The 125,876-nt window shown below is 38.2% G+C and overlaps 6 protein-coding genes and 1 pseudogene across 7 annotated transcripts; 4 read left to right on the top strand and 3 right to left on the bottom strand.

Moving 5' to 3' along the window:
* Positions 1 to 4,450: 4,450 nt before the first annotated feature.
* LOC131334159 (uncharacterized) lies at positions 4,451 to 91,460 on the bottom strand. The gene is made up of 2 exons (XM_058369049.1): positions 88,872 to 91,460; positions 4,451 to 4,704 (listed from the first exon to the last, which is right to left on the bottom strand). The coding sequence occupies exon 1, from the start codon at positions 91,346 to 91,348 to the stop codon at positions 89,036 to 89,038; it is 2,313 nt and encodes a 770-aa protein (XP_058225032.1). The 5' UTR covers positions 91,349 to 91,460; the 3' UTR covers positions 4,451 to 4,704; positions 88,872 to 89,035.
* On the bottom strand, positions 70,247 to 71,365 carry LOC131332548 (uncharacterized). Its single transcript, XM_058366853.1, has one exon. It carries the CDS (start codon positions 71,363 to 71,365, stop codon positions 70,247 to 70,249), a length of 1,119 nt encoding a protein of 372 aa, XP_058222836.1.
* Positions 78,321 to 78,830, top strand: LOC131332546 (homeobox-leucine zipper protein ATHB-40-like). The gene is made up of 2 exons (XM_058366852.1): positions 78,321 to 78,635; positions 78,783 to 78,830. Exons 1-2 carry the CDS (start codon positions 78,321 to 78,323, stop codon positions 78,828 to 78,830), a joined length of 363 nt encoding a protein of 120 aa, XP_058222835.1.
* Positions 91,461 to 100,877: 9,417 nt separating the features above from the next.
* On the top strand, positions 100,878 to 100,999 carry LOC131334960 (U2 spliceosomal RNA; annotated as a pseudogene).
* Positions 101,000 to 108,606: 7,607 nt separating this feature from the next.
* On the bottom strand, positions 108,607 to 111,080 carry LOC131332545 (disease resistance RPP13-like protein 4). The gene is made up of 5 exons (XM_058366851.1): positions 110,101 to 111,080; positions 109,270 to 110,056; positions 109,095 to 109,129; positions 108,787 to 108,997; positions 108,607 to 108,672 (listed from the first exon to the last, which is right to left on the bottom strand). The coding sequence occupies exons 1-5, from the start codon at positions 111,078 to 111,080 to the stop codon at positions 108,607 to 108,609; spliced, it is 2,079 nt and encodes a 692-aa protein (XP_058222834.1).
* A 3,447-nt stretch (positions 111,081 to 114,527) lies between these two features.
* On the top strand, positions 114,528 to 117,737 carry LOC131333654 (uncharacterized). The gene is made up of 5 exons (XM_058368287.1): positions 114,528 to 114,811; positions 114,927 to 115,043; positions 116,564 to 116,598; positions 117,088 to 117,188; positions 117,382 to 117,737. The coding sequence occupies exons 1-5, from the start codon at positions 114,633 to 114,635 to the stop codon at positions 117,466 to 117,468; spliced, it is 519 nt and encodes a 172-aa protein (XP_058224270.1). The 5' UTR covers positions 114,528 to 114,632; the 3' UTR covers positions 117,469 to 117,737.
* Positions 117,738 to 118,133: 396 nt separating this feature from the next.
* Positions 118,134 to 125,208, top strand: LOC131333526 (ribose-phosphate pyrophosphokinase 1-like). Of its 2 annotated transcripts, none has more exons than XM_058368086.1 (9): positions 118,134 to 118,443; positions 119,223 to 119,408; positions 120,511 to 120,759; positions 121,721 to 121,864; positions 122,374 to 122,541; positions 122,973 to 123,042; positions 123,507 to 123,588; positions 124,129 to 124,288; positions 124,782 to 125,208. In XM_058368086.1, the coding sequence occupies exons 1-9, from the start codon at positions 118,360 to 118,362 to the stop codon at positions 124,818 to 124,820; spliced, it is 1,182 nt and encodes a 393-aa protein (XP_058224069.1). In that variant the 5' UTR covers positions 118,134 to 118,359; the 3' UTR covers positions 124,821 to 125,208. The 2 variants fall into 2 exon arrangements, with proteins under 2 accessions (XP_058224069.1, XP_058224070.1); XM_058368087.1 differs by having other exon boundaries at positions 118,405 to 118,526.
* The last annotated feature ends 668 nt before the right edge of the window (positions 125,209 to 125,876 follow it).

The raw sequence follows: 125,876 nt of genomic DNA, 5'->3' as shown, positions 1-125,876 counted from the left end.
CCACCAATACAAAAAAAAAAAAAAAAATAGTAGTACCTCGAATTTATTTGTATTTTCATTATAGCACTCACCCAATCAACGGCAAATTCAGAAACCACCCATTTGTATTTCGGAAATACTCACCCAATCAACGGCAAGTCTTTACAATCAAGTCTTTAAGTCCACCCAAATCAACTACAATTGGCAATTTCGGAAATTTCGAAAATCATTACAATCTGCAAATATGGATTTTTAAGTCCATAATTGAATAATGTCCGACCAATCAACTACAATTGGCAATTTCGAAAATTTTGCCGATTTCAAAAAAGCAAGAGGAAAAAATGTCAAAGTGGCGCACATATTTATAGTCCATTTTTAAAGAGAGGTTAGCACTTGCCACAAATCTAGACCATGACCAAATGAACTATATAATAGGGAACATAGAGCAGGAATTGCCTTTCTTCTGTTATTATATAGATGGTTTCGTGACTTAGCGGGTGTTTGGAAAGATAGTATCTTCTACTGAAGGACCATATTCACCAAGGAAATAGAAAACAAAACCAACCACCCACGTCCAAATATTAATAGAAAATGCATACAGACAAAAGCTTAAACAGAAAAGTAAATGAGAAGGTAAGCTCGACGCTGATTGAAAACACTCCTGATAAATTGATGTGGTACTGAAAACATGAGTTAATACCAACCAATCTTGCGAAGAAAACTGACATACCAAAATAAAGATTAAAGAGAACACCCTACAATCCAAAAAAAAAACCTTAGTAGTACATCAAATTTAAGCTCAACGCAGATTTAGAATACAATTGCGAAGAGAACCGACACACCAAAACAAAGATTAAAAAGAAAATCCTCCAATCCAAAAAAAAAAAAATTAGTAATACCTCGAATTTAAGCTCGACGCAGAATTTCTCTAAATATATTTTTGCTGATCTTTCCTGCAGTAAATATTAGAAAGTAAGAAGAAGGTAGAAGAAAACAACAAAGTTAGGATTAACGTAAAAGACCTAAGGTTGTCAAAAAAAAAAATCTATTATCTCACACTCATTTTTTTTTCCCAATATTCGGCAAAAGAAACCCTGTATGAGTAAAAGCCGTTCAAGAAAAAAATCAAACTTGCCTGAGAACTGAAAAAAAATCTTTCAAGAAACTCCCAATTATCAGTAAAAGAAACCCAATATGAGTGCTTGAGTGCAGTAATATAGTTGTATTGTGGTCAGGGTGTCACGCCCCAAAACCAAAAGTGACCGGCCATGATCCACAAGACTTAAACCCGTAGATTATGCAGCTTAAAAAAAATAATAATAATAAATTAAATCACAGAGTTATGGATTAAGCAATCAAGAATCTTTTTTTATTCAAAACAATACCAGCCAAAAAGGTTCGGTCAAAAGCATGAGGCATAAATATCCCATGAACCAAATAATACCAATGGACCAACCATTATAAAAAGGAATCCAAATATCTGACAAAATGTTTTAAATGCAGAAGCGATGAATAAATTAAATTAGGATGAGACACCCTATAGAGGTCAACCAAAATAAATCCCCGAGATGTCGCCAGAGTCCCTGCCTAACCCTCAACTTGTTTGAAAAAGAAGTTGGATAAAAATCCGTCATTTGACGAGCTCAATGAATGACAAGGCATGTATATTAGAATAAAGTTCTAAAACGGGGATCGAAATAGTTTACCATGTCAACATACATTTGGCATACAAGTGAACAACAAAATAATCAATTAATCCAATAAACGATTCATCCGATAAGTCTTAATGGTGATCACAATACAATCTCCAACAACAATGGGGAACCACAACCAAAATCAATAGTACCAAGTGCCAGTGAATAAATATCTCAAAAATTGGATCCAATATTGAATCCTAGAGTCACCACGAATAGGCAGCCCGAGGAACTCTTCTCTAAGAACGATCCGGTCAATAACAACCGTTGAGCATTAGGCTCTGTTCAGTTGCCAGGAATGTTGTACAGGAAAGTTATTCTCAGGAAAAGTCAAGTAAAGTGAAGTAAAAGAAAAAGAAAATTATTTTCCTGTGAGTGTTCATTTGACAAAAGAATTTTGCAAGAATAATTAAGGTTTAGTTGTTCATTTGTCAGGAAAAAGAAACTTTCGGGAAAATTTTGTGAGTGTTCACTCATTTTCCTTTTCCAGTGACGCAAAATCCTGTGTTTTTTTGCAGGAAAGTAATTCCTGCAGGAAAACTTAAAAACATGTTTCCTACTACTTTCCTGCCAACTGAACACTACAAAAATCATGGGAAAGTTGATTTTTCCATCCTTTCCTGTACTTTCCTGGCAACTGAACGGAGCCTTAGGGTCATCGACCTAATCTGGTCTCTTCCCTGATGGCCAAAGTCACCCGCACACAGAGAATTAATTTCACTGGACTTCCAAAATATGTTCCCAACGATATTCACAAAGTTGTCACCAAAAGATTATTTGAACAGCAAATGATTTCATCGATACCGCATGCCAATTTAATATAATCAAATATAAACAATAAGTGTTTCCAATTTCAATCATAAATTTTCCGAAACAACAATTTAAGGGACACGGGAAAGTTCAAAAATAGGTAACATGCTTAACCACTCAAACTGAAAAGTAATACAACTCGAATTACGCAAAACGAGCTAACTTGAACAAAATAATCATATAAAATCACTAACTACAAATAAATTTAACTTTCCTATAACAATTTAAGACTACCTAGAGAGAGCTGAACCCAAAACTAAAATAGCCCTAAGCCACCAAAACTACAAAAGCCAACTCCATACACCAAATCAAAGTGCACACACTACACCTCTTTAGGTTTCCCACGCCCACCAGCTGTCCTTATTTCGAAATACCCAAAGCACAGGCCACATTTATATACTACAGGAAACTAAATTATGTGAACACTATAAGCAGAAGAATATGAGTTCCCACACGATGACATGATCTATGGATCATTGAGCGCAAAATCCATCTCTAAGAGGTTTCAATATTCTTTTTATCATATTTGAGAAAAGCTCTAAGGAGCTAGGGTTCTTAGGCAATACAAAGTACTTCGGCAGATTCTTTAAGGCAAACAGAAGGCTTGTAGATTCAAGGCAGCGGAAGTTAAACACTGGGTGTGGTGAACGAGGATTCCACAAGCAGAACTTAGCTAGGGCGATTGGTGAGGATTCATAATCGTGAGTAAGTTTAATTTGTTTGTAACTACACATTGAGTATAATGCTTTGATTCATTCCCATAGTTTTTACTCTTTCATGGATTATCCACGTATATTTTTATGTTATATATTAGTTGCTTTCGTTTGCATGATTTGATCAGTATATTGATTAGTGAATTTCCGATTGAGAGTTCATACATAGCAAATTTTTATATACCTAGGCAAACTAGGGTTTTTGATCATCTGCAAATCTTGAGCAAGCCCGTCCGTCCATAAATTATGAGATTTGTTTTAAATCTTGAATTACCTAACTACTCGTTTCCATTACCAAAAAGATTAGTGAGAGTGCCATGTGCCGTTCCCAAGGATGGAATTAGGAGGGTCTAGTGGCAGCGACCGTCACGACAAAAATTTTAGATAATACAATTATTATATGTAAAAAAAAATTATGCCCAATTTATATAGTCTTGCCACCACTAGATTTTTTTAGTATACATTTTGCCACTACTAGAGTAAAATTTTGGTTCCGTCCTTGGCCGCTCCCACATTCCTTCTCACTAAAACACCATTTGCTTTAATATAAAAGATAAGATATGGATATTTGCATCTAATATTAGATTTAACCAAATTCTTCAATTCAATACCGCCCCAAGACATGGAGACACTATTGTAGCATGTTGTGCCTCCACAACATGATTCATCCCGAGTTCAAAAATTTGATCCTAACTGTTTACGTTGTAGAGCTCAATAGAATATTCGTGCAAAAAAAATCAAATCAATCAGATATCGCTAATTCTATAAGAGAAAAAAAAAATTTGAGGTCCAATCCCATCATTACTTTTTTAAAGAACAATATCCATATGCCCGTGAGATACCAAGGTCCAATCGACTTGATTCTTCGCAAGCATGTTTTTCTCATTGATTCCTCCAAGATAAACAGTTTAGATCCAATTTTTGAAAGGTTAAATCTACCTACATAACTTTCAATCACAACTCCAGACACAAGTGTGCCTGGAGTTGTCGTCAAGAATTGTGTACGTACTACGAAGCATTCCTCTTTTTCTCTTTTCTGAATGGGAATGAACACGCCTGCTCCCAACCCCTTGCCATGCCATGCCAAGCCTAAAATCATCGTTGGTTCCCAAGCCTATAATTTCTCTTTTCCATTTGTCCGCTGTGTTTTGTCTACCCGAAAGGAAATTCAGTAACATAAAAAAAGGGTGAAAACAAAATTCAATACCTTGATCACCATACAAAACATGGATGGCAAGCATCTCTAGCATGAGATTTTGACCAAAAAAATTTCTTTATTTATTTTGTTTGAGATTATATATATTAATCTTTGAAGAAGATTACACATATTAAACGAATCTCGGACACATCGGCAAAACGCCACCCGAAAATCAACACCAAAGGATGGCAAGAGACCATCCGCATCAACACACCTGAAACCATGGAAACACACCTAAAGCTCCACAACCAAAGCACCACAAAAGCCATAGATACAGCCTAAAAACCAGCGAAAAACCAAAACCCAACACCTACAACCACATCCGAAAGCCTGAGAGCTTTCAGTTTAGACAACAATAAAAAGCATAAGAGAGATGCATCATCTCCTGTGTCTCAAGATGATGTATCCATCCCCTTGTTTTCCAGCTTACCTTTCCAATCTTATTTTTGGACAACCACCCTGTATCCAGTCCGCGAACACTCTTCGCGGAATTGCTTACCTAGACCCAAGTGGTTCATTAATAACCAAACAAAAGTAAGAAGCTCACCTCCCTGGCTCGGCTGATGTGCGTGGTCAGTCCCTTTAGAATGAAATGCAGCATAAGTAAGCAATTCCATCCATACCCCGCTCATTACACTCCACCGCTTATCTGCATTGAATCCCGACAACTGCTTCGCAAGTATACATGCATCAAACAGCACAGATTCGCTCGCATCTCCCTTCAAAATAGCTGGTTTAGTATCAGTATTCACAGAAAGAATCGTTTGACAGGCTTGATCATGGTCTGTGATTGATCTTTTGTGAAATAATCTCTCAGCCTCTAGGGAGGTGTCTTGAAAGATTTTTACCGAGTTTCCAGCAGCTGGAGCTATCATGGTAGGCTTTGCTAGAAAAAGATATAGCAAGTACTCTGAAATATCCTTACAGAATCGGTGGTCGCTATTCGAAGCATCCTTATCGCAATCTTTGGAGTTATAGCAAACAAGATCAGTAGCAATGTGCCATAGCAAGAAGCTACGTCCATACTCAACCTCTCCAAGGCTCCATTTGAGTTTACTATAACAAGATCTTTGCATGAGAATCCAATCTCCTCTTTGTGAACATAACTTTGTCGCAATTTCTACGTTCTGCGCTAGCTCTGATCTCGTTTTCAGCTCCGTAAAAATTTTGTCCTTCAAAGACTTTGAGACGCTCTGTGAGGTGACTTTTCTTTGGAGTTTACAAGCCTCTAGAGCAGGCCCAATGAATAGAAACTCTGCTATAAAACTGATTTGACGTGGGGTTCTGTGACGAAGATAATAGCAGATGAAATTACACTTTGAGAAAGATTCTTTCCACTTGCGCATGTTGACCATAGCATTAGCTATGGGTTTCACCCAGTTGTAGTAATTGAATGCAACAACATTCCGGCCTGACAATAAGGCCATTAGGAGAGAGATAATCTCGAGGATTAAAGCTCCAAAGACCAAGGCATAGCTGAGGGCGACATCAATTAAAAAACACCCATACATGTGTTGGTGACGGAATAAGGTAACTACATAACGGACAAACTCGATATTGTCCTCTTGACAGTATAAGACAGATGCAGCAGTGATTAACGACAAGGTCATAATTCGCACTACTGGGTTGCCATCGAGATGTGGTGTTCCAGTCTTGGTATGGAGATCCTTGTGTATGAAACTAAGTTCAATTTCTGCCAACTTAAAAGCATCACGGCTACTTCTTCTGAGAAAGAAATCGCGAGTGAACTGACGTTGCTCGTGGCTGTAACTGACGACTCCAAAAAAGAGTCCCTTGAAGTTGTTGTAGAAGGAAAGGGCAAACTGCAGCAATGATTTTTCGTCCAGTTGGTCATTATCAGTATCGAATACTAATTCCACATCCCGTAGACTCGGAGAATGAGGTTTGAATTTCTTCGGAGGTAACTGCACACGCTCCTCTTGGGTGGGGATATTGGCCTCTCTCATTGCCCGTTGTGCCTCAGAAAGTTTTTCAAAGTCAGGCCCTGCTTGCAACTTGACTCGAGTGGCGCTGGATTCTTTGAAGCCTCCAGAACGAGCTAAATATAGAGAATGCACTCGCTCCATACATCTTATTGTTCCTGCCAAAAAAAACAGTTGTGAAGCCAAAAAGAATCCGCCGTAGTAGGCAAATCGGATGAAAATGAGGACGGTTGACACGAGTTGCGAAATCAGCCGAATCCATTGCTGAAGCCACATATTATTTTCTTCAGCGGAAAGAGATGTAACATTGTCAGGGCCACCGAGGTGGAGCAGGAGAAATGGCGCCCAAAAGCTCAAATACCAACCGTTAAACGCATATTGGTAATCACTAGGACTACAATCTCTATTTGTTGCGGGACGGAACCACCCATCAGGCTTTTTAGGTGGGGATGCACAAACTCCTCCTCTGAGTCGGACAGAGATGAGTCCGATTGTATACGGAGCGACCCAGTCCGCGAGAAAGTAAGCTGAAGAGATGAGTGTCCTCAGCCAAGTCTTATTTGTGCGTCTTCTTTCGGATGCACAAGAGAATAAGAAGCACTGAAGCAACAGACTCAAGAGAACAAACGCCTGAATATCCCGTACGTTCCAAGATACTAGTTCATCAGTACTGAAATCTGGGGATGGGGGATACGGAGCTGGACTTGGAGTTGGGGAAAGATGAGAGATGCTCATTTCTGTATCGCCCAGCCCACACACCCAGCTTAGCTACCCCTCTCTTAATTTTCTCTTCTACCACTGCTTTTTGGGATTCAGCAAGATATTATTGAGTACCCTTAGCCATTGTTTAGGCTCCGTTTGTTTGGGTACAAAATGTTTTTCCTATTTTTTGGTAATTGATTGGTGTAAAAAATGAAGAAAATATTTTTCATTAATTGGATGAAAATTGCTTACCCTTAAATCTTTCGTAATTTATTTTTTGAAATAAACCTCCTGCTTTATACTGTAATTCTCAATATTTTTAGTTTTCTCAATCGTCAGTCCTAACCAATGTTCAATTTCAATATTCTCAGATCTCTCCACCGTTTAAGCCCCGCCGTATTATTTTGTTCATTTCTGAAAATATTTTTCAAATGACAACTAAATACCGAAAAATAAAAATTTACAATTTCTTTTATAAAAAAAATATTTTACATTATAAAATATTTTCCATTAAAACAAACGGAGCCGCAGTGCCCAATGAATTGGTAAATTGACGGAAAGTGAAGACCTGGTGGACTCTCTCTCTCTTTTAACTTCGCAAAAAGTAGGGACACCAAAGCATGTCTTTTATTTAACGGTCTTACTATTGACAGCCCACTAGACTAACGGTAAGTATACTAGAAAACAAGAAAAACACGTAATTTTGTGTACTTTTTGCACCATTTAATACACATTCACATACTTATTATCGTCAGTTCATTGAGCTGATTTTAGAATTTTTCAATTAATAATTGGCTATCTATAGATAGGTGAAGTACTATATTTTAGCTAGATTACATTCATCAAGTTTGAGTGGCTTACGTGAGCGATGCAAGGATAAAGTTTAATGCGCTCTCTCTCTTCTGTACAACCTGGTAGTACGTTGAGGTGCGGATTGAAGGGGTGAGGGAAATCCACTCGGGCAAAGACATGATTACATATGGTGAGACCACTCAACATCTAGCTGTGATTCCATTTTAGTTTTGGAGGGTTTTAACCTAAGATCAAATGGCTGAAGTAACGTGTAAAATCCTGATTTTTTTAAAATTATAGTCACGTGATCCGAATAGGAACTCGACACTTTAATTTAATTCAAATAGTAAGGCAGACTAAGTGAAATGTATCGTGGTATAAAATAAAAAAATAAAAAAAATGTGAATTTCAATGGGACAATTGAGTTGCATCTGATACATGGTACGAGTTATTTTATATTAGGATTTTTCCTTGAAAATTGAACAACGTTACAATGATCCTCATATTTTTATTTGTTTATGTTGAAATTATGAGAATTTTTGGAGACCGAAATTTGTACGCGAACGGACCAGAATAGCGACGATCGGGCGCGAAGAGCCACGTGGCACAACGCGGTGCTTTGTGGTGGCATGTGGCACGCATGGGTGAATTGGGTGCTGACTCAACTTATGAATCCACCGAAGTATATATATATATTATTGTATAAGGATATATTATATGAGTTAATTACTCTTAGTTAGTAATTAGGATATCAACCACCTCTGTTTTCTCCACCGTTTACAGAGAGAGAGAGAGAGAGAGAGAGAGAGAGAGAGAGAGAGAGAGAGAGCTACAAAGAGAAGAAGAAAGACTCATGTAGTCGACTACTAGCCTGACGGACGCGCCATTCGCCGGAAGACTCCACTGTCGAGCTTCTTTTTCTTTCTCTTCTGGTAATCTCACTTTCTCACTCTCTAATTTACATTAAAACGTTTATTTTATGTATAGTACAGGACACAATTCAACCCTAGCTTTCTAATTATAATGGTATGCCCCCAGGCTTGAAGCATGGAAAAATAGCCTTTAACCTTCCTATGATGGGTTGCAAGATTGATGCCCAAAACTAAGTCATAAAAATGATATTACTCTAGCTTTAACTAAGTTAGTAGTGAAGGTAATTTTGTGAGTAATTGTCACAACAATTATGTGTTTAGGTGCAAGTACCGTAAAGTGAGGCGACGCGTGGAAAGTGACCGCTACTTCTTAAAGGTGAGTTGCGCATACCTTAGTTACATGTCTTTTCTAAATTTTTGGAATAAAATGCCATTGCTTGAGTATGCAGAAAAATGTGGGATTTGAGCTTCTTACTTGGTTTAATTACTGTTGTTAAATAGAAATACTTGCGATGGCTTGTTTATAAATCTTATATGTTACGGTTAAAGACTAGATCATGGCAATATGTTTTGGAAACTGGAATTGTTACTGGTACATGCTTGTGATAATATGATTCATTCGAACGGTGTCCCGAGTGCTAGGGGACGGGTAAAGATACTAGTGGCATGAAGTAATAAGGTAGGAGATGCAGCCAGGCATCACTGGGTAATGATATCTTACCACTCTTCAATGGGGTCGCTCCCCAACCGACTGGCAAAAATACCGTTGAATGCTATTATCGCTCAAAAGTGAAAAACTTGAAAGGGAAATGAAATGAAATAGGTCCATCTCTTGGACCGAAGAAATGAGCTTTCGGACGAAAATGCTTGTACTAGATGGTCAACAAAATATTTGAATTGTTGCTTTGAACTGTTTTATAAAGTGAGGTATTTCCATGGTCAAACTTGTAACTTTGGTATACGTTCCTCACCCGAGCTTCGGCTTATGAAAACCTTTTCCAATTTTTCAGGTTAAGGTAGATAGCAAGTTGTGGACTGAATGAGGTTCTAAAATAACCGTAGAGAATCAAGTGGTGTCTAATGGTTTGTATTTATTATACTTGTACACTTAGAAGCTCTGGGATTATCTTATTTATTCTACGCTTCCGCATTCTTTGCTTATATGGTTTTAATTGGCAAAAATGCGAGAAATCCCTAAACTAGAATATGAGTAGGCCTTCGGCGGTTTAACACCCGCTTGGCCGGTCATGACTTCCAAGGTAGATTTTGGATCGTGACAGAAGTGGTATCAGAGCATTAGTTTACGGATTTCTTAAAACCCAGAGCTTTAGGGGTCGTCTACACAGTTTGAGCACACAACTTTATGTGTCTTGTGTGCTTATCTTTCTATCTCTAACATAACCTTATGTTTACAAATGATGGCCCAAGTTTGACCGTGGTTGATACAAGAAACGACTTAAAAAAAAAAAAAAAAGTAATTAGAGTGCGCAATAGAAGCGTAGGTATTAAGTGTACCTCTCCTAAGAATCTAGAGCTACAAGATCACACTCATTATAGATGAAGCCTATTCGCTTTGCTCATTGTGTCAACTGTCAACATTGTTAGTAAGTCCTCTTGACATAAGATATTTTTGTTCGATCTTTTTGATGACATACAATATTTCTCTTAATTGATGAGTCTCATTTGTTTCATTGGCTTCACCTCCTCCTTTGGGTTCTTGTGATCAAATATGAACTTGATGGGCATATTTCGAATCAACATTGCCTATCTCTTAGCATTGTTTCTCTACTGAACTTCTTATAATTGAGCTTGAACCAAATGAATTTGAATTGTACTCATTGCCTCCACCTTTCTGAAATTAATTATCTCTACTGCTATTCTTTATTCTGGAATGAAATAGGAGAATTGTTCCGTCGGTTGTTTGAAGTTTGAACTCCAATAATTGTTCGCAGCTCTCACATTGCAAGATGAAAGCTATCACTCTTTGGTTGTCCTATATAGCCCTTGAGCACTGTTTATTATTCTTCATATTACAGTTGTGCCTTTACCAGATGACTAGTCTTGGATGTTTGGTTTAAAATGCGTTAGGCCGACGCAATTTCAAGAGAAATATCTAGATTAGTCTCTAAACTCCCAGCAAATTCCAATGTCAACTTCTTTTGAACTATGGTGTGAAACTTTGATTCTATTGCTTCATGTGATATTCTTTTGAAGTCTATGGTGAAACTTTGATTCAATTAGTCCTTGTGATCTTCTTTTGAGCCTTTGTACAATTTTGTTTCGTTAGCTTCTTGTGAATTCTAATGGTGAAATCTTAGAAATTATTTTGTTCTGTCCTCATCATATATTCTAAGATGTGCATATAAGTACCTTGATTAATTCTTAGACTCTTTGCAATTCTCTTTTCAGCTCCTTTCAAACTCTTTTGTGAACTTGATCTCATTTGGCTTATGTGGGTTCAGTGTATGTACAAATCAGAAATTGATCATACTTTTCTTCCATGCCCCTCGCTTCTGAACCCTATTCGTGTTCTAACAAAGTCCAAGTGCAAGTCCAAAGTAAAGAATTTGTTGAAAACAAGCTGAGAACTTTCTTGATTTCAAACTTTGTACCATGCTCGGAATCGTGCTTGATGCTCTATCTGATAAATTTCGAAGTATCTTCTATATATGTCATCATTGAGCTCCATTAAACTTACTCATGTCAACCATGAATACTCCTCTTCCTTGAATTCATGGTTATTCTGAAAATTAGTGCTTTGATTCATCGATTTCTTGAACGTTCCAAAATGAGTGATAGAGGGGAAAGTTGGTAGAACGCAGGAAAGGTCGAGGCTCTTGTTAACAATGGCGATAAGAGTCCTGTATTTTTCTCTACTCGCTGGATACAAATAGAAGTTCCAAGACTTCTCTCAAAGAACAAGTTGCTATGGAAGATGAAAAGAAAAAGGGAAAGCTTTGGATGCACACATGAAAAGGACTCTAAAAGCCAAAGCAGGGAGATGCGACGGCGCCAATTCTCACTCTTCCAAATGGGACAGAAGCTCAATGATGACAAGCCTTGATAAAGCATAGGAGAAACACGTACTGATGGAAAATAAGAAAGTGATCTCCTAAATGTGATGATAGTTCAAGCCACGATAGGAAAAAAAATTTCCTCGCATTAGGTATTAGAAGTAACTATTTGTTTAACTAGCCGCTGCATAAGATACAAGAGAGCTGATTAAGCAAAACACAACTGAGGAAAAAAAAGACGCTACTCAAGCTTTGCAAAGACGCACTGTTATTCGATTATTATCAGCTATATTCAAGTTTGGAGGACCAAACTTCCTAAGGTGGGGAGAAATGTAAAATCTTGATTTTTTTAAAATTATAGTCACGTGATCCGAATAGGAACTCGACACTTTAATTTAATTCAAATAGTAAGGCAGACTAAGTGAAATGTATCGTGGTATAAAATAAAAAAATAAAAAAAATGTGAATTTCAATGGGGCAATTGAGTTGCATCTGATACATGGTACGAGTTATTCTATATTAGGATTTTTCCTTGAAAATTGAACAACGCTACGATGATCCTCATATTTTTATTTGTTTATGTTGAAATTATGAGAATTTTTGGAGACCGAAATTTGTACGCGAACGGACCAGAATAGCGACGATCTGGCGCGAAGAGCCACGTGGCACAACGCGGTGCTTTGTGGTGGCATGTGGCACGCATGGGTGAATTGGGTGCTGACTCAACTTATGCTTCCACCGAAGTATATATATATATATTATTGTATAAGGATATATTATATGAGTTAATTACTCTTAGTTAGTAATTAGGATATCAACCACCTCTGTTTTCTCCACCGTTTACAGAGAGAGAGAGAGAGAGAGAGAGAGAGAGGAAGATACAAAGAGAAGAAGAAAGACTCATGTAGTCGACTACTAGCCTGACGGACGCGCCATTCGCCGGAAGACTCCACTGTCGAGCTTCTTTTTCTTTCTCTTCTGGTAATCTCACTTTTTCACTCTCTAATTTACATTAAAACGTTTATTTTATGTATAGTACAGGACACAATTCAACCCTAGCTTTCTAATTATAATGGTATGCCCCCAGGCTTGAAACATGGAAAAATAGCCTTTAACCTTCCTATGATGGATTGCAAGATTGATGCCCAAAACTAAGTCATAAAAATGATATTACTCTAGCTTTAACTAAGTTAGTAGTGAAGGTAATTTTGTGAGTAATTGTCACAACAATTATGTGTTTAGGTGCAAGTACCGTAAAGTGAGGTGACGCGTGTAAAGTGATCGCTACTTCTTAAAGGTGAGTTGCGCATACCTTAGTTACATGTCTTTTCTAAATTTTTGGAATAAAATGCCATTGCTTGAGTATGCAAAAAAATGTGGGATTTGAGCTTCTTACTTGGTTTAATTACTGTTGTTAAATAGAAATACTTGCGATGGCTTGTTTATAAATCTTATATGTTACGGTTAAAGACTAGATCATGGCAATATGTTTTGGAAACTGGAATTGTTACTGGTACATGCTTGTGATAATATGATTCATTCGAACGGTGTCCCGAGTGCTAGGGGACGGGTAAAGATACTAGTGGCATGAAGTAATAAGGTAGGAGATGCAGCCAGGCATCACTGGGTAATGATATCTTACCACTCTTCAATGGGGTCGCTCCCCAACCGACTGGCAAAAATACCGTTGAATGCTATTATCGCTCAAAAGTGAAAAACTTGAAAGGGAAATGAAATGAAATAGGTCCAGCTCTTGGACCGAAGAAATGAGCTTTCGGACGAAAATGCTTGTACTAGATGGTCAACAAAATATTTGAATTGTTGCTTTGAACTGTTTTATAAAGTGAGGTATTTCCATGGTCAAACTTGTAACTTTGGTATACGTTCCTCACCCGAGCTTCGGCTTATGAAAACCTTTTCCAATTTTTCAGGTTAAGGTAGATAGCAAGTTGTGGACTGAATGAGGTTCTAAAATAACCGTGGAGAATCAAGTGGTGTCTAATGGTTTGTATTTATTATACTTGTACACTTAGAAGCTCTGGGATAATCTTATTTATTCTACGCTTCCGCATTCTTTGCTTATATGGTTTTAATTGGCAATGATGCGAGAAATCCCTAAACTAGAATATGAGTAGGCCTTCGGCGGCTTAACACCCGCTTGGCCGGTCATGACTTCCAAGGTAGATTTTGGGTCGTGACATAACGGCACTTGTAACTTAGGTCTAATATCATGTTAATTTGGAGGGGTCCAACCTAAATCCAATGGGATATGTGTAAAGTAGATTGTAGATAATATTATTGAAATTTGGGGCGTGGCTTTAAGTGAGCAATATGAGATAGAAGTCAATGCGATATATATATATATAGGGCGGTTTCGGAGACACCCAAAAAAACACCTAAAAAAATACCTCATAGTTTTCGATCAAATTTTGATGATCCGAGCCACTCAATGTGATCAGAACATGATTTTAAGGGTACCCTAGAGAAATCAACAAAAAAAATGACCGGAAAGGGTTTGATCCAAACAGTTTCGAACAATTTTTTATTGAACGGTTCAAATAAAAACTGCTCAAATCAAGCCTTTTTCGGTCTTTTTTTTTACTAATTTATCGTGGGCACTCTTAAAATCACATTCTGCACATATTGAACGGTTCGGATCATAAAAATTTGATCGAAAACTATAAAATTGAGATTTATGGTGTTTTTTTGGGTGTCCCTTGAATATATATATATATATATATATATATATATATATATATATATATACACAAATTATCAAGTGAGGGATCCCTCACTTTTTTAAAATGCGGGACTTTCATTTCCCGATCAAATTTTGAAAATCCGAACCGTTCAATGTGTGCAGAACGTGATTTTAAGGGTCCCCGCGAGAAATCAGCAAAAAAAATGACCGGAAAGGGCTTCATCCGAGCAGTTTTTTTTGAACCGTTCAATGAAAACTGCTCGGATGAAGCCCTTCCCGGTCATTTTTTTTGCTGATTTCTCGCGGGGACCCTTAAAATCACGTTCTGATCACTTTGAGCGGCTCGGATCATCGAAATTCAATCGGGAAGGAAAGTCCCGCATTTTAAAAAAATAAGGGATCCCTCACCGGAACCTGACTGATATACACAAATTATCAAGTGAGGGATCCCTCACTTTTTTAAAATGCGGGACTTTCATTTCCCGATCAAATTTTGAAAATCCGAACCGTTCAATGTGTGCAGAACGTGATTTTAAGGGTCCCCGCGAGAAATCAGCAAAAAAAATGACCGGAAAGGGCTTCATCCGAGCAGTTTTTTTTGAACCGTTCAATGAAAACTGCTCGGATGAAGCCCTTCCCGGTCATTTTTTTTGCTGATTTCTCGCGGGGACCCTTAAAATCACGTTCTGATCACTTTGAGCGGCTCGGATCATCGAAATTCAATCGGGAAGGAAAGTCCCGCATTTTAAAAAAATAAGGGATCCCTCACCGGAACCTGACTGATATACACAAATTATCAAGTGAGGGATCCCTCACTTTTTTAAAATGCGGGACTTTCATTTCCCGATCAAATTTTGAAAATCCGAACCGTTCAATGTGTGCAGAACGTGATTTTAAGGGTCCCCGCGAGAAATCAGCAAAAAAAATGACCGGAAAGGGCTTCATCCGAGCAGTTTTTTTTGAACCGTTCAATGAAAACTGCTCGGATGAAGCCCTTCCCGGTCATTTTTTTTGCTGATTTCTCGCGGGGACCCTTAAAATCACGTTCTGATCACTTTGAGCGGCTCGGATCATCGAAATTCAATCGGGAAGGAAAGTCCCGCATTTTAAAAAAATAAGGGATCCCTCACCGGAACCTGACTGATATACACAAATTATCAAGTGAGGGATCCCTCACTTTTTTAAAATGCGGGACTTTCATTTCCCGATCAAATTTTGAAAATCCGAACCGTTCAATGTGTGCAGAACGTGATTTTAAGGGTCCCCGCGAGAAATCAGCAAAAAAAATGACCGGAAAGGGCTTCATCCGAGCAGTTTTTTTTGAACCGTTCAATGAAAACTGCTCGGATGAAGCCCTTCCCGGTCATTTTTTTTGCTGATTTCTCGCGGGGACCCTTAAAATCACGTTCTGATCACTTTGAGCGGCTCGGATCATCGAAATTCAATCGGGAAGGAAAGTCCCGCATTTTAAAAAAATAAGGGATCCCTCACCGGAACCTGACTGATATACACAAATTATCAAGTGAGGGATCCCTCACTTTTTTAAAATGCGGGACTTTCATTTCCCGATCAAATTTTGAAAATCCGAACCGTTCAATGTGTGCAGAACGTGATTTTAAGGGTCCCCGCGAGAAATCAGCAAAAAAAATGACCGGAAAGGGCTTCATCCGAGCAGTTTTTTTTGAACCGTTCAATGAAAACTGCTCGGATGAAGCCCTTCCCGGTCATTTTTTTTGCTGATTTCTCGCGGGGACCCTTAAAATCACGTTCTGATCACTTTGAGCGGCTCGGATCATCGAAATTCAATCGGGAAGGAAAGTCCCGCATTTTAAAAAAATAAGGGATCCCTCACCGGAACCTGACTGATATACACAAATTATCAAGTGAGGGATCCCTCACTTTTTTAAAATGCGGGACTTTCATTTCCCGATCAAATTTTGAAAATCCGAACCGTTCAATGTGTGCAGAACGTGATTTTAAGGGTCCCCGCGAGAAATCAGCAAAAAAAATGACCGGAAAGGGCTTCATCCGAGCAGTTTTTTTTGAACCGTTCAATGAAAACTGCTCGGATGAAGCCCTTCCCGGTCATTTTTTTTGCTGATTTCTCGCGGGGACCCTTAAAATCACGTTCTGATCACTTTGAGCGGCTCGGATCATCGAAATTCAATCGGGAAGGAAAGTCCCGCATTTTAAAAAAATAAGGGATCCCTCACCGGAACCTGACTGATATACACAAATTATCAAGTGAGGGATCCCTCACTTTTTTAAAATGCGGGACTTTCATTTCCCGATCAAATTTTGAAAATCCGAACCGTTCAATGTGTGCAGAACGTGATTTTAAGGGTCCCCGCGAGAAATCAGCAAAAAAAATGACCGGAAAGGGCTTCATCCGAGCAGTTTTTTTTGAACCGTTCAATGAAAACTGCTCGGATGAAGCCCTTCCCGGTCATTTTTTTTGCTGATTTCTCGCGGGGACCCTTAAAATCACGTTCTGATCACTTTGAGCGGCTCGGATCATCGAAATTCAATCGGGAAGGAAAGTCCCGCATTTTAAAAAAATAAGGGATCCCTCACCGGAACCTGACTGATATACACAAATTATCAAGTGAGGGATCCCTCACTTTTTTAAAATGCGGGACTTTCATTTCCCGATCAAATTTTGAAAATCCGAACCGTTCAATGTGTGCAGAACGTGATTTTAAGGGTCCCCGCGAGAAATCAGCAAAAAAAATGACCGGAAAGGGCTTCATCCGAGCAGTTTTTTTTGAACCGTTCAATGAAAACTGCTCGGATGAAGCCCTTCCCGGTCATTTTTTTTGCTGATTTCTCGCGGGGACCCTTAAAATCACGTTCTGATCACTTTGAGCGGCTCGGATCATCGAAATTCAATCGGGAAGGAAAGTCCCGCATTTTAAAAAAATAAGGGATCCCTCACCGGAACCTGACTGATATACACAAATTATCAAGTGAGGGATCCCTCACTTTTTTAAAATGCGGGACTTTCATTTCCCGATCAAATTTTGAAAATCCGAACCGTTCAATGTGTGCAGAACGTGATTTTAAGGGTCCCCGCGAGAAATCAGCAAAAAAAATGACCGGAAAGGGCTTCATCCGAGCAGTTTTTTTTGAACCGTTCAATGAAAACTGCTCGGATGAAGCCCTTCCCGGTCATTTTTTTTGCTGATTTCTCGCGGGGACCCTTAAAATCACGTTCTGATCACTTTGAGCGGCTCGGATCATCGAAATTCAATCGGGAAGGAAAGTCCCGCATTTTAAAAAAATAAGGGATCCCTCACCGGAACCTGACTGATATACACAAATTATCAAGTGAGGGATCCCTCACTTTTTTAAAATGCGGGACTTTCATTTCCCGATCAAATTTTGAAAATCCGAACCGTTCAATGTGTGCAGAACGTGATTTTAAGGGTCCCCGCGAGAAATCAGCAAAAAAAATGACCGGAAAGGGCTTCATCCGAGCAGTTTTTTTTGAACCGTTCAATGAAAACTGCTCGGATGAAGCCCTTCCCGGTCATTTTTTTTGCTGATTTCTCGCGGGGACCCTTAAAATCACGTTCTGATCACTTTGAGCGGCTCGGATCATCGAAATTCAATCGGGAAGGAAAGTCCCGCATTTTAAAAAAATAAGGGATCCCTCACCGGAACCTGACTGATATACACAAATTATCAAGTGAGGGATCCCTCACTTTTTTAAAATGCGGGACTTTCATTTCCCGATCAAATTTTGAAAATCCGAACCGTTCAATGTGTGCAGAACGTGATTTTAAGGGTCCCCGCGAGAAATCAGCAAAAAAAATGACCGGAAAGGGCTTCATCCGAGCAGTTTTTTTTGAACCGTTCAATGAAAACTGCTCGGATGAAGCCCTTCCCGGTCATTTTTTTTGCTGATTTCTCGCGGGGACCCTTAAAATCACGTTCTGATCACTTTGAGCGGCTCGGATCATCGAAATTCAATCGGGAAGGAAAGTCCCGCATTTTAAAAAAATAAGGGATCCCTCACCGGAACCTGACTGATATACACAAATTATCAAGTGAGGGATCCCTCACTTTTTTAAAATGCGGGACTTTCATTTCCCGATCAAATTTTGAAAATCCGAACCGTTCAATGTGTGCAGAACGTGATTTTAAGGGTCCCCGCGAGAAATCAGCAAAAAAAATGACCGGAAAGGGCTTCATCCGAGCAGTTTTTTTTGAACCGTTCAATGAAAACTGCTCGGATGAAGCCCTTCCCGGTCATTTTTTTTGCTGATTTCTCGCGGGGACCCTTAAAATCACGTTCTGATCACTTTGAGCGGCTCGGATCATCGAAATTCAATCGGGAAGGAAAGTCCCGCATTTTAAAAAAATAAGGGATCCCTCACCGGAACCTGACTGATATACACAAATTATCAAGTGAGGGATCCCTCACTTTTTTAAAATGCGGGACTTTCATTTCCCGATCAAATTTTGAAAATCCGAACCGTTCAATGTGTGCAGAACGTGATTTTAAGGGTCCCCGCGAGAAATCAGCAAAAAAAATGACCGGAAAGGGCTTCATCCGAGCAGTTTTTTTTGAACCGTTCAATGAAAACTGCTCGGATGAAGCCCTTCCCGGTCATTTTTTTTGCTGATTTCTCGCGGGGACCCTTAAAATCACGTTCTGATCACTTTGAGCGGCTCGGATCATCGAAATTCAATCGGGAAGGAAAGTCCCGCATTTTAAAAAAATAAGGGATCCCTCACCGGAACCTGACTGATATACACAAATTATCAAGTGAGGGATCCCTCACTTTTTTAAAATGCGGGACTTTCATTTCCCGATCAAATTTTGAAAATCCGAACCGTTCAATGTGTGCAGAACGTGATTTTAAGGGTCCCCGCGAGAAATCAGCAAAAAAAATGACCGGAAAGGGCTTCATCCGAGCAGTTTTTTTTGAACCGTTCAATGAAAACTGCTCGGATGAAGCCCTTCCCGGTCATTTTTTTTGCTGATTTCTCGCGGGGACCCTTAAAATCACGTTCTGATCACTTTGAGCGGCTCGGATCATCGAAATTCAATCGGGAAGGAAAGTCCCGCATTTTAAAAAAATAAGGGATCCCTCACCGGAACCTGACTGATATACACAAATTATCAAGTGAGGGATCCCTCACTTTTTTAAAATGCGGGACTTTCATTTCCCGATCAAATTTTGAAAATCCGAACCGTTCAATGTGTGCAGAACGTGATTTTAAGGGTCCCCGCGAGAAATCAGCAAAAAAAATGACCGGAAAGGGCTTCATCCGAGCAGTTTTTTTTGAACCGTTCAATGAAAACTGCTCGGATGAAGCCCTTCCCGGTCATTTTTTTTGCTGATTTCTCGCGGGGACCCTTAAAATCACGTTCTGATCACTTTGAGCGGCTCGGATCATCGAAATTCAATCGGGAAGGAAAGTCCCGCATTTTAAAAAAATAAGGGATCCCTCACCGGAACCTGACTGATATACACAAATTATCAAGTGAGGGATCCCTCACTTTTTTAAAATGCGGGACTTTCATTTCCCGATCAAATTTTGAAAATCCGAACCGTTCAATGTGTGCAGAACGTGATTTTAAGGGTCCCCGCGAGAAATCAGCAAAAAAAATGACCGGAAAGGGCTTCATCCGAGCAGTTTTTTTTGAACCGTTCAATGAAAACTGCTCGGATGAAGCCCTTCCCGGTCATTTTTTTTGCTGATTTCTCGCGGGGACCCTTAAAATCACGTTCTGATCACTTTGAGCGGCTCGGATCATCGAAATTCAATCGGGAAGGAAAGTCCCGCATTTTAAAAAAATAAGGGATCCCTCACCGGAACCTGACTGATATACACAAATTATCAAGTGAGGGATCCCTCACTTTTTTAAAATGCGGGACTTTCATTTCCCGATCAAATTTTGAAAATCCGAACCGTTCAATGTGTGCAGAACGTGATTTTAAGGGTCCCCGCGAGAAATCAGCAAAAAAAATGACCGGAAAGGGCTTCATCCGAGCAGTTTTTTTTGAACCGTTCAATGAAAACTGCTCGGATGAAGCCCTTCCCGGTCATTTTTTTTGCTGATTTCTCGCGGGGACCCTTAAAATCACGTTCTGATCACTTTGAGCGGCTCGGATCATCGAAATTCAATCGGGAAGGAAAGTCCCGCATTTTAAAAAAATAAGGGATCCCTCACCGGAACCTGACTGATATACACAAATTATCAAGTGAGGGATCCCTCACTTTTTTAAAATGCGGGACTTTCATTTCCCGATCAAATTTTGAAAATCCGAACCGTTCAATGTGTGCAGAACGTGATTTTAAGGGTCCCCGCGAGAAATCAGCAAAAAAAATGACCGGAAAGGGCTTCATCCGAGCAGTTTTTTTTGAACCGTTCAATGAAAACTGCTCGGATGAAGCCCTTCCCGGTCATTTTTTTTGCTGATTTCTCGCGGGGACCCTTAAAATCACGTTCTGATCACTTTGAGCGGCTCGGATCATCGAAATTCAATCGGGAAGGAAAGTCCCGCATTTTAAAAAAATAAGGGATCCCTCACCGGAACCTGACTGATATACACAAATTATCAAGTGAGGGATCCCTCACTTTTTTAAAATGCGGGACTTTCATTTCCCGATCAAATTTTGAAAATCCGAACCGTTCAATGTGTGCAGAACGTGATTTTAAGGGTCCCCGCGAGAAATCAGCAAAAAAAATGACCGGAAAGGGCTTCATCCGAGCAGTTTTTTTTGAACCGTTCAATGAAAACTGCTCGGATGAAGCCCTTCCCGGTCATTTTTTTTGCTGATTTCTCGCGGGGACCCTTAAAATCACGTTCTGATCACTTTGAGCGGCTCGGATCATCGAAATTCAATCGGGAAGGAAAGTCCCGCATTTTAAAAAAATAAGGGATCCCTCACCGGAACCTGACTGATATACACAAATTATCAAGTGAGGGATCCCTCACTTTTTTAAAATGCGGGACTTTCATTTCCCGATCAAATTTTGAAAATCCGAACCGTTCAATGTGTGCAGAACGTGATTTTAAGGGTCCCCGCGAGAAATCAGCAAAAAAAATGACCGGAAAGGGCTTCATCCGAGCAGTTTTTTTTGAACCGTTCAATGAAAACTGCTCGGATGAAGCCCTTCCCGGTCATTTTTTTTGCTGATTTCTCGCGGGGACCCTTAAAATCACGTTCTGATCACTTTGAGCGGCTCGGATCATCGAAATTCAATCGGGAAGGAAAGTCCCGCATTTTAAAAAAATAAGGGATCCCTCACCGGAACCTGACTGATATACACAAATTATCAAGTGAGGGATCCCTCACTTTTTTAAAATGCGGGACTTTCATTTCCCGATCAAATTTTGAAAATCCGAACCGTTCAATGTGTGCAGAACGTGATTTTAAGGGTCCCCGCGAGAAATCAGCAAAAAAAATGACCGGAAAGGGCTTCATCCGAGCAGTTTTTTTTGAACCGTTCAATGAAAACTGCTCGGATGAAGCCCTTCCCGGTCATTTTTTTTGCTGATTTCTCGCGGGGACCCTTAAAATCACGTTCTGATCACTTTGAGCGGCTCGGATCATCGAAATTCAATCGGGAAGGAAAGTCCCGCATTTTAAAAAAATAAGGGATCCCTCACCGGAACCTGACTGATATACACAAATTATCAAGTGAGGGATCCCTCACTTTTTTAAAATGCGGGACTTTCATTTCCCGATCAAATTTTGAAAATCCGAACCGTTCAATGTGTGCAGAACGTGATTTTAAGGGTCCCCGCGAGAAATCAGCAAAAAAAATGACCGGAAAGGGCTTCATCCGAGCAGTTTTTTTTGAACCGTTCAATGAAAACTGCTCGGATGAAGCCCTTCCCGGTCATTTTTTTTGCTGATTTCTCGCGGGGACCCTTAAAATCACGTTCTGATCACTTTGAGCGGCTCGGATCATCGAAATTCAATCGGGAAGGAAAGTCCCGCATTTTAAAAAAATAAGGGATCCCTCACCGGAACCTGACTGATATACACAAATTATCAAGTGAGGGATCCCTCACTTTTTTAAAATGCGGGACTTTCATTTCCCGATCAAATTTTGAAAATCCGAACCGTTCAATGTGTGCAGAACGTGATTTTAAGGGTCCCCGCGAGAAATCAGCAAAAAAAATGACCGGAAAGGGCTTCATCCGAGCAGTTTTTTTTGAACCGTTCAATGAAAACTGCTCGGATGAAGCCCTTCCCGGTCATTTTTTTTGCTGATTTCTCGCGGGGACCCTTAAAATCACGTTCTGATCACTTTGAGCGGCTCGGATCATCGAAATTCAATCGGGAAGGAAAGTCCCGCATTTTAAAAAAATAAGGGATCCCTCACCGGAACCTGACTGATATACACAAATTATCAAGTGAGGGATCCCTCACTTTTTTAAAATGCGGGACTTTCATTTCCCGATCAAATTTTGAAAATCCGAACCGTTCAATGTGTGCAGAACGTGATTTTAAGGGTCCCCGCGAGAAATCAGCAAAAAAAATGACCGGAAAGGGCTTCATCCGAGCAGTTTTTTTTGAACCGTTCAATGAAAACTGCTCGGATGAAGCCCTTCCCGGTCATTTTTTTTGCTGATTTCTCGCGGGGACCCTTAAAATCACGTTCTGATCACTTTGAGCGGCTCGGATCATCGAAATTCAATCGGGAAGGAAAGTCCCGCATTTTAAAAAAATAAGGGATCCCTCACCGGAACCTGACTGATATACACAAATTATCAAGTGAGGGATCCCTCACTTTTTTAAAATGCGGGACTTTCATTTCCCGATCAAATTTTGAAAATCCGAACCGTTCAATGTGTGCAGAACGTGATTTTAAGGGTCCCCGCGAGAAATCAGCAAAAAAAATGACCGGAAAGGGCTTCATCCGAGCAGTTTTTTTTGAACCGTTCAATGAAAACTGCTCGGATGAAGCCCTTCCCGGTCATTTTTTTTGCTGATTTCTCGCGGGGACCCTTAAAATCACGTTCTGATCACTTTGAGCGGCTCGGATCATCGAAATTCAATCGGGAAGGAAAGTCCCGCATTTTAAAAAAATAAGGGATCCCTCACCGGAACCTGACTGATATACACAAATTATCAAGTGAGGGATCCCTCACTTTTTTAAAATGCGGGACTTTCATTTCCCGATCAAATTTTGAAAATCCGAACCGTTCAATGTGTGCAGAACGTGATTTTAAGGGTCCCCGCGAGAAATCAGCAAAAAAAATGACCGGAAAGGGCTTCATCCGAGCAGTTTTTTTTGAACCGTTCAATGAAAACTGCTCGGATGAAGCCCTTCCCGGTCATTTTTTTTGCTGATTTCTCGCGGGGACCCTTAAAATCACGTTCTGATCACTTTGAGCGGCTCGGATCATCGAAATTCAATCGGGAAGGAAAGTCCCGCATTTTAAAAAAATAAGGGATCCCTCACCGGAACCTGACTGATATACACAAATTATCAAGTGAGGGATCCCTCACTTTTTTAAAATGCGGGACTTTCATTTCCCGATCAAATTTTGAAAATCCGAACCGTTCAATGTGTGCAGAACGTGATTTTAAGGGTCCCCGCGAGAAATCAGCAAAAAAAATGACCGGAAAGGGCTTCATCCGAGCAGTTTTTTTTGAACCGTTCAATGAAAACTGCTCGGATGAAGCCCTTCCCGGTCATTTTTTTTGCTGATTTCTCGCGGGGACCCTTAAAATCACGTTCTGATCACTTTGAGCGGCTCGGATCATCGAAATTCAATCGGGAAGGAAAGTCCCGCATTTTAAAAAAATAAGGGATCCCTCACCGGAACCTGACTGATATACACAAATTATCAAGTGAGGGATCCCTCACTTTTTTAAAATGCGGGACTTTCATTTCCCGATCAAATTTTGAAAATCCGAACCGTTCAATGTGTGCAGAACGTGATTTTAAGGGTCCCCGCGAGAAATCAGCAAAAAAAATGACCGGAAAGGGCTTCATCCGAGCAGTTTTTTTTGAACCGTTCAATGAAAACTGCTCGGATGAAGCCCTTCCCGGTCATTTTTTTTGCTGATTTCTCGCGGGGACCCTTAAAATCACGTTCTGATCACTTTGAGCGGCTCGGATCATCGAAATTCAATCGGGAAGGAAAGTCCCGCATTTTAAAAAAATAAGGGATCCCTCACCGGAACCTGACTGATATACACAAATTATCAAGTGAGGGATCCCTCACTTTTTTAAAATGCGGGACTTTCATTTCCCGATCAAATTTTGAAAATCCGAACCGTTCAATGTGTGCAGAACGTGATTTTAAGGGTCCCCGCGAGAAATCAGCAAAAAAAATGACCGGAAAGGGCTTCATCCGAGCAGTTTTTTTTGAACCGTTCAATGAAAACTGCTCGGATGAAGCCCTTCCCGGTCATTTTTTTTGCTGATTTCTCGCGGGGACCCTTAAAATCACGTTCTGATCACTTTGAGCGGCTCGGATCATCGAAATTCAATCGGGAAGGAAAGTCCCGCATTTTAAAAAAATAAGGGATCCCTCACCGGAACCTGACTGATATACACAAATTATCAAGTGAGGGATCCCTCACTTTTTTAAAATGCGGGACTTTCATTTCCCGATCAAATTTTGAAAATCCGAACCGTTCAATGTGTGCAGAACGTGATTTTAAGGGTCCCCGCGAGAAATCAGCAAAAAAAATGACCGGAAAGGGCTTCATCCGAGCAGTTTTTTTTGAACCGTTCAATGAAAACTGCTCGGATGAAGCCCTTCCCGGTCATTTTTTTTGCTGATTTCTCGCGGGGACCCTTAAAATCACGTTCTGATCACTTTGAGCGGCTCGGATCATCGAAATTCAATCGGGAAGGAAAGTCCCGCATTTTAAAAAAATAAGGGATCCCTCACCGGAACCTGACTGATATACACAAATTATCAAGTGAGGGATCCCTCACTTTTTTAAAATGCGGGACTTTCATTTCCCGATCAAATTTTGAAAATCCGAACCGTTCAATGTGTGCAGAACGTGATTTTAAGGGTCCCCGCGAGAAATCAGCAAAAAAAATGACCGGAAAGGGCTTCATCCGAGCAGTTTTTTTTGAACCGTTCAATGAAAACTGCTCGGATGAAGCCCTTCCCGGTCATTTTTTTTGCTGATTTCTCGCGGGGACCCTTAAAATCACGTTCTGATCACTTTGAGCGGCTCGGATCATCGAAATTCAATCGGGAAGGAAAGTCCCGCATTTTAAAAAAATAAGGGATCCCTCACCGGAACCTGACTGATATACACAAATTATCAAGTGAGGGATCCCTCACTTTTTTAAAATGCGGGACTTTCATTTCCCGATCAAATTTTGAAAATCCGAACCGTTCAATGTGTGCAGAACGTGATTTTAAGGGTCCCCGCGAGAAATCAGCAAAAAAAATGACCGGAAAGGGCTTCATCCGAGCAGTTTTTTTTGAACCGTTCAATGAAAACTGCTCGGATGAAGCCCTTCCCGGTCATTTTTTTTGCTGATTTCTCGCGGGGACCCTTAAAATCACGTTCTGATCACTTTGAGCGGCTCGGATCATCGAAATTCAATCGGGAAGGAAAGTCCCGCATTTTAAAAAAATAAGGGATCCCTCACCGGAACCTGACTGATATACACAAATTATCAAGTGAGGGATCCCTCACTTTTTTAAAATGCGGGACTTTCATTTCCCGATCAAATTTTGAAAATCCGAACCGTTCAATGTGTGCAGAACGTGATTTTAAGGGTCCCCGCGAGAAATCAGCAAAAAAAATGACCGGAAAGGGCTTCATCCGAGCAGTTTTTTTTGAACCGTTCAATGAAAACTGCTCGGATGAAGCCCTTCCCGGTCATTTTTTTTGCTGATTTCTCGCGGGGACCCTTAAAATCACGTTCTGATCACTTTGAGCGGCTCGGATCATCGAAATTCAATCGGGAAGGAAAGTCCCGCATTTTAAAAAAATAAGGGATCCCTCACCGGAACCTGACTGATATACACAAATTATCAAGTGAGGGATCCCTCACTTTTTTAAAATGCGGGACTTTCATTTCCCGATCAAATTTTGAAAATCCGAACCGTTCAATGTGTGCAGAACGTGATTTTAAGGGTCCCCGCGAGAAATCAGCAAAAAAAATGACCGGAAAGGGCTTCATCCGAGCAGTTTTTTTTGAACCGTTCAATGAAAACTGCTCGGATGAAGCCCTTCCCGGTCATTTTTTTTGCTGATTTCTCGCGGGGACCCTTAAAATCACGTTCTGATCACTTTGAGCGGCTCGGATCATCGAAATTCAATCGGGAAGGAAAGTCCCGCATTTTAAAAAAATAAGGGATCCCTCACCGGAACCTGACTGATATACACAAATTATCAAGTGAGGGATCCCTCACTTTTTTAAAATGCGGGACTTTCATTTCCCGATCAAATTTTGAAAATCCGAACCGTTCAATGTGTGCAGAACGTGATTTTAAGGGTCCCCGCGAGAAATCAGCAAAAAAAATGACCGGAAAGGGCTTCATCCGAGCAGTTTTTTTTGAACCGTTCAATGAAAACTGCTCGGATGAAGCCCTTCCCGGTCATTTTTTTTGCTGATTTCTCGCGGGGACCCTTAAAATCACGTTCTGATCACTTTGAGCGGCTCGGATCATCGAAATTCAATCGGGAAGGAAAGTCCCGCATTTTAAAAAAATAAGGGATCCCTCACCGGAACCTGACTGATATACACAAATTATCAAGTGAGGGATCCCTCACTTTTTTAAAATGCGGGACTTTCATTTCCCGATCAAATTTTGAAAATCCGAACCGTTCAATGTGTGCAGAACGTGATTTTAAGGGTCCCCGCGAGAAATCAGCAAAAAAAATGACCGGAAAGGGCTTCATCCGAGCAGTTTTTTTTGAACCGTTCAATGAAAACTGCTCGGATGAAGCCCTTCCCGGTCATTTTTTTTGCTGATTTCTCGCGGGGACCCTTAAAATCACGTTCTGATCACTTTGAGCGGCTCGGATCATCGAAATTCAATCGGGAAGGAAAGTCCCGCATTTTAAAAAAATAAGGGATCCCTCACCGGAACCTGACTGATATACACAAATTATCAAGTGAGGGATCCCTCACTTTTTTAAAATGCGGGACTTTCATTTCCCGATCAAATTTTGAAAATCCGAACCGTTCAATGTGTGCAGAACGTGATTTTAAGGGTCCCCGCGAGAAATCAGCAAAAAAAATGACCGGAAAGGGCTTCATCCGAGCAGTTTTTTTTGAACCGTTCAATGAAAACTGCTCGGATGAAGCCCTTCCCGGTCATTTTTTTTGCTGATTTCTCGCGGGGACCCTTAAAATCACGTTCTGATCACTTTGAGCGGCTCGGATCATCGAAATTCAATCGGGAAGGAAAGTCCCGCATTTTAAAAAAATAAGGGATCCCTCACCGGAACCTGACTGATATACACAAATTATCAAGTGAGGGATCCCTCACTTTTTTAAAATGCGGGACTTTCATTTCCCGATCAAATTTTGAAAATCCGAACCGTTCAATGTGTGCAGAACGTGATTTTAAGGGTCCCCGCGAGAAATCAGCAAAAAAAATGACCGGAAAGGGCTTCATCCGAGCAGTTTTTTTTGAACCGTTCAATGAAAACTGCTCGGATGAAGCCCTTCCCGGTCATTTTTTTTGCTGATTTCTCGCGGGGACCCTTAAAATCACGTTCTGATCACTTTGAGCGGCTCGGATCATCGAAATTCAATCGGGAAGGAAAGTCCCGCATTTTAAAAAAATAAGGGATCCCTCACCGGAACCTGACTGATATACACAAATTATCAAGTGAGGGATCCCTCACTTTTTTAAAATGCGGGACTTTCATTTCCCGATCAAATTTTGAAAATCCGAACCGTTCAATGTGTGCAGAACGTGATTTTAAGGGTCCCCGCGAGAAATCAGCAAAAAAAATGACCGGAAAGGGCTTCATCCGAGCAGTTTTTTTTGAACCGTTCAATGAAAACTGCTCGGATGAAGCCCTTCCCGGTCATTTTTTTTGCTGATTTCTCGCGGGGACCCTTAAAATCACGTTCTGATCACTTTGAGCGGCTCGGATCATCGAAATTCAATCGGGAAGGAAAGTCCCGCATTTTAAAAAAATAAGGGATCCCTCACCGGAACCTGACTGTATATATATATATATATATATATATATATATATATATATATATATATATATATATATATAAAACAGTAATAATACTAAAATTTATTTGTCATCTTATTTATTTGGCATCTTTCTAAATTTCTTATGTTATAACTTTTATAACTAAGTCATCACTTTTTTATTAACCTTTTTGAAAAAGCTAAGATCTGGTGAATTGAAAATAATTTCTAATAAAAGGCTTTTTTATGGAACATACATATCAATATGCGTGGATCATACCTTTTGTTCCACTTTCCATTCCTGTGTTAATAGGAGCGGGCCTTCTTCTTTTCCCAAGGGCAACTAAAAACCTTCGTCGTATGTGGGCTTTTCAAAGCGTTTTATTGTTAAGTATAGTCATGATTCTGTCGATTGATCTGTCTATTCAGGCAATAAATAGCAGTTCTGCCAGAAGTGTTTATTTATTTATTATTATAGTAATAGGCAAATACTAATAGGTGCATTGGAGAAATTATTTGTTGCCCTTAGGGCAACACATCATTGCTACCTCACACCAATCAAAAACAGCCTTGGGAAAAATTGTCAGTCTGCCAAGTGGTGCACTGACACATATTTTTCTCTCTCCACTTCACTAAGACACAGCCTTCTTCCTCTAAAATAGTCGTGTACACCTAATATTCAAGAGAAATACTTATTTCCGGAGCAGTTGAAAACAACTTGTTTATAACAGCAATCCATCGCGATCGTATTTTGGACGGTCCGAATTTTAATAAAACTATTTTGGGGAAAATTTTAACTCTTTCCTGAAAAAGTTTTATTAACATCCAGATCGCTAAAACACTTTTGGACGGTCGCAACTGAGCGCTGTAAACTCTTATTTACGGCTGCTCCGGAAATAATCTTGTTTGGTTCAACTCTCATCTCATCTCATTTTTCTCTCTACATATTTTTCAATATTTTTTTCTCTCTATCTCTCTTTACTCATTACCACTCATTACATCAAAATAACTTTTAAAAAGTTAAACCAAACAAGGTTTTCTCTAAGATTTTTGAATTTTTTTCTTATTTATCTTATTCAATTTCTTTTTGCGTTTATTAGTTTGTGCCTAATTTTTGTAAATTATTGATTCGTCTCGCCAAGACGAATCAAAAAAGTAAAAAGTTAAGACTTTTAACCAAATATTCATTGAGATATGGCTTTTGGGTTTTATTTTGGATATTTTAAAAAAATATTTGGGTAAAAATCATAATTTTATTTTTCCAATTTGTTTGGATGAGACGAATCAATAATCCGTAAAATTTAGGCGCAAAATTAACAAACACAAAATTTTTTTAAATAAGGACAAAACAAGAAAAAAAACTCAAAATTCGTTGAGTTCTGCTAAGGGCTTTTTGGGGGTTTTTTTGTTTTGTCGTTATTTATATTTTTCGCGTTTGTTAATTTTTGTGACAAACTTTTGTGAATTATTGATTCGTTTCGACGAGAGGGAGGGGGACGGGGTTCAAATTGTCTGACAGTGGGTTTTTTTTTTGTTTTGCTATTATTCATATTTTTTGCGTTTATTAGTTTTTTGGAACAAACTTTTATGGATTATTGATTCGTCTCGAAGAGAGGAATTGAAAAAATAAAAATTATGACTTTTATCCAATATTTTTTCAAATATCCAAGATAAAGCCGAAAAAACCGGTTTAAAGTAAAAATTACGACTTTTACCCATTTGTGGGTTTTATCTTAGATATTACAAAAAATATATTAGGGTAAAAGTAAAAAAATATTTTTTTTCTGATTTTTCTCGTCGAGACGAATCAATAATTCACAAAAGTTTGTCGCAAAAAATTAACAAACATGAAAAATATAAATAACGACAAAACGAAAAAAAACCCCAAAAAGCCCTTAACAGAACTCAATGAATTTTGAGTTTTTTCTTATTTTGTCCTTATTCAAAAAAAATTCGCGTTTGTTAGTTTTGCACCTAAATTTTACGGATTATTGATTCGTCTCATCAAGACAAATTGAAAAAAAAAATTATGATTTTTACCGAAATATTTTTTTAAAATATCCAAAATAAAACCCAAAAGCCATATTTCAATGAATATTTGGTTAAAAGTCTTAACTTTTTACTTTTTTAATTCATCTTGGCGAGACGAATCAATAATTTACAAAAATTAGGCACAAAACTAATAAACGCAAAAAAAAAAATCGAATAAGAAAAACAAGAAAAAATTCGAAAATCTTAGAGAAAACCGTGTTTGGTTTAACTTTTTGAAAGTTATTTTAATGTAATGAGTAGCAATGAGTAAAAAGAGATAAAGAGAAAAATGTATTGAAAAACGTGTAGAGAGAAAAATGAGATGAGATGAGAGTTGAACCAAACAAGGTTATTTCCGAAGCAGCCGTAAATAAGAGTTTACATCGCTCAATTGCGACCGTTCAAAAGTGTTTTGGCGGTCTGGATGTTAATAAAACTTTTTTAGGGAAGAATTAAAATTTTTCTCAAAAAGTTTTATTTAAATCCGGACCGTCCAAATACAATCGCGATGGATTATTGTTATAAACGAGTTGTTTTCGACTGCTTCGGAAATAAGTATTTCTCTTGAGTATTAGGTGTACACGACTATTTTAGAGTGGAGTGGAGAGAGAAAAGTATGTGTCAGTACACCACTTGGCAGACTGACAATTTTCCCCAAGGCTGTTTTTGATTGGTGTGAGGCAGCAATGACGTGTTGCCCTAAGGGCAACGAATAATTTCTCGGTGCATTGGTGCACCTTTTATGTGGACCCGTAGGAGTAATAATTACGAGAAATTATTCGTTGCCCCAAGGGCAACACGTCATTTGTGGGCCTTTCACCAATCAAAACCTGTCTTGTGGGTAAAATTTCAGTCCGTAAAAATTCTGCCACCATTTAAGGCATTAGTACCTACTTACATTTTTCTTACTCCACATTCATAGCCTTCTCTCTCTCAAATAGGTGGGTATATCTAAAGAGTAGCACTATTGGTACCAATGGAATCGTAGGGACGGCCGCGCCAGGCCGGGGATGGCCACCCGACGGCCGATCCAAGCCGTTCAAAAATTCTATAAAAAAAAATGAGGGGGCTTGCGTGGAAATTAACGACATCCGAGGTGTGTAGGGTGCTTAATTCGAGCACCCTTTTTTCATGTATACATCCCTATGATTTCAGTACCGACTGTGTCGGTACCAATATCATTTTCGATAGCTAAAAATTGAACCGAAGTTTTGTGTATCCCAAAAAAAAAAAAGGACCAAATAATTTTTAAATTAAATGTGTTATATGATGAGAAAATGGCATATCTCGTAAATCAGAAAATAAATACTTAAAATAGAAGTATCTTAGCAGAACGGAGCATAAGAAGACCCGCTCTCTACGCTAAGATTTTTTAGCTTTTTCTTATTTTTCCCTTACTAAAGAAAATTTGTAAAGCCCAAAAAGTTGCCTTAAAATAAAAATTTATGATTTCTACCCAAATATTTTGGAAATATTCAAGATAAAGTCTCTCGGATATCAAAAAAAAAAATTAGGGTAAAAGTAAAAAAAATATTTTCTCGATTCTTTACGTCTGTAACCCTGGGTAACGGCTAAAAAGTTGCTGGGTAACACCGAGTAACGACTAAAAAATTGCTGGGTAACAACAACCATTTTGTTGCAAACTAACAAATTAATTTAAATTTTTTTAATAAAGACAAAAAGAAACAAAAAAAAAATACTTACTGAAACTTAGTCTAAACTATCAAAGTTTGTATTTTTTACTTTTACCCTAATATTTTTGTTGTAATATCCGAGAGGCTTTATCTTGGATATTGAAGGTAAAAAAGTCAAAATTTTACTTTAAGTTGACTTTTTGGGCTTTATGATGAATATTTTTTAAAATATTTGAATTAAATTCATAATTTTTTTCTTCTGTTATTCTCGTCGAGAAGAATTAATAATCCATAAAAAATTGTCGCAAAATTAAAAAAATTTATTAAGGACAAAACAAGAAAAAGCTCAAAAATCTTAGCGTAACATGGCGGGTCTTCTTAGAGAGTGTTTCCACTAGTGAAAATTTTGTAGATTTTTAATTGTGATTGAAAAGTTGTTATGTGTTTCTGGTAGTGAATAAATTGTTGAAAAATATCAAATTATTATTTGCGGTAGTGATTTTTTTTTACTGGGTATGCGAGTGAAAAAGTTTGTAAATTGGTAAAAACTTTTTTATTATGGGAAACCAATTGGTAAAATGTGTTAAATTTTTTTGTGTTTTTTTTGTTAATGAAACCGTTGTGGTAAAATGTGTTAAGTTTTTTCGTGTCTACACAATTTTGAGCAATTCAAAACAAAAGAAGAATTTTTTGATTTACACGCCTATTTTAGAGAGAGATGGCTGTGTAGTGGAGGAGAAATTTTTCAGTGTCGAGCACGCCATATCTGTTTGGGTAATTTTTTTAAGTATAAAATTACCAAAACACTCCCTCAAGTCCAAACAAATGTAGGTCGTCCAAAACACGTTTGAACGGCTGAGATGGTGCCCGGCACCACATGGCCGGTGCCCGCGCGGCACTGAAGAATTTCTCGTAGTGGAGAGTAAAAACTTTGTCGGTGGGTAATGGGTACCAATGCCTCAAACAGTGACAGAGTTTCCAACTGCAAATTTTACCCATAAGGTAGATTTTGATTGGGCATAGATGACGTGTTGCCCTTAGGGCAACGAATAATGTCTCAATAATTACCGACCGCTGCAGCTTGCAGGTTGAAAAGTTTAGTAGTTCTAAAGCCAAATTTTACAACGTTAACCTTTCACTTTCCTTTTTGCTTACTCTCCAATCTCAAGCAACTCTCTTTTTAAGGAGAAATTTTTGGATGCCGAGTGGGTACCACGTCACCCGGTTGACATGATACCCGAGCAACGCATTCAAGCCGTCCAAAAATATATTGGATAGCCGGATTGAATCACTCTCTCTCCTCTTTTTCTCTCCAAATCCGAGCCATCCAAAATCGAAACAGATGGCCTTGATCCACTAAGCGGGCACCATATGGTACCTGCTCGGCACTGAAAAATTTCTCCTTTTTAAGGGAAAAAACCAATTGTGCTATTGGTACAGGAAATATTTGTACCAGCATGTACATACTCTTTCGGGGCCTATTACGGATCTCAAAAAAATGATCGGAGCCATTTATTTTGTTTTTGTTTAAAACACTTTATTTACGGTTCTTACAAAAAATAAACTCAATCTAGTATCAGAAAGGGCACTCTAAAGTCTCACAAAATGGTACTAAGCAATAGTGTACAAAAATAACTTGACGCAAAACTAAAAAAAGAAAAAAAATTGAATTAGGACAAAAAATTAAGTGTTCCAATTTTAAATCTGTTTGAATTGGTGCAAATATCTTATTTTTTTTATCATATTATTTTAAAGAGTCAAAATTAATTTTTGTCTCTAAGGCTCTCATAATTAAGTATCTATTCTTTTTTTGTTTCTAGGGCTCGCATAACTTATTTCTTCATTTTTTGTATTTTGTTTTTTTTTTAATTTTTGTTAGATTCACGTGATTTTTTTGGGATTAACCCTCCATCTCAACGAGAGGAGTCTAAGTACTACAAAATAATGAACAAAAACAAAACAAGTGTTCACTAAAGACGAAAAAAGTATTAAACAACTGTCTTTTGAGCTTAAATGCCGTCTTATTTGAATTTTTTCAACATCGGTCCATATTTTATACTTTTTCGATTCCTCTCGTCGAGACGAACGTTTAACCCCTAAGATTATGTCAAAAAGTTAAACAAAAAGTTTCTAAGAGTAAAAAATAAAGAAATAAATTCTAAACTTATAAGTTTAAAAGAACGAAACCGAAGTCGATGAGTTCAGAAGCAAAACGGTGAAAAGAAAATGGAGGAGGAATGACGCCTGACTGGGAAAAAAGGATCCGCCCAATTTTAGTTTAATGGTTGTTTTATAATTAATTACAAAACTAAGGACAAACTTATAAAATACTTCTAAAAGTGCAGTGTGTGTGATGTCATTGTTTAGGAGTTTTCGCTGGGAAGAATCCCAAAACTGATTAAAAGGTACAACAATCATTATGTTAAAGGGTGCAACATGACACCCATTAGCCGAACAGATAATAATAAGACTTCGCCTAAGGCTCCGTTCCAGAACATTTTCTTAAAAAATAAATACTTATTTCATACTTATAAATTTAAAAATAATGTAAATAAAAAATTATATTTTTATTTTTTTTGCACCGTTTAAAAAATCTCGATAAAATCTATCAAATAAGATCCATATTGCTAGAAAAATTATTTGCGTAAACACATTATAAATATTTATTTTTAATTCCGGAACAGAACCTTAAAATAGATTGATTATCTTTGATTATCCAATGACGACATAGAAAGACTATTAATTGACCACACTGATATTTGTTGAAAAAGAAAAGAAAGGAGTGCTATCCATATATAGTACAGTAGCAAAAAAAAAGACCAATTTGTAAAGATCAGCTATCCCATCTAACAAATTAACAGGAAATACCTTTAAATAAATAAAAAAGATTTTTGTTGATATTGTACGTAGCTCATGTTGAAATTTCACAAGCATATATAGGGCCCAATACTGTCTGTTTATGTTTTATCAAAACTGTCTTACTGGCCGTGACCGTGACTCATGAGAGACTGAAATTAAAGCCCATGCACCGCACCACACCACACCACCGGCGCCGCCACTTGATCATTGCTATTCTGCAATGATTTCTTGTTTGGAATCCTGCAAGTGTATTGAAGTGACAAAAAGATCGTACGTAGTACCGACCCCACCCAAGTGTATTGAAGTGTAGTACCCACCCCACCCACGTTGTCATTCCGCACCGTGCTCGTGTTAATTGCAAGGACATAGGACATGTATACATCAGTGGAGGAGTACTATTTTTGGTTCGTTTGGCATTATCCGGATGGCAAATTGAATTTAAATTCATTACTTCCTCCGTTCATTTTTTAGAGTTCAGTATTTCATTTTAGGTTATTCCTTAATAAGTGTTCATTTTGTAAAATTAGTGGGTAAAAGTTGATGCATTATCTATTTTACCTCTAAAGTAGATTTCTTTTTGAAAAGTAAGTGAATAAAAGTGTAATGATGATGGGTAAGTAGGAAAAGTGGAGAAAAAAGTTGATATGAAATGTATAATGATGATGTCTTTTTAATAAGTTGAAATTACGAAAGCAGGACACTTAAAAAGGGACGGAGGGAGTAATAAATCCAAACCTACATACTAGAAAATAGATCAAACCCAGCCCATTTATTAGGTGGGTTAGAATGGATCCAACCCATTTATTAATTGGATCTAATTGGGTCTTAATTGGATTAACTTAAATGACTCAATAAATCATAAACATAACCCATAAAAAAAAAAAAAAAAAAACTTCATCAATTGATCTAATCGAAATCCCCGATCTCCTTCCTCACTCTCGACCTCTCTTGCCAGTGAATTGGGATCTTCTTCTTCTCTCTCTCATCTCTATTGTGCAAAATAACAGCAGTAGAACTAGGGGCCCTAGAAATGTAGAATCTCTTTCAAAAGCTTTGTAAATTAAGATGCAAATGCAGAAAAATTCGATATTACAGTCATGGCATTGATGAGATCAGGCTTGAACACACATGAATTCTTGGTCAGATAAATAATATATATATACACACACACTTACGCTTAATTAATTGTTCTTGAATTTTAGAAACCCAATTAAGCTCAATTGTCTTATTTTGTGACCACTGGAGGTTTGCCTGACCGTCAATTTTAAGTTTCGAAATTAGTCGAGATGCGCACAAGCTTATTTAGATATCGGATTATCGAATTTTAAAAAAAGCTCAATTATCTTATTTACGCAATCTAGAACATCAAGACGTTATTCAGAATTCTCCAAATCAAATGACATATAGGGATAATATGATAATTTTTGTGTACATAGGTATTTTAGTTGTTTAGATGTATAGGGATAATATAGTCATTTCAATGTAGATAGGTATTTTAGTCATTTTTGCTTTGTTTGCTTTACAATTCAAAAGAATTTTTCAAAAATTCTCACTAGATTTTCCTACTTCCAACATTTCTCTCTCTATCTCTCTCCACTTATTACCCCTACTATTTAAAAAAAAAATTCAAAAACCAATTCTAACAAGGCATTTAAGATTTTAATATATATATAGGGTTGGTATGGGTCATTGGGCTCATAGGTAATGGGTCAATGACTCATTAAAGACCTAACCCGCTTATAACTTATTCAATTTGGCCCAAACCCGCCCATTTGACACCCCTACCGACGATCAAAGCGGACTCGATAACTAAAACTGCAAAAGATAAAGAATGAATTGCAGGGGGGAAAAAGCTTCAAAGCTACTACTCCATTTCGTTTAGACTAGCTTTGGCCACCGGAGGACCGGAGTTAATCATATATGGATGGAAAGGAATGCCAGGATCTTAATTTTAATTTGGTGGGAAAGCTAAAAGTGTTGCTGCAGTTCTTTTTAATCATAAAATAATAAAATTAAAGATAACATCAGATTAAGAATTTGTTCATGGAGACAATTATGCCAACACTGTGGAGAACCAAAGAAATAATTCGAGTAACTGTAACCAAAGAAATAACTCGAGTAACTGTAACCATGCAAATACACAATTAAGAAAGTAGTCACTTCCAATCTGTCCTACGAAACCAAATCATTGGGTTTTCCTGCTGCTTCTCGAACATCCGCAAGAAATTAAGCTGCAGCTACCATGAAACCTTTCGAAGTTTTAGGTTATAAACAGTCTTAATAATTGGCTATAGTAGTCTTTCCTATTCCAGCCATCGATCCCACAGATCATCATTATGCCAGCATCATTTGACTCATCCTGTAACCATAAATTGATTTCTTTCACATAAAAATCCATTGCAATTTGGTATCTGGGAACATTTAGGGCAATGCGATTCAACTTCCTCCCAATCAGTACTCTTAACAATGTGCTTACAAAACTCTGACTCGTGCCTGCAAAAGTAAACTACTATGTCTTGATACTCCATAGCAAAGGAAAAAGAATCATCTCAAGATGCAAGAGCATGGAGCTGACGCAGCTCCATCTGCAACTTGAACAGGCATGTTCATGACAAGTAGTACTTCTTATTGTTTACAACAATTAATAATCATACTCAAAGTTGAACTTCATGTATTTGCACGTTCTACGTACTTTTGATTGATTAGTTGATATAATCACCACCACATAAGGCGGCACCCAAATATTGTCATCAGACATGATCATTATAGTATTATTGGATTGAAAGTAAAGTACCAAACAAGTTATGCCAAATAATAAAAAATAAAACAACATACAAAGTATGAAAGACAAGGACCAAACGGGAGTCGTCCATTCATGCACCCTTTCCACACAACACAAACACATGGAATCGTGGAAGGATGAGTGGCCTGCGAAAATGCCTTTCATATTGTTGTTATCAAAAAGGGCGAGTGGACGACTCCCGTTTGGAGGGTGCGAAAATGCCTTTCACTCCAAGAGTGTTTGGTTATTATGTCTTCTCTTTCCCTTTTCAAAGAATAGGGCCATGTCCTGTTCCTCTGCTTTTTAAATTGTATTCGTCTTTCACTATTATTCCTAACAATAATACAGAACTGTCATTTTAACTCATGTTTTTCATTTTTACTACTCCCTCCGTCCCACTTTGTTCCGTCTGTTTTTTTTAGAACATTTCAAAAAATTGTCTATATCTCACAATCTATAATGTTTTTTATGATTTCGAAAACGTTGTTTAATAAAATAAATTGAGATCTATGAAACAAGATTCATATTGAATATATAAAATATTATAGATTGTGAGATATAGATAATTTTTTGAGACGTCCAAAAAAGAAAACAGGTGGAACAAAGTGGGACGGAGTGAGTATTTCTTATTCTTCATTGGGTGGTCTTAAAATTCACTCTAATAAAAAAATCATGGAGCCGTCGTGTCGTTGTGTTAGAGACTTGTTTTGTTAACGTATTGTTTCTCCAAGTTATTCAACTTGTTCTGTGTACATTACAAGTTCTTTCACCTATTACTATCAGTTACATATTACTACATTCGTCCCTTTTTAAGTGTTCTGCTTCGTTACTCCAACTTATTAAAAAGACATCATCATTATACTTTTCACATCAATTTTTTCCTCCACTTTTCCTACTTACACATCATCATTACACTTTTACTCACTAGCTTTTCAAAATGAAATCTACTTTTAGGGACAAAATAGACAATGCACCAACTTTTACCTACCAACTTTACAAAATAGACACTTATTAAGGGACAATACAAAATGGAATACTAGACTCTAAATAAGGGACGGAGGGAGTAGATTCTTTTATTACAGTAGTCAAGTTTTTAAGCGGTCTTGCGAGCCAAATCCCTATCAAGCTCAAATTTGTTTCTCAATTAATCGATTCATGTCTATCACTAAATCACTGGCCAACTCCATATTTAGAGAGTGTTTGGTTATTACTTAGAGCGTCTAGACTAGCTTATGTGCATATCAACTTGTCTCTAGAGAACTAATTCCACCGTCCAGTTATAGAGATTTAAATTAAAGCCCGGACAAAGGCCTCATATGCACTGACTCCAAAGGAGTTAATAACACTTAAAAAAATTTGAATTTGAGATCTAAGAGGGGACAAAACACAAAGTCCAAAGTTGTAAGGCTTAAAATCACTAGACAAACGACTTGGATTATTCACAGATGAGTGTTAAAATCTTGTCCCTAAACTTTAGTGCACCAAAGTTCATCCATTTTGTAACGACCCTGATTTTCGATAAATAAAAATTTCGTTAAATATTTAAATTTTATTTCAATTACTTGGGTTTACTTTTAAAATTCCTTTTTAATTTATAATAATCCGTCATAATTAGATTTGAGACTTATAAAATTGAATTTCTTCACAATGGACAACCTAATCATTTTCTAAAGACAAGTATGCTTATAAAACACTTGTATATTTTCCTAACGAATTAAATAAAATCTTTAAATTTCATTTCTTGGCTAGAAATCCTACATGGCAAGTAGAATTAGTTTCCAACCGATTAATTAGAGAAACCGAACTACCACTTCACCTAGTTACAATCTCCTAATCCTAGAAAGACATTTTTGACCGTCTTTGAGCCTTGTGAACCCATCCAAACCCTAATTGAACCTTTTGGACCAAAGGATATAATCATTGCACTTTCATGACTAGTCAATTCTTGACTTTATTCCTCATCATTATATCTTCCTAGTGTATCTTTTCTCTTTACCCATTGAACGATAGTTGTTAGGGAAATTCTTACCATTTGGATAATAGGTTTTGTTTCCAATCATTTAGTTAGGCAAACCTAAGTACCAATTAACTTAGTTATCTTTCCCTAGCATTTAAGAATCATTGGACAAAGATAGTAATCATGATACTATCAAAAGTAACACTCATAACCTACTTTAATCATGACTACTTGACCACAGACTTACTTTCTAGGAAACTATTAACCATTGGTCGATAAGATTACCTTTGGAAGCTTAACCTTTAATCATGACCTATCTTAGTCTTATAAGCCTACTTGGACCTAACCATGTCTAGTCACATCAAGACTTTACTTCTCATCATTATTCTTTTACCCATTGGATAATAATTGTTAAGAAAATTTTTATCCCTTTGACAATAGACATTAGAAATTGCCAATGAATGTATTGACTTGACAAAACAAGTCATACCAAAGGTAGTCATCATTTAGCTTTCAAAAGAAGCAACCTTAGCCATGCCTTGCATGCAAACCTAGAGAGAGAGAGAGAGAGAGAGAGAGAGAGAGAGAGAGAGAGAGAGAGAGAGAGAGAAGGCCGAGAGGAGAGAGGGAGAAAGAGGAGTGAGGTGTGTGCTTGAGTGTTGTGCACTCCAAGCTACCTTTAGCCTTAAGCCTATTTATGACTTGACAACCCCTTTCTAGTCAATTTCTAACATAGAATCCTAGCCCTAATCATCCTAGATTTGATTCCAAAGTAGCCTTTAATCATCCTAGACCTAGCTCTTAATAACCTAGATTTTGACTACAAAACCTAGACTAAGATTGACCATACATGGAAGGCTATACTTTAGCCTAATCAAACCCTACCATAGCCTTGTAAGACCTAGGCTATAATCACCTAGATTCACCTAGAGAGCCTAAGATCCTAGTTAGTTTATAGCCTTAAGCCTAAAAGGATTGGACAAGACAAGTCATGGAAGGCTTTCAAACATGATTTGACATGACCATTGAGCAAATCCATGGGAGGTGAAGAGAGAGAGAGAGGGAGGCCGGCCATGGGAGAGGAGAGGGAGAGCCAAATTTTGCTATAAATAACACCTTCCATTCACCATTCAACTCACACTTTCATCCTTCAACTTCTGTCTCTAGAAAATCCTTGAAACCTTACTTTGTTCTTCTTGTTCTTAAGTGTTCTTGAGTTCTTCTTGTGTTCTTCAAGAAACTCAACCTAAACCCCTCTTTCGATCCATAAAGTTTAGTAGTTTTAGTCACAAAGAAGTTTCGAGAGAAATCTTTCTCTTTCGAAGCTTTTGGAAGCATACGTAGGAAGTTACTCCGCCCGATCGTCAACTTACTTTCCGTAGTCGTCACTACCGCCAAGAAGAAAGGTTGAGTCCCATATACGCTATCTCTAAGTATATGTAGAGTCCCTCTGTCCACCAACTCAACGTATAACGTAGAACCGTATGTTGAAAGTATAAGTAGATTTTCCGTATATAAGGTTATCTATTGCTTAAAATGTCGAAATGCATGATAGTTAATAACTTATTTTTACTAATGGAAGTATGAACATATTGGAATAATTGACTTTTACTCTAATAAACATGTGTTTTTTTGAATTTCCCACAAAGGAAGAAAGAACGGTTTTTCAAAAGATAAGACTTTATCGTTGATAGAAATAGTCGTATTTTGATCTTTAGATGATTATGAGCATGTATTATGAATTGCTTGTATTACTTGTCTTGTTGTCAAGAATAAGTGATTTTCACTCCAAAGGCGTCCGTACATGTGGTGTTATACTTTAAGTTGTGATTTGAGCATGATAAGTAATATAGAATTGGATGATCTTGCTAGTTTAGTTTCAAGATTACAATGAATGATTTATGATTTCATTTGTAAAAAGTCCTACCGCGGAGTCTATGCATGAAAACTTGACACGAAAATCGAGAAAGTTAGAAACATGACACATAGGGTGTGGTTAATGAAAATGCGTGTTTTGGAAACCGCAATGTGGACGGACGTGGTAGCCCATTGTGTGGTGTGTGTTTTGTGTGCCGATGGAAACCCGACACGGCGGAACTATTGTGAGGATACTCGGGAGACCGGCGCGGCGGAACCGAGGTTTGGTGAGTAGCTTGGTTATCCGTGGAGAGGAGCCAATGCAAATTTTGTGTGCCAATGGGAACCCGGCGCGGTGGAACCATTGTGAGGATACTCGGGAGACCAGCGCGGCGGAACCGAGGTTGGGTGTGTAAAATGACAATTTTAGAAATGTTGATATGGTTATGAAATGTGAAAAATGGTGACACGGTTTACGAGGAGTCGCGTAGGAGGAACTCGGAAAACCATGGACACCAACGTTAGTTTGGATAATGAATGTGGATATGCCATTATTAACTGTTTTGTCAAATAGGTACGAGCTATGTGGAAATCATTGAATTTATGATCGTTTGTTTGTAAGTTAGGGGTTAGTGGGTATAGGTTACTCTATTGAGCTTTTGTAACTCATGATGTTACCTTTTGGTGACCCTGACATATTATAGTGGTGGCGACACTCGTATAATGTATCAGATCTTATAGATGAACAGGATGAATTCTACACATTGGAAGCCTTTGGAGCCGAGCAGCTAGCCAGGATGGAGGAACAAGCGGAGCAGTAGATAGAACCCTAGTTCCCCCTGGTTTTGTTGAATGAAAGTATTTTTGTTAAGATTATGATGTAATAATGAGCCAGACTCTATTTGGTTTTTCAATGAAATTGTCCATTTAACGTTCCCAAAATTCGGGGCGTTACACATTTAGTCTAGAGACCTACATTGTTAAGAAATTGTAAGCGTTGTCGGAAAATATATACTCCCTCCGTCCCAATTTACTTGTCTCGGTTCTATTCTAACTGGATTAAAAAACTAGTTATATCTTTAAAGTGGTAATGAATTTTCTTATCAATATGGATCTTGTTTGATAGTTCTCGATTTATTCTATAATTCAATATTTTCGAAATCACCTAAAACATTATAAATTACAAAATATAATTAATTAAAAAGTGGCACAAACTCCAAAAAATGACAAGTAAATTGGGACAGAGGGAGTACAATATTTTATTTTTTAAGTAGGAATGTAAATTGATGCTGTGTTTGGTTTGGTTTTTTAAATTATTTTTAAAAAATAGTAGGGGTAATAAGTGGAAAGAGATAAAGAGAAAAATGTTGAAAATAAGGGGAATCTAGGTGAAATTTTTTGAAAAATTATTTTTGAAAAATAAAGAGAACAAGGCATTGAATTGTTTTAGAATCACATCTTTTCAGAGACACCTAGTCATAGTGGACGGACGCGTCTATTAGGAACAAAGGTGTCCCTTTCTTTTGGTAACTTCCAGTTGACCTATAATGTCATCTCCCTAGCTCATTCAGTTTTTATCTGTGGGCACGCGCCCCCGGGAGATTTTTCATTTTATAAAAATCGGGTGCGGCCCTTTTTCGAAAAAGCGCGGTGAAACGCCTCAATTCAGAGTCGCCACTCGGGTTTTAGCGGTTAAAACACCCAAGGAACCGAACTCGAAAACGTTTGCCACGTTTGTTTGATTTTTGAAAAGGCGTAGGCCGGTCCGTCGTCACCTTCAATATCTGAGGTTCGGGAGCCAGGTTACGAGAGGGGAATGATTTTATGGCACCCCTCTCGCCCAATCCGAAGATCGGTCTCTACTCATGCATTTTGTAAAAACGTTTGCATTTTTCCCTCATTCAGTCATTTTTTAGCCAGTTAGGGAGGGGGAACAGTTAATGGGGGTTTAAAACTGTAACAAGTTGCATTTATGTGATAAAATGTTTATGGACGACTTGCTTGCAATGATAAATATAGATTGAGAACAAGCATTGAGCAACCCGAATGAATTGAAATACGCTGCCCTGAAGGAACATGAGCAGGCTCCACGCCAGCATGCACTGGCCAAACCACTGCATGTTGGTACGACCTGCGCACGCCACAACCAAACTGGCGTACTCCACTTGTCTAGTCTCACAGTCCTTGTTTGCAACCCTCTGAGCTCTGGAAAAGGACCAGCGTACACCTAGGACAAATCATGCAGTTGATGGTACAAAGCATATATAGTTACAGACAGGTAAGATGGCTTAGAGCCATGAAAGACAACAGAACGCCCCAAAAACAGTGTAGGGACAGAAAAGAGGCCAACACTAAGCTAAGATGCAAGGGCTAGTCACTGGATCTTGGGCAACACTGCCGTACGCCAGTCATAGAAGACCGTACGCCAGTTTGTCCTTAATCCAGTACTTGGCTTTGCATCATCTGGGTTCTGGAACACGACCAGAAGGATCCCAGAGGCCTTTTGAACAAATGAAGGAGCAAGCAATAACTACTACAGCTAAGCAGCTCTAAGTATACAGAAAGCAGTAAACTGGTTATTAGCATGCTTAGGTGATTGATAGAAATGTAAGCTAACAGAAATGATGGTCAATGATCCCCACGCCAGTAGTGCTCGTACTACCATGACTGGCGTACGGCATAAGTGTACTGGCGTGCGCCATGTATCATCTCACACGATTACTGTATTTTTACCAGTTTAAGGCCAGGACTAGTATTGACTACTAGCCTGGATTTTACTGGTTCCCCTCAGGAGATGAAAACAGAAAGGAACACAAAGGTGGTATACTTTTGGTTGGGATGAAAGGATAACTTGAGCTTTGATTTGGGGAGATAGAAGGTGGTAATGTGAGTATGTATCAGTGGAGTGTGAGACTGAGAGACCCCTTTCTTACTTCCTCTTTCAATGGAGGAGTAGAGAGAGAAGAAGAAAAAGGGCCCTTGGTTCTTTATGTGGTTAACCCCTTGCAAATGAATGCAAGGGGGTATTTATAGAGGAGAGAAGGCCTGAGTAAGGAGCTAATCAGTTGGGTTAGAAGGTTGGGTTAGGTTAGAAGGGAGCCTCCCATGCATTAAATGCATGAGACTTGAGTTGATGGAAGGTGTAGGAGAGAGGGGGAACGGGCCAGCCGAATGTAATCATCAGGGAGACTATAGCCAACGTCAGGGTGGCACAAAAGTCTCGTCCATATGGCTGAATAAAGTTGATTTGATTGGGATTGACTGGCGTGCGCCACATATGGACCAGCGTGCGCCAGTGAAAACTGAGTCAACGGTCGATGACCAACACGTGGCAGTCAACTGGCGTGCGCCAAAGGAATAATGGCGTAAGCTAGGTTGGGTTTTGCTGGGGCTGTTTGGCTCTGGCTTGAAGGGTTTGGAGTGGGTTCGAAAGAGATTCGGGATGCTCAAAGCTCAAACACACCTTTGTCCTCAGACTGTTCTCGACCTTTAATCATCATTGGGGCAACAAAAGACCGAAAAACAGCGTTATCTGGATGGTCCAGAATGGAGTGTCTACATTATCGATTCGAAAAGTTATTTTTGTCCCATATTTTCATCGAGTCGGAGTCATTCATTTTGAGATAGTACAAATACTAAAGGTTCAACAGATCCACCAATTGTAGGGCCGTTTCTCTAGGGCGTTCGATCAAATAATATTGGGAGATAGACGTCCATGCAAATCGTAAGCACTGTAGTGGGGCAAATATTTCTTAATTACAAAGTGTTACACTCGCCTTGATCACTATTTTGTTGTTATCGATTTCCAGGTTTTGAGTTTTGATTTATTACACTTATATTATTTGATTTTTATCAAAAAAGTAAAGGTAAATTTTACAGACCTCTCCTGAGATTTCTGACATATGCAGCAATGAAGTTTTGATAATAAGAAGTTCTAGGACCACACCCAAACACATACCTCCCTTCCGTAACATCTATTCTAACTATCCCTATCTAATATGTAAAGGGAGAACCCATGTTTGATCTCACCCTTTGTTGAAGCTGTATGGACTTTTGATTATCCAAAAATATCCTTTAAAATATAAGCAATCCCCCTATAAATAGTTTCTATACTTTGTAACTACAACTGTAATTAGAGAGAATTTATCTCTGAATTGGAACTCCACGTCTAATAACTGCCAACAATCGTCACTATTTTTGGATTGAAAAAATCTCCACCATTTCTCCTTCAATCTCTACAACTACAACCACCAGATCGATCAGTAATGCTGGTGCAAGAATGGCAACCCAATTTGCAGAAATTTACAGAAGGTAATTTTTGTACAAGGAATAACTTGCAGAAAACTCAAGACTCTCTCTCTCTCTCTCTCAAAGTTCTCTTCAACATATTTTCCTCTTTTGATTCTGTGTTTGTTTTGCCTTTGTGTACAAGGAATAAAAATTCAAAGCACCAACTTGGCGCTTTCAAATCCATACAAAGAAAAAGAACCCACCAAATCCCCTCCTATGTACCATAAGCACTTTCATTCACATGGATTTTGTTATATTGTACACTTAGAGGCCTGGCAAATGAGAAACTATATATAAACACTAAAATTATAATTTATTATAAATCGTATTAGATTGTTAACCATCAATTCATCTAAAAATTTAAGTTGTTAAAGAGAGGGGCAACTTTACTATTTATGTTCTCAACATGTCCCCTCACGTGTAGCCAGACTCTCTTCCATAAGCGATCTAAACACGTATAGATTTTAATCATTTGGAAGGCGGTGAGATTCAAACACAGAATCTATTGTCTGCTTTGGTACCATATTAAATTATTAACCACAACCTCACTAAAAGGCTTAAGCGGTTAGAGAGAATGGTAACTTTATTATTTACATTCTCAAAAAATCTATAAAAAAAAATTAACCATTATTTTCATTAATACATTATTTTAAATTTTAAAAATTATAATAAATAAGTAGTTATTTTTTAAGAACCCTTAACAGAACAGACTTCTTAACCAAGCTAAAAAACACGTGAATTAGAAAACTTCTTTTCATTGCCGGAGTATTTGGTTTAGTTTAAGAGAAAGACTTCTTCTTCTTTTTGGTCAAACCGAATAGATTAGTAGTAGGAGTATTTTAAGCTAAAAGGAGAAAGTTCCAAATGCAGTAGTAGAAAGATTTCTGACCACACGGCGTTTTATTGAAAAAGAAAGGAGTACTTTCTACATAAAGTAGTACTGCTAGTAGTAGTAAAAGAATTAGGGGTGTTCTAGATTCTCAAAAAAGTATTTTTTAAAAAAGAATATAATTTTAAGTTAAAAAATTATGTGTTTATTGAAATAAATTTTTTATCAATATATAATAGATTTTATTGAAATTTTTTATACGGTGCAAAAAAAATTAAAAAATTATTTTTTTATATTATATTTGAATTTGAAAATTAAAAAAAAAACCTTTTACAAAAAGAAGATAAACTGAAACGCAGCCTTTAATACGGCAAATCCCCCTTTCAAAGACAAAAAAGAATACGACCAAAGACCAAAAGCGTCGTCGTCATTTCCTCATGCGAGTCATGCGTAAACACTTGCATAACAAAAATACTACGCGCATAACCGTTGTGTTAGTTGTGCTCTTTACTTCTGACCGTTCAGATGTGTTTGGACAGTCAAGATCTTAAAAAAACTCTTACAGGAAAAAGTTTAACTTTTCTGGTGAAAAATTTGAGCGGATCCTGGCCATTCACGGATAGAGATTGATTGTGTGTTGTGTTTTACGCGATCGTTGTGTATATAGCACTCTGGCATAAACTGAGAAGTGGAATGTGATATCATCATCCCTCCCCCTTTTTAATGCCAGCTGATCTTTGCCGGATATAAAAGAAGGGAATGACTTCGGTGTCCCCGGTCATTTTGGGGATACTATAACTTTTGGCATAACAAAATCATTATGAGTATAACCAAAATCCATTATGAACATAACCAAAACCATTTACGGATAGAGATTGATTGTGTGTTGTGTTTTATGCGATCGTTGTGTATATAACACTCTGGCATAAACTGAGAAGTGGAATGTGATATCATCATCCCCTCCACCCTTTTAATGCCAGCTGATCTTTGCCGGATATAAAAGACGGGACTGACTTCGGTGTCCCCGATCATTTTGGGGACACCGTAATTTTTGGTATAGTAAAACTATTATGAGTGTAACCAAAACTTATTACAATTAAGCATAACAGAACCATAGCAAGGCATAACTTGTTTGTTATGCCTTGGGTGGGTTTGGTTACGCCTTGATTGATTTTTTGGTTATTCCTTAGTTATGCATTGTTTAGGTTCTGTTATGTTTGTAATGGATTTTAATTATGCTCATAACGGTGAAGTTATGCCAAAAATTACGGTGTCCCTAAAATGACCAAAGACACCATAACATCATCCAAAAATTACTAAAAGAATATATCATTAAGGATGATCTGATCGATGAGGCACTTGAAGGGTGGTTCGTATTTTTTTCTTTTCGAAAACTGATATTAATTAGCAATTCACCATAACGTAACTGGGATTGAAAATAAGTAGTAATAAATAAGTTATGCAAAATGATTTTTAAAAAAATACAAATTATGAAAGACAAAGACCAAACGGGGGAGTCGTCTACTCACCTTTTCCACACAAACACATGGAATCTTGGACGGATGAGAGGTCTGCAAAGATGTCTTTTATATCGTCTTTACCAAAAAGGAGATTAGGAGATCAACTTGTCTTCTTCTTCTTTTTTTGATAAGTAATCAACTTGTCTTCTTTCCCTTTGAAGAAAACCTTTATGTCTTGTTCCTCTGCTAGCTTTTATAGTTGTATTCACCTGGCTCTATCATTTCTAACAATAATTGAGAACTGTCATTTTAACTCATGTTTTCTATTTTCACTATTCTTATTCTTCATTGGGTGGTCTTAAAGTTCACTCTAATATAAAGTCATGGAGACGAGAAAGCAACGGTGAGATGAGAATGAAGAGGAGAGAGGAGAGAGAGAAGGGGCACTCATTTTTTAGTGGACCAGTTAAAATGCGCGGGGCTCATATTAGGTGGGGTTCAATAAATTTGGTTTTTAAGAGTATGATGTAACAATTAAAGAAAGATTGTGCTCATGTACCCAAAAAAAGAAGGAAAGATTGTGCTCTCCTTCTTTTCCTTTCTCACATCATCTCCATTTTAATCAGGCTAAGTTTTTTTGTTTTTTTTTGCGGTCAGTGTCACAACTTATTTCATTATCTTTTCTTTTCTTTTTTTGGTCAAACAGAAAATTACTCCATTATCTTTTCACCTCAAGAGTATACTAAACTTTTTTTTTCCCCTAATGCTAAGTTGTTGGAGTGGTATTATGGAGTAGTAACTTACTACTAAAAAATAAAAATTTATAATCTCGAACTCATGACCCCTTATGAATGAAACCCATAAGAATATATAGGCCATTGGCCTAAAATTAAGCCTTGGTTCCAGCTATGCCAATTTGATTGGTGTAACTTTTTTTTTTCTATTTTTTTTTTCACGGGATTGGTGTAACTTCGAACTTTGACTTATATAGCAAAATGATTTGGCAATTAGAAAAACATGATACCATCCCGCAAAATATTTGTATCGTGCTGCCTTTTGAGATCGATCTAATATGATGTTCCTTTTCGAATTTTGTAGGTGAATAATTATATGAAGTAATTGGGTGACTACATATATAGTATGGAGACTCACACCCTACCCATCATACTATTAATCACTAGCTAGTAAACTCCTGTATGATTGTGAATGTGAACAGACAGAGGCCAAAGCACGTGTTGGTTATAATTAAAACAACCGTCTTTCTTTCTATTTAAGCACACAAGAAGACAAAGGAAACATGTATTCCTATGTGCTTTTTACTCTTTTTTTAACACACATTCACATGCTTGTTATTGTCAATCTATTGGGCTGATTTTAGAATTTTCCTTAAAACAAATATACGGAAGAAGAAGAAGAAGCATAAAAGTAGCGCTCCCCACATTATTTTTGTCTGAGTAAGTTTTTTTTTTTTTTTTTATAACTAAACTCCTTTTAAAAAGTATTATAATTTCGAATGAAAACACGTGAATTAGAAAACTTCTTTTCACTGCCGGAAGTCTTAATTTTTAAAATTTTTTTTTTTTATAATTAGACTTTAAAAGAGGTTGATCATCATCTTTGATTATCCAATGTCGACACATATAAAGACTACTGGACCATGAACACTTAAAAAGAGAGGAATGCTTTCCATATAAAGTGGAGTGGCAAACAAAAGACCAAAGACCAAAAGTGTGGTCATCACCAAAAGTGTCATGGGAAGTGTTACAATGCACACCCCTTATTTGGGTGTGTATCATATGCACCCTTACGAAATAAAATGTTATGAATGACCGGTCCTACAAGGAATTTTTTATGAGGTGGCACAATATGAACCACACAATAGGTGCATATGGTACACACCTTAAAGGAGTGTGTATTGAAGACTTTCCCAAGTGTGTCATGCACTAGTAACGTACACTTCTGATGGAGTAAATAATTTTGAGGGGAAAAGAAGTAAACTTATGATGTGGATTTTTTTTTTGGGTAAACTACGATCGAGTGCATTAAAGAGTAGTTCACATTTATTGGGTACTAAATCCCTTGAACAATTTCAGCCATCTGCATGCCCTTTGACAAGTTTTTAATTTGTTCCAACGGAGCCTCTCGCGGAGAACATAAAATTAAATTGACTGTCTATAGATCCGTAGGTGAAGTATCTTTTAGCCAAATTGTACATTAATCATGTTTCAGTGGCTTACGTAAGGGATTCAATGATAAAGTTTAACTCTCTCTCTCTAGATCTCTTTCACACACATGTACAACCTCGTAGTACGTTGAGGTATGAATTGAGGAGGTGAGAGAATTGACTCAGGCGAAGACTCGATCAAGTATCACATGTGATGAGACCACTCAACGTCTAGCTCTTATACCATTTTAGTTTTGTCTAGAGGGTTCCAACCTGAAATCAAGTGGCTGAAGTAAGACCACTCAAGACCTAAGTCTGTTATCATGTTAATTAGTTTGGAGGGGTCCAACCTAAATCTAATGGGCCATGTGTAAAGTAGGTTCTAGATTATATTAGCGAAATTTGGACGGCTTGAATGAGCAATATGAGATAATGTCTATGCGATAAACAAAAATATTTCTCAAACAAGTGTTATAATTGATCGAAGTCATGTTTTTGGGACATGCCTTTAAGCTTAAATTCATGCTTTGGTGACACGACTTCAATGTGAGTGGTATTACACACGAATGTGCTTTTCCTAGGTCCAGCTCAGTTGGCCTAAAATCGATGTCTTGCTCAAGGTATGGTTAAGGAAGTAGGTTATTAATTGCCATTATTATGTTATATTTTTCGATTTTACAATTGGCAAGTATTGACGTTTATGGATGACTCTATGCTTCAGAATTCCTGGAGTCACCACTGGGTAGAGGAAGGGCTGTGAGGAGCAGAAGATGGTGAAGAAAGGGGATGGATAACGATTTAGGCTCTGAGACGAAAAGAAGAAGAAGAAGATGTAGGTTGTGAGGAGCCAGAAGATGGTTTCAGACAGGTGGATTTCAAAAAGATGGGTTTTCATATGGCTCACATTTCTTTTTTCTTTTTGTAGTGTTTGGGATGAAATACCACTAATGCCCTCCATTTAATGGACAAGAAGGACGGCGTTAGGGGTGAGGACTAAATTGACACACATTTTAAACATTGGAGACGAAATTGGACAAATGTTTAGATTGAGGATGAAATTGACCACTCGTTAATTCTTTGGGGACCAAAAAGGTAAATAAGTTGTCTACTGAGTAACCACCGCAAACAATTGCCATATTCGATAGTTAGTTACCGAAATTAAGACATAATTTCAACATTCAATTATCGAAATCTATGCATCTTATTTTTGTTATACTCTAGTTCAACAATTACTTACCGATATGTGGATGCATTTCTGACATGTAGTTACTGAAATATGTTCTTTTTTTCAACAATTATTTACCGAAATATATGTAGGATTTTTGTATATGTACACACATGTTGAAAATATTAACCAATTTCGGCATCTACTTTTCGTAACTTATTAAGCCTAGCTTAGGCATATTTCTTATATATAAACACTAAAATTATAATTTCTTATAAATCGTATTAGATTGTTAACCACCAATTCCTCTAAAAATTTAAGTTGTTAAAGAGAGGGACAATTTTACTATTTATGTTCTCAACACGTCCCCCCACGTGTAGTCAGACTTTCTTCCATAAGCGATCTAAACACATATAAATTTTAATCGTTTGGTAGGCAGTGAGATTCAAACACAGAATCTATTGTCTACTCTGATACCATATTAGATTGTTAACTACCAACTCACTAAAAGGCTTAAGCTGTTAGAAAGAATGGTAACTTTATTATTTATATTCTCAACAAATCTATAAAAAAAAGAAGTAAATTAACCATTATTTTCATAAATACATTAATTAAAAATTCAAAAATTGTAATAAATAAGTAGTTATTTTTTAAGAATCCTTAACGGAACAGACTTCTTAACCTAGCTATAAAAAGTAAAAACACGTGAATTAGAAAACTTCTTTTCATTGCTGGAGTGTTTGGTTTAGTTTAAGAGAAGAGGTTTTTTTTTCTTTTATCCCCTAAACTATGCAAGTTTTTTGTACTTCATCCCTAAACTATCACTTTGGCGATTTCATCCCCTCAATTATCTCTCTGTTACCTATGTGATCCAATTGATAACAGCCATCACGATTTGGATGGAAAAAAGCCTCATGTGCCAACCACGTGCAATCCCAACCCAGGAGCCAGGGGTAAAATTGTCAATCCAGGTCTTATCTCCCATTGGCGCCAGCTTTACTTCTGTTTCCCTCCAAATGTGATATATACACCCATTATTTCCTCAAAAAATTTTGACTGCTTCCATTGGGGCCTGTTATTAGGTGTGCTTCCTCTCATTCTCTCTCCATATACACGTTTTATCTGAGTTTTTCTCCCACTTTGATGATTTTGGGGTTGTGTTTTCTTTCAACTGAGTATTTTGGGTACCATTTTCAGATAAGGGATCTTGGGTATCCCAAACAATCTTTCCCCATCTGGGTTTCTGACGCAGCGGAATTCACGAGAGATTAGTTAGCGTACTAATCCAAACGAGATAAACAACTCGTCGCAACGAGCAAATCTTGCGCACAAGAAAGAAAGAGAAAATCTCTGCAATATTATTAATCAAAAAGCTACCTAAACTCTAGGTTACAAACCCTTAAATAGGCTGAAACCCTAGAAACCCTAAAAATAAACTTGGAAAATAAAAAGTGCCATAATTTGGGGCTTTTCCTAAAACTGAAAACGGGAAAGAAAAACAAGACTTTCCCAAAAAGAATCAACTTAAAAGGAAATATGGTCTAAGAGTTATTAATGAAACAAATCTTTCCTAAAACGGCAAAATAACGCAATTGAAGGCCTATACGAAGGAATTAGGCCGAAAAGCACCATCGATCATCAACTTAGGGTTAATGAGTATTGACCGGAGCGCGAAATTAAGTCAGCCCACCAAGTTTGGGCCTATTCCGAGCTCGTCCGAATTTAGCCAATTTGGGTAATCTGAAATTAAACACCGTTTGGACTTTCGGGGCTTGGCTCGGTCCAGCTGATCATGGAATTGGGCCTCCACGTGTTCTACATCAGTCCCCTCTTCTTCGAAAGAACTCGACCTCGAGTTCAAGTCTGGATACAGCGGCTCCTCAGCATGATACTCAGATAAATCAGCAACATTGAAAACCTTTGAAATCTTCATGGAATCAGGAAGATCAATCACATAAGCATTGTCACCAATCTTCTTCAAAACTTCATACGGACCATACTTCCTGGGCTTTAGCTTGTTATATGTTCCCACTGGAAACCGCTCCCTGCGCAAAAACACCATCACAAAATCCCCCTCTTTGAACAATTTCTCACGCCTGTGTTTGTCTGCAGCCCTCTTGTATTTCGCATTCGTCTCAGCTAGCTTCTGTTTTACTTGCTCATGCACCTCTTGAGCCTGTTTAGCCATTGCCTCAGCTGCAACGCTAACCCCGGGACCCCGTGAGAGACGAACCAAATCCACTGTATGCTTTGGAGATGTCACATATACCAAGGAAAAAGGTGATTTTCCCGTGGCACTGTGAACTGCACTATTGAAAGCAAACTCAGCTTGCGGCAAAGCATGATCCCACTGCTTCGGTTTGTCACCACAGATACTGCGAATCAAATTCCCCAAACTCCGATTAGTCACTTCAGTCTGTCCGTCAGTTTGTGGATGTGCAGTAGAACTCCTCTTCAGCGATGTTCCAAACATCCTCCACAGAGTCACCCAAAAATGGCTAAGGAACTTCACATCCCGATCAGAGGTAATAGACTGTGGCACCCCATGCAATCGAACTACCTCTCGAAAGAACAATCGAGCCACATGTGAGGCATCCGATGTCTTTCGACAAGCAATAAAGTGCACCATTTTAGAAAACCTGTCAACTACCACAAATACAGAATCTACACCTCGTTGGGTACGAGGTAGTCCCAACACAAAATCCATAGACAGATCCTCCCAAATATTATTAGGCACAGGCAAAGGAGTATAAAGACCAGTATTTTGAGACTGACCCTTAGATACCTGACAAGTATAGCACCTCCGCACAAAATTTCCAGCATCCTTCTTTAGTTGTGGCCAGAAATAGCGCTCCTCCAAACTCGCAATAGTCTTATCCCTCCCTAAGTGTCCACTTAACCCTCCACCATGAAGGTCTCGGATTAAGCCTTCCCTTAAAGAAGATTGAGGAATACAAAGACGATTGCCACGAAACAAGTACCCATCAGTAACATGAAAGTCACTAATAGGCCGGTTCTGAACGCATACTGCCCAAATTTCTTTGAAGTCTTCATCCTCTGGATACAGCTCCTTTAAGAACTCAAAGCCTACAACTTCATGGGCCAAAGTCACCAACAAATCAGCCCGACGACTCAATGCATCAGCCACCCTATTTGACACCCCAGACTTGTGCCGAATAGTGAACGGAAATTTCTGCAAGAACGTAGCCCAGCGCACATGCATACTGTCCAACTTCTTCTGGCTATTGATGAACTTCAGCGCTTGATGATCAGTGTACAACACGAACTCCCTCTGAATCAAATAATGCTCCCAATGTTTGAGAGCGCGAATCACAGAATAGAACTCCTGATCATAAGTGCTCCACTTTTGTCTAGCTTCACTTAGCTTTTCACTAAAGAAAGCCACTGGTCTCTTCTCTTGGGACAAAACAGCCCCAATACCAACTCCACTAGCATCACACTCAACTTCAAAAATCTTCTCAAAGCTAGGTAGAGCTAATACCGGTGCAGTACAAAGCCGTTCTTTAACCAGCGCGAAACTTTGCTCCGCTTCACTTCCCCACAGAAACTTGCCCTTTTTCAAGCACTCCGTGATTGGTGCTACGATAGTACTGAAATTTCGAATGAATCGCCTATAGAAGGTGGCCAATCCATGGAAACTTCTCACTTCCGTAACAGATTTAGGCGTTGGCCAATCACGAATAACTCGAACCTTCTCTTCATCCACATGAATACCTTCAGAACTCACCACATAGCCCAAGAATAATAAGCTGCGAGTCAAGAAACTGCACTTCTTGAGTTGAATATATAGCTTATTTTCTTGCAGCACCATCAGCACTTGGTGCACATGCTCCACATGCTCCTCCTCAGACTTGCTATAAATCAGTATGTCGTCGAAATAAACGACAACAAACTTTCCAGTGAAAGGCCGCAGAACCTGATTCATCACCCTCATAAAAGTACTCGGCGCGTTAGAAAGGCCGAATGGCATAACCAACCATTCGTACAGGCCATCCTTAGTTTTGAACGCCGTCTTCCATTCGTCTCCCGGTCGGATACGAATCTGATGGTACCCGCTCCGCAAATCAATCTTCGAAAACCACTTCGACCCATCCAACATATCAAGCATATCATCCAGGCGAGGAATTGGAAATCTATACTTGATGGTTATTTTGTTGATGGCCCGACTGTCCACGCACATACGCCAACTCCCATCTTTCTTTGGCGTCAACAAGGCTGGAACACCACATGGACTCAAACTCTCCCGAATGTGCCCCTTCTGCAGCAACTCCTCTACTTTCTCCCTCAGAATCTCATTCTCCTTCGGACTCATCCGATAATGTGGTAGGTTGGGCAGACTTGCCCCAGGCACCAAATCTATCGCATGCTGAATATCTCTCATTGGAGGGAGCTCATTAGGCACATCTTCAGTAACAAGCTCCTCAAATTCCTCCAATAATGGCTGTATCTTTTTAGGTATAGGAACTATCAGAATCTTTGCTTTGTCCCTTTCCTCCACAACCAGAGACTTTACCACCATAGCATAAACCTGTTCCGACTCCTTGAAATCTGTCACAAATTCAGCTTCGGAACTAGCAATTGTTAGAAACGAAGACCCTTCTGTTTTAGGTGGTTTGACAGGCTCCTTATGACTGGAAGGAGCCATAACAACCTTACGTGACTCCCAATTAAAACTATAAGTATTATCACGACCCTTATAAACAATATCAACATCAAACTGCCAGGGTCTACCTAATAGTACATGGCTAGCATCCATCTCAATTACATCACAGATAACTTCAGATCTATAAATTTTCCCAATTGAAAGAGGAAGTTTACAAATTTCAGTTACCTTCACCGTAGGGCCTTTCTTTATCCAACCGATGCTGTATGGAGAGGGATGAGGTTCGGTTGGCAACTTCAAATGGTCCACCAGTCTTTTTGCCACAAAATTCTCACAACTCCCACTGTCCACGATCAAGTCACATACTTTCTGATTGATGGAACAGTTTGATCGAAAGATGTTGTGACGCTGATTGGAATCTTCTGCTCTCGGCGCGAATAACACCCGTTGCACCACACAATTCACTCGTTCCCCATCCTCTTCTGCATAATCTACATCATAAGAATTTTCTTCTGGCCAATCCTCTTCAGGCCCATCTTCTTCGCCACCCCCTTCTACTAGGCCCACCTTCCGATCTGGACACTCATTGGAGCGGTGTCCAGGCTTGCTACACCGAAAACACTTATCTCCAAAGGGTTTGGCATATGGATTAGGGGCTTTAGTCACGTTCCTGTTATTGGAGCTACCTGCCTGATTAGCTCCTCCAAATTTAGAACCACCACCAACTGTAACTTTAGGTTGAAAAGGAGGCACTGTTGGCTGTTTCTCTTTCCCCTTATCAGCAGCAGGAACAAACGACTCTCGACGGTATCCTGAATTGGCTGGTTTACGCTCCATCTGTTCGGCCTTAATTGCTAAGTTAAGGGCGTCATCAACTTCCCAAACAGGCTGCAATCCTATCTTTTCCTGAATTGAGGGTTTCAACCCGTTCATGTACCTCGCTACTTGCTGACCTTCAGTCTCACTCAGATTATTACGTTCTGAGAGTCGATTGAATTCAGTCGTGTAATCAAAAACAGACCTAGATCCCTGCGAACAGTTCTGGTATGACCGGAACAGATGTTGGTCATAGTCAGACGGCAAAAACCTCTCCATCATAAGCTGTTTCATTCTGCGCCATGTTGTCACAGACTCTTTTCCTTGCCTCCGTCGTCTCGCCTGCAATTGGTCCCACCAAACTGCAGCGCCGCTCTTTAGTTTATAAGCGACCATCTTTACTTGCTTCGACTCAGGAACTTCCATCATATTAAGGAACCTCTCAACCTCTGAAACCCAGTCAAGAAACTCTTCCATCTGTAAATTACCGTTGAACGTGGGAAGGTCCACTTTCATGCGGTAATCATCGAACCGATGTTGTTGTCGCCCAACGAGACGGTCTTCTTGTTCTTCATTATCCTCAGGTTCGAATTCTTCACTCTCAGCATCATGTATTACCATCTGACGACGACCGGCTGCGCCTCGGGCAAATCCTCCGGCACGATTCCGATCTTGGTTACGAGGTTGGCGATGGGCAAATCCCAACGCGCGATCCTCCTCAACCCTCCCTGGCCTTTGGCGGATTTGTAGAGTCATCTCCTGCAGCATCTCACGGATCTCAGTGAACTGAGTGCGGGTATCCTGACGGATCTCAGTGAACTGAGTGCGGGTATCCTGACGGATCTCCGTCAACTGTGCTTGTTGATCCTCCACCATCCTCCTTAGGTCAGTAAGCCCACATTATGGCTACAATAAAACTGATGATAAAGAGAAAGTTGACCTTTATATTAGCAAAAAAGAGGAATGCAATATTGAAGTTCATGATCAAGATGAAATTGGCATCAATACTTGTGTGCAAGAGAATATTGAAATTATTTCAGATGAGGCTGCGGAGGACCAAAATAATATTGCATTGGAGGCTTGTGCGTTTGGGCTTACTGACCTAAGGAGGATGGTGGAGGATCAACAAGCACAGTTGACGGAGATCCGTCAGGATACCCGCACTCAGTTCACTGAGATCCGTCAGGATACCCGCACTCAGTTCACTGAGATCCGTGAGATGCTGCAGGAGGAGATGACTCTACAAATCCGCCAAAGGCCAGGGAGGGTTGAGGAGGATCGCGCGTTGGGATTTGCCCATCGCCAACCTCGTAACCAAGATCGGAATCGTGCCGGAGGATTTGCCCGAGGCGCAGCCGGTCGTCGTCAGATGGTAATACATGATGCTGAGAGTGAAGAATTCGAACCTGAGGATAATGAAGAACAAGAAGACCGTCCCGTTGGGCGACAACAACATCGGTTCGATGATTACCGCATGAAAGTGGACCTTCCCACGTTCAACGGTAATTTACAGATGGAAGAGTTTCTTGACTGGGTTTCAGAGGTTGAGAGGTTCCTTAATATGATGGAAGTTCCTGAGTCGAAGCAAGTAAAGATGGTCGCTTATAAACTAAAGAGCGGCGCTGCAGTTTGGTGGGACCAATTGCAGGCGAGACGACGGAGGCAAGGAAAAGAGTCTGTGACAACATGGCGCAGAATGAAACAGCTTATGATGGAGAGGTTTTTGCCGTCTGACTATGACCAACATCTGTTCCGGTCATACCAGAACTGTTCGCAGGGATCTAGGTCTGTTTTTGATTACACGACTGAATTCAATCGACTCTCAGAACGTAATAATCTGAGTGAGACTGAAGGTCAGCAAGTAGCGAGGTACATGAACGGGTTGAAACCCTCAATTCAGGAAAAGATAGGATTGCAGCCTGTTTGGGAAGTTGATGACGCCCTTAACTTAGCAATTAAGGCCGAACAGATGGAGCGTAAACCAGCCAATTCAGGATACCGTCGAGAGTCGTTTGTTCCTGCTGCTGATAAGGGGAAAGAGAAACAGCCAACAGTGCCTCCTTTTCAACCTAAAGTTACAGTTGGTGGTGGTTCTAAATTTGGAGGAGCTAATCAGGCAGGTAGCTCCAATAACAGGAACGTGACTAAAGCCCCTAATCCATATGCCAAACCCTTTGGAGATAAGTGTTTTCGGTGTAGCAAGCCTGGACACCGCTCCAATGAGTGTCCAGATCGGAAGGTGGGCCTAGTAGAAAGGGGTGGCGAAGAAGATGGGCCTGAAGAGGATTGGCCAGAAGAAAATTCTTATGATGTAGATTATGCAGAGGAGGATGGGGAACGAGTGAATTGTGTGGTGCAACGGGTGTTATTCGCGCCGAGAGCAGAAGATTCCAATCAGCGTCACAACATCTTTCGATCAAACTGTTCCATCAATCAGAAAGTATGTGACTTGATCGTGGACAGTGGGAGTTGTGAGAATTTTGTGGCAAAAAGACTGGTGGACCATTTGAAGTTGCCAACCGAACCTCATCCCTCTCCATACAGCATCGGTTGGATAAAGAAAGGCCCTACGGTGAAGGTAACTGAAATTTGTAAACTTCCTCTTTCAATTGGGAAAATTTATAGATCTGAAGTTATCTGTGATGTAATTGAGATGGATGCTAGCCATGTACTATTAGGTAGACCCTGGCAGTTTGATGTTGATATTGTTTATAAGGGTCGTGATAATACTTATAGTTTTAATTGGGAGTCACGTAAGGTTGTTATGGCTCCTTCCAGTCATAAGGAGCCTGTCAAACCACCTAAAACAGAAGGGTCTTCGTTTCTAACAATTGCTAGTTCCGAAGCTGAATTTGTGACAGATTTCAAGGAGTCGGAACAGGTTTATGCTATGGTGGTAAAGTCTCTGGTTGTGGAGGAAAGGGACAAAGCAAAGATTCTGATAGTTCCTATACCTAAAAAGATACAGCCATTATTGGAGGAATTTGAGGAGCTTGTTACTGAAGATGTGCCTAATGAGCTCCCTCCAATGAGAGATATTCAGCATGCGATAGATTTGGTGCCTGGGGCAAGTCTGCCCAACCTACCACATTATCGGATGAGTCCGAAGGAGAATGAGATTCTGAGGGAGAAAGTAGAGGAGTTGCTGCAGAAGGGGCACATTCGGGAGAGTTTGAGTCCATGTGGTGTTCCAGCCTTGTTGACGCCAAAGAAAGATGGGAGTTGGCGTATGTGCGTGGACAGTCGGGCCATCAACAAAATAACCATCAAGTATAGATTTCCAATTCCTCGCCTGGATGATATGCTTGATATGTTGGATGGGTCGAAGTGGTTTTCGAAGATTGATTTGCGGAGCGGGTACCATCAGATTCGTATCCGACCGGGAGACGAATGGAAGACGGCGTTCAAAACTAAGGATGGCCTGTACGAATGGTTGGTTATGCCATTCGGCCTTTCTAACGCGCCGAGTACTTTTATGAGGGTGATGAATCAGGTTCTGCGGCCTTTCACTGGAAAGTTTGTTGTCGTTTATTTCGACGACATACTGATTTATAGCAAGTCTGAGGAGGAGCATGTGGAGCATGTGCACCAAGTGCTGATGGTGCTGCAAGAAAATAAGCTATATATTCAACTCAAGAAGTGCAGTTTCTTGACTCGCAGCTTATTATTCTTGGGCTATGTGGTGAGTTCTGAAGGTATTCATGTGGATGAAGAGAAGGTTCGAGTTATTCGTGATTGGCCAACGCCTAAATCTGTTACGGAAGTGAGAAGTTTCCATGGATTGGCCACCTTCTATAGGCGATTCATTCGAAATTTCAGTACTATCGTAGCACCAATCACGGAGTGCTTGAAAAAGGGCAAGTTTCTGTGGGGAAGTGAAGCGGAGCAAAGTTTCGCGCTGGTTAAAGAACGGCTTTGTACTGCACCGGTATTAGCTCTACCTAGCTTTGAGAAGATTTTTGAAGTTGAGTGTGATGCTAGTGGAGTTGGTATTGGGGCTGTTTTGTCCCAAGAGAAGAGACCAGTGGCTTTCTTTAGTGAAAAGCTAAGTGAAGCTAGACAAAAGTGGAGCACTTATGATCAGGAGTTCTATTCTGTGATTCGCGCTCTCAAACATTGGGAGCATTATTTGATTCAGAGGGAGTTCGTGTTGTACACTGATCATCAAGCGCTGAAGTTCATCAATAGCCAGAAGAAGTTGGACAGTATGCATGTGCGCTGGGCTACGTTCTTGCAGAAATTTCCGTTCACTATTCGGCACAAGTCTGGGGTGTCAAATAGGGTGGCTGATGCATTGAGTCGTCGGGCTGATTTGTTGGTGACTTTGGCCCATGAAGTTGTAGGCTTTGAGTTCTTAAAGGAGCTGTATCCAGAGGATGAAGACTTCAAAGAAATTTGGGCAGTATGCGTTCAGAACCGGCCTATTAGTGACTTTCATGTTACTGATGGGTACTTGTTTCGTGGCAATCGTCTTTGTATTCCTCAATCTTCTTTAAGGGAAGGCTTAATCCGAGACCTTCATGGTGGAGGGTTAAGTGGACACTTAGGGAGGGATAAGACTATTGCGAGTTTGGAGGAGCGCTATTTCTGGCCACAACTAAAGAAGGATGCTGGAAATTTTGTGCGGAGGTGCTATACTTGTCAGGTATCTAAGGGTCAGTCTCAAAATACTGGTCTTTATACTCCTTTGCCTGTGCCTAATAATATTTGGGAGGATCTGTCTATGGATTTTGTGTTGGGACTACCTCGTACCCAACGAGGTGTAGATTCTGTATTTGTGGTAGTTGACAGGTTTTCTAAAATGGTGCACTTTATTGCTTGTCGAAAGACATCGGATGCCTCACATGTGGCTCGATTGTTCTTTCGAGAGGTAGTTCGATTGCATGGGGTGCCACAGTCTATTACCTCTGATCGGGATGTGAAGTTCCTTAGCCATTTTTGGGTGACTCTGTGGAGGATGTTTGGAACATCGCTGAAGAGGAGTTCTACTGCACATCCACAAACTGACGGACAGACTGAAGTGACTAATCGGAGTTTGGGGAATTTGATTCGCAGTATCTGTGGTGACAAACCGAAGCAGTGGGATCATGCTTTGCCGCAAGCTGAGTTTGCTTTCAATAGTGCAGTTCACAGTGCCACGGGAAAATCACCTTTTTCCTTGGTATATGTGACATCTCCAAAGCATACAGTGGATTTGGTTCGTCTCTCACGGGGTCCCGGGGTTAGCGTTGCAGCTGAGGCAATGGCTAAACAGGCTCAAGAGGTGCATGAGCAAGTAAAACAGAAGCTAGCTGAGACTAATGCGAAATACAAGAGGGCTGCAGACAAACACAGGCGTGAGAAATCGCAGAAGAGGAAGGAGATCGAGTTGAACTAGAGGAGGTGATATTTGTTGAGCCCAACATCGAAGAAACAGTGGAGGTCGATGTTGAATGCAATCATTATGGCTACAATAAAACTGATGATAAAGAGAAAGTTGACCTTTATATTAGCAAAAAAGAGGAATGCAAGATTGAAGTTCATGATCAAGATGAAATTGGCATCAATACTTGTGTGCAAGAGAATATTGAAATTATTTCAGATGAGGCTGCGGAGGACCAAAATAATATTACATTGGAGGCTTGTGCGTTTGGGCTTGATGAATCACCCGCAATAGAGTTGACTACAACACTACAAGAAAATATGGCTGTTGCTGAAATCCGATTTTCTAACAAAGGAGTGCCAACCAATTCTATAATAAATCAAAGTCTAGAGAATCAGCAACTTCAGCATAAGGTTCTAGTTGATTTTCTTGGAGTGCAGCAATTTGATTGGGTTCTCAACATTCATCTAGTGAATTTTGTCAACAAGTTAAAGCATGGTGAGAAACAATCTTTGCAAATACACTTTTTCTTGAAGTTTTATTTCAAGTTAAGGAAGGAGTTGAAGTATTCTAAGTATCTGTTTCTTTGGCATGGAAGATGGCAGATTCCTAACGAGAACTCGAGGTCGAGTTCTTTTGAAGAAAAGGAGACTGATGTAGGACAAAAATGGAGAGTTTTTGTATTTTATTTTCTTTGTTTGAGAATAAGATTTTGGTTAGGAATATTTCCGTTTAGGTTAGAATTATTAACTTTCCGTATTCGGTTTAAATTTGATTTTTGCCTTTATTAGAATTCTTGGTCTACAAGAATTAAGATTTTATTTTAATTAATTAGGAAATATGTTTTATTTAATGCCGCTTGTTTTGGCATGATTTATTATTTCTTTTACAGTAGGATTTATAGGGTTAGTGTCTTATAAAAAGGGCTGTAACCTATTCAATTATTAGACTTTTAAACTTTTATCAATAATATTACAGAGATTTTCTCATTCTTTCTTGACGCGGCGGAATTCACGAGAGACTAGTTAGCGTACTAATCCAAACGAGATAAACAACTCGTCGCAACGAGCAAATCTTGCGCACAAGAAAGAAAGAGAAAATCTCTGTAATATTATTAATCAAAAGCTATAAAAGTTCAATAATTGAATAGGTTACAACCCTTTTTATAAGACCCTAACCCTAGAAATCCTACTGTAAAAGAAATAATAAATCATGCCAAAACAATTGGCATTAAATAAAACATATTTCCTAATTAATTAAAATAAAATCTTAATTCTTGTAGACCAAGAATTTTAATAAAGGCAAAAATCAAAATTAAACCGAATACGGAAAGTTAATAATTCTAACCTAAATGGAAATATTCCTAACCAAAATCTTATTCTAAAACAAAGAAAATAAAATACAAAAACTCTCCATTTTTGTCCTACATCAGTCTCCTTTTCTTCAAAAGAAGAACTCGACCTCGAGTTCTCGTTAGGAATCTGCCATCTTCCATGCCAAAGAAACAGATACTTAGAATACTTCAACTCCTTCCTTAACTTGAAATAAAACTTCAAGAAAAAGTGTATTTGCAAAGATTGTTTCTCAGCATGTTTTAACTTGTTGACAAAATTCACTAGATGAATGTTGAGAACCCAATTAAATTGCTGCACTCCAAGAAAATCAACTAGAACCTTATGCTGAAGTTGCTGATTCTCTAGACTTTGATTTATTATAGAGTTGGTTGGCACTTCTTTGTTAGAAAATCGGATTTCAGCAACAGCCATATTTTCTTGTAGTGTTGTAGTCAACTCTATTGCGGGTGATTCATCAAGCCCAAAAGCACAAGCCTCCAATGCAATATTATTTTGGTCCTCCGCAGCCTCATCTGAAATAATTTCAATATTCTCTTGCACACAAGTATTGATGCCAATTTCATCTTGATCATGAACTTCAATCTTGCATTCCTCTTTTTTGCTAATATAAAGGTCAACTTTCTCTTTATCATCAGTTTTATTGTACCCATAATGATTGCATTCAACATCGACCTCCACTGTTTCTTCGATGTTGGGCTCAACAAATATCACCTCCTCTAGTTCAACTCGATCTCCTTCCTCTTCTACGATCTCATATCCATCATAATAGCTGGAACGTGATGAATCTGAGATTGAAAGATTTTTATCGGTTTGTTGACGCTTTGAGTGACCCGAACCCAACAGTTTCAGTGATGTGTCCCTCGAGTTTTCAGTAGCCGCAACGGTATAATTTTTATTACTTGAAAAAGAATAAGACAACTCAAGATTATCTCGGGACAATCGCTTGGACTCAAGATTTCTTCGATACTCTTCATATAACATCTGACCATGATGCGATTGAAGAAATCTATCACTCATCAATCGTCTCATCCTGAGCCATGTCTTGACTGGTTGTTTATACTGGCGCTCCCGATTATATTGCAATTGCTTCCACCATCTAGAAGCATAGCCTTGTAATTTACAAGTCACGTATCTAACTTCCTTTTCTTCCGGAATTTCCATATACTCAAGAAACTTATCAACTTTACGAAACCAATAAATTAAATTCTCAGGATGGCAATACCCTTTAAAACTAGGAATTATTGGTTGTACCTGAAAAGTTGAAAAGTCGTCATCTGTGCGGTAAAACCCTTCAAATCTTGAATGTCGCTTTTTCGACTGATATCCATAATAATCCTCAAATAACTCGTCTTCAGATTCATCCTCACTATCAAGTTGATAATAAGAATATCTTCTGGAGACGTTTTGATTAATAGGTTGGTTGCGGGCAAATCCCTCAACGCGGTTCCTATCAACTTTGCGTTTAACAGATTGACCATGGGCAAATCCCTTGGTGCGAGTCCTGTTAAATACTTCACCACGACGAACGTCAATGGGTGTGTCTTCAACTTTGTTTGGTGCCATCGAGCCAGGTAAAGCCTTGCTCTGATACCACTTGACGCAGCGGAATTCACGAGAGATTAGTTAGCGTACTAATCCAAACGAGATAAACAACTCGTCGCAACGAGCAAATCTTGCGCACAAGAAAGAAAGAGAAAATCTCTGCAATATTATTAATCAAAAAGCTACCTAAACTCTAGGTTACAAACCCTTAAATAGGCTGAAACCCTAGAAACCCTAAAAATAAACTTGGAAAATAAAAAGTGCCATAATTTGGGGCTTTTCCTAAAACTGAAAACGGGAAAGAAAAACAAGACTTTCCCAAAAAGAATCAACTTAAAAGGAAATATGGTCTAAGAGTTATTAATGAAACAAATCTTTCCTAAAACGGCAAAATAACGCAATTGAAGGCCTATACGAAGGAATTAGGCCGAAAAGCACCATCGATCATCAACTTAGGGTTAATGAGTATTGACCGGAGCGCGAAATTAAGTCAGCCCACCAAGTTTGGGCCTATTCCGAGCTCGTCCGAATTTAGCCAATTTGGGTAATCTGAAATTAAACACCGTTTGGACTTTCGGGGCTTGGCTCGGTCCAGCTGATCATGGAATTGGGCCTCCACGTGTTCTACATCAGTTTCCCCCAGATTTTGGGGCTAGAAAAATCTAAGGTAAACAAAAGATCATCTGGGTATCTGTGATTTTATTGCAATTTGTAGATTTGGATTCCTATAGATAGAATCAAGAATCACTTTTGATTCAGGGCATTTCTTCATCTTATGGTTAAAGAAGCAATACAGAGAATGGTAGCTGGAAATGGACTGTTCTACCCCATTATATACAAAAAGCTGTGGGAAAAAAACTGAGTACACTAGCGCCACCCCCCCCAAATTTTTTGCGCATGCAGTTGCAAACAAACTTAAACCCCCACACTAATGCACTGCTATGCACGATCGGGGAAAAAAAAAACTTGCCTCAACTCATCCATCCCGATTTACCCAAAAAATACTCATCCATCCCGAATTACAGCACTGCTACGATTTCCAACCAAGGATTTTGCGCCAAAAACCCTTGCCTTCCGTTTGATTTTTGTTCCAGATCAAACCCTAAGTGGGGATCGCACCATATCAGATGAGAGAGGAAGGGAAGTAGCGTATAAGAGAGAGAGAGGTGGAAAAAAATGACGTAACAGGTGGGGAAATACTTCATTGGACCTGGAATGTCTAATTTGCCCCTCTCAATTGGGCTGGGATCACACGTGACTATCAAATGAGCTTCTTTTCCGTCCAAATGAGGAGAACTGTTATCAATTGGATCACTTAGGTAACGGAGAGACAGTTGAGGGGATGAAATTGCCAAATTAATAGTTCAGAGACGAAGTAGAGAAAACTTGCATAGTTTAGGGGATAAAAAAAAAAAAATTCTTTTAAGAGAAAGACTTCTTCTTCTTTTTGGTCAAACCGAATAGATTATGTAGTAAGAGTACTAAGCTAAAAGGAGAAAGTTCCAAATGCAAAAAGAAAGGAGTACTTCTGACCACACGGCGTTTTATTGAAAAAAGAAAGGAGTACTTTCCATAACGTAACTGGGATTGAAAATAAGTATTGAAAAAGAAGTAAGTAACTAAAAGGGTGGTTCGTTTTTTTTTTCTTTTTGAAAACTGATTTTAATTAGCAATTCACCATAACGTAACTGGGATTGAAAATAAGTACTAATAAATAAGTTATTGCAAAATGATTTTAAAAAAATACACTCTCCGTCCCTAAATAAGTGTTCGGCGCGCAAAACTAGGCCTTAAAAAAGAAGCATTTGTTTCATTAAAAAAATCAAATTTTTTTCATAAATCAATAGATAGCAATGAGTTCTATTAGATTGTGAAAAAAAATTAAATTTTTTAATAAAAAATATGCATATTTTGTAAAGCCTAGTTTGCACGCCGGACACTTATTTAGGGACGGAGGGAGTACAAATTATGAAAGACAAAGACCAAACGGGTGTCGTCTACTTACCTTTTCCACACAAACACATGGAATCCTGGACGGATGAGAGGCCTGCAAAGATGTCTTTCATATCGTCTATACCAAAAAAGGAGATTAGAAGATCAACTTAATTTATATAAATACGTCTTCTTTTCCTTCGAAGAAAACCTTTATGTCTTGTTCCTCTGCTAGCTTTTATAGTTGCATGTATTCACCTGGCTCTATCATTTCTAACAATAATAGAGAACTGCCATTTTAACTCATGTTTTCCATTTTTACTATTCTTATTTTTCATTGGGTGGTCTTAAAGTTCACTCTAATATAAAGTCATGGAGACGGGAAAGCAACGGCGAGATGAGAATGAAGAGGAAAGAGGAGAGAGAAGGTGACACTCATTTTTGAGCGGACCAGTTAAAATACGTGGGGCTCACAATAGGTGGGGTTCAATAAATTTGGTTATTAAGAAGTATGATCTAATAATTGAAGAAAGATTGTGCTCATGCATGTACCAAAAAAAGAAGGAAAGATTGTGCTCGATCTCCTTCTTTTCCTTTCTCACATCATCTCGCTTTTAATCAGGATAAGGTCTTCTTCTTCTTCTTCTTCTTTTTTTTTTTTTTTTTTTGCGGTCAGTGTCACAACTTACTCCATTATCTTTTCTTTTCTTTTTTTGGTCAAACGAAAAATTACTCCATTATCTTTTCACCTCAAGAGTATACTAAACTTTTTTTTCCCCTAATGGTAAGTTGTTGGAGTAGTATTAAGGAGTAGTAAGTTAGCTTACTACTAATTAAAAAATAAAAATTGATCATCTCGAACTCATGACCCTTTGTGAATGAAACCCATAAGAATATATAGGCCATTGGCCTAAAGCCTTGGTTCCAGCTATGCCAATTTGATTGGTGTAACTTTCTTTTCTTTTTTTTACGGGAATATTGTTGGTTTAACTTCAAACTTTGACTTATATAGCAAAACGATTTGGCAATTAGAAAAACATGATACCATCCCGCAAAATATTTGTATCCTGCCTTTTGAGATCAATCTATTATTTTATAATTAGACTTTAAAAGAGGTTGATCATCATCTTTGATTATCCAATGTCGACAGACTCGACACATAGAAAGACTACTAACCATGAACACTGAAAAAGAGAGGAGTGCTTTCCATATATAAAGTGGAGTGGCAAACAAAAGACCAAAGACCAAAAGTGTCATGCATGCACTAGTAACGTACACTTCCGATGGAGTAAATAATTGAGAGTGGAAAAGAAGTAAACTTATGATGTGGAATTTTTTTTGGGTAAACTACGATCGAGTGCATTAAAGAGTAGTTCACATTTATTGAGTACTAAACGTAAATGTAAAGTATGAATGCGATTAGAGACAATTTGATTCTACAAGTAAATATATTAGCAGTCATATCAGTAAAGCGTATGAAAATACCCTGACAAGTTTTTAATTTGTTCCAACGGAGCCTCTCATGGAGAACATAAAATTACAATTGGCTATCTATAGACCCGTAGGTGAAGTATCTTTTAGCCAAATTACATTAATCATGTTTGAGTGGCTTACGTAAGGGATTCAATGATAAAGTTTAACTCTCTCTCTCTCTCTCACACACACACATGTACAACCTGGTGGTACGTTGAGGTATGGATTGAGGAGGCGAGGGAATTGACTCAGGCGAAAACTCGATCAAGTACCACATGTGATGAGACCTCTCAATGTCTAGCTCTTATACCATTTTAGTTTTGTCTGGAAGTTTCCAACCTGAAATCAAGTGGCTGAAGTAAGACCACTCAAGACCTAAGAATGATATCATGTTAATTAGTTTGGAGGGGTCCAACCTAAATCTTATGGGCCATGTGTAAAGTAGGTTCTAGATTATATTAGCAAAATTTGGGTGGCTTGAATGAGCAATATGAGATAATGTCTATGCGATAAACAAAAATATTTCTCAAACAAGTGTTATAATTGATTGAAGTCATGTTTTTGGGACACGACTTTAAGCTTAAAATCGATGTCTTGCTCAAGGTATGGTTATGATAATTAATACTCTTGCTCAAGGTATGGTGATGATAATTAATACTCTCTCTCTCTCTCTCTCTCTCTCTCTCTCTCTCTCTCTCTCTCTCTCTCTCTCTCTCTCACCTTATTTGTCAAGCTTATTGGATATGCACTTTTTTTTCTTTTTTTTTTTGAAGAGTTAAAAATTCATTAATAACAAGATAAGTGATTAAGTGTTAAAAAAACACATCGGGTTCTTGTAACACAAGTAGTATTGTTAATTATCGATCAATATTATCCCGCAAGAAACAAAGGTGATGGGGTTGGATGAATTTGTTTATATATTTTAAGCATCAAGTGAGGGCTTCGAGCATTGTTGCCCAAGTAATAGCATTGATATCACACACCTTCACAAGAACACAACAAGGAAAAGAATAAGCCGCATTACCATGGCGCGACTTAAAGCTTTAAGGTGTATCTCCGGACAAAAACCCAACTTCAACAACATGCGTTTGGAAAATAAGTATAAGTAGTTTAAAAAGGCTCAATTTGGAGATTTGAAGCTCTGGATTGAGGTACTCTCGTCAGTTGCTCTGAGTACGTACCATATATACAAAATATAGAAGAGATTCAATTCATTAATTCCAACCGATACAGATCATGGCAGAGTTTATATATTCACCTGAAAACCGACTTAACTCCTAACCATGGTTCTAACAAATTGATAATTGTCATTACTAATTACATAACAAACTGATTAACTAAACATGCTTTACAGGATTGACATGAACAAAGCTGCAACAACATGATTATTCCTTATTCTCCTTATGTTTAGAATCTCCGCACTCCCTCAAAGCCAAAGGACGAGAGCTGAGGGCAATCCACTTTCTCCAAGTACAACAAGCTTGGAAATAATGTAGCCACTTCTTCCCAATCCATCCTCAGTTCTCTCAAGAACTTGAGACGTAAAATCTTGACCATCCATGGTGGTGAGTCTGGTGACTTAGACACCTCTGCTTGTATAATTTGCATACGCGAAAGCTTTCCTACACATCTTGACCATCCATACGTAAAGTTTCTTCAAGCTGTTGAGTTCATTTGGCTTTATCCAAATGGGCATCAACGACGAAGGCCAACACCTCAAGTCTAATTTCTCTAAGCTAGCAGGAAGCGATGGGGACGCCACACTCGTGCCGTTGAGCTTCTCGATTGGCTTCGATTGGGGATCAGGAATTGGTGCAATCCACGATATTGCTAATATTCGCAATGATTGAAACTCTGATAAGCAGTTTAGCTCTCCATTTTCTCCTGTGGTCTCTTTGTCGGCAGAGAGGCTGAGTTTCCTCAACTTCTCCAACTTCACCAAATCACCGAGTGTGCACTGCTTAGTGCCTTTCCTTGAGCTAAAAATAATGAATCCCTTGAGAACTCGGAGCTCCGAAAGCGAAGCAAGTCCCTCAGGCATTTCGTCCAGTAGGTAACAGCCGGACATGTCCAAGTGCGTTAGCTTTCTGAGCATACCTATCTCCTTGGGCAACTTCTCCAAATCCCGGCAAGATTTCAGGTCCAATATGTTGAGATGGTCTAATTTGGAAATGGAATCTGGAAGCTGTGTGATTCCACAGATCCCATTGAGGCTCAAACACCTCAGGAGTTTTGCATCGTGCAAATATTTTAAGAAATCTGGGTACTCTACTTCAATGTAGTTGTCTGTGGAACTACTGCTCCAATTTCCCAGATGAATCACTGCGATGTCCTTCGTCTTTGATAACCAGCGGCTCGGGAAGTCGAGGCAATTCTCGTTGATATTGAATAAAGTCAGGAGCTTGTCGTGATTTGAGAACTTGGATAGATGTTGTAATGACCCTTGTTTGGTTTTCTCCAACCATGCTCTGCGAGAACTGGCAGTGGGGTTGCCTTCTGAATCGAAGAAGCCCCTAGCATGTGCTATTTTGAGCAAAGCTGATCGAATATCTGGCTTTACCGAGCATACATTGAAGTCTCCTTTGACCTTTTCTTCGAAGGGCTCAACGAATCCCATGGCAATTAGCTCTTCAAACAACAGATCCGCAATCTCCTCCCAATCTCCTGCAGCAGTGGAATGGAGGAATTCCTCTCCCATCCACAAGTAAATGGGGACCTTTTTCCTGATCAGAGAATTTTCCGGGATTTATGAGAAATACAACAAGCTCTGTTGCTGTTGGGGTTTGAGAGCATCATAACGTTCTTTAAAATCGACAAAGGCTTCGGTCTCTTGGAAATTTTCAGTGCATTTTAGAATCGAGGCTGCATTTTCGGATATGGGAAGGTGAGAATTGTCGGAAGATTTAGGAGCTAAAGAGGTTTCAAGAGGTAGAGAAATGTGGGATTTCAATCCCGATATCATCTCATGGACTTTAGGAATTGCAGTTTGTAAAACCTCAACAGAGTTTGTTTCTTCACTGCAGAGAGCTTCCCAATCGTAGAGCATCAAAGTTTTGGTAAGAGCGTTGAGGTGGTCTTCCCATTCTTTGAGTCTTTCAAGGGTCGTTTTGATGTCGGAAAGATCTAGCGGAGAGGGATCACCACTCTCGGACGAACAAAGATGGGGATTGCATTTGGACAGGTAATGAATCAGAGTTGGGATTACCACGTCGTTGATCTTGTGGATTGGCATGATCTGGTCTGTCTGCAGGCAAGAAAGGAATTCAAGACATGTACGATCAGGTGGTGTGAGACTAGATGAGAAACTGGGTTTGGGAAGGAAAGGAAGTGGTGGCTGTTGTGGAGGATGAACTTGTTCGGTGGAAAGAGATGAAGAGGATGCCATGGAGTTGTTCTAAAGTTCGAGAACAGAGGAGTAGTAGAAAGGAGAAATGGGGAAGTCTATCTATGGTGGATTGGATTCATTTCACTACTAAAAAAGGAGAAATGCACAAGTCTATCTATAGTGGATTCATTTTACTACAGCCACTCCCTACCATTTGGTTGGAGTCAAAAGTCTCCGGCCCAAACAAGAAGGAATCAAAAACAGAGAAAGAAAAACGAGTATACAGCCTTAAAGGCCCATCCACTTTTCATTTGCAACAGTGAGGTGGAAAAAGGATACGGCTTCTCTGCAATTGAGTTATAGAGAACCCTTTGCAGTCTCATCTCATCTTTTCATTTCAGCAATCAAATGATTCAAATTTTAAAGAGACACTTCACGACAATAAATTATTCTTTCCAAGAAGAGTCTTTCAACAAAATCTAACCATTAGGACGGCTGAAATTCCATGTACTGCTCTCTGCAGTCCAAACATTGACCGCAGAGATAGAAAAAACATATCAAAAGATTTTTGAGGTAGCCATATCCCATATGAACACTCACAGAAATAAAAGAAGCAAAAACTATCAACTCGCAAGATTTCTGTTATTTGGGCCAATGACGAAAGAACAGTTGAGTATGTACCAAGTCAAGCTAAGTACCACAAATTGGCTTGATCAAGTCGAAACTATTGTACTTTTGTACTTAACGGACGAAAAAAGTATGATTTATGAACGAAATTGAGAAGAAGAGATACCAGTGAAGGTGTTGAGCTTGAGGTTGGCCTGAGCACGATCGGCGAAGAGCTCAGCGTTCGTAGGTTCCATAGCAATGGCTTGAGAGTAGAGGTCAACGGCCAGTTCGAAGTGGTCGTCAATAAACGCCTCTTACGCCCTGGTTTCGAGATTGGACGCCATGAGAGAGAGGGAGAAGAAAATTCTTGACTTGCGGCAATAATTGCAGAACGGGAGTATTCCATATAAAGAGCGTGAGAGAGAAGACTGCCTGGCCAATTTCGTTCATAATGGGCTTGTGCATAATTTGGGACACCTGTCCTTGCTTGCCAGCAACATGTGCAGAATGTAGTAACCGTCAATAGCCGTTTTGCCCGATCCCAATCAAGGCTGCCTGGCCAATTTTGTGATCCAACCCAACTCCAAATACTTAGACATTTTCTGATTGCATTGTCCCACAAGCTAGCTTCCCGTTTAGCATCCATGCCCCAATAATCATCGGGCCTTCACGTGCATCCCAGCTGCCACTTGTCTAATGGACCAGTGCCGACACCAACTGACACCATCGGGTCACCTTGAAAAGACATGCCTGTCTCATGCCTTTGTTAGCACCAGTTGGCCAGGGTGCAAGGTGCCACCGCTAGCCAAGCTTAGCAAGCCTTGGAAATCAAGGTGCTAACACAATGTATCATAGCAATAAGCAACGTAAATACTCAACCTCTCCAAGGCTCCATTTGAGTTTCCTATAACAAGATCTTTGCATGGGAATCCAATCCCCCCTTTGTGAACATATCTTTGTTGCAATTTCTAGGGAAAATGACAGCCCAGAACGTGTTTTGATAATTAATACCCGCCAAGGACAAGCTAAGAATATTTGTTAATACTGAAAATGTCCTTGGTGGGTATTAATTATCAAAACACATCCTTGATTGTCATTTTCCCCAATTTCTATGTTCTGCGCTAGCTTTGATCTCGTTCTCAGCTCTGTATAAATCTTGTCCTTCAAAGACTCCGAGATGGGCTCTAAGGTGATTGTTCTTTTGAGTTTCCAAGCCTCTAGAGCATGCCCAATGAATAGAAACTTTGCTATAAAACTGGTTTGGCGTGGGGTTCCATGACGAAGATAGGCAGCTAATTTTGTCACTTTCCTATTTGTTAACACCACTCCCCTTCTGATTTTTTATTAGGTGAATTTACTAAAATACCCTTATACTTTATGATATACCAAATAAAGTGCAATGATGTTTTAGTAAATTCACCGAATAAAGTGCGGGGTGTTTTAGTAAATTCACCTAATAAAGTGCAACAAATGTTTTTGTAAATGCACCTAATAAAATCAAAAAGGGGAGTGACGTTAACAAATAAGGGAGTGGCAAAATCCACTCCCCCGAAGATAATAGCAAATGAGATTGCACTTTGAGAAAGATTCTTTCTTGTCCTATGGTACACACCCCTTATTAGGGGACGTACCGTACGCATCACGATTTAAAATCCTTGAATTTTAAAGTAAATAATTCGGACCATCCATATATTAAATCAATTTATAAAATAAAAAAGGGCTTAGCAGGTAACAGGTTGTTCTCTCCTCATTGACTTTCTCTCCCTCTCCCTCATGTGTAAAATATTACAAATTATATAACATAACCACAATTGTTATGACAACACAAAAAATTGACACTTTCTTATCACAATATGTCGTATCAAAAGAAATCGATCAAAAGATACTAGATACAAGACCAAAATATATCGTAGCACAATCAATAATTATTATACCCAAGCAAGATACATGTCTAAAATATCATAAATTAAATATTGTATAACTTAACATCTTAACAGTCCTGATTGATCATTTTAAAAATACACTCGCTAACGACATTTAGATTGTACAGTCAATTTATAGTATTTGGTATGAAACCTAGTCTTCTGTTGTAGTTGAATGTAATGTAACCATGCGACTGTGACACAATAATGACGATCAAATCCATTGAATTTTTTATGTTTGTTGATTAAGTCACCTACGTAAATTTTTGTCTCAATCAAGTTTAGAAAGGTCCATCATCGGCACGCAAATTGAATAATATAATGATATTTTCCATCCAATTAAGCTACAAGCCATCAACTTCATTCTTGGTACGAATGACCTAATTAATATTATGTAAAAGATAGACGATTTTGATAAAAAAAAAAAAAAAAAACACCTTACGTCGGGCTCAAATGGTGCATTATTATATTTTAATGTTGTATTGAAATTGAACGACGAGATTTGTTGAAGTATGAAACTTTAAGAACTAACTATGTAATTTATCCTAAAAAATAACAACATTCTTTTAAAAAAAATAGGAACAAAGGGTGTAAGACATGCACCCCAGATCTTTTAGATAAATGTCCAATTTTCAACACTTTATCACTATGGTACACAATTGAGAATTTGTAATTCTAAAGACTATTAATTATATAATATTTTCTTGTATATAGCGGCTTTATTTTCAGGCTAAAATTTTGAGAAGACAGAGATTTCAAATGCCTCCATCCTAGTGCTGGGCCTACACTTGTAGATCATATTATAGCCTATGTTATAAGTGTAAATCAATATGTCGACTATAATAATAATTTTTGAAATAAAGTACAATGACAATAAATTTATAAAATTATTTAGATTTTACTTCCACGACCTAGTTCCAAGGACCACCATTAAATTTTGATTGGTATGCATAGGGTGAAGGTTTGACACTTATCCATGTGTCAAATATATAGTGCCAATTGTTAAGTGCACCGCCCTGAATATTAATAAGATTGAGTATTAATATAATTAATTTCACCAATTACAAAAATGGGAGTAATTTTCACACTCTATTTTTTTATATTCACAAGATAATTATTTTTTTAGTGACCTCTCATTTTTTCATGAAGGAATTTTGATTTTTTGAATTAAATTTTGTAGAGAAAGAATTTGATTTAAACAATATTTTGAAAGGAAATTGTAGTTGTATTCAAAAATTTGGGTATAGTACTTATTTTTTGGTAAATTTCTTGGATGAAAATTTTGTGCAAGAAGTTCATTTTTAGTTTAAATTATTGAGGTATTGTATAGGGACAAATAAGAATTTGAAAAAATAGTATGGAGGGAATCGAAAATTAAGATAAAATGGTGGAAATTTTAAAATTTTAAAAAATAATGTGGCGGGAATTGAAAATAATTAGTGGTATTGTATTTTGCCAATTATAACTATCATTTACTAAACATTCCGATTGAATTTTTTTTATACGACACGTTGTGGGTATGAAAATACAAATTTATGGTGTTGTCATAACAAATTTGGTTATATTACTGAATTTGTGGTATGATATTTTGTTGATTATAACTATCGTTAATTGAACATTCTGATTGAATTTTTTTATACGACACGTTGTGGGTATGAAAACGTCAATTTATGGTGTTGTCATAACAAATTTGGTTATATTATTGAATTTGCGGTATGGTATTTTGCTAATAATAACTATCGTTAACTAAGCATTTCAATTGAATTTTTTTTATACGACACGTTGTGAGTATGAAAACGCTAATTTATGATGTTGTCATAACAAATTTGGTAATATTACTGAATTTGTGGTATGATATTTTGTTGATTATAATTATCGTTAATTGAAAATTCTGATTGAATTTTTTTATACGACACGTTGTGGGTATGAAAGCGTCAATTTATGGTATTGTCATAACAAATTTGGTTATATTACTGAATTTGTAGTATTTTAGACATGTTTTATTACGAAATATTTTAATTAATTTCCTTTGGTACAACACATTGTGGTAAGAAAACGTCAATTTATGGTATTGTCATAATAATTATGGTTTGTTATATAATTTGTGGTATTTAAATATATTTTCTTTTGATACGACACCTTGTGTTAAGAAAATGACAATTTTAGGTGTTGTCATAATAATTGTCGTTATTTTATAAAATTTGTGGCATTTTACAAATATTTTTGGCTTGAGTATAACAATTGTTGATTCTGGTACGACATATTTTGGTTTTGTTACGGAATATCATACGAGTCAAAAAAAAATTGGTACGGTTCATTGTGATAAGATAATGCCAATTTATGGTGTTGTTAGAACATTTGTGGATAACATTATTTAATTTTTGATATTGTACGCATATATTTGGTTATGGTACAAGTATTATGGATTTCGGTACGAATAATTATGGTTACATAATAATAATATTTTTTAATTATGGATAATCTGCTAATGACCTGTTCAACAGGTAAATTTTAATGTACAAGTCGTAACTAGAATCATAAATATGCATTAAAAAATCAAAAATCGTCATAATGAAAATCACAAATTGTCATAATTTAGATGTACCGTATACCCTGTGTACCATAGCTTCCTCCTTCTTTCCACTTGCGCATTTTACCCAGTTGTAGTAATTGAATGCAATTACATTTCGGCCCGACAATAGGACGATTAGGAGAGAGACAATCTCGAGGATTGAAGCTCCAAAGACCAAGGCATAGCTGATACCGATATCAACTAATGGTTACCCACGCTTGTTTTGATGATAGTATACCACAATACAAAACAGACCCTCTCTGCATCGATGTTGTCTCTATAGAATTGGAAAGCTGCAGCACTGATTAACAACAAGGTCATAATACGCGCTACTGGGTTGCCATCGAGATGTGGTGTTCCAGTCTTGGTATGGAGATCCTTACGTATGAAACTAAGTTCAATTTCTGCCAACTTAAAAGCATCACGGCTAATTCTTTTGAGAAAGAAATTGCGAGTGAACTGACGTTGCTCGTGGCTGTAACTGACGCCTCCGAAAAAGAGTCCCTTGAAGTTGTTGTAGAAGCAAAGGGCAAGTCGCAGCAATGACTTTTCGTCCAGAAGTTGGTCATTATCAAATACTAATTCCACATCCCGTAGACTTGGAGACTGAGGCTTGAATTTCTTCGTAGGTAACTGCACACTCACCACTGTGGTGGGGAGGTTGGCCTCTCTCATTGCCCGTTGTGCCTCGGAAAGTTTTGCAAAGTCAGGCCGGGCTTGCAGCTTTTACTCGAGTGGCACTGGATTCGAGCTAAATATAGAGAATGTACTAACTCCATACATCTTATTGTTCCTGCCAAAAAAAACCAGTTGTGATCGAAGCCAAATTCTAATTCACTGCAGGAGGAAAATCGGATGAAAATAAGGAAAAACTTATTTAAATTTAATGAACAATGGGACTTATATTTGTGTAGGACCCTAGTGTGGTCTGTGCACAATATGTACATTATCTCTGTGCACAGAGGATTTGTGCGCATTGGGTTTAAAAACTACAAAAACGATTCCTCCAAATGCCAAATAGGTCAAAAAAAAGATATATTTGGTGAACAAAATTAGAAGAGTGGAGCTGGAGCGGTGAACCCAGTTTATATATAGTCGTATGTGTACCCCCAAGGCCCAAAGTCCTATAACTGCCACTCTTTTTCATCTCCTCTGTTTTATTTCGATCCTAACTTCAGAGAATTAGAGCCTTCTTCCTAAGACACAATTCTAGAGAGAGAGTCAGATGTCAAGCTCAAAAACCGCCGAATTGAAGAGGAAGAGGAGGAAGAGCAATGTAGGAGGCAGGGTGAAGAATGGGAGCATTAATCAAGAGCAATTGACTCGGCTGGAATGTAGTTTCGGAGAGAGTTCAAAATTGGACTTTGAGAGGAAGCAAGGGCTGGCTTACGAGCTCAGTCTGGATCCACGGCAAGTAGAAGTTTGGTTCCAGAACCGAAGGGCCCCCTGGTTCTGGGGAAGAGCCTTGGACAAACAATACGTCAAACTAAAGATGGAGCACAACTCCACTGTCGCCGAGAAGTGCCGCCTTGAAACAGAGGTAAATATATAGAGACACTAGTAAAGATAAAAGCCGCAAATTACAAATTCTTAGCATAGTCTTTGGTGCAACCGATTTAGTTTTGCCATTTTGTGATCACATGTAGAGAACTCAGAGTGCTTTTATGATATTGTGGCAATTTTGAAGAAACAAGTGGAAAATAAATCCGACAAGCCCATGAAGAGCAATTTTTGAGTGTTAATTATATTTACTTCCTTAGCTTGTGCCCCTTAGGCTGTATTTTAGGGAGGAATGAGAATTTGATTCTGGAACTCCCAATCTAGGAGGAGTGGGAATTGGAATTTGATGGCAGGTAACTTAGTTTGTGCTCTTCATGTCTCGCGAATGCTGTTGCAAAACTTCCGGTCTGGTTTCTAACTTCGGATGGATGTACATGGTAGAATACAAGCAGAATTATATATATGACCAACAGCCTTCTTGCATTCAAGGATTTTCAAAAGTTCATCTAGACACCAGCTTGAAGATGCATAGTCTTTGGAGAAGATGATAACTGAAACCTTTGACTCTTGAATTGCCTTATCCAATTCTAACTCAATATCTTCTCCGATCTGAAGTTCGTCATCATCCCTGAATGTGCGAAATCCTGCATACATCATTGCTGTGTGGAGGTGATCAGTGAAGGTCTTCCGGGCGTCTTTGCCTCTGAAACTCAAGAACACGTGATAAGAACACCGAGACATCAGTGTTGGGGATTCTTGGAATCTCACACTCACAGCATCCATTGGATAAATGAGGAATACATGGGGTCTGCGATAGCACAAGGGGCAACCGTATAACATATCAGGAAACAAGTAATGAACCAAAATACTGAAGAATAACAATAAATAAAATCTCAAACAAAATCTAAAACTACGACATGAAAATGCTTGTACAGTAGATTCTACTCGGGGCTGGTGGCAAGTTTAAACTGTTCAAAGAGAACTCGCTTCAGAAAGGTCATAACCCTTAAAATCGGTGTAGGTAGAAGTTATTTATCTAGTCTTACTTAAATATTTCCAGTTGTTCCTCGCTCAACTCTTGTTTTTGTTTAGCTAATTACCAATGCCGTGAATGATTCCATGTACAGAACAACCTACGGAACACTTGGAGAAATGTAGGAGCTGGCAGTGGTTGTCCCAAACTCAATGTCATGCCCAACTTTTTAAGTTAAATGCCCTTGTTCTAGTTTGGCACATGGTTTCATCTTGAAATACATAATGATGGCATTGCGACCACTGGCAAAGCCAGCAACCAGCGCACCCTTTAAGCAGCCAGGAATGGAGTTCTGCAATTTTCAAATATTACTGTTGTGGGGTTAACTGTATGGAACTAATAGATAGTCATTCATACCCTTCTAGTTTAGCACAAGAAACAAAACCAAAGTGTTCCTATGCTGGGACATACTTTCAAAGATCACTATATAAACCTCTTTAAGCAATCATGATCCTCGGTCAATGTTGGCAACAAGACTATTATATTAAGCTTATTCATCAATTCGTGTTTCGTTCTGGTTTTCCCTTTGGTGTTTTCATGGAACTCCCATCTGTGAAGGTTATTCTCCACTCATTTTCGATTAGTATTCAGTTCTTTAAAGAACAATACGAGTATCCCTTCTTGAGTTTTATATGTTCTGATCCGGGTTTTCAAGAGTTGAAAAAAACAGTTGCTAACGTCTTGATCTTAGAGGCTTGGGTTTCTTTCTTCTCCCTGAAGCCTCACAGAAAACCAACAAAACAAAAACATAATTCAACCCTGAGGATTGGAGATAACTCCAGCGAAATGGAAGAGTGCCTTCCAAATTCCAAAGGCATGGTTTATCCCCAGCCCCAGGCTCATGTTTTATTTATGTGTAATAGGCTTTGATACTTCAACCGTTAGTGCTATACTATTGTGCTTATGCCACTTGCTGCCTTGCATTTACAAATATTCAAAAGCAATGTTCTAAAAATCGCTATGCTCTAGTCAAGCGAAAAAAGGGGCGCCTGGCGCCTAGGCGAGAATTATGCACTGACTAATCGGCTGCCTAATCTAGATGTTAAACCACCACCTAGCGCCTAGCGGGGAAGGCCTAGGTAGCCGGCTGACTTTTTGAACACTTACCAAAAGTTGTCTAAACTGAAGTACTGTAATACTTTAAAGATCCAATTATGTTGGATATATGATCAAAAAAATATATATTATGTTGGATATGACCAAATAGTTCTGCATATTCTAATGCACTACGAATTTTAGTTCTGGGGTTATTGTAATGATGATGAGCACATTTTGGACTCCAATCATTTCGAAATAGGGTAGCTTTTATGTTGAAATTTTAGTTCGTGAATATATAGATCCCCATATTAGGGTTCGCTTTAGGTCCATCCAGAAAACTAAGGGCCAGTCCTGATTTCTAATCAAATCGAAATCCCATCTCATAATTCCATCAAATTTAGACATTCCTAATCCAGAAAGTCTACTGGCACAGCAAATCTGTGCATAGATTGTGCACAGATTTCTATGTGGGGCCCACTAAGGATTCCACACAAATGATCCGAGCCGTTCATTATGTTTAAAACATTTTTTCAAGGGCCCTCGAGAAAAATCAACTCAATCCGATACCTATAAGTACTTGATCAATCGTCTAACTTTTCATTCTCTAAAAACTTGAATGAAAAGTTAGATGATTAAATCAAGCACTTATAGGTATTGGATGAGCTGATTTTTTACAAAGGCCATTGAAAAAATAATTTTAAATATAATGAACGGTTCGAATCACTTGTGCAGGACCCGTAGTGGACCCTATATAAAAATCTGTGTACAAATTTGTTGTGCCAATAGAATGGATTAGATACGCGTTTTACTCGCAGAGAGAGAGAGAGAGAGAGAGAGAAAGAGAGACAACAAGTACTCCACCACACTTCATATAATTGGCAAGGAGGAGTTCGAATGAGGGAAAAGGCTTACCTTACTTTACAAAAAGAAATGATGCCAGTAGGGCCTTTGATCACATGGATTGAGTTATGATACTTTCAAGAATTTCCCCACCCTCCTTTTTCTTCTCATTTACAGGTTTTCTTGACCCACATGTAGCAATGAAAATCTTGCCCCTGTTTGTAGAATTTGACGTGAATCACACACTCATATATATATCAACTGTGGCATGACCGGGGTTCAGTTGATGTCCAGTTTTATTATGGTCTAGTCCGGTGCAGTATTGGGTTGTTGTGGGCCTCTCCTGTGCCCACAACAATGATCGGAATCGTTCATTTTGTAGAGCTCGTTCAATATGTCATCCACACCAAAAATTAGTTTGATCGAACATCAATAGGTATATGAACGAAACAAATTAGTACAAGAAAAAAGCGATGACAAAAATTAAGTTGAAATTAATAATTGCCCATTTTTTCCCTATACAATTATGTTTCGTTAATGTACTATTGATGTTCGATCAAGCTAATTTTTGGCGTGGATAACATATTCGATGAGCTTTATAATATGAACGATTCTGATCATTGTTGTGAGCCGGGGAGAGGCCCATAGCGGTCCAAAATTGAACTGGACTGGACCATAATAAAACTGAACATGAACTGAATCCAATCCGTAGTACATCTTTATCTCAATATATCCTTGCTATAGGGTCTCGTACAATGTGTCAATGTATTTCTCATTATGTGTGTGTTCATAATTTTTCATAATTGGAGTTTCTTGTCTCTCTCATTTCAGCCCTCAAGTGATGAGCTTATATCTATTTTATTCCATGACAAAAAGAAGAGTAGGTTTATTGTGGTTCTAACATGTTTGGATGTTGAGCTTTTGATGCAGCTTTCTGCATACCGCTCTTTTGTTAGGGATAGATTTTCTTTTGAGTGGGTTCTGTCATGAAACCATCAAGGGGGAGATTGTAAGGTCAAAAAAGTTGAGCTCCTTTGTAATAGCAATTTCATTGACAAAACATGCATTTTCTGTATCCCTGTAACGACCCTGATTTTTTATAAATAAAAATTTCGTTAAATATTTAAATTTTATTTTTAATTACTTGGATTTCCTTTAAAATTCCTTTTTAACTTTAATAATCCGTCATAATTAGATTTGAGACTTATAAAATTTTATCTTCTCGCACCGAACAATTTAGTCATTTTCTAAAGACAAGTATGCTTATAAAAGCACTTGTATATTTTCCTAACGAGTTAAATAAAATCTTTAAATTACATTTCTTGGCTAGAAATCCTACTTGGCTAGTAGAGTTAGTTGGAGAAACCCAACCACCAATTCATCTAGTTACTTTCTCCTAACCCTAGATAAACCTTTACTCATTGGACAATAAAAGTTAGGAAAATTTTTTATCCATTGAACAATAGGTATCATTCTAGATTTATTGAAGTACATACATAAGATTATATATAGACTTATGTACTTCATAGATTTATATAAGCTTGCTTAAAGGACACCTCATTTAAACCATTGGTCATACATGCTAGGATAAACTTTATCCCTTGGATAATAAGTTAGTCTACTAACAAGTACTAGGATTTTATTAAATAATCACTTCCTAGATTTCCCATGTGATTATATCTTTAAAAATATATATATATGTACCTTATAAATCTATTACCCTAGATTTTCTAAAGATATGGTTATATATAGATATATGTACCTTATAAGATATTTTTCTAGATTTTCTACGTACACAAATAACCTTATATATAAGTACATGTACCTTATAAAGCTATTTTTCCTGGATTTGCTAAGTACACCTATATATTTATATATAGGTATATGTACCACATAGTCATTATTATAAGGAATCTTAGACCATACTCCTAACCTTTACCCATTGGATAATAAATATTAGGGGAATTTTTACCCCATGGATAATAAAAAAACTTAGACTTTTCATTGACCTCCAAAGATATTGTACTAAGATTTTTAGGTACACATATATAGTTATATATGGATATGAGTACTTCTTAGCTTATTTTATTTCTAAGAATCTTGACCATATCTTCCCTAGATTGACACTTGAAAGCCTTACTCTTTCCTAGACTAGATCACATAGTACTTAAAGTGTACTTATACATAGATATATATACATATACACACACACACACACACACTTACCAACCCAATCTTTGAACTATCCTTTCATTCTCCATCAAATCTTTCAAAAATCTAACCCAAGTACAAAATCTAGTCTTTAAAGGTCATACCTTTCATAATTGCCCCTTTATCCAGTGGACAATAATTGTTAGGGAAAATTTTATTCCTTGGGTAATAGCCAAGAATTTTGCTATAAATAGCACCCCATTCTCACCATTCAACTCATACCTTCCATTTTTCAACTTCTCTCTCTAGAAAGTCTTGTATTCTTGCATTGTTCTTACTTTGTTCTTAGTGTTCTTGAGATTCTTCTTGAGTTCTTCAAGAAACTCATCTTAGGCCGTCACTAAACCACCACTCGACCACCCTCTCGATCCAAAAAATTTAAGTAGTTTGGTCAAGAACTAGTTTCGAAAAAAATCTTTCTCTTTCGAAACTACCAGAAGCTCACCGTAGGAAGTTACTCCGTCCGACGTACTTACTTTTTTCGTAGCCGTACTTACCGCCAAGAAGAACGGTAGAATACATCTACTTACCTACTCTACGTATATTATATGTTGTTTGTATATCAAAATGCATGGAAGTATTCGTATTTTGATCTTAAGGATGGTTATAAGCATGTATATATGATTACTTGGATTACCTATTTGATGTGTGATAAAGTATAAGTGGTATCCACTCCAAAAGCGTCCATACATGTGGCGTTACGCTTTAAATTGTGATATGAGCGTGATAGAACAATATAGAGTTGGATGATCTTGCTAGTTTAGTTTTCAAGATTACAATGAATGATTTATGATTATGTATGAGAAAAGTCCTGCTGCTAAGTCTTTGCATGAAAACGAGACATGAATATTGAGAAAGTAGAAACATGACACCTAGGGTGTGTTAATGGCTAATGGCTAGGTATGTTTTGAAACCACAATGTGACCGGACGTGGTAGCCCATTGTGTATAAGAAAACCCGCAATGTGGCCGGATTTGGTAGCCCATTGTGCGGATTTGCGAAAACCGCGACGTGGCCAGACTTGGTAGCCCGTTGTGTGAATGAAAACTCGCAATGTGGCCAGACTTGGTAGCCCATTGAGTGGATTGTGAAAATCATGTGGCCGGACTTGGTAGCCCATTATAAAGATTGCTAAAGGGGCCGGACGTGGTAGCCTTATTGGTAATATGGCTTGGTTATCCGCGGAGAGGAGCCAATACAGATTTTGTGTGCCAATGGGAACTCAGTGCGGCGGAACCATTGTGAGGATACTCGAAAAACCGGAACGGCGGAACCGAGGTTGGGTGTGTAAAAACGATTTTGAAAATATTAATTTGGAAAATGAAAAGTGAAAAATGGAGACACAGTTTACGAGATATTGCATAGGAGAAACTCAGAAATCAAGAACACCAACGTTAGTTGAATAGTGAATGTGGATGTGTCATTGTTAATTATTTTGTTAAATACGCATATACTATATGGATCTCACTGATTCTATGCCCTATTATGTGTAAGTTATGGATTAGCGGGTATGTAATTATTCTGCTGAGCTATTGTAGCTCATGATATTACCTTTAGTGACCCTGACATATTATACTGGTGACGACGCTGGTATATTGTGTCAGACTTTGTAGATGAACAAGGAGAACTCTACACCTTGGAGACTTTCGGAGCCGAGGAGCTGGCTAGGATGGAGGAGCAAATAGAGTAGCAGATAGGAACCCTAGTTTCCCCTCATTTTGTTGAATAAAAGTACTCTTGTGAGAATTATGATGTAATATTGAGCCAGACTCTATTTAGAAATTCAATAAAATTATTTATTTAACGTTCCCAAAATTAGGAGCGTTACAATCCCGTTTATCAAGTTGTATTTTATTTTACTTATCATTTGAGAGAGTCTATTTAGGGATTTTGTGAAAATGAATCATTTTGAACATGTATTAAGTGCTTGAGTGCAATAATATAGTTGTATTGTGGTCAGGGTGTCACGCCCCAAAACGAAAAGTGATTGGCCATGATCCACAAGACTCAAAACGAAAAGTCATTAATCTTTTTTTTTATTCAAAACAATACCAGTTAAAAAGGTTCGGTCAAAAGCATGAGGCACAAATATTCCATGAACCAAATAATACCAATGGACCAACCATAATAAAAAGGAATCCAAATATCTGACAAAATGTTTCAAATGCGGAAGCGATGAATAAAATTAAATTAGGATGAGACACTCTATGGAGGTCAATCAAAATAAATACCCGAGATGCCGCCAGAGTCCCTGCCTAACCCCCAACTTGTTTGAAAAAGAAGTTGGATAAAAATCCATCAGTTGACAAGCTCAGCAAATGACAATATATGTATATTAGAATAAAGTTCTAAAACAGGGATCAAAATAATTTATCATATCAACATAGATTTGGTATATAGGTGAATAATAAAATAATCAATAAATCCAATAAATGATTCATCCGATAAGTCTTAATGGTTATCACAATACAATCTCTAACAACAATGGGGAATCACAACCAAAATCAATAGTACCAAGTGCTAGTGAATAAATATCTTAAGAATTAGATCGAATATCGAATCTTAGAGTCACCACGAGTAGGCAGCCCGAGGAACTCTTCTCTAAGAACAATCTGGTCAATAACAACCATTGAGCATTAGGGTCATTGACCTAATCCGGTCTCTTCCCTGATGGCCAAAGTCACCCGCACACAGAGAATTAATTTCCCTAGACTTCCAAAATATGTTTCCATTGATATCCACAGAATTCTCACCAAAAGATTATTCGAACAATAAATGATTTCACCGATACTGCATGTCAATTTAATATAATCAAATATAAACAATAAGTGTTTCTAATTTCAATCATAAATTTTCCGAAACAACAATTATATTTAAGGAACACGGGGAAGTTCGAAAGTATGGAACATGCTTAACCACTCACCTAGGCCAAAAAGTAATGCAACTCGAATTACGCAAAACGAGCTAACTTGAACATAATAATCACATACGGTCACTAACTACAAATAAATTTAACTTTCCTATAACAATTTAAGACTACCTAGAGAGAACTGAACCCAAAACTAAAATAGCCCTAAGCCACCAAAACTACAAAAACCAACTCCATACACCAAATCAAAGTGCACACACTACACCTCTTTGGGTTTCCCACGCCCACCACCTGTCCTTATTTCGAAATACCCAAAGCACAGCACAGGCCACATTTATATACTACAGGAAACTAAATTATGTGAACACTATAAACAGAAGAATATGAGTTCCCGCATGACAACACCAGATCACCACTTAATACACCATGCACGACACACCTCCCACTTGTCCATCTCTGCCCCCTAACTCTCACCAATACACCCAATAAAATATACTTAACTAAATAAATAAAAAATGTTAGACATCAAGAAGAATCAAGCCAGCAAGTGGCTTGAGCCACTATCGAGCCAGTGTCCAGCCCTACGAATCTGTTTGGAAGTTGCTGGATGATAGGCTCGAGCCAGTTCTGTGCGATTCAACAGCTATATAAAGAGGAGCCATACTTTTATTTGGAGCAAAGAAACTTTTAAGAGGGACTTTTGCTTTGCATCTTGGAGTACATGTGATGACATGATCTATGGATCATTGAGCGCAAAATCCATCTCTAAGAGGTTTTAATATTCTTTTATCATATTTGAGAAAAGCTCTAAGGAGGGTTCCAAGGCAATACAAAGTCTTTTGGCGGATTCCTGGAGGCAAACAGAAGGTTTGTGGATTCAAGACAGCGGAGTCAAACACATGATGTGGTGAACGAGGATTCCACAAGTAGAACTTAGCTAGGGCAATTGGTGAGGATTCTTAATCGTGAGTAAGTTTGTTTGTAATTACACATTGAGTATAGTGCTTTGATTCATTCTCATGGAATTTTTACCCTTTCAGGAATTTTCCACATATATCTTTGTGTCATCTATTGGTTGCTTTCATTTGCATCATTTGATCGGTATATTGATTAGTGGATTTCCGATTGGGAGTTTATACATAGCAAATTTTTATATACCTAGGCGAACTAGGGTTTTTGATCACCTGCAAATCTTGAGCGAGTCCATAAATTATGAGATTTGTCTTAAATCTTGAAGTAATTACCTAACTACCCGTTTCCATTACCAAAAAGATTAGTTAGAGTGCCATGTGTCGCTCCCACATTCCTTCTCACTAAAACATCATTTACTTTAATATAAGAGGTAAGTTATGGATATTTGCATCTAATATTAGATTTAACCAAATTCTTCAATGTCAATACCGCCCCCAAGACATGGAGACACTATTGTAGCATGTTGTGCCTATACAACATGATTCATCCTGAGTTCAAAAATTTGATCCTAACCGTTCACGTTGTAGAGCTCAATAGAATATTCGTGCAAAAAAAAAAATCAAGTCGATCAGATATCGCTAATTGCATGAGAGAATAAAAAAATTTTGAGGTCCAATCCCATCATTACTTTATTTAAGAACAATGTACATATGCCCGTGAGATACCAAGGTCCAATCAACTTGATTCTTTGCAAGCATGTTTTTCTTGTTGATTCCTCCAAGGTAAATAGTTTAGATCCAATTTTTGGAAGGCTAAATCTACCAACATAACTTTCGATCATAACTCCGGATACAATTGCGTCTGGAATTGTCGTCAAGAGTTGTGTATGTACTACGTAGCATTCCTCTTTTCTGAATGGGAATGAACACGCCTGCTCCCAACCCCTTGCCATGCCAAGCCTAAAATCATCCTTGTTTCCCAAGCCTATAATTTCTCTTTTCCATTTGTCCGCTGTGTTTTGTCTACCCGAAAGGAGATTCAATTACATAAAAAAAGGGTGAAAACAAAATTCAATACCTTGATCACGGTACAAAACATGGATGGCTATCTCTAGCATGAGATGTTGACCAAAATTTTTTCTTTATTTATTTTGTTTGAAATTATAAATACTAAATTTTTTATTAATCTTTGAAGAAGATTACACACATTAAACAGATCTCGAGCACATCGGCGAAACGCCACCCGAGAACCAACACCAAAGGATGGCAAGAGACCATCCGTACCAACACACCTGAAACCATGGAAACACACCTAAAGCACCACAAAAGCCATAGATACAGTCTAAAAACCAGCGAAAAACCAAAACCTAACACCCACACCCGACGAAAAGAACATGACCCAACACCTACAACTACACCCGAAAGCATGAGAGCTTTCAGTTTAGACAACAATAAAAAGCATAAGAGAGATGCATCATCCCCTGTGTCTCAAGATGATGTATCCATCCCTAATTGTTTTCCAGTTTACCTTTGCAATCTTATTTTTTGACACGCACTCTGTATCCAGTCCGCACACGCTCTTGTTGGAATTGCTTACCTAGACCCAAGTGGTTCATCAATAACCAAACAAAAGTAAGAAGCTCACCTCCCTGGCCCGGCTGATGTGCGTGGTCAGTCCCTTTAGAATGGAATGCAGCATAAGTAAGCAATTCCATCCATACCCCGCTCATTAGACTCCACCGCTTATCTGCATTGAATCCCGCCAACTGCTTCGCAAGTATACATGCATCAAACAACACAGATTCGCTTGCATCTCCTTTCAGAATAGCTGGTTTAAAATCGGTATTCACAGAAAGAATCGCTTGACAGGCTTGGTCATGGTCTGTTATTGATCTTTTGCGAAATAATCTCTTAGCCTCTAGGGACGTGTCCTGAAAGATTTTTACCGAGTTACCAGCAGCTGGAGCTATCATGGTGGGCTTTGCCAGAAAAAGATATAGCAGGTACTCTGAAATATCCTTACAGAACTGGCGGTCGCCAATCGAAGCATCGTTATCGCAATCTTTGGCGTTATAGCATACAAGATCCGTAGCAATGTGCCATAGCAAGAAGCTATGTCCATACTCAACCTCTCCAAGGCTCCATTTGAGTTTACTATAACAAGATCTTTGCATGAGAATCCAATCTCCCCTTTGTGAACATATCTTTGTTGCAATTTCTACGTTCTGCGCTAGCTCTGATCTCGTTTTCAGCTCTGTATAAATCTTGTCCTTCAAAGGCTTCGAAACGGTAACTGAGGTGACTGTTCTTTTGAGTTTCCAAGCCTCCAGAGCAGGCCCAATGAATAGAAACTCTGCTATAAAACTCATTTGACGTGGGGTTCTGTGATGAAGATAATAACAAATGAAATTGCACTTTGAGAAATATTCTGACCACTTGCGCGTGTTGACCATTGCATTAGCAATAGGTCTTACCAAGTTGTAGTAATTGAATGCAATTACATTCCTGCCTGACAATAGGACCATTAGGAGAGAGACAATCTCGATGATTAAAGCTCCAAAGATCAAGGCATAGCTGATGCCGCTATCAACTAATGAACCTATCTCCCCTATCCGATATAATCCGAAAGCTGCAACACTGATTAACAAGAAGGTAATAATACGCGCTAATGGGTTGCCATCGACATGTGGTGTTCCAGTCTTGGTATGGAGATCCTTATGTATGAAACTAAGTTCAATTTCTGCCAACTTAAAAGCATCACGGCTACTTCTTCTGAGAAAGAAATTGCGAGTGAAGTGACGTTGCTCGTGGCTGTAAGTGACTCGTCCGAAAAAGAGTCCCTTGAAGTTGTTGTAGAAGCAAAGGGCGAACTGCAGCAATGATTTTTGGTCCAGTTCGTCATTATCAATATCGAATACTAATTCCACATCCCGTACAATCGGAGAATGAGGCTTGAATTTCTTCGGAGGTAACTGCACACGCTCCACTTGGGTGGGGAGGTTGGCCTCTCTCATTGCCCGTTGTGCCTCAGAAAGTATTTCAAAGTCAGGCCCGGCTTGCAGCTTTACTCGAGTGGCGCTGGATTCTTTCAAGCCTCCAGAGCGAGCTAAATATAAAGAATGTACTCGCTCCATACATCTTATGGTTCCCGCCAAAAAAATCAGATGTGAAGTCCAATTGAATCCGAAGTAGGGCGCAAATCGGATGAAAATAAGGATAGTTGACACGATTTGCGAAATCAGCCGAATCAATTGCTGAAGCCACATATTATTTTCTTCAGCGGAAAGAGACGTAACATTATCAGGGCCACCGAGGTGGAGCAGGAGAAATGGTGCCCACAATCTTAAATACCAAGTGGTAACCGCATATTGGTAACTTTCATATCCACGACGACATTCGTATTCAAGAAGACTTTTGTATCCATATCCATAAGGACTTTCGTATCCATGAGGACTTTCGTATCCATGAGGGCTACATTTAAATAAGGAATTCCACAAATTCTCATCTGGGATTTTAAAAGGACATTCGTTGAGACTGGCTCTGTTAGAATCACAAATTTTGCTGAGTCTTACAGAGATGAGTCCGATTGTATATGGAGCGACCCAGTCGGCGAGAAAGTAAGCTGAAGAGATGAGTGTCAGCAGCCAAGTCTTATTTGTGCGTCTTCTTTCGGATGCACATGCGAATAAGAAGCAATGAAGAAACATACTCAAGAGCACAAACGCCCGGATATCCCATACATTCCACTTAAACAGATATTCTGAGAGATATGGGGAATCATCATATGAGGAATCATCTGAGGGGCTTGGGGAAAGAACTGAAGGACTTGGGGAAAGATCTGACATCTTCATTTCTGTATCGCCTACACACCCAGCTACCCCCTCTCTCTTTTCTCTTCTACCCACGGTGTGGAGTTCAGCAAGGTACTCCTATTATTGATGAGTACCGATGCTCTTGTTATTGAGTACCCTTTTCCGTGCAGATGTAGCCAGTCAAGAAACTTATTCCGCCGTCAATAAATTATTTACGGTTTTGCGCAATCTCAACCGTTCCAAATACTTTTGGACAACCAATATTGAGCGCCGTAAAATTTAATAAGTTTTTCTCCAAATAAACATTGTTTCTTGCCCATTGTATATTGACGGAAAATGGTGTGCGCACTATCTCTCTCCCTAGCTCCCTTCTTTTTTTGACTTGGCAAAAAGTAGGGACACCAAAGCATGTCTTCTTTTAATTGCAAGATTATTGTCATGTTTATTAAAAATGTTGTCTTTCAAAATGTGAAAGAGTATACAAATGAAATATTGATTTTATAAATTCACATTAAAGGAGGACAAAAAAAAAGCGTGATTATAAAAAAGACAAGTGTGAAATTAAATTACCTTTTCTTTTTTATTTGAGACAATGCATTGTTGCTCTACGAAATGAGGGGCCTATTGTGAGTGGGAAACAGCCGCCTTGTTGTGACTCTAAATTAAATGTAAATTCCGAACGAAATGCAAGAGGAGGGAAATGAAATTGGCCCATTAGTTGATAAAAATGCTAGGTACACTACATTTCCTTCAAAAAATTAGTTGATTAAAATATTGTTTTATAGCATTTTATTAAAAAATTAGCTTCAACGGATATCGGTAAGTATTATTCCTAGATTTGTAGGAGCGAAACTTTCACAAATATATGGGCATCTTTCTGGGCATTTTTTTAAATTTTTGTGGGACCCAGAATAGACCCTACATAAAATGTAGTGTAACTATGCAGTGTATGGAGCACACTCATAGTTGATATAACCACCGCCACATATGGTGGTACGAAAATATAGTCTGACCACCATATATAGCATTACTTGAATTGAACATAAGTAACAAATAAGTTATGCGAAATGAAAAAAAAAAAAAAAAAGACAACGTACAAATTATGAAAGACAATGACCAAACAAACGGGAGTCGTCCACCCACCTTTTCCATACAAACACATGGAATCTTGGATCCATGAGTGGCCTGCGAACAGGTTTTTCATATCGTCCTTATAAAAAAGGAGATTAGCTTAGATACCAAACTTTTCGTCTTTGATGAACACCAAAATATATAGTATTAAAAAATCTCTCATACTTGCATTTTTAGCCTGCACTTAATAGTTATTTATGACTTATTATTATTTATTTATGTTTTGTAGGTATTTTGGACTTGTCATACAAAAAGGCTTTGTCCAAGACTTAAAAAGAGGATTTTGAGAGTTGGGTTTTGGAAGGAAATAAGAAAGGCAGCTCATGTTTGGACGGATTGTACGTGTATGACGGGACTAAATACTAGTGTTTGATCACCCCCATATATACCTAATATTATTATACAACTAGTAAACATATTATTCTTTATTTGGGGTAGTGGTTCACGTTATTAGGGAAGCAAAATTAGAAAAGGTTTTGTTTTCCTTTAAAGGAAACTCTCAGCTAGCCTTATAAAAAGAAAACAAGACTAAGCAGAGCACGAGCTGATACGAATTTTTTTATAAAGTTATGAAACACACTAAAATATTATAAATTTGTTGCTAAAAAGTTACAATTGATTAGTATAAAATTTACGATATGCACTAAAAGGTTATGATTTGTAAGTAAAATGTTATGAATGAAAATTTACAAATTATTGGTATAAAAGTTACGACAGACCTAAAATATTATGAATGACCAGTTCAATAGGTAATTTTTTATGAGGTGACATAATATATATGGACCATATAATAGGTGCATATGATATGCACCTTAAATGGGTGTGTATTGAAAAAAAATTTGTGGAGCAGTCTAGTAACCATTGTTTAGTGCACCAAAAAAGTCTCTAGGTACACAATAATTTAAACACAACCCCTCACATACATGTGGGCTACACATGTATGTGAGGGTAGCGTGTGGGCCCCACATATATGTGAGGGGTTGTGAATGGTGTTATGTTTGAATTATTGTGTATATAGCATTATTTAGTGCCCAATGTAAATTGACGGAACAAAAATGATAGAAACCATGGCACTATCCATGAAATAATTTGGACGGTCCAGATTCACTGAGCTGGTCTATCTTCTTCCTTTTTGTCGGTAGTTGAGGAGGCGTTCCGCTTTCTTAGAAAAGAAACTTTTAGAAAAGAAACTTTTAGAAAAGAAATGAAACTTCAAGCTCAAAAATCATGTGTTTACGCAAATAATTTTTCTACCAATATAGATCTTGTTTGATAGATTTAATTGAGATCTTTTAAACGGTGCAAAAAAATTGAAAAATTATTTTCCATTTTCATTATATTTGAGATTGAAATTACATTCTTTTTGAAAAACAAGATTTAAAAAGAAAGTGACTAGTTGGGTAGCCAGGGCCTTTTTTTTTTTATTCATGCTCCCACTAATCAGGATTTTCCTTTTTCTTTTGGTAATGATTTTTACTATCCCTTTTTCATGCAAAACCCTTTTTTTTTTTTTGGGTCTTCTTGTGATGTTTATTAGTAAAATGTTGACCTTTCAAATGTAAAAGATCGAATATACAAATGAAAGATTAATAACATAAATTTACATCAAAATAGGATAAAAAAATGTGTAATTATAAAAAAAATGTGAAAATCAATTATCTTTTCTTTTTCTTTTGACAATGCATCAGCTGCTTTATGAATTAAGGGGTCTCTAATGAGTGGGACACAATCGCCGTGTCGTGACTTTAAATGAACTATAAAACGAAATGCAAGAGGAGGAAAATGAAGACTGAGCCCATTAATTACTTGTGGGGAGGCATTCAAATATGGTCACTAGACATAGTCACCATCACATTACTGGATTGAAAATTGTTAAGTGACAGGACCACTACCAGCTCAACTAACTCAACTCCACCAACTGGTTCACCTAGTACGAATTCAGAAGTTCCACCACTTGTTCCAGCTGGCAGTTAGTTAGCTAGTTAAATGGAAATTAAATTCTCTTGTAATTCGGTTGTGATTCTTGACTTTCATTTCATGTTTATTTCAACTGTCTCATTGTATAAAATAGAAATAGCTTTCTTTGTAAATGCACGTGTGATACATTCAATGACAATTGATATCTATTCTTCTCTGTTTATGAAAGTTTTCAAAAATAAGTACGTACCAAATAAGTTATGCGAAATGATTTAAAAAAAAAAAAAAACATTAATTATGAAAGACAGAGACGAAATGGGAGTCGTCCACTCACCCTTTCCATACAAAACAAACACCTGGAATCTTGGACCAATGAAAGGCCTGCGAAAATGTTTGTCATATCATCTTTGTCAAAAAGGAGATAAGGAGATCAACTTTATGTCTTCTTTTTTTTCCTTCAAAGAAAATCTTTCTTGATTCTCTGCTTTTATAATTGTATTCATCTTGTTCCATCATTTCTAACAGTAATAGAGAACTGTCATTTTAATTCATGTTTTCCACTTTTACTATTCTTATTCTTCATTAGGTAGTCTTAACTCTTAAACGTCACTCTAATATTAAATCCCTGTCAAGCTCAAATCTGTTTCTCAATCGATTCATGCCTATCATTATTGGCCAATTCCACATTCAGATAGTGTTTTAGATATATTTCACCTCATTAATTTATTAATTACTGGACTAGCTTATGTGCATATTAATTTGTCTCTAGAGAACCAATTCCACCGTCCAGTAACCATTTCCTTATATACAACATATCTTTCCTCTAAGTTCCCAATGTGGGACAATACAATAAGGTTTCACTTTTTCGATCGACTTGAATTATGGTATGGGTGTAGTACTCGTCAAATTCTAGAATATCAACTGTTCAGATCCGATTTTTGGTACATGGGATGGATTGGTTAGATTAAAGGAAGAAGAAGATCAATGAAGAAGATGAGGGTATATTGAGCTATTTTCATCTTTTCCGTTAGTAGATTTAGCATTTTTTTTCAGTTAATTGGGTGCATCTACTCTGTTTTCACAAACCACAGAGGGTGTAGATGCACAAAATTAAACTTGAAGAGGTGTATCCGTGCATGACCCAAACCATAAGGGGTGTAAAAGATTATTTTTATTAAACTTGCAGATGCACCTAATATTGGAACATGGACCGTTGATCTCGTCAATTAACGGTTGTGATGTGTTTTTGATCTTTGACAAGTAATAGATATCTTTTATCGATAATTTTTTTTTTAATCTAGACCATTGATTGATGGGAGGGGGCGGCCTTTAAGAACAGTAGCAGACTGCTACGCCATTCAATGACCACGTTTTGGAGAAAAATGGTGCTTTTCAATTTTGCTGCTAAGGCAGTGTTTGGGGAGGCAATGAGTCAACATAGAACACTTGTTATTTATTGTTGATTTTATGGGGCCCATTATTGGTCTTTTAAAATGATTCAAATCGTAAGTTATCCTTAAAATGTTATTTTATAGATTCTTGAAAAAAATTAGCTCAATCCAATATCGTTATGGTTGTTTTAAAATTCGTAGGGCGCCCAAGAATTAATTTTGAAACACTCTGCGAACTCTGAAACATCCTTATCTATATCAGATTTTGTTAATTTTTTTAAGGAACCCATAAAAAAATATGTTAAGAATTACTTACGGTTTGAATTATTTTTGTAGGACTTGTAATGGACCCCACAAAATCAACAATGAATAGCAAGTGTTCTATGTCAACTCATTGCCTCCCCAAACATTGCCTTAGCAGCAAAATTGAAAAGCACAATTTTCCCCCAAAACGTGGTCGTTGAAGGGCATAGCAGTCTGCTTCTGTGCCCCTAGCTCCTTGATTGATGACATCGACGGCTGTGTGCCGCCTTACATATGCACTACAGCACTCCGTTGGGGGCCAGGGCTTTTTTTTTTTTTTTTCTTTTGACTCATGCTCCCACTAACTAGGATTTTCCTTTTTCTTTCTTTTGGTAATTATTTTCATGTTCTATTTTTCATAACCTTTTTTTTTTTGGCTTTTTGTGATATTTATTAAAATGTTGTCCTTTCTAGTGTGAAAAAGTATATAAATGAAAGGTTAATTTTATAAATTTACATCAAAAGAGGATAAAAAAATGTGGTTATAAAAAAGAAAAGTGTGTAAATCAATTACCTTTTCTTTTTTGGTTTGACAGCGCATCCGCTGCTTTATGGAATATACCTCTCTAATGAGTGAGACACAACCGTCATATTGAGACTTTAACGGCCTATTTGGATGGAGGATTTGTTTTAGGTTGATATAGAATGAGGGCGGATTTGAGGGTAGATATATATTGTGGGGTGATATGTTAAGAAATGTGGATTTGTAATGACGTGTTTGGATAATTTTTTAAAAAGAAGGATTTAGAGGGTGGATATGATGATATAAAATGTCAAAAGACTAAATTGCCCCCACTTTATTTTTTAATGCTCAAAATTTATTTATTTCATACCAATTAGAATAAATTGATATTTATCTTTAATTTTATGATGAAAAAATTTCATTTTAGAACACAAATGTTAAAATCATGTTTCTTATTAGAAAAAAAAATACTTATTTTTTGAAAATGTTTTAAAAATACAAAAGTCAAAAAATGGCACCCATGGACCTCACTTACTCCATTTACTCGAAAAAAAACATATGTATATGCAAATATAGATACACAAGACCACATTTCTATTGTTTCCTCAAAAAGGAAAAAAAAAAAAAAAAAAACTCATCCCAGAGGTACTTCTTCTTCGACGCCGACGTAAACAACCCAGCCCAGAGGTACCACTTCTTCTCTGGCTGTAAGATCTCTCTCTCTCTCTCTCTCTCTCTCTCTCTCTCTCTCTCTCTCTCTCTCTCCGTTCGGTCTCCTTTTCTCTCTCCTGAACAAGAACAAAAGGGAAAGGGGGAGGGCAGAACAGTCAAATGGAAACTCGGATATAGCAACGACAGGGGGAACCTAGTTCTTGGCAAATCCACCTTTGCCCTAATTTATAATCCTAACAGTAATAAATCCCCCTTCCAAATCAGGCCTCCATTTTCTCTTTCAAACACCGAATATAGTGAGAAGGAGGATTTGTAATCAAGGGGCCTCACAAATCCGGGAGTATCTCCCCCATCCAAACAGCTCGTAAATGAAATGTAAAATGAAATGCGCGCAAGAGGAGGGAAATGAAGGCTGAGCGCATTAGTTGTGGCGATATTCAAATATGGTCATCAGACATGGTAACCATAACATTACTGGGTTGTTTACCAAAATTTAAAAAATTGACATTACTGGATTGAAAATAAGTATTAAATAAGTTTATGCAAAATAATAAAAAGAATACAAGTTATGAAAGACAAAGACCAAACAACAAGAGTCTTCCACTCACTTTTTCCATACAAACACATGGAATCTTGGATGGATGAAAGATCTGCGAAAATGTCTTTCATATTGTCTTTATCAAAAGGAGATTAGGAGATCTTTCCCTTCAAAGAAAACCTCTATGTCTTGTCCCTCTGCTTTATAATTGCATTCATCTTGCTCTATCATTTTTAACAATAATTAAGAACTGTCATTTAACTCATGTTTTCCATTTTTACTGTTCTTATTTTTCATTGGGTGGTCTTAAAGTTCACTCCAATATAAAGTCACGGAGTTGTCGTGTTAGAGAATTGTTTTGTCACTCTCTTAACATGTTGATTCTCCAATTTATTCAACTTGCTCTATGTTCATTAGAAGTTTTTTTTTTTTTTTTTGAATCGGCAAAAAAATGAATTTTATTAAAATGGGGAAAGGAAAAGGGGATCCAACAAAATGTTGGAATACATTACAAGGGCAAAGCCCAAACCACCCGAGGGTCACAAGGTTCCAAAACGAATACGACAATTAGGCCCGACCTGTAACACCCCGTCCCACATCGGAAGTCTACATGGATGATCTTGGGCATATAACAAACCTTGTGGGCTACTACTAGTACCTTGTGCTTAAGCTTTTGAGCCATGTGGTGTGGCTTGTGGATCAAAATCAGGGTACTGGGCCAGTGGTCTGCTTGAGGCGTTACAGGTGGTATCAGAGCCATCCATGTACACGACCATGTGGGCCTTTGGAGTTTGGTTGGACTTGGTTTGATTAGGTCGGTGATTATAGTGCTCAACCCCTCGCGAGGGCGCGAGGCTATAAAGTTGGGGAGATTGTAACACCCCGTCCCACATCGAAAGTCTACATGGATGATCTTGGGCATATAACAAACCTTGTGGGCTACTACTAGTACCTTGTGCTTAAGCTTTTGAGCCATGTGGTGTGGCTTGTGGATCAAAATCAGGGTACTGGGCCAGTGGTCTGCTTGGGGCGTTACAGGTGTCACACCCCAAAATGAGAAGTGACCGGCCATAAACCACAAGACCAAAGCTCGTAGAATATGCAGCCTAAAAATTTTTTTTTTTTTAAAAACTCCCAAGCAAGGATCCACCAAACAGTCAACCATTCTTTTTTATTCAGAACATCCTCAACCAATAAATTCCATAAAAAGAATGGGGCACAAACATCCCATGAACAAAATAAAATCCAGCGATTCAACAGTAATAAAAGAATCCAGATGTCTGACAAAATGTTTCAATGCGGAAGCGATGAAATAAAATTCTAAGCTAAGATGAGACACTCTAAGGAGGTCAACAAACGAAATCCCTGAGAGGCCGCCAGAGTCCTCCTAACTGTCCAACTTGCCTGAAAAAGAAGTTGGATTAAATCCGTCAGCTGACGAGCTCAGTGAGTAGTAAAAGCATGTATAATAATACAGTTCTAAAACTTGGCTAAAAATAGATTATCACGTTAACATATTTTGGCATACGAAGGAGTGCATCAAACCAACAAATTTGGCCATAAATCATTTACCAATAAATCTCAATGATGATCACAAACCAATCTCCAACAACAATGGGGAACCAAAATCAATATCGATAGAACCAAATGCCAGTGAATAAATGTCTCATAATTGGATCCAATATCGTATCTTAGAGTCACCACGAGTAGGCAGCCCGTGGAACTTTTCCCAAAGAACGACCCGGCAAAAGAAAGCCGTTGAGCATTAGAGTCACCAGCCTAACCCGGTCTCTTCTCTAATGGCCAGAGTCACCCGCACACAGAGAATTAATTTCCCTGGACTTTCCAAAATATGTTCCCAACAATATCCAAAACGTTCTCACCAAAAGATTTATTCAGACAATAAAAGATTTCACCAAACGTTTTCCCGCATGCCGTTTCAAGTAACCAAATAAACAATTATGGGTTTTCAATTCCAATCATAAAATCTTCTAAACAATAATTTAAGGGACACAGGGGAAGTTCGAAAATACGTAACATGCTTAACCACTCACCTGAGCCAAAAAAAATAATGCGACTCGAACCACGCAAAACGAGCCTAACCTGAACCAAGAACAATACGGAATGACTAATTATTCAAAATTTAGAACTGACTCGACAAATTAAGAATATAAGATACTATTAAACTCCCTAATCTCACCCAACTCCTAAATTATTATCACAACAGTAGCCACTAAATTACTAAACCTCATTTTTAACTCCAAACCTTCGGTAACCACCAACCGAGAAATCTCAAACCTCATGCACCCAATCCACGTGCAAACACCACCGCACACTCGGATCCACTTTCTGTATAAGAACAACAGCACATGTACACCTATCTATCTCTCTCTCTTTCAACACAAAATACAATTTAACTAATTTACCCAATATCAGTCCATGCATCCTATTGCTATGAGAAGAGGTGGATGGCAGAAACGAGAGAGATGGGAGTATATTATTACCTTGAAAGAACCCCAGTAAAACCCTTCTTCGAAGTTCGACGGCTGCTCTCAAAAAAATCAGAACTCTTCTCAATGTTCTCCAAAAAAAATAACCCTAACACCGTAAGTATGTTTATATATCGCCACTCGTAAGTTAATAACACTACACATTCACACACGTTTCCCCTAAGTGCAACGGACGACTAAAATAGAGTATCTAATTACGATACAAAACTAGTTACTAAAATTGATTAAACTTATACCCTCAAAACTATAATAATAACAACTATGCCCATAGTGCACGTAAAATAAATAATTAGGATCTGACCAAAACACCCGATTAAGAAGTGGCTCGTAAAATTAATTTAATAAAATAAAATAAAAATGTTAGGCCGTAACATCCTTCCCTCCTTAAAATAAATTTCGCCCTCGAAATTGCATACTAACCTCATTCATACAAATGCGGGTACTTCTCGCGCATCTCCTCATCACGCTCCCAAGTGGCTTCTTCAACCGCGTGATTGCGCCACAATACTTTAACCAATAAAATTGTTTTGTTGCGAAGCACTTTCTCCTTTGTATCAAGAATCTCAACGGGTTGCTCATCATAGGTTAAATCATCCCGAACATGAAGTGGCTCATAATCAATAACATGAGACGGACTATGCACATACCTTTCTCGGCCTTTTGGCTAAGATCAAGTGTAGTATCTGTTCTTATCAGTTTTCCTGTAACACCCCAAGCAGACCATTGGCCCAATACCTTGATTTTGATCCACAAGCCATACCACATGGCCCAAAAGCTTAAGCACAAGGTACTAGTAGTAGCCCACAAGGTTTGTTATATGCCCAAGATCATCCATGTAGACTTCCGATGTGGGACGGGGTGTTATAATCTCCCCAACTTTATAGCCTCGCGCCCTCGCGAGGGGTTGAGCACTATAATCACCAATACAAATCAAACCAACAACCAAATCAAACCAAACTCCAAGGCCCACATGGTTGTGCACATGGATGGCTCTGATACCACCTGTAACGCCCCGAGCAGACCACTGGCCCAGTACCCTGATTTTGATCAACAAGCCACACCACATAGCCCAAAAGCTTAAGCACAAGGTACTAGTAGTAGCCCACAAGGTTTGTTATATACCCAAGATCATCCATGTAGACTTCCGATGTGGGACGGGGTGTTATACGACCCAAACCCAGATAAGACAATAACAGCACCAAAACAACCAAACCCGGTCCAATCCTGGACCGGCCCACCCAATCCATCCCCAGAACCCTAACAACTACGGCCACCCCTCCCGTACAAACCACCGGCATCCCGCCTCGCCGTTAAGCCGAGCCATTAGAAGTTATTTAACCTATAATTAGTTTCATATTAGATTCTTTTATTCCTGTACAGGTCAGGTTTTTAAGCGGTCTTGCGAGCCAAATCCCTGTCAAGCTAAAATCTGTTATCAAAACATATTTCGTAAAGTATAGATTTGGACAAATAACCGTATCTATTAAAAAATTCAGAGTATAAGTTTAGACAAATAACCATATCTATTATTTTTATCGCGATTATAAGGAGCATATATTTCGCAGAGATAACCTTATCAATTATTCTTTTTGGGATAATAAAAAGTATAGATTTGTATAAATAACTATATCTGTTGGTTTTATTGCGATTGTAAAGTGCAAATGTTGCCTAAATAACCATATCTATTGGTCATTTTGAAATAATTTAAAATATGAATTTTTAGAGATAATCATATCCGCTGATTTTAGTGCAATTATGCAGAGTACATAAATTGTGATATTTTAGGAAAATAGTGAAAATTAAGGTATTTTTTTAGTTTGGTGCCACACATAAAGAACACATATTAGGTTATCTATTTTTTTATTCAAGTTTCAAACTTGACACAAATATAAATGTCTTTCAAGTTTCAATGACTCCAGTTCAAATACAAAAAAAGGTTTCAATGACTAGTTGACTGTCTTCCTTTTGATATGGTTTGGGATAGGAGTGACAATTGCATTAACGGCCCAAAGCACACCTCCAAAATCAACAGAAATATGCGCCCACCTGGCCACCCAACTCTCTCTCTCTCTCTCTCTCTCTCTCTCTCTCTCTCTCTCTCTCTCTCTCCATTTCCTATTCTATTTGCCGGTGAGCTTTCTCTAGCTTCTACAAGAGAGCCACCACCACCGGTCACCATTCTTCCCGGCAAAGCTTCTACCCCTCGCCAGTTAGACCCAAGTTCTTCTGTCCGTCCCCATGCACGCGATGGAGGCGGGAACGACTGCCTAAAGAACCTCCTCCCCGGCGTCGATCTTCTGGGCGATGGCGATACACCACCCGGTAGCAGGCTCGCGCCGTTGTAAGGATACAAACTCAGCCATGGGCTCGTCACAGATGATCGAGTTGGCGTGTTCTCCGCCGAATATACTTGAACAGCGTCGGCAGAGGATCTGCCCGGTGTCAGAGTTTTTGCCTCGCCTCCGGCGCCTCCACCGTTGGCGCCTTTCCTGTGTGCGGATTCCATGGCTGAGAGTAGTTTTTCAATTTGGGCGCGTTTTGTTTGATTGGGGTATTTTTGGAAGGCAGGGGAACAAAGTCCTGGTGCCATGTAGGAAAATATTGATGTTCTAATTGCATAATTAGTACAGTAGTAAACTAAAAGACCAATTTATCAAAAACAAAACAAAAAAAAGACCAAGACCGAAAGTGTGGTCATCATTCCCTCATCGATCTGTCCATAACCTGCGAATAAATAATTGACAGATTCTTCTTGGAAGTTTCCTCGATCAGATTTCTGCAGCCTCTTAAATTCCGGAAAACAAGTTTATGCAGGCTTAGGATTTAAGAATCAAGCTCTCAAGATTAGGGGTTTGTGAGAAGTGGATTTTCAATAACTCGTCGAGTAACTGTAAACATGCAAATACACAATTAATAAAAAGTAGTCACTTCCATTGGGTTTTCCTGCTGCTTCTCGAACATCCGCAAGAAAGCTGCAGCTACCATGAAACCTTTCCAAGTTTTATTAGGTTATAAACAGTCTTAATAACTGCCTATAGTAGTCTTTCCTATTCCAGCCATCGATCCATCCCATGCACAGATCATCATTATGCCAACATCATTTGACTCGATCATCTTAATTGTAACCATAAATTGATGTCTTTCACATAAGAATCCATTGCAATTTGGTATCTGGGAACATTTAAGTGCAATGCGATTCAACTTCCTCCCAATCACTCTAACAATGTGCTGAATAAACTTTGATTCGTCCCTCCAAAAGTAAACGTACTACTATGTCTTGATACTCCATAGCAAAGGAAAAGAATCATCTCAAGTTGCAAGAACAAGGAGCTGACGCTCCATCTGCAACTTGAACAGGCATGCATGTTCATGACAAGTACTAGTTCTTATTGTTCACAACAACTAATAATCATACTCAAAGTTGAACTTCATGTATTTGTACGTTCTACTTTTGCGAAAATGCCTTTCATATTGTCGTTATCAAAAAGTTATTGTTGTTATCAAAAAGGGTGAGTGGACGACTCCCGTTTGGAGGGTGCGAAAATGTCATTCACTCCGAGAGTGTTTGGTTATTATGTCTTCTCTTTCCCTTCAAAAAACAGGGCCATGTCTTGTTCCTCTACTTTTTTAATTGTATTCATCTTTCACTATCATTCCTAACAATAATAGAGAACTGTCATTTTAACTCATGTTTTCCATTTTTACTATTTCTTATTCTTCATTGGGTGGTCTTAAAGTTCACTCTAATAAAAAAAATCATGGAGCCGTCATTGTGTTAGAGACTTGTTTTGTTAACATATTGTTTCTCCAAGTTATTCAACTTGTTCTGTGTCCATTAGAAGTTATTTCACCTATTATTAGTTACATATTAGATTCTTTTATTACTGTAGTCTGGTTTTTAAGCGGTCTTGAGAGCAAAATCCCTATCAAGCTCAAATTTGTTTTTCAATTAATCGATTCATGTCTGTCACTAATTCACTGGCATGGCCAACTCCATATTTAGAGAGTGTTTGGTTATTAATTACTAAGAGCGTCTAGACTAACTTATGTGCATATCAACTTATACCTCTCTAGAGAACTAATTCCACCATCCAGTCATAGAAATTAATGCCGGGACAATTTGGCCTCATATGCACTAACTCCACAGGAGTTAATAACACTTAAGATTTTTTGAATTTGAAATCTAAGAGGGGATCGACAAAACACAAAGTCCAAAGTCGTAAGGCTTAAATCACCCGACAAACGACTTGGATTATTCACAGATGAGTGTTAAAATCTTGTCCCCAAATTTAGTGCACCAAAGTTCATCCATTTAGTCTAGAGACCTACATTGTTAAGAAATTGTAAGTGTTGTTGGAAAATATATACAATATTTTATTTTAAGTGGAAATGTAAATTGAATTGTTTTAGAATCACATCTTTTCAGAGACACCTGGTCGCAGTGGACAGACGCGTCTAATAGGAACAAAGGTGTCCCTTTCTCTTGGCAACTTCCAGTTGATCTAGAATGTCATCTCCCTAGCTCATTCATTTTTTATCGATTCGAAAAGTTATTTTTGTCCCATATTTTCATCGATTCGGAGTCATTTATTTTGAGATAGTACAAAATACTAAAGGTTCAACAGATCCACCAATTGTAGGGCAGTTTCTCTGGGGCTTTCGATCAAATAATATTGGGAGATAGACGTCCATGCAAACCGTAAGCACCGTAGTGGGGCAAATATTTTTTAACTACATAGTGTCACATTTGCCTTGATCACTATTTTGTTGTTATTGATTTTCAGGTTTTGAGTTTTGATTTATTACACTTATATAATTTGATTTTTATCACAAAATTAGTAAAGGTAAATTTTACTGACCTCTCTTGAGATTTCTGACAAATGCGGGAATGAAGTTTTGATAATTGCACTAACCTCCCTTACATAACATCTATTCTATCTATCTTTAATATGTAAAGGGAGAACCCATGTTTGATCTCACCCTTTGTTGAAGCTGTATGGACTTTTGATTATCCAAAAATATCCTTTAAAATATAAGCAATCCCCCTATAAATAGTTTATATACTTGGTAACTGCAACGGTAAAAGAGAGAATTTATCTCTGAATTGACAACAATAACTGCCAACAATCTTCACCACTTTTGGATTGAAAAAATCTCCACCATTTCTCCTTCAATCTCTACAACTACAACCACCAGATCGATCAGTCATGCTGGTGCAAGAATGGCAACCCAATTTGCAGAAATTTACAGAAGGTAATTTTTGTAGAAGGAATAAATTGCAGAAAACTCAAAACTAACTCTCTCTCTCTCTCTCTCTCTCTCTCTCTCTCTCTCTCTCTCTCTCTCTCTCTCTCTCTCTCTCTCTCTCTCTCTCTCTCTCTCTCTCTCTCTCTCAAAGTTCTCTTCAACATATTTTCGTCTTTTTAATTTCCTCTTTTGATTCTGTATTTGTTTTGCCTTTGTGTACAAGGAATAAAAATTCAAAGCACCAACTTGGCACTTTCAATTTTCCATACAAAGAAAAAGAACCCACCAAATCCCCTCCTATCTTCTGTAAGCACTTTCATTCACATGGATTTTGTTATATTGTACACTTAGGCCTGACAAATGAGAAACTATATATAAACACTAAAATTATAATTTCTTATAAATCGTATTAGATTGTTAACCACTAATTCATTTAAAAATTTAAGTTGTTAAAGAGATGGACAACTTTACTATTTATGTTCTCAACACGTCCCCTCACGTGTAGCCAAACTCTTTTCCATAAGCGATCTAAACACGTATAAATTTTAATCATTTGGTAACTGGTGAGATTCAAATACAGAATGTATTGTTAACCACTAATTAACTCACTAAAAGGCTTAAGTTGTTAGAGAGAAGTGTAACTTTATTATTTATATTCTCAACAAATTTAAAAAAAAATTAACCATTGTTTTCATAAATATATTATTTTAAAATTTTAATAAATAAATAGTTATTTTTTAAGAACCCTCAACGGAACAGACTTGTTAACCTAGCTATAAAAACACGTGAATTAGAAAACTTCTTTTCATTGCCGGATCAGTATTTGGTTTAATTTAAGAGAAAGAAGAGAAAGACTCTTCTTCTTTTTGGTCAAACCGAATAGAGTAGATTATGTAGTAGTAGGAGTATTTTAAGCTAAAAGGAGAAAGTTCCAAATGCAGTAGTACAAAGACTTCTGACCACACGGCATTTTATTGAAAAAGAAAGGAGTACTTTCCACATAGAGTAAAAGTAGTACTCCTAGTAGTAATAAAAGAAAATCATGTGTTTAAGTATTCTCAAAAAAGTATTTTTTGAAAAACAAGATAATTTTAAATTAAAAAATTATGTTTTCACGCAGATAATTTTTCTACCAATATGAATCTTATTTGATAAATTTCATTGAGATTTTTTATACAGTGTAAAAAAATCAAAAAAACATTGTTCATTTTCATTATATTTGAGTTTAAAAATTAAAAAAAAACTTTTAAAAACAAGAAGGTAAATTGAAACGTAGCCTTAATACGGCAGATCCCCCTCTCAAAGACAAAAAAGAATACGACCAAAAGACCAAAAGTGTGGTTGTCATTCCCACATGCGTAAACACTTGCATAACAAAAATACTACACGTACAATTATTGTGTTTGTTGTACTCCTAATTTTGATCGTACAGATATGTTTGGAAGGTTTAGATCTTAAAAAAACTCTTATAGAAAAAAGTTTAACTTTTCTAGTGAAGAGTTTGAGCGGATCCTGACCATTTATTACAGCAATGAACGGATAAAAATTGGTTATGTGTTGTATTTTACACAATCATTGTGTATGTAACACTCTTGCATAAATTGAGAAGTAGAATGTGATATCATCATCCACTCCACCTTTTTTATGCCAGCTGATCTTTGTCGGATATAAAAGAATATATCATTAAGGATGATCTCATCGATGAGGCACTTGAAGTAACTAAAAGGGTAGTTCTTTTTTTTTTTTTTTTCTTTTTGAAAACTGATTTTAATTAGCAATTCACCATAACGTAACTGGGATTGAAAATAAGTACTAATAAATAAGTTATGCACAATGATTTTAAAAAAAATACAAATTATGAAAGACAAAGACCAAACGGGAGTCGTCTACTCACCTTTTCCACACAAACACATGGAATCTTGGACAGATAAGAGGCCTGCAAAGATGTCTTTCATATCCTCTTTACCAAAAAGGAGATTAGGAGATCAACTTGTATTCTTTTCCTTGGAAGAAAACCTTTATGTCTTGTTCCTATGCTAGCTTTTATAGTTGTATTCACCTGGCTCTATTATTTCCAACAATAATAGATCGAGAACTGTCATTTTAACTCATGTTTTTCATTTTTACTATCTTATTCTTCATTGGGTGGTCTTAAAGTTGGAGACGGGAAAGCAACGGTGAGATGAGAATGAAGAGGAAAGAGGAGAAAGACAAGGGGGGCACTCATTTTTGAACCGACCAGTTGAAATGCGCGGGGCTCACAATAGGTGGAGTACAATAAACTTATGATGTGGAAAAGAAGTAAACTTATGAAGTGGAATTTTTTTTTTTTGGGTAAACTACGATCGAGTGCGCATTAAAGAGTAGTTCACATTTATTGGGTACTAAATCCCTTGAACAATTTCACCCATCTGCATGCCCTTTGACAAGTTTTTAATTTGTTCCAACGGAGCCTAGCTCTCGCGGAGAACATAAAATTAATTGACTATCTATAGATCCGTAGGTGAAGTATATATCTTTTAGCCAAATTACATTAATCATGTTTGGGTGGCTTACGTAAGGGATTCAATGACAAAGTTTAATTCTCTCTCACGCACACACATGTACAACTTGGTGGTACGTTGAGGTATGGATTGAGGAGATGAGAGAATTGACTCAGGAGAAGACTCGATCAAGTGCCACATGTGATGAGACCACTCAACGTCTAACTCTTATACTATTTTAGTTTTGTCTGGAGGGTTCCAATCTGAAATCAAGTGGTTGAAGTAAGACCACTCAAGACCTAAGTCTGATATCATGTTAATTAGTTTGGAGGGGTCCAACCCAAATCTAAAGGGCCATCTGTAAAGTAGGTTCTAGATTAGATTAGCGAAATTTGGGTGGCTTGAATGAGTAATATGAGATAATGTCTATGCGATAAACAAAAATATTTCTCAATTAAACAAGAGTTATAATTGATCGAAGTCATGTTTTTTTGAAGAGTAGGAAATTCATTAATAACAAGACGAAGAGATTAAGTGTTAAAAAACATATCGATCCGGTTCTTGTAACACAAGTAGTATTGTTAATTATCAAGAAACAAAGGTGACGGGGTTGGATGAATTTTATATATATATATATATTTTTTAAGCATCAGAGTGAGGGCTTCGACCGTTGTTGCCCAAGTAATTAATAGCATTGATATCACACACCTTCACAAGAACACAACATGTGAAGTACTCATATTTCAGAACAAGGAAAGCCGAAAGCTAGTCGTTCTTGATTTTTATTTGCGTTACGGAAACACGACTTTCTTGTGAACTTACATGCATGTTTGTGACCACGACTTCAGCTATATATACAAGTAAAACATGAGCCGCATTAGTTACCATGGCGCGACTTAAAGCTTTAAGGTGTATCTCGATCCGGACAAAAAACCCAACTTCAACAACATTCGTTTGGAAAATAGGTAGTTTAAAAAGGCACAATTCGGAGATTTGAAGCTCTGGATCGAGGTACGTACTCTCGTCAGTTGCTCTGAGCACGTACCATATATACAAAATACAGAAGAGATTCAATTCATTATTTAATTCCAACCGATACAGATCATGGCAGAGTTTATTTATATATTCACCTGAAAACCGACCTAACTCCTAACCATGGTACGTTCTAACAAATTGATAATTGTCATTACTAATTACATAACAAACTGATTATAACTAAACATGCTTAATTTACAGGATTTACATGAACAAAGCTGCAACAACATGCATGATTCCTTATTCTCCTTATGTTTAGAATCTCCGCACTCCCTCAAAGCGAAAGGACGAGAGCTGAGGGCAATCCACTTTCTCCAAGTACACCAAGCTTGGAAATAATGTACCCACTTCTTCCCAATCCATCCTCAGTTCTCTCAAGAACTTGAGACGTAAAATCTTGACCATCCATGGTGGTGAGTCTGCTGACTTTGACACCTCTGCTTGTATAATCTGCATCCGCGAAAGCTTTCCTCCCCTGATGTAGAGTTTCTTCAAGCTGTTGAGTTCACTTGGCTTTATCCAACTGGGCATCGACGACAAAGGCCAACACCTCAAGTCTAATTTCTCTAAGCTAGCAGGAAGTGATGGGGACGCCACACTCGTGCCGTTGAGCTTATTGATTGGCTTCGATTGGGGATCAGGAATTGGTGCAATCCACGATATTGCTAATATTCGCAATGATCGAAACTCTGATAAGCAGTTTAGCTCTCCATTTTCTCCAGTGGTCTCTTTGTAAGCATAGAGGCTGAGTTTCCTCAACTTCTCCAATTTCACCAAATCACCAAGTGTGCACTGCTTAGTGCCTTTCCTTGATCGACCAACAATGAATCCCTTGAGAACTCGGAGCTCCAAAAGTGATGCAAGTCCCGTGGGCATTTCGTCCAACAGGTAACAGCCGGACACGTCCAAGTGCGTTAGCTTTTTGAGCAAACCTATCTCCTTGGGCAACTTCTCCAAATCCCGGCAACATTTCAGGTCCAATATGTTGAGATGGTCTAATTTGGAAATGGAATCTGGAAGTTGTGTGATTCCACAGATCCCATTGAGGCTCAAACACCTTAGGAGTTTTGCATCGTGCAAATATTTAAGAAATCTGGGTACTCTACTTCAATGTAGTTGTCTGTGGAACTACTGCTCCAATTTCCCAGATGAATCACTACGATGTTCTTCGTCTTTGATAACCAGCGGCTCGGGAAGTCGAGGCAATTCTCGTTGATATTGAATAAAGTCTGGAGCTTGTCGTGATTTGAGAACTTGGATAGATGTTGTAATGACCCTTCTTTGGTTTTCTCCAACCATGCACTGAGAGAACTGGCAGTGGGGTTGCCTTCTGAATCGAAGAAGCCCCTAGCATGAGCTATTTTGAGCAAAGCTGATCGAATATCTGGCTTTACCGAGCATACATTGAAGTCTCCTTTGCCCTTTTCTTCGACGGGCTCAACGAATCCCTTGGCAATTAGCTGTTCAAACAACGGATCGGCAATCACCTCCCAATCTCCTGCAGCAGTGGATTGGAGGAATTCCTCTCCCATCCACAAGTAAGTGGGGACCTTTTTCCTGATCAGAGAATTTTCCGGGAAAAATGAGAAATACAACAAGCTCCGTTGCTGTTGGGATTCGAGGTCATCATAACGTTTTTTAAATTTGACAAAGGCTTCAGTCTCTGGGAAATTTTCACTGCATTTTAGAATCGAGGCTGCATTTTCGGATATGGGAAGGTGAGAATTGTCGGAAGATTTAGGAGCTAAAGAGGTTTCAAGAGGCAGAGAAATGTGGGATTTCAATCCCGATACCATCTCATGGACTTTAGGAATTTCTTCAACAGAGTTTGTTTCTTCACTGCAGAGAGCTTCCCAATCGTAGAGCATCAACTTTTTGGTAAGAGCGTTGAGGCGGTCTTCCCATTCTTTGAGTCTTTCAAGGGTTGTTTTGATGTCGGAAAGATCTCCGTCAATTTTATCATACGTCTCCTGAAGTGGAGAGGGATCACCACTCTCGGACGAACAAAGACGGGGATTGCATTTGGACAGGTAATGAATCAGAGTTGGGATTACCACGTCGTTGATCTTGTGGATTGGCATGATCTGGTCCGTCTGCAGGCAAGAAAGGAATTCAAGACATTTAAGATCAGGTGGCGTGAGACTAGATGAGGAACTTGGTTTGGGAAGGAAAGGAAGTGGTGGCTGTTGTGGTAGATGAACTAGTTCGATGGAAAGAGATGAAGAGGATGCCATGGAGTTGTTCTAAAGTTCAAGAACAGAGGAGTAGTAGAAAGGAGAAATGGGGAAGTCTATCTATGGTGGATCGGATTCATTTCACTACAAAAGGAGAAATGCACAAGTCTATCTATAGTGGATTCATTTTACTACAGCCACTCCTTACCCTTTGGTTGGAGTCAAAGTCTCCGGCCCAAACAAGAAGCAATTAAAAACAGAAAAAGAAAAACGAGTATACAGCCTGTAACAGCTATAAAGGCCATACACATTTTCACACAATAAAGGACAATTATTGGATGTGAAATAATAGCAACGAATTTATCTCTCTTCATATCGATTGCTAAGCATATATTTGTAGTACTTTTTACATACGTTCACATTACAGAGTAAATAAAGACCAACAATAATGCACTGTTGTGACATCACAAATATGACGTAAGTAGATGATGTCATGTTTTTCTCAAGGGGGAAGAATTTGGTTCGAGCCATGAGGAGGTGCCAGCTCATTCAATTCGTTACGCTTAAGGGGTTGTTTCCACTAAATTCAATGGACTAAAAGCTCATGTTTTTACGGATTTCTAGTCATTTCACTCTTCTCATATACATGAACTAAAGTGTCGTTTAGCTAAAATAGCTTGACTATTGTCATTAGTCTGAAGTTCAAAAAAAAATTAGTGAAAACATACCCTTAAAGTGGTGAAGAATTGTGCAGTATTCCAGTTTAGACTTCGCGGTGCTGGATGTGTGTAATTATATATTTGGGAATTCTTCGTTGACCTTTATCCTAGATTTCCTCATCATTCTAGTTTTTGCTACTTCTGGGGCCGGTTATGTTCTTGGGCTGGTACTATGATGGTTGCGTCATCTGCTAACTCCTTAAATCTGGTTTTTAGAAAGTCCAATTCGTTTATAGTGGAAACTTAGCATTACTATACAGTTTTTACGTTTCATTTATGTTGTTCATATCATTTTATTTGCTTTCTCATTAAGCTTACAGTGCAAAATATGCCACCGCTATGCCCAAGGCATAGCTTGCATGTCTATAAACGTTTGGACTCTGCTTGTTGAATTTTCTTGAGCCTTAGACATTGACTTTTGTCTTAATTGACTCCGTACGCCTGCGTTAGGTGTTTAAGATAAAAATGTGAAGAGAACAATACAAAGACCACTGCCTTCAGGACGTAACCGTACCTCATGCAGTCAGCTGGACATCTTCCAATGGTGCAGCTGGTACTACATTGTTGGCATCCAAGATGACCGAATAATTGCACTGCGTATTATTTTTGCTATCTAGATAAGCTAACTACTTATGTTTTTGCTATTTGACTAAAATATTGCTACATCTATTTCAAGGTTTTTACAGGCTAATACATTGGCAGCCGGGCTTGCAGCTTCTAATCTGCTTGTATATGCATTTGTGTACGCTTCTTTAAAAGCAGATATATACAAATGCATATACATCCAGGAATACGCTGGTCGGAGCTATAGTTGGTTTCTTTCCTCTCCTTCTTGAGTATCTTTCTTTTGTTGGCGCATCATTACTATCCATGTGACCTCATTTTTGTTGAAGTGGGTTACAAAGAGAATGGGCCTCAGCTTAAAAATGCTTAGCTCAGATTCCATTTCTCCGTCAGAATAGGAAGTTTATCTTTATGGAACCTCACCCTCTTGGTAGTATCTTGTTGCCAGCTGGTTTTTTAGTTGCTCTGCCACTTTCCAATTTTTTAGCACACATAATCTGTATGCACAACACCGCTATGTAGCCGTTGACTTTATCTTCGATGCCTCCCACAATCCTACTTATATTTCTTTTCAGGGCAAAGTTCACTTTTCACCTCCTGTGATTATTGCCATGTGCGGATACCTCCCTCATGGTTCAAAACTGACCACATAACCTATCTATGGTTTTGAAAATGTGCGGATAGACCCCCTGCCGTCATGTTTTCCATCCATATTAACGGAGGTGTATCTCATACGCCTCTAGAATGTAATATGAGTCATTCATAATGTATTAAATAAATAATAGAGTATCTATGTAAAAAATCATCTCGATCAGGCACCAATAACCCAGTGATTTAATTTTTAGTAAATTCAAATTTGAAATTTTAATTTCATAATAAAAGCGATTCGACCATGAGCTTTTCATATTTTGATTGACTTGAAATTTGGCATAGATGTAGTACTCGTCAACATTTACAATATCAACAGTTTGGGTTCAATTTTTGGTATAGGGAATAATATGGTTAGATTTAAAAAAAAAAAGAAAAATCAATGGACATGATGAGGGTATATCGGTCTTTTAATATTGTGTCCGTTAACATAGATGGAAAACATGACGGCAAAGGGTCTATCCGTACATTTTCAAAATCACAGATAGGTTATGTAGTCAGTTTTGAACCATGAGGGGGGTTTCCGCACATGACGATAACCATAGGGGAGTCAAAGTGGACTTTGCCCTTTCTATTTTGTTTGTTTTCATCGGGTGGGTTGCAACTTCTGGCCTGGTTCACTTAGGGCAAGTACCTCATTTGATGGCCCCAGCATACTTGTGTCACAAGGATTATGCCGCCAGGGTATGTAATATGTGTTTCTGCATTTGAAGTTTGAATTTGTCCTTTCTTTGTTTTTATCCTGGTTGCGGAAGCCACATTCCCATTGTTTTGGAGTCGGTGTCATAGGTTATTATTCCACATTTCAACTTGATTTACAGATAGCTAATTGAATATCGTGCACCGGTACTTGCTAAACTATCTGGTGCCTTGTATTCCTGTTTGCGTAACTCTAACAACCGGAAAATGTTCAACTTGGTGCTATTCGACATATGAACTATGATAGCCTTATGCGCGGAGTCGAGCCTTGAGAATCTCGAGAAGTCCACTTGGTTTCTTTCCTTCTTTTTCTCATCCTTTTTAGCCGGTTGATGGTCCGGTTTTGGATGTTCTCACTTGATGGTGCTTTCTGGCCAAAGAATTGCAATGGTGGCTTTGAGGAACTGCATATGTCTACTACCTTTGGGATACTTGGCCTATGATTGAGTAACAATTTGCACTTTTTTTTATGCAATTTGCTTAGGATCCCATTGGGAATGGGAGATGCTGGTAGAGAGGTGTATAGTGGCCAATCCGACTGCTCATCTCGATAATCAACGGGCTCGGATCTTATTCAAGCAATGAACGGTTCAATTTCGTATGCGATTAGTATGCGCTCATATCCGATCCGAGCCGTCTATGTTGGGATGAATAGCCGGCTTCCCGGTTCCGTCGCATAGGCTGTTGGAGAAAGCTTAAAATATCAAACATCATGGGGTAATTTCAACAATACAAAAGAAACAGTAGGGGCTAACAACAAAATACACCCCCATTTCCTTTCCTTCTCCGTTCCGGAGAGAGAGAGAGAGAGAGAGAGAGATCAACAGAAATGGCGGGGAGACAGAGAGCAGTGCAAACACTGCCGACTCTAATGCGAGCCCTCAGAAAAGAGATCCCAAAGCCACCACCGAGTCAACAGCGGTTGCCATCGCTGCGGCGCGCTTTCTCTCTCTACGACCAGATCAACCTCATCGACAACGTCCCCGAAGACCAGCTACGCTTCCAAGGGTAAACAAATTACCAACTTCATGTGACTAGTGGTTATCGTAAATTTGTAATTGGAGTTCTTTGGATGGTATGATAAGGTGTCTTACGCCTAGAATTTGTTTCAATCTTTCGTTAGGTATACCGATGAGGGGTTTACGGTGAACGGGGTTACCTACGAAGGTAGCGTGCTTTGCGTTGGAAACTTGATAACCTCTTGGAGCCCCAAGAAATTCGCAGAGATCACTGCAGATAGGTAAATGTGTACTTTTGGTGTTTCTCTTATTATTTGTTGCTTGAGCATACACTATAACTAGTTTTCATGAATTTGAAGCTTAGTAGCAGGATCCTTCTAAAATGGGTGCTCTCCCAAGATGGGGACTCAAATCACTCGAATTGGCGCTCCCAAGCTTGAAGGGAGCATCTTGCTCCTAACTAAGATGGGAGGCCGTTATTCTCTTACTTGTAAGGGAGTTCTGCCATTGTGGAAATAAGAATATGAAAGTTATATCAGCCAAGAAGTTTTGCAAATTAAAAATATCTAACTTCCAATAATTTCCCTTTAAGAACAGAAAAATTCTCATGAAGTATGAGTTTTCCTCAATGGTTAAGTATTTAAAGATATTTTATATAAGTATTGATGTATAGTGTATATACACTCCTTAGGCGCTCCCAACCTTAGGAGCTTCCAGGTGCTTCCCCTCCCCCGCCCCCTCTCCCGCTTCGTGCTACTACAATTTGAAGTGTAGTTACGCCAGTTGTTGGGTTGGTGAGGATTGCTCAGTTATTGCATCCCTGTTCTTGATCATCTATTTTGTCTGCTGAACTTTGAACATTGGATGTAAATGATTTAGAGGCTAGTGCTTTGGAAAGATTCCATACTTGTTACTTGGGATTGTCCAGTTGTTTTTCTATGTTCGATTATGTTGCAGCAGAGGACATACTCGATTCAATACACATCTTTTAAGTTCCCACAAACATGCAAGGCATAGGTGTTGAGCATAGTTTCTTCTAGCATATGAATCGTTCACATGGAAATTAAAGGATAACCTGGTTCTAGCACCATTTCTCAGGCTGACACCAAGTTTTGGTATGAAATCTTTGCGAATAAACTGAAACCTTGGATATGGGAACACCTCTTATAGTGATGGATCACATAAATATACAGTGTCTTGTTCTCTATTTATTGAGTTAAAAATCTTTAAATCAGGATTAGGTATGTTATGATTGGCCCTCTTCACGGGCAGTATTGGGCTTGTTCGTTTGGGGGTCTCAAAACCCCTACGCACGGTCCCCAATAAATTTTCTTTATCTCTCTCCACTCATTACTCTTAAAAACCTCCCTCAAAACCCAAACCGAACAGGGCCATTGTAATTCATGGTTAAATTTTTTGTATTTGAGACAGGAGCGTGGGATGTATGTTAAAGCTGGGCAATTTTGGTATTGTAGGTACTACTAGAAGACATTGTTTCATACAAAGCCTTTGAGGGATAGGCTATTAGCGAATGGAGTATGAAGTAGAGGGGGTCATGCATGTTCCTTTATTCTGCAGTCCATAGTATCAAAATTTTTATGGTGTCTGGATGGTCAATCACATCTATTGAGTTGATAGCAGTTGCAAATTGCAATTATCCTTTATGCTAATGTAAACTTTGGCATTTTTAGCAGCATATCTTAATGTTTTTGTATCAAGGAGAAAAAAGGTTCTTGCGTAATTATCTTTTGTGGTCGTCATTTCTACGTGTATCTGACATATCGTCATCTATATGCTGCAGCTTGTCTATGTTCCAAATTGTGCGCCCCATACCAGGTGAGCATCTAGAATCTCTTTAGATGCAATGCCTTAACTTTTGTGATTTACCTCCTGAACCATGTGGTAAAAACTAATTTTCGGAAGAACTGGCTTGGAATGAAAGCAGAAGTTCTAATATCTATGCGAGATACTGGCAATATGTCTTTGTCTGTCCCCAAACTTCCTGGATTAAACAAGGGAAAGCCATCCAGGATTATCTCTGGCAATATGTCTTTGTCTGTCCCCAAACTTCCTGGATTAAACAAGGGAAAGCCATCCAGGATTAGTTTACTTGTATGTATCAAGTTATAACGAAGGTGCTCAAATGTTGAACAAGACTTCTATGTAAGGAAAATGACTGCCTTCATAAAACCAACAAGAACTGCATCCTCTAAATTATGTGGCTATTTTTTTGTTGAAAACTGGAGGCTATTTGCTCTTGTATCAATTTTACTTGCTTAAAAATGTTCCTATCCTTCATACATTGAATTATTCTATGAAATGCAGAAATTTTGATTCTTGGCTGTGGGAGGTATATACAACAAGTAGATCCTGAGCTCCGGCGCTTCATTCGGTCAACTGGCATGAAGCTAGAAGCTCTTGACTCGGTAAGAATTCGGTCTTCTTGAAGTGTATTGTGTAGAAAGTTTCCTGCTCCAATTTGCAAGCAGGATGATAAACAATTCTTCCATGGAAAACATGTAACTGCGGAATTTTTTGTCCCAAGGGGAATCTACCAATTCCCTTTACCTACTGAACAATCGCAGCAATCCTCATAATCTTCATTTTGATTTGCTGCAGAGAAACGCTGCATCAACATATAACATACTGAACGAGGAAGGTAGGATTGTAGCTGCTGCATTTATCCCATACGGAGTTTCTTCTTGAAGCGTGGACAGCAGATCAGATGTTTCTTGGTCATGTGTTTTGCCAGAAGTGCAGTTTGGCTCCCCTTCCGTCTTTGGTGAATGGTGACCAATCTGGTTTTGGTTCTGGATTTGTAGATGGATTAAATTTGAGATGTTATGTTTATTACTATGTTGTAGGCATTTTTGTGCAAAACATCAGGGAAGTTTCGTTAAATGAAGACCTGGACAAAAGTTACAAACTGTAATTTTCCTCTTATCAGATTTTGCTCTGAATAATGGTTTCATGCATTTCATGCTGTCACTGCAATTTTCGCTAAATGCTACTGGCACAAAACCGGACGCATCTCCGTGCATCCACACAATGCACTATTCGTCACACAATTCTTCAGAACTAAATTTCACTCTCGTTCTCAATCATCACTCTATGCTCTTACTTTTGGTTTTCATACTCGTAAATTTTAATAAGTTGAGATATTTTTAAAGGCGCTTTATATGTCATGCGTCCAAAGATGGAAACACAATCCTGCCTTAATTAATTTGTGTACTTATCTCCTTCATTTAAATTTCCTTTTCCTCGATGTGCCATCCGTGGTCCACGTCGAAGAAATTAATTTCTTTTATAGACTGGTCAAATTACGGTCGCCAGTACAAAAAAGGAAAAAACACAAATAGGGCAATTAACTTCAGTCCTGGCAACAGCAAATCCTACTCTGGCAATAGAAAACCCTGCGGACAACTTCCGTTTGGGTTTCCCTCCTACGCTCGCGTCTCGCGACGACTGATACCTACGAGAGCCGAAAAGCACATACCAGGCGAAGAAGAAGAAGCAATCCGAAACCCTAACCCTAATCCCCGACTGGTTTATGTTCTCAAAAAATTCAACCGAAACAATCAGTCGTATTGAAGAAAAATGGCTGCTTTGGCTTTCTCCGCAAGTCTCTTTTCGACGAACAAGGTGCGGTGTCGTCGTCTGCCCTGTAGAAAAGCTGTCGTGGTGAGTACTTCTCTGGTCCCGACGATCGTTATTTCAACTGATTTTGACCTCGAATTTAGCATCGGAAACACATTCGGATTGTGGTAATGAACTTTTCATTATTATGGGTGCCATGTTTTATCTAAATGATACATCCAATATGTTATGCTTTTGTTTCTTTGTTTTCCATTCGGACGGTGCGGTTGCAAGATTTTAGCCCAATGGTGGCAAAAATGTATTAAAAATTGTGTACGAAACAATATGTAGAAGGAATATATGTATTTTGGTTGAAAACTTATCGTGCCTAGTTTATATTGTTTTATTGAGTTATATGAACTACTTGCTGACAAACCTTAGTGAAATTTCATTTAGTCTTGTATGAACGTTTCAGTGCTGACAATGTTTATATCTGATGAATATAAAATATGAACATTTTTTGAACCCTGAAAGCCTAGTACCGCCGCCTCTGCGTTCGGAACATGATGGTGATTCAGTTTTGAAATTGCTAACCTTTCCCCCCCCCCCCCCCCCCCCCCCCCCAAATATGTGCATGAACTTAATGAAAAACAAGGGAATACGGTGATATCACCTGTATACCAAGAAGGGAGACTTTGTTCTTCCATTAAATTGTCTACTCTTTGGCTCTTGTTTGAGCAGGTCATCACCAAAAAAAGGCAACCTTTGGAGGAGCATGAGGCCACCAAAAGGTTTCCGGGGCATAATACTCCTAGCCTAAGGCTTTGTAATCTGGAATATGTGTGTGATAATGATGGGTTTTTGCTGTTTTTTATTTTTTGTAGACTTGTAATTTGGGAGAGCCATTAAAGTATATGTACAATGGGAAGCCGTCTGTTCCAATCATTGAGGGTGAACAAGTGACTTTCCCTAGTTTTTTGGTTTCCGATCGACAAGAAGCAGATCCATTCAAGAAAAACGACACCAGGCTCCGTATATTCTCTGGAACAGCTAATCCTGCACTTTCTCAGGTACCATTTCAAATGCTTTTAGATCTTTGATAATTTTACAGTGTGCCTTACCTAGTTTCTCTGCCATTGAATTGTTGTTGAATTAATGGTGCTAGTTAGTAAGGTCCTTGTCAGAAAAGGCTATGAGTTTTCCATGATTCAGTTACTTGAAATTTTGGAACTAAACTACCCCGTCCATTATCCTAGAGAGGCCAAAAATAACAAGAAAAGAAGATAAAAAGTTAACTCGTAGAAAGGTTTTCGGTTAAGTAAGAATGAGAAGTACTGGATTTTTCTTGAGGGATCCATTTTCAGGTTGGGTGCAGTCACATGTTGTGGTTTTTTGATCTGTGATCCCTGTTGATCATTTTTGCAAGAATACTCCTCCAATAGTAAGCTCTCTACAGAACCTGTTCTTTACCGCCATTAATTTCTGTTGCGATTGGAATTATTGAATGCTGGGTCAAGAGTCTTCATGTGCAGTACTCTTGGAGTATCTATTCTGCACTTCTATTCATAAGAGTTGTTGGTCACAAGGCTATTATGTTGTTGACATGGAGTTTCGTAGAATCCTTTATTTGCAAATAAGAAGTGGAAAGCCTCTCTAAAGCACTGCTTGAAAAGTCTCTGCTATCGTTTGTAGTACCAGTGTCCACAATTTTGGAGACCAGGGCTCGTTTTTATCATTTAATTCTAAAGATGTTCCCGTTGATAAAAGGAATATTGATTGTGAGCCTGCTAAATTCGTCACACTACAGGGACTTTTTAGAGAGTGTTTCTGAGATAGTTCTCTAATGTAGTCTTTTAAGTCAAATCATTGTAATTAGGGATGAGTTGAGGTCCTAGCTAAAGAGTCGCCTGGTCAAGATCACGGTTACTTCAGATTAATAAAATTGTATGACTTGTACAGATGTCAATCAAGTCCAGTAATGAGCCTTCTGCTATTCACTACTTAAACAAGTTTCTGCTATTCACTGCAGAAAGTAATCTGTATTTCTTATTAATCACTTCTTACAGTATTAATTTTCTCATTGATTTTACTTATATTAGGTTGTCACAAGTATTTTTGGCATGAAATGTGGAAAAAGCATCATTGCTGGTTGTACTTTATGTGCTTTGGTAGGAAATAGCATGCTACATGGGTCTGGAGCTTGGGAAGATCAAGATAAAACGCTTCGCCGACGGCGAGATTTATGTCCAGTTACAAGAGAGTGTTAGAGGTTGTGATGTATATCTTGTGCAACCCACTAGTCCTCCTGCAAATGAGAATCTTATGGAGCTTCTGGTCATGATAGATGCTTGCCGGAGGGCATCGGCCAAGAATATCACTGCCGTGATTCCATACTTTGGATATGCTAGGGCTGATCGAAAGGTAAGTTGGTAATTTGATTAAGACAAAACTCTTTCTCGGGTTAAGCTATACGCCAAACATACCATTGAACCATTTTGCCCGTGAACCAAGTCAAAGTGATGAATTGCATGCTAAAGAATAAGTCATGCCAAGTAAATCTCAGGTGACCTGTGTTGAAGATATAAGTAATAAAGTTGCCCCTCTCTCTTACAACTTAAGCTTTTAGATGAATTGGTGGTTAACAATCTAATATGGTATCAAAGCAGGCAATAGATCCTGTGTTCGAACCTCACCGCCTACATAAGTTCAAAATATTTACACGTGTTTAGCCCGCTTATGGAGGAGAATTTGGCTACACGTGAGGGGGCGTGTTGAAGATATCAGTAATAAAGTTGCCCCTCTGTCTAACAGCTTAAGCTTTTAGATGAGTTGGTGGTTAACAATCTAATAACTTGGATATAACACCCTTTAATTGGCGTCCTGTATTTGACCCGTACGTCGCAATACTGTTACTTATCCATTTGCTGTGATTTATCTCAATAACATAAAGTCATATTCTAGGTACTATCACATTTGTATGCATCTATTGTCTGTCTCTTGGAGGATTTTTGATCCTAAAGATGTATTATTGGGTAGCTTGGTGTTTTTACTTGATGGTAACTTAAAAACCCGTGATAGAATTTTTCCCTGGACCTTAAATTAGAGAAACAATGACATGATCACGCACTTAGGAAGCATAATATATTAGCAAGAATAGTGCTACTAGGTAGATGATTCAATTTGGTGGTAAATCTCAAAAGCATGTATCATGTAAAAACTGCAAGGGCTTTGAAATAACTATCTTGAAGAATTCCTTGGCCAACCAGGCAAAAGCAAGTCTAGGCCATGTCGCATGGCATACATGTGACTTATTAATATTACTGGGATAAGTCGTTTGAATGCTTTTCGATTGTGTTCTTTATCTCCTTTTCTGCTGTTTCAGACACAGGGGCGTGAATCCATTGCAGCCAAACTTGTAGCAAATCTAATTACTGAAGCAGGCGCAGGCCGTGTTCTTGCTTGTGATCTTCATTCTGGGCAGTCCATGGGTTATTTTGATATTCCAGTGGATCACGTGCATGGACAGGTAATCGGGGATAGCCTCATACGTCTAGGTTTGCTTCTGTTGGGTATACATACACATGTATTGGTGTCTGAAATCAATAGAACGGACTCATAGAGCTAGCTGAAAGAATCTTAAGAAAGAAAAACAGTCATTCCACAATCACAACCATTTTACACACCCAATCACGCACACGCACACGCACAAGTGTTGGGGCAGTTTGTGTGGGCCCCAACACTTGTGTGAGTGTGCGGTGTGGTTATAGAATTCTTCAAAAAAAAAAAAGAGCTAGCTGAAAGAATTTTGTTGACAAGATGGTACTGGGTTTGCCTCATAGGTCCACATTGTTGTTATATCCCTTCATTTGGGTTTCACTCTGCTTTAGAGTTGTATTCTTTTCCTGTCACCACTTTTGTTTGATACAGTTGCCTCTCATTATTGCCCTTCAAAAAAAAAAGTCACCTCTCATTATTCAAGAAATGGTGGACTGATATTGTTTTTTGATTATATGTGCTTTGTTTGTCAACAACTAGCCTGTGATACTTGATTACCTTGCTAGCAAGGCCATCTGTTCTGATGATTTGGTTGTGGTCTCACCTGACGTTGGTGGAGTAGCCAGAGCACGTGCTTTTGCAAAAAAATTGTCTGATGCACCTCTAGCCATTGTGGATAAAAGGCGTCAAGGGCACAATGTTGCGGAGGTATGATCATGTGTAAATAATCTGATGATTGTTTGGGGGTTTTGGTGAAAACTTTTAGATTGTAGAAACTGATACTGAAAAGTAGAATCAAGTGGCATCACTTTTGCTTCTCAGAATCAGCATTTAAGCAGTTTGAAGAGTTATTTTTGGTCCAGAAGCAGAAGCTATGCCAAACAAGCTGACACAGCTTCAGGGATGGCCAGAATCCAGTATGAAGGTTCCAGAAGCTACCACAAACATGCTCTTAGATTTCTTGGAGCCTGCTCATGCAGAATTCCACATTTCTTATAACTGGATTTTGCCCAGGAGTTGAAATGCCTACTGCCTAACGGAGTTACATACATGTTGTGATTATATTCTTAGCTCCTAAGATTGTAGTATATATGCTCCCAAATGTTTATTCCAGATTCTCAGGAGATATCATAATGCAGGTGATGAATTTGATCGGGGACGTCAGGGGAAAAGTAGCAGTTATGGTGGATGACATGATTGACACTGCCGGTATTTTTGTTTTTTTAAATTCCAGTTAGATTCTTCATTTCTTGATGAGATGCCAAGTTATTTAGCTGATTCAGTGCGATGTATCTCAAAGTAAGTTTATTTTGCATGACGGACTCTGCTTCATGTTTCCCAGTATTGTGGGGTCCGGACTCAGCTCATTGTTACCTTTGAACCTAGTTATGTTGGCATGTATTGCCTCATCCTGAATTATTTTTCTAATCAAATGAAGTAGTTATGTTCGCCAATCAACAGAAAAATGAAGTAGTTATATTTCATGCAATATGTTTAAATTATGGATCACCAAAAAACAGTAGTCATGGTGGCTAAAAATAGATTGTGTTTTCTAGAATAGCAAAGTTGATCATGAATTGCAGCCATATATACATTCTACCTCTTAGCCATCATTAATCCTCATTAATTGTTGCATTGAGTGGATTTTCTGATTTGCTGGATTTTCCTTGCAGGTACTATTTCCAAAGGAGCAGCTCTGTTACATCAAGAGGGGGCTAGGGAAGTTTATGCATGCACTACGCATGCCGTCTTTAGGTACCAAGATCCTCTTTAGCTCATTGTTTCATGTTCCATACTTCTTTGCCATATCTCGAGAAGTTGGTCAAAACTTGAAATATTGAGCTAATACTAAGCCAATATGCATGAACTGAAACTAACAATCATCATTTCTTCTAAAACAATGCCGCTTGAAACATTGTAGGACAAGGAAGAATCTTGCTATTGTGAGCACTAATCATGCTGGATTGCTTGTTCATTTGGGCAAGTCCAAATTAATTAACTTCCTTTAAGTACATTTTGCCACTAGCTTTCACTTGATGATTCTGAATACATGATGGAAATCGTATGGTGAGGAGAATACATTGCCTCCATGATTGTATTAATCTTGTTGCTTGAATGTTCTATCAAACACCTTTACTTTGATACAACGCTGGTGTTTGGCCAATTACACATGCAAATGGATATGGAATCTCTATGTGAGACATATTTGAGACATGTACTATACCAAATTATACATCTTCATCTGTTTGTTGGTTGCTTGGTAGTCTATTTGAATTTACTTTTCTATTTTTGCAGTCCTCCTGCAATAGAAAGGTTGTCGAGTGGCTTGTTTCAAGAGGTGATCATAACAAATACGATTCCAGTGGCAGAGAAGAATTATTTTCCCCAGCTGACTGTCTTGTCTGTGGCAAACCTCCTGGGCGAGACCATATGGCGGGTTCATGATGATTGCTCTGTGAGTATTTTATCGTGTAATTGGCCCCTAATGAAATAATCAGTTCACTTCATTAATTAACTTTGGTAATGATGTCATATGCCTTGCAGAAATCCCATGATTCGTTTTCATTGCTAATAATACATCACTATTGCTGAAATAGATCGCTTGCCTCACATTTTTAGATGTTAAATGGGAAATACTATTTAACCACCCAAAAAGGCAGAAAGGTAATACTCTTTATTTTTATTCTTTTGAAATCACTCCAAACCTTAGTCACATAATCTATCAGTAGCACCCTTCGCTCCCGCTCTCAATCATTGCTCAACCCTCGCACTCTCAATCCTCAGTCCTGCTCTCAATCTTGTGCATGCTCATGTGCACTATGCGACTTAGCTCTGAACTATATGTTTTGATTTTTTCCAGTGATCGAATTGAGAATTTTACATTGGTTTGTTGTTTAGTTGCTAAATGAAAGACACCAAACACACTCATCTTGGTTTTCTGTGGTCAGGGTGGCTTTGAGCCCTATTCCAGCTTGGGCATCGATTGATGAATGCTCCTACATGTCCACTGAGGTGCTGATGCGTTATTGGAAGTGACCTAGAAACAAGATTCCGAATAATTCCAGAGAAAAGTTTTTCCCAGTGAGGGAACCCCTGCTTCTTGTGTGTTTTTGTTTTGTCTAGTATCAATCTGTTGACAAAAAGTTAAACTTATGTTATAGCCTAGTATATAGCTTAGGAAGTCCTCTTGATGCAAAGTGTTTGTATATCGGCATCAAATTCTGTCAGATGGAATTGCTTTTCAATCTAACATGAGTAGACAACTTTATGTATTTTCCCCCTCAAATTTTGTATTCCACATAACTTTAGTGGCATTGTTTTTCACCAAACTTCAAGATCCATTTGTTCGTAAAACAGTACTTTACATTGTCTTTAGCCGTAATATCATGAAGAATCAAATGATGATGCATAACAACTGCAATAATTGTGCCGTCACTGCAGTTATACCGTGTCCTTACACTTCAGATATAGTGTAATAGTATGCTTACAAGATCTGGTTTCCCTTCAGATATAGTGTGATAGTATGCTTACAAGATCTGGTTACCCGATGGTGGGTTCTGCTTTAGTCAAGCATTTGGGGCGAATTTGGCGTCATTCACTATTTTGTACGTGTTTGCTGGAAAACATGAAATGTAGCCTAACATTCAGGGGAATTAAAATTCTTTCGAACTTCCGATGCGGGGTTTGAAGAAACCAGGCTATACCTGGGGTAGGGCTGTAAATGAACTGAGCCATTCGCGAATTGTTCGAGGCTCGGTTCGGTAAGAACTCGTTCGAGTTCGATTCGTCTAGCCTGGGGTAGGGCTGTAAATGAACTGAGCCATTCGCGAATTGTTCGAGGCTCGGTTCGGTAAGAACTCGTTCGAGTTCGATTCGTCTGCTAAACGAACTGAACTTGAACCTCAATTCTAGGCTTGTTTTGTAAATGAGCCGAACCTGAGCCTAATGGTATTCGGCTCGGTTAGGTTCGCGAACCTATACTTAAATTTAATTAATAATTCAATAGGGGTCTATTTGTAAATGTAAAAAATTTTAAGGTTGTA

This window comes from Rhododendron vialii, chromosome 7a (genome assembly GCF_030253575.1).
Source record: "Rhododendron vialii isolate Sample 1 chromosome 7a, ASM3025357v1".
In the NCBI taxonomy this organism is placed as follows: domain Eukaryota; kingdom Viridiplantae; phylum Streptophyta; class Magnoliopsida; order Ericales; family Ericaceae; genus Rhododendron; species Rhododendron vialii.
The sequence above is the reverse complement of the archived record's forward strand: the minus strand, read 5'-3'. Positions and strand labels throughout refer to the sequence as shown.

Excerpts from the sequence above, each read along its gene's own strand:
- LOC131332548 (XM_058366853.1), bottom strand. The coding sequence starts at position 71,365 with ATGGGAGAGGAATTCCTCCATTCCACTGCTGCAGGAGATTGGGAGGAG.
- LOC131332546 (XM_058366852.1), top strand. The coding sequence starts at position 78,321 with ATGTCAAGCTCAAAAACCGCCGAATTGAAGAGGAAGAGGAGGAAGAGC. Across the intron at positions 78,636-78,782 it reads AGTGCCGCCTTGAAACAGAG|AAACAAGTGGAAAATAAATC; the intron begins GTAAATATATAG and ends GCAATTTTGAAG.
- LOC131334159 (XM_058369049.1), bottom strand. The coding sequence starts at position 91,348 with ATGAAGATGTCAGATCTTTCCCCAAGTCCTTCAGTTCTTTCCCCAAGC.
- LOC131332545 (XM_058366851.1), bottom strand. The coding sequence starts at position 111,080 with ATGCCAATCCACAAGATCAACGACGTGGTAATCCCAACTCTGATTCAT. Across the intron at positions 110,057-110,100 it reads GACAACTACATTGAAGTAGA|GTGTTTGAGCCTCAATGGGA; the intron begins GTACCCAGATTT and ends AAAACTCCTAAG. Across the intron at positions 109,130-109,269 it reads CGTCCTTTCGCTTTGAGGGA|AACGTACCATGGTTAGGAGT; the intron begins GTGCGGAGATTC and ends TCAATTTGTTAG.
- LOC131333654 (XM_058368287.1), top strand. The coding sequence starts at position 114,633 with ATGGCGGGGAGACAGAGAGCAGTGCAAACACTGCCGACTCTAATGCGA. Across the intron at positions 115,044-116,563 it reads GCAGAGATCACTGCAGATAG|CTTGTCTATGTTCCAAATTG; the intron begins GTAAATGTGTAC and ends TATATGCTGCAG. Across the intron at positions 116,599-117,087 it reads AATTGTGCGCCCCATACCAG|AAATTTTGATTCTTGGCTGT; the intron begins GTGAGCATCTAG and ends TATGAAATGCAG.
- LOC131333526 (XM_058368086.1), top strand. The coding sequence starts at position 118,360 with ATGGCTGCTTTGGCTTTCTCCGCAAGTCTCTTTTCGACGAACAAGGTG. Across the intron at positions 121,865-122,373 it reads TGGATCACGTGCATGGACAG|CCTGTGATACTTGATTACCT; the intron begins GTAATCGGGGAT and ends GTCAACAACTAG. Across the intron at positions 124,289-124,781 it reads GGGTTCATGATGATTGCTCT|GGTGGCTTTGAGCCCTATTC; the intron begins GTGAGTATTTTA and ends TTCTGTGGTCAG.